The sequence below is a fragment of the Quercus robur genome, chromosome 12, assembly GCF_932294415.1.
Source record: "Quercus robur chromosome 12, dhQueRobu3.1, whole genome shotgun sequence".
Taxonomy (NCBI): Eukaryota; Viridiplantae; Streptophyta; class Magnoliopsida; order Fagales; family Fagaceae; genus Quercus; species Quercus robur.
In genome coordinates, this window is record NC_065545.1 from 31,872,408 (window position 1) to 32,016,586 (window position 144,179).

At 33.5% G+C, this 144,179-nt stretch overlaps 7 protein-coding genes across 16 annotated transcripts; 5 read left to right on the top strand and 2 right to left on the bottom strand.

The window, feature by feature from the left end:
- The first annotated feature begins 36,083 nt into the window (after positions 1-36,083).
- On the top strand, positions 36,084-43,935 carry LOC126709467 (adenine phosphoribosyltransferase 3-like). 2 transcript variants are annotated; one of them, XM_050409716.1, is made up of 6 exons: positions 36,090-36,441; positions 36,854-36,964; positions 40,259-40,351; positions 41,594-41,743; positions 42,554-42,612; positions 43,457-43,935. In XM_050409716.1, the coding sequence occupies exons 1-6, from the start codon at positions 36,360-36,362 to the stop codon at positions 43,508-43,510; spliced, it is 549 nt and encodes a 182-aa protein (XP_050265673.1). In that variant the 5' UTR covers positions 36,090-36,359; the 3' UTR covers positions 43,511-43,935. The 2 variants fall into 2 exon arrangements, with proteins under 2 accessions (XP_050265675.1, XP_050265673.1); XM_050409718.1 differs by lacking the exon at positions 36,854-36,964 and having other exon boundaries at positions 36,084-36,441.
- Positions 43,936-48,070: 4,135 nt separating this feature from the next.
- Positions 48,071-50,995, bottom strand: LOC126708383 (uncharacterized). The gene is made up of 3 exons (XM_050408172.1): positions 50,294-50,995; positions 48,961-50,047; positions 48,071-48,633 (listed from the first exon to the last, which is right to left on the bottom strand). The coding sequence occupies exons 1-3, from the start codon at positions 50,993-50,995 to the stop codon at positions 48,071-48,073; spliced, it is 2,352 nt and encodes a 783-aa protein (XP_050264129.1).
- A 3,610-nt stretch (positions 50,996-54,605) lies between these two features.
- LOC126709678 (uncharacterized) lies at positions 54,606-55,863 on the top strand. Its single transcript, XM_050410000.1, has one exon. It carries the CDS (start codon positions 54,772-54,774, stop codon positions 55,624-55,626), a length of 855 nt encoding a protein of 284 aa, XP_050265957.1. The 5' UTR covers positions 54,606-54,771; the 3' UTR covers positions 55,627-55,863.
- A 20,035-nt stretch (positions 55,864-75,898) lies between these two features.
- Positions 75,899-77,143, top strand: LOC126708384 (probable lipid phosphate phosphatase beta). The gene is made up of 3 exons (XM_050408173.1): positions 75,899-76,195; positions 76,757-76,842; positions 77,005-77,143. The coding sequence occupies exons 1-3, from the start codon at positions 75,899-75,901 to the stop codon at positions 77,141-77,143; spliced, it is 522 nt and encodes a 173-aa protein (XP_050264130.1).
- A 7,174-nt stretch (positions 77,144-84,317) lies between these two features.
- Positions 84,318-92,348, top strand: LOC126708766 (probable lipid phosphate phosphatase beta). The gene is made up of 2 exons (XM_050408701.1): positions 84,318-85,079; positions 91,762-92,348. The coding sequence occupies exon 1, from the start codon at positions 84,453-84,455 to the stop codon at positions 85,059-85,061; it is 609 nt and encodes a 202-aa protein (XP_050264658.1). The 5' UTR covers positions 84,318-84,452; the 3' UTR covers positions 85,062-85,079; positions 91,762-92,348.
- A 30,734-nt stretch (positions 92,349-123,082) lies between these two features.
- LOC126710617 (oxysterol-binding protein-related protein 2A-like) lies at positions 123,083-135,421 on the top strand. 9 transcript variants are annotated; one of them, XM_050411171.1, is made up of 11 exons: positions 123,083-123,696; positions 125,099-125,461; positions 127,379-127,475; positions 128,517-128,959; positions 129,925-130,080; positions 131,544-131,711; positions 131,839-131,979; positions 132,210-132,440; positions 132,552-132,665; positions 134,497-134,690; positions 134,823-135,421. In XM_050411171.1, the coding sequence occupies exons 1-10, from the start codon at positions 123,274-123,276 to the stop codon at positions 134,677-134,679; spliced, it is 2,319 nt and encodes a 772-aa protein (XP_050267128.1). In that variant the 5' UTR covers positions 123,083-123,273; the 3' UTR covers positions 134,680-134,690; positions 134,823-135,421. The 9 variants fall into 9 exon arrangements, 8 of the variants coding, with proteins under 8 accessions (XP_050267128.1, XP_050267127.1, XP_050267129.1 ...); XM_050411170.1 differs by having other exon boundaries at positions 135,071-135,421; XM_050411172.1 differs by having other exon boundaries at positions 135,076-135,421.
- Positions 135,422-140,266: 4,845 nt separating this feature from the next.
- LOC126708385 (uncharacterized mitochondrial protein AtMg00860-like) lies at positions 140,267-141,155 on the bottom strand. Its single transcript, XM_050408174.1, has 3 exons — positions 141,088-141,155; positions 140,884-140,974; positions 140,267-140,545 (listed from the first exon to the last, which is right to left on the bottom strand). Exons 1-3 carry the CDS (start codon positions 141,153-141,155, stop codon positions 140,267-140,269), a joined length of 438 nt encoding a protein of 145 aa, XP_050264131.1.
- Positions 141,156-144,179: the final 3,024 nt, after the last annotated feature.

The window sequence follows — 144,179 nt, forward strand, 5'->3', positions numbered from 1 at the left end:
CTATAGCAACATTTTGCATAATTCAATGGGAATGCTCTTATGTAAGAGCAATCACATCAGTGAATGCAAATTTTTTGTCTATTTTGCACACAAAAACTACTTTTTTTATTTTACACACACATTTTTATAAAACACCTACATCAGTCTATCTATTCTACACATTTATTCAAAAAAATATTCATTCTTTTACAATTTTTTATTATTTCCTCACTCACTACCCCTCTCTCTCACAGACCTAACACTACCAACGATCAATCCACACCCAACCACCATCATCACCCACCCAACCACCATCATCAAGGAAAGCCAACCCATTTGATCCGGCTAGATCAACCCCTCTACCAGAAAACCCACTAATCAAACAACGAGAAACAAAAGAAAGCCAAATCATCACTCACCCAACCCGAAACCCACTGATCAAACAACAAGAAACAAAGGAAGAGTGAGGTGAACGAAGAGGCTTCATGACAATCAGCAATCGGAGAGGCTTCGTGGTGATCAGCAAGAGATCAGTGGCGGTGGCGATTGGCGACGGTGGCGAGAAATCAAGGGCGGCAAGAGGTTTAATGGTTTTGCTGGTCTAAAGATTTGATCAGATGAGAAAAAGGGGGAGTGAAGTGAAAGTGAGAGCAACCAGAGACAAGGAGAGAAAAAATATACTAAAATATTAAATGCAAGTGCTATAGTAACCGTGCATAGCATTTATGTACAATTTTACACCCATTGATATGGGTGTTTTTTTGGTCAAAATGTGTAAAATGAAGTGTTTTTTGTATTTTGCAAGACTTTGCAATGGATGCTCTAAAGCATGGTAAAGTTTTATTAAAGCACTTTACCTAGGATTTGTTGTATTTTCTTTAGGTGTAGTTATATTTTTTCTTAACTTATTGTTTAGGTTTAATTAATATATGAGTAATTATTATGTGCTTCTAAAGCACAATGGCTTGGTACTGTTTCTTTGAATTTAGTTAGTGAGATCTATCATAAATGTGAGAGGAATGAGCACCATGTCACTGTGCTTCAAAAGCACGATGGCATGGTATTCCTTATTCTCATATTCATTATGAATCCCACTTTGAATTTAGTTAGTAGAATTTATCATAAATGTGAGAGGAAAGAACACCTCATCATCATACTTTGAAAACACTCAATAATTTTCCTGAATACACCAATAAAAATCAAATCTCCCAAACTATTAGTAAAGGAGTAAGTTGAAGTTGCATATAATTTTTTTTCATTAAAAAAATATTTTTTTATTATATATTTCTCAAAAAACTAATTAAAAAATCCATAAATATTTTTAAAAATGGTGAGGTTTGGGTCCAGTGTCTAGTTGCACTGGACTCGTTGAGATTATAACACATATCCATTTTTGAACACATGTCACCATCTTAACGGATCCAGTGCATTACATGCACTAGACCTAAGCCTCACCTTTTAAAAAAAAACATATATCACCACAACAAATTTGTGCAGCAAACCAATAAATTATAGACAATATTATCTTTCTTTTATAAAATTATACACTAAAGCTAATAATTAAATAGTTATTATTTTTTTAAATATTAGTAAGACCCTTTTATATTTTATTTAATAAAGAATATTATACATAAGGTCTTTGGAAAATATAAAATTGTTGTACGTCTAAGAGCATCCACAGCAGTGGAGCTAAATTTTTAGCAATTTAGCTCCACCAAAAGTTACTTTATCTATTTTACTTACACACATGCTGCAGCAGTGGATCTATTTTAGCTTTCAATACAATAAAATAATATATTCATCACAATAAAATAATATTTCTACTATAATAAAATAATATATCACCACCACCATAGCACAAACATCCTCCACCACCACCACACGGCACAAACATCCTCCACCACCAACACCACCAGTACACAATAGAAAAAAAAAAAAAAAAAAAAAAAAAAAAAAAAAAACCCAAATCCTCAATCGGAGACAAACCCAGCACACCACCATAGCACAAACATCCTCCACCACCACCACACAGCACAAACATCCTCCACCACCACCACCACCACCAACACCACTAGTACACAATAGAAAAAAAAAAAAAAAAAAAAAAAAAAAAAAACCCAAATCCTCAATCGAAGACAAACCCAGCACACCACCATTGCACAAACATCCTCCACCACCACCACCACTACCGGCAGTCCACAACAAAAAAAAAAAAAAAAAAATCCACAACGAGCATAAAAGGAATGGGCTTCGGTCGGCGCAAAAGAAATGAGCATGAGTACAAAAATCCACCGAAGCTCAGCCCAGCCCAGTGTGAGGAGTGGTCGGTGCTGGGCTGGGTTTCGGTCGGCGCTGGGCAGTCGAGCTAGAAAGATGAGGGATGAGGGAGATGAGGAAGGCCGGCAAGCTAGAGAGAAAAAAAATTGACCGGCGAGCTGAGGATGACGGAGATCGGCGAGATGGAGAGACCGGCGAGCTGGAGAGACTGGCGAGCTGAGGGATGAGGGAGATGAGAGACCGGTGAGCTAGAGAGAAAAAAAAAATTTGAGGAAGAAAGAGGAAAGAGGAGAAGCCGGAGAGAGAAAGACAGAGAGAAAATGAATTGAATATTTTAATGAGAGAGAGGAGAGAGGGTGTAATAAATTTTTTTTTTTTTTTTAGCTTTGAGCTACAGTGCACATCTAAAGATAGATGTGCACTGTAGCTGAGGAGCTAAATTTTTTAGATTTAGCTCCTCTGTTGCGTGAAGGATTTTTGATATTTGGAGCTAAAAAATAGCATTATACCTATATAGTACCACTGCTATGAGTGCTCTAAGGCGTGCGGATGGTCAATTAACAAATTAGTGTGGTGATGGTCGAAACTTTGTCCTACGTATAACAACTCATTATTCCTAAAAAAATAATGCATAATATATTATATATAATATAAGTACTTCCCCTTAATTAATATATGCAGTTATGCGGTTATCAAATATATATATATATATATATATATATATATATATATATATATGTGCGCGCGCGCGCAGTTAAGCAATACCCTACCAATGGGCTTAAACAAATGGTACCTCAATTCTTATATTAAATATAAAAAAGAAATATATTTGGTACTTCAATTTTTTTTTTTAAATGAGTGGTAGGTAAGAGATGGATGGTTGAACAGGATATCAATTATCAAACTTCAAACCCAGCCTACCCCGTTAGGTATGGACATGAATGCGTACATTGTATTAATAACCATTTAAGCATAACTTCTGTAATGTCGGAAAATTTAAAGTACTGTGTAATAATTACTAATGATTATCAAAGACCTATTGGTATCAATTAGCGTTAGACTACAATTTGGCCTCTTTTAAGTCTTTATGCAAGCCAATCATGCATATCAAAAAGAAGTTACAACAACTTAAACAAGAGCAATTCTTAGGTACTTTTGAAATATAGAAAATTGTGTTTTTCTCTCACATTTATAGTAGGGTTTATTTATTAAATTTATGGTAGAGTCCATCATGAATGCGAGAAGAGGAGGTATCATTTTTCCATGCTCCATAAATATTTAAGAATTTTCCCTAAAACAAACTGTGGTGAAGAAGTTGCAAGCAACCAAGTTTAATGCTTACCGTATGCATGTAGCTACAATAATTGCAATGGAATAGCTTCTTCTTCTTCTTCTTTTTCTTTTTTTCTTTTTTTTTAATAAGATAGTTGGAAGAAAGAGAATTTGAAAAATAGATGTTTCATTATTATTAAGGAGAAGAAACTATCAATTAAATTACAAGAGCTCAAGGCTTGGTTTCATGTAATAACTATTTTGGTTTTTAGACCCCTCTCATAATAGTTATTAACTTGTTTTAAGATCAACTTGTTAATTAGATTAATTATGAATTATTTTTCGTTAATGTAACAATCTTCAATATCAAACATAATGGAATATAAATAGTATACACAAATATAATGACATAAGGAAAATCAATGGAATAGAAATTTCAAAAAAAAAATCCACTATCAAATAGAAGTATACAAATTGAATAACCCTATTGTTCATAAACTTACAAAAGTTACCAAGCTCAACTCCAAGATCTACAGACTTCTTTGATATGGAGATGTTCCAACATGAACCTCCAATCCATGATTTCAAGACTCAACCTAAAAGTTTTAGATCTAGTACTTGTAATGACCGGTTTGCCACAACTTTAACACCACCGGTTCAGATTGTGTAAAATGATCTTCAGAGAGGCTTTTGAGAGCAAGAGACATAAAACCTTCAGATCTACATGAGAGCAGCTCCAAAAGTCTTTTGGATGTGTATTAAGATTTGTTTAAATACCTTTATCTTGTTAACATGAAACCCTAATCACTTAATGAGTTGACAGGTTGAACAAATGAATTTCTAATCCTAATCTGTCGAGATACAGCTCAATTTGTCGAAATTTTGGCTTCTCAATTGGTCGAGCAACACATTCTTGTACAATAACTTCCACTACCTAGGTAGCAATCTTAAGTAGTTCTTAACAATACTAGTACTTTTTAAAAGTACTAAAATAAGACACTTTTGTTCACATGTTTGCCAACCTAATTAAAATCTCAAAACCCATTAAGCTCATTATATATCATCATCATTGTCGTCGTCATCATCATCTTCATCATTATTATTATTATTATTAACTTCTAATTACTTCTAACTATAAAAATCTTTCATTCAAAAAGCTTCTTATTTATTTATTTATTTATTTTTATAAAAAGGGATCTCTAGCTTTCAAAAGCATGGGATAAAGCCACACTAGGGCCATGGGGGCTTGGTCCTCCACACGAGTTCCAAAAACAAATTGTAGATATATTTGGTCCTAATTCGAATTGGTCGTGGCCCTAAATGGATGTTGGTGTATCATCATGGAAAAGAGTTACCCTGGTAACAGCGAGAATCTCAGCTTCAGGCTGTTTCTCATCTGTTAGTGGATTGCAGATATGTGCTCATTCAAAGGGCTCGTATGACCAGTGTGTTTGTGCATTTGTTTGGAAGACTTAATTAGTTATATTATTTCACACCTCGTCAAATATATATATATTATTACTATCCATATACATTTCTTTTGAGTTCTCTCAAATACAAGGGCTACATATGCTTATATTAGGTTGAGTAACACTGCTACATACACAGGGACGGAACTATGTACAAGCCAGCCCTCAAATTTTTTTTAAATATTAAATAGTAGGTATATATTTAAATTTTAAAAAATAAGCCCAAAAAAATTTATATTTGTCCCCTCAAAAAAATTATATTTACCCCCCTCGACTTCAAATCCTAGTTCTGTCCGTGTACATACATATAGAAGATTGGCAAACAAAAGCTGTTGGTTTGGAGTTGGGAGGTGGGACTGGGGACAAGGGTAAACTTAAAAGTTAAAATAGTTCTACCAAACCATTCATCCACCTAATAAGAACACCAAATTATCAATTATTCCGTCACTGGAGACCAAAAACAAATACAAAATGAACAACATTGAGTGCACTCTTAGTGCCTACTATGGGTCAACTGTAATTTGCGAAATGTGAGAATTTTAATTTGTATGTATCACCAAGAAAATTTTATCTTGTTTTATTGTAAAATGTAAAAGATTAATTGTTGTAAGCATGCATGAAACTAAAAACTTTACGAAAATCAACTACTTGGCATCATCCACGACCTTTTTTTTAATACTAAGATGTTGGTATAAATAATACTAATGACTTTCCACTATTGTAACCTTTTTTTTCTTTTTTTGAGAAAGTTCCACTATTGTAACTTATAACTGGAATTATAGTATTCATTCTATAAAATATGTCCTCTTTTGTAACTTACTACTACTTTAAAGAAAAAGTAATAGGCCTTTTTTTTTATAAAAAAAATATTTAATAATTTGATAGTTATAAAATATGGGAAATTTGAACTATAGATGTCTTTGTTGGAAACACATTGAGAAGTGCCAATTGAGTTACAAGACTCATGGCAAAGTAATATAATTAAATCCATTATAAATATGAGATTTATTATTGATAGAAATTTCCTCTCAAATTCACAAAACCAATTATACACCATATTGCAAGAAGAATTTTATATCACAACAATCTATCTTATTGTATGAGAAAGTTAACTATGATGTCCTAGATTTATTGGATATTAATTAATTGTGTGTTTTGTAGGTGTGTGTTGAGTCCCAAATCAAGCATATAATTAATGGGTTAATCAAGAAGTTTCACTTTTCACTAAATTGATCCTTTTGGGGTATAAGTGTAATTGTAGCTTGTGTTTTCCTTGTTCCATTACGTACAAATGGTATTAGAGTCAACTCAATAACCTCATGTGGATTCAGAGATACTGCCCCCACAAAGTGGGCCTTAACGAAAATGTCAGGGATTTAAGTGGGAAATATTAATGTAATGTCATAATTGATTGTATATATTGATTAAGTGATTATTGTGTAGGTGTGGGCTAAATTCTACATTGGGTTTATGGTAAGTTGATTTGGACTTTATAAACAACTACAATGAACCTTACTTGTGAATACTAGTCATTTTGGGGTATAAGTACAAATTTGGTTTGTGCCTTCCTTGGGTCAAAACATCAACTCTCTTCTAAAGTCATAGTTATATTTAATTTTTTTTTTTTAAATATAATATTTTCACACTCATAGCTCAAAGTGATGTTTGGCCTTTTCTAAGTTTACTTGCTTACATGTGATATAAAAATGGCTTTAAGCAAATATAAAAATAAGTGATATTTAGCCTTTATTTAAAACCACTCTTTTTTTATAACTTTAAAACAAATATACTATTCAAACGCACACTAAACGTGCTTTTGGTTATTTTTAAAATATTAATAGCTTATTCAATTAAAAGTAAGGTTGAAAATGATTTTAAGTAAATATATCAACTCATTTATTTAAGAAAAATAATTCACAATACTTTCACAACAAAATATAATATGACAGATTTTTATTGATTATTAATGATAAGTAAATAAATAATTTCAATTATAAATTTAAATTGGAACTAATAACAAACTACCATTTAAAATTTATTATAAGATTATTATAAAAATATTATACACATACTAGCAGGGGCGGCCCAACATAATTTGGGGCCTAAGGTGAAAAATTTATACGGGGCCCTTTAATATGTAAATATTAATTAAACAAAATTATTTCAATACTAATCAAAATTATTTAATACTAATCAAATTAAGGTTAATTTGATACATTAAATACATAAATAATATCAACTAGACTAATGTTAATTTCATATAGAGAATTGAATATCATAGTTGAATTATAAATATTAATAAAAAGAAATAAAAATATATTATGATTGAAAAATATACTTTATTTTGAGTATAAGATGATGCATAGTTAAATAAAGTTGTAATCTAATTTTTAATTTTATATTTTGATTTTAAGAGAGAAAGAGATAGATATTATTTGGTGTATGGTTTTGTAGGATATTAATTTACAAAAATCAAAGTCTCAAACTCTTAGGGGAGATTAATCTATAATCGATGATTTAACACATTTGCAACATCTTTTTGAAATATTTTAGGGTTTCAATTGAGTTAAGGTTCTATTGGTCTCGTATTTTGAGAGTCTTAATAGAAATGAAAAAGAAAAATACGCTAATTAAAAACACTATAAAATGTTCAAAATATAATGTGATATTGTCTCTCATTGATAAATTTTATCAATTTAACTAATGAATGTTTATATCACTTTTTGTGATTAATAACATGGCAATTTGTAAGCCAATAGTAAAATTTGTATATTACTAATAAAAAAAATGTACAATCTTTAGAAAATATATATGATTGTATAAAAATTTGGGCTTTTAACTATGAAAAGTGGGGCCTTTTTTTTCTAAGGAATTTTTTTTTTTGGGTGGGGCCTTAGGCCTAGGCCTAACTTGCCTAGGCCTTGAGCCGGCCCTGCATACTAGTTCTCCTTGTTTAAACCTATATTTTGTACCCCACGCTTAAACAAATAAACCCTCAAAAACATTTGAGTATATATAAATTATAATTAGTAAAGTAAAACATAAGCTTGTAACTGTTGTTATGCCCGCTGCTCTGACATGATTGATGAATTAAGTAAAATCGAAACAGAAAATGATGAAATGGACAAAGAAACAGGTGATTAGGCAGTGGAACCCAACAAATAAACAACTTTCACGAGTGTCGAGGGTTGGAGAAGCGACTAGCGAGTAGAAATGGAAGGTACAAAAGGTTGGAAGCTACAAATTAAGCAACACCATGCAACTGTACGAGAGGACCAGAATTGTGCCACGTTATACTAGGACACGGACAGACATCATTCAGGTGGAACCGCCTGTTTTGAACTGCACCTTCCATCCTTGTCCCCAGTCCAAGCCCATACACTTATGTCACCCTAAAATCCCTTGCAGCATCTCCATTATCTTATTCTAAATTATTATATTAAAAAGTTATTTTTTTAAAATTATACTATATCATTTTACAATATATCTAATATTTTAATTTTTATTTTACAATACAATACATTATAATAATATATCTATACAATAAAATAATATATTTCAAAACATAAATAAAAACTAGAAATGAGACATGGAGAGAGAGACAGAGAGTGAAAGGAGAGATGAATGAATAAAAAATATTATTTCCTTTTACAATTGTGCTACAGTACCATCACAAATGTAGCACAATTCTAAAAAAAAATTTAGAATACAAGTCAAATACAAGATCGGATGTTGGCTTGTTTTTTTGCTTTGAATTGAAAATTCCTCAATGTTGAGTTCTAAGACTTTAGGTTTAAATGTATTAGAACTTCAATTTGTATTGTTAGCAAATCATGATCAAAACGTTTTAGTCTTTATTTTAGACTTGCTCAAAACTCGTGCAGATTGTTTTCCTGCAGAATTTTCCAACTCAACCCAAGTCCGTTTGACATATAGGGTTTTATGTTTTGCCTTAAGTATAAAAGAAAAAACTCTAGTCACGTTTTTAGAGTTGCTCCTTATGCTGTGTGTGTGAATCTTTTGTGAGATCAAGAGATGTTTGTCTTCACACATACTTAGGGTTTCCAAGATTCAAGATTATGTCAAGAACTTAGTAATTGATTCAGTTGCTGCAATAAGAGCTTAAAGATACACAAGCGGGGGTGCTTGTACTTGCTGTGAATTCAAGAAAGAAGTAGTTCGTGAACTCAGAGCTGTCACGTGGTTGTGGTAGTAAGTTTCCTACTCGAGGTAGCAATAGGATGTTAGTGGTCTAAATCGCTATTGTGTAAACTTCAATTATTTCATAGTGAATTCGGTTTATCTTGAGAATAGCTAGGTTAAATCCTCCCTAAGTTTTTACCAGTTTGGTCTTCCTGGGTCATCATATCTTTGTGTTCTTTATTTTCCGCACTTTACAATGATATGATATATTTGTGTTAACCTAGATCTGATTAATTTGACTAAGAAATCACTTGGCTAATTAACTAGGTTAATCTAGTTGTATTTTAAGAGGTCTAAAAACAAACACTCAACATATACCATTTACCTTGCCCAATACGAATGCTCTTATAACTAAGTCCAGACCTCTTTCAACGATCAAACTCTCTCTCACTTATATACTCTCACTTCTCTTCTGATAATTGTGGCTCTTATTGGGTCACACCCACACTCACACACCCTTAAGAAAACATCATTGCTACCCACATTCACAATATTTTCTATAACGGCTCAAAGTGGTTGAGAGTAAATGATAGACACAACTTTTTATATGAATCTTTCACTATTTTTTAATCAATCCTAAGTCCTGATCGACCACTTGAGCAATCATTAAAAAAATTGTGTTTGTTGCATTATTATTACGAAAAGCTAACAATTCACTTATAATTGCAAACTTTACAACTTTTCTATGAAGTATAAAATATGATACGTTATGATTCTAGGTAAAAATGATGTTATATTGATCACAAAATTTATCACTTTTATTATGGAAAAAAATAAAAAATGTGAAATGTTTTTGCCTTGCAACATTTTCGAAAATCAAATTACCAACTCAAGTTGTTAATTTGTTTCTAGAGATAGTTTTTTGTATACATCTTTTCCCTTTTATTTCTAGTTTGGAGAATCAACTCATGTGGGTACTGGGTACCTAAAAACAAAAGAATAGATTGATGTGTCGCAGGCAATTTACCCTCTAACGACCGTGCTTTGCTTGAGTTAGAGTAATTTTGGCTGAGTTTGGTCCAATTGCTGCTTTTGTTTATGGGGCTTATAGAATGAGCTAATCCGTGGTATCTTCTATTAATGGAAATCAATGGGTATGATGGTAAAGTCAATTGATGAAAATAGAATGCATTGTGTTAGGGTTAAAATGTACTAATGTTGGCAAACTTGTTTCCAAAACCTATCCAATTGTCAATGAGTAATAAGTTTTGAGTGTTTTGAAAAGTGTTTGAAGATCTATGTCAAAGACACAAGAAATTGTCAAGTATGTTACCTTGATTACCAAGACCGACTACAGCTCAATTGATTGAGCTTCATCAAAGCTCAACTTCATCCTCGACTCTAGTCAATCAGTCAAGCTTTAATGAAGTGTCTGAGTTCCTTCCACATGATGAGCCCTTCTTAGATTAAAGGATGTTTGTATGTTTAGACCCCCTTAAAACTAATTGTTTAACCTAATATATTAGCCAAGTGTTTATTTAGGTTAATTATGAAATCTAGGTTAAACAACAATAAATCATATCATGCACAGCGAAAAACAAAATAATACACATATATGATTACCTAGGAAAACCAATGAAACGAACCATCTCAAGATGAAAACTTAGAGAGGATTTGACTTAACTATCCTTAAGGTAAATAAATCCACTAGAAAGAATCGAAGTTTACAAAAGATTTAACCCTAAATCTATTGTTACTACTAGTAGAATTTACTGACACGACCACGTGCAAGCTCCGACTCCATAGACTCTTTTCTCTTGGATTTGCAGCACATAAACTCCCACACTTATGACTTTCAGATCCCATTCAAAGGTTTCAAATCACTAGTTGTTAATCTTGTAGCAGCAACAACTAGATTCCACTAGCACTTAATTATAGATCTTGTTCTAGTAGACACTTGTAAAGTTAGAAAGTTACAAAACCTCTCAGATCTCACAAGAGTAACTCACAAGTCTTCCAAGAGTCTTCAAAACGTAGTTAGAGTTTTCCTTTTATACTTAGGAGTGTTGGACTGAAATCCTAAACGTTTTCATGAGCTTGGACCTGATTTAAATTCTACATAATCTGATTTACTGCGATTTTCAATAGGTCAAATGTAATTTTCGATCGGTCGAGCTTCACTGAAATTGAACTCTCCTTTCTGCAACTTGAATATTCTTGAAACTTGATTTGTACAATCTTGAGCAATGTCAAACACCTAATCTAGACATGTTTTTGTTCTTGGTTTGCCAACATAAACAAAATAGGAATCTAAACATTTAATCCTAAATCTTTAGAACCTAACAAAGGAGTCAACCCAACTTAGAAGATGAGGTTCCTTATATGTTAGAGAATAAGCATGAAGATTCTCCAATAAAAAACCTATTCCTAATACTCCTACTAGTCTCTTAATAGTCCTCACTCACCCTTTCAAGAAAATGTTGATGACCTTGAGACTCCACCTCTCTACGTTCCTCCTATGGCTAAAGAGCCCTCCTCTAAAGTCAAGTTGAATCTCCCAGTAGAGAATATGGTGGGTAGCATTAATGAGTTAACCTAAGGAGAAAGAGCATAAATCGAAATATTGATAACCATGTGACATGCTCTTGCTATTGGTCTCAAATTGAGCCCAATAAGGTGGAGGAAGCTCTTCAAGATGAATTTGAGTTAATGAAATGCATGAGGAGTTCCACCAATTTACATGAAATTAAGTTTGAGAATTGGTATTGAGGCCTAATGATTCCAACATTATAAGCAATAATGGATATCCAAGAATAAATCTAATGAAGATGGTGTGATAATTATAAACAAGGCCAAATTAGTTGCGTAGGAGTAGGCTTTGATGAGACATTTTCCCTAGTAGCGAGATTGGAATTCATTATCAAAATAATATTGGCTATTACATGTCACATGGGATCAAGCTTTATCAAATGGATGTGAAGAGTGTATTCTGGAATAAATTTTTGTTAGGAACCTAGTGATTCCTAATGGGGATGGATAGGAATTGTAAGAGAATGAATGGTAATCAACCAATTCATTGCTTGATACATTTCCTCTCTCTTTCTCTTACTATTTCTCTATGGAGGATAACTACCTCAAATTAAGTCAATTCCCCCTACAATTCCAGTACATTTCCCTAAAATTCTTATCCATCCCCATTAGGAACCATTAGGTTTCTAACAATTGTTTTTTTAATAGAAGTGTTTATAGAGCAACCTAAAGGATTTGCCGACTCTTGTCACCCACACCATGTGTTTAGGTTGAAAAAAGCAATATTGTATGGATTGAAGCAAGCCCCTCAAGTTTGGCATGATAGGCTTACCACCTACCTCCTTGATCATGGCTTTCAAAGAGGTCAACCTATTGAGCATCATTGGTCTTCCACTCTCCCATTGAACATCTTTGACAGGTTGAGTATTACAAACACATGATCATCATACTTGTGTTGGATACTTGCTGTTTGAAACCATGTAGATAACGGCAAATCTTCAAGAAGCCTTAGAGTGACTGAGAGATTGATTTTTTTATCAATGGATCAACTCGCAACAATGAGTAACTTTGAAAGCACAAGGATAGAGTCTACAATTGCTAGCAAGGGCGAGGAGCTCAAGTACTTGATCTAATACCACATCATTTAATAAAGACATGTAAAACTATAGAGTATGAAAAGAATTTTTCCTCTTGAACAATAATAATTAAGGACAGTTCTTTGATATCCAATAATGTCAACCACTTTAGCTGGCAAATTATTAGACATCTTGGCCAATTTGACCAAACACGGCGTATCAGCACAATCTCACAAAATCTAACCCCTCTAAACATGGAAAAGATTTTGGTACGACAAAGAATAGGAACGCAGATAAGAACCATCATCACAAAATCTCAATAATGCAATTACCTAATTCTCAGAGTGATTATTGCTTCATTGATAAACCCTCATTGCACGTAGCCTAGCAGAACAGTGAAAAAGAATTTATCATAGGGTGTATAGGTCCCTTTATCCACAAAATCTTTGTTTATAGCTAGATTCTTTGTTAGCTTTTTTTGACTTTTAAATGTCATACCGGTTTTCGAAAGAGGTCTTTTTACTTTTGCGTAGGTTAGAATACAAAAGGCCTGCCTAATCAGAATAAGTGAATAAAGTTTTTTTTTTTTTGAGAAACTAAAAAGAGAATAAAGTTGACACCAAATTAATGTGTCATTATTTAATATGCACCACATAACGGTTCAGAATATCCCATAAGATTCGACTAATTATGGTACACATATCTAGAACCCCAATAAAAAATAAAAAACTCTGAAAACTGTTTTAATTAAGAAATGATATGGGCACCCTTAAAGGCGGTAGAGTTTGTAGAGAAGAGTTAAGGGCCTTTTGGAAAGGCCGATGAGCAAAGTTTATTTGTTTAATTTGTCCTGTTCGTAGTCCTTATTAGTTAGAGTCCTAACTAAGCATGTTTCTTACTATTAAACTAGATTACTAGAGTGGTCCTAAGAAGATTTGCGTTTTGGCTCAATTGTCGGGATACCAATTATAAATTTGATAATTGTATTGGTTAATGAGGCTGGAGGAGTTTAATTTTGCAGGCTTAGTACATAAATTAATTATAATTTATAAGCATATAGGCCAACTTTCCTCGTGATCTTAGTGTCAGATGGACTGACCTTTTCATTATAGAAACCAAAAGAGTAGATATAAAGTAACCTGCATATGTTTTAACTATTTACTATACAAACTTTGATAGTTAATAATTAATAGCTCATTCCATTATAAGAAAAGTAATTATAAACAATATGTGGCCTTTGAAGAACATTAGAGTACTTAAATGAATTGGAATCAAGCAAAGAAGATTCGCATGGTCCCTGTGTTCGTTAATGATCTCAAATCAAATGAAATGTATACTTGACCTACCCAACTGGCATAGCGAGCGACAGAAGTTTCAGAATCGAAGTAAAAAAAAACAACAAATAATGGGAGCAAGTGTGTCTTCTTCTAAGAAATGGTGCCCCGAATAATGAATATGATAGACTAAGGGAGTGCCCCAAACCTGAGTCACTGTTCAGAATTTAAGGTATGGATAAAGTTCCAAGATCTTTTGTAGATAATTTGTCATTAACCCGCTTTTAATGTAAGTTGTTAGAGTTAGGCAGGTGCTCTGTTGCTATTAATTTAATGCTGCATGTAAATGAGAAAGGGATATTTGGGTTAATGTGAAAGGGACGAGAGAGTTTTCACCCAAAAAACAAAAAAAAAAAAGGAAAGGGACGAGAGTTGCCCACAGAATATTACTATGCAGATTTGAAAGCAACCCCTGATACACATGGATAGAGATGGACAGATTGTCATGGAGTTGTAGTTAGCAAAGCTTCAATTTTGGGTCTCCAAAAACCTCAACAATAGTTACAACTGCTTTTGATGCCAGCTTCACTAGGGCATTGGGATATATCATATATGTCATTTTCTGCTTAATGAACATTGTTTTTTGCCCATGTCTTTGGTACAAAATGGACAACCGCAACTTTTTTATATTTTTCCATCTTATCATAAATTTCTTTTTTCCCCCAAACAGATGAATTGTGAATTTAAAAAAACAATTGTACACTCGGGGCATTAGTCACATTATACAAATGACATTTTTAGAGTGTGTTTGGTATCAGTTTATAAGCTCAGCTTTTAGTTTTTTTTACCTTTTATGTACAGTTTTTTAAAACCTCACTACATTTTCTCAAATTTTCAAATTTTTTCAAAATACAAATATAATTTAGTACACTTTCAGCAAAAAAATTTCAGCTAAAAGTTAAATAAGATGTTCCTAAACGGACACTTAGTGAGAATTTAGCTTTTCTTAACTCTACAGTAGCTCAACAAACAAACCCCCAATCTTTACTCCAACGACTCTTTCTATTTCTCTCTCTCACTCCCATGGTCATTCTCGGTTCGATTGAGGTTCAAGGGTTAGTGATGATGATGCAAATCTCTTTAATGCATGCTTGGAAGTGGGTTGCAAGCATGGAAGGGTGAGATTATTAGTGATGCAAGGATGAAGATGCAAATCTCTCTAATGCATGCTTGGAAGTGGCTTGCAAGGATGGAAGGGTGAGGTCATTAGTGAAGGGAGGGGGGTAGAGGGGGGCCATGGTCCCTCCTAGGTTTTGAAAAACCCTTTTACCTCCTTGCAATTTTTATGAAAAATAAAAAAATGTATACTAACTTTTACACATTGGTCCCCTCTTGTGAAAATAGTCTAGCTTCGCCACTAGGTCAGGTAAGGATTATTGAGTGTTAGGTTCACACATGTGAGTAAAAGTCTCACTTAGAGAAAATGTAAAATAAAAATTTTTTTTTTTTAAAAGGAATTAATATGACATAACTAGTCCTACACATGAAGTTTAAGCTTTTGAATTAGATAGTGCCCCTATATGTTATATTAAGATCCTTGGTGGAGTCTCCTAAGGTATTATTTTCCAAATAAGTGGTAGTAGCTCATGATGGTTTGTGTGGCAAAGGTGGCAAGATTATCAATCTCCCTTTTGTAAATAGAGCAAGGATGACAAGATCTGGAAGCCCACAAAGAGATTGAATCACATGTGAGAAGAGTTATTGTGTACACATGTGAGTGGCATGCTAAAGAATTTAAGGAATTGATATAACATAATTGGGTCCAAACTCATAGGCTTAATCTTTTCGGTTGAGTGGTGTCCATCTATATTATATTAAGGTCTCATGTGGAGTCTCTCCAATGTATTATCTCCTACCATTGAAGAAAAATCACTAGTGTGAGGACTCGAGATTGGTGATGCAGGTGCTGGTAGTTGTAGATGAGGAATTGAACCCATGTGGTGAAGCTAAGAAATGGTGTTTTCTTTGCCGACGGATTTTGTGAGATTTGAATTGAGTTTTTTTTTTTTTTTTTGAAGTTCTGACTTCTGAGAGAGGAGATAAAAGAAAAGAATTGGATAAAGAATAAAAAAATATATGGATAGAGAAAAAAAAAAAATAATGATAGAGAAGGTACAGAGAGATTGATGGTGGTATATGGAAAAAATGGGTCAGCTAAAATATAAATTAAAAAAAAAAAAAAAAAAACCTTTAACTGGAATTGGACTAAAATTTGTAAGGAATTCATTGTGAATGCTCCGAATGCATAGTCACCGGTGAAAAATTATAGTTCTTAAAAAAACTATCCATTACCACAAAGTTTGCTTCAGGAGAAAAATTATAATTCTTAAGAGACCATATGTTCTCTTAAATCCTGTTAGACAATTTATATATATATATATATATATATATATATATGCCTTTTATTCATTAGTTCATTAATTCTATCAGCAAATCCAGGAAGGGCCAACGTGAATCTTAGGCATATAAGCAACACAATATCTTGGTGGATTGTGATGTGTGACACTCTGAAACATGACACCGCAGATTTGTTTTTACTACTTATTACAGTTGTATTGCTACATTTTCTTTGATTTCAATGTAGTACAGGTGGTTCCTATCTTTTATCTCAAAAAAAAAAAAAAAAAAAAAAAAAAAAAATATGTAGTACAAGGCGGCAAGGAAAATAAAAAAGGAGGAATGCCACATTGCCACTATCTCCGTATTGTCCAGCTTAAAAGAACCTGTAACATAGAGAACGATATGCAACGACCAAAAGCGAAAGCTTGTTTAATTCGTAGTTACTTGCAGTTCATTGGATTTATTGTAGGCTCCAAAACCTTATGTTTTTTAGGTAAAAAACATATACTACTATTATATGTTTACAAAGCCTCGATTCTCAACAAAAAGAAATAGACAAAGCCTCCTTATATTTTCCTTTACTTTTTGATAGCTTAGACAAAACAAGAGCTCCAAAATTGATTTGGAATGTATTAAATTGTTTATAAGGGAAATAAAATAATGACATTGGTCCTTAAAAATATTAGATTGAAGTTCTCGAAAGCCCTAACATTTCTTAATTCTTTCATCGTAAGAAATTAGGTTCAAATCTCTCTCTCTCCTTTGATGAAAAATAAATAAATAGAAGAAAAAAAAATAGAAAGAGAGAATAGGAGTTGGATGTCGAAAATTCGTTTATCACACTCACATGGACTGAATTAGACTACCGAACCACCCAAGTTGTTGAAACTTAAAATATCAAACGTATAATTAATAGCCATATATAACGAATCAAACGTTATATATGCTTGCTATGAATTTCAGAAGAAGTAATTTATATTATTATTTGGCCGTTGGAATGTATCTTTTCTTTGCTGCCCCACCTTTCTCATAGAAAACTTTTTAATTAATTGCTCCTTTTATTTGTGTGTTTGTGTGTGTCTAGTAGTCTTGGAATTTACTATGGTGGGATATATATGAGTTTAGGGACATAGCTGTGATGTTTATGTATGAAAACTTTAAGCAAATTTAATTTATATATATTTTTCTAGAAATAATTATAACATGCTGCTAACCCTGCAGCTTGAACATTTTCCCTCTTAAACCCTCAAGCACTTTGTATATGGAGATGTGTCAATTCAATTACAAGGCCCTTGGCAAGCAAATTTAATCTATAAATGGTTTACAACTATTGCATGGTACCTCTGAATTTCATTAAATTACCTTCAATAATGTTAATTTCTTACTACAATTTTATTTACTCTCTAGTCTCTAGGTGGCACTGATATTTAATTTATGAGCTTATACATGATACGATTTAGAAGCTTGTAGATATGTGTGTCCTTGTGTCGAATTCTAACGAGTGGGGTTGGCATTGATTTGATAAGGAAGAATGCTAAATTATAACAAGTTGTAGAAGACGGAAAAAGCCACTTGGTTTTTGTCCCTCCATGCATGCGTTTGTTTATTATTATTTTTAATTCAAAAGTTAAAGTTTTATAATGATTGTTCTTTATTATTAGATAAGAACGCCGAAAATTTTCTTATCCAACATACTAGTTGAGTTCGGAAGGTGGGAGGGGGAGGGTCTTATCCAAAATGCCCCCTTTTTGTTTTATATAATATTATGATATTTCTTTTGTGCGTCAAACCTCATTGAAAAAATAGAAAGAAGAATTTATGTAATAATTTATATATATATATATATATATAATAAAATAAAAAGTTTTACCTTCCAAAAGTGTATAAAACTCAAATTTTTTGTGTAATAGTTTATTTTCATTGATACATTTAGCGTTCAAATTTACTATCCCATTAATTGAATTATATATATATATATATACATATAAACCCACCATCATCAAGAAAAAGAAAAAAAAAAATCAAATCACGTTAAATCAAAGATTGTTCAATCATGGACTTCTATAGACTATATGGCTTTCAATCGGGTCTATGAAATTGATTATTGCACATAATAAGAAGAGTCTACTGGAATTCTAACTAGCTTGTCTACCCAAAAATTAAATAAAATTAAAAAAAAAAAAAATTAAATCACGTTAAATCAGAGATTGTTCAATCATGGACTTCTATAGACTATATGGCTTTCAATCGGGTCTATGAAATTGATTATTGCACATAATAAGAAGAGTCTGTACTGGAATTCCAACTAGCTTGTCTACCCAAAAATTAAATAAAATTATTGCATGTAGATGCAGTAAGATTTACGCTTGAAAAATGTTGTTGGCTTTACTAGCCCTTTTAAGAAAAATCTCTACTGGAACTCCAACTAGCTTGTCTACCCAAAATTAAATAAAAACAAGTCAAGCCAACTCATTTCGATAGGCTCACTTTGTTTGAAACCCAATTTGGGTATCCACTTGTCTATCAATGTGAGGGTGTTGTTCAAATGAATGAGGCCTCTCCACTCTTCTTAATCTAAAGATTAGAAACTAAATTAAAATATTTGTTTATTGGACACCTTTTTCCTTTTCAAATAATAGAGTTTGAGTTTCTCCAAAAAAAAAAAATAATAATAATAATAGAGTTTGAGATAAACTTGTTTTAACTTATTTTAAAAGTTTTTGTTTTTTTGTTTTTTTTAATTATAGGACTAGATTTCGGGAAAAATTAGTTATATCATATTTGTGGTACGGCCTGTTGGGTTACACGTGTAAGTGAGAAGTCCCACATTGAATAAAGATGAGAACAATGAGTGGTTAATATAACATAATTGAGTACATACTCATTGAGCTTAGGTCTTTTGGGTTAAAGTATGTCTCTATATGTTATATTAATTATTCAAGGAAGTTCCCCAAGGTGTTTATCTCCCCAACAAGTGGTATCAGAGCCCATGGTGGTGTGCAGCGAAGGTGGTGAGGTGTTCATGGTCCCTACCCAACGGGGAAAGAAAAAGCCTAAACGGCCCACACACAAAGATCTTGGAGAAGAAAAAAAAGAGCCCAACAAATGAATATTGCTAATAGTGTTAAATAATGGTGTGATGCAAGGTTCCCATGGACATGGACATGCGGGGTTCCTATGGATGTGCGTGCGGGGTTGACACGTGGTTCCCATGGATGGCGTATGAGAGACTCATGGATGATGCATTGATGAAGTGAAAAGCCCATTAGGCAAGGGGGAGTGAGTAGGACTTGTTCATGACTCATAGAGAGGTCTTGAAACCCACAGAGAAGCAGAGACTTACACGTGAGGGGGAGATTATTGGGTTACACGTGTAAGTGAAGTCTCACATTAAATAAAGATGAGAAGAATGAGTGGTTAATATAACATAATTGAGCACATACCCATTGAGCTTAGGTCTTTTGGGTTAAAGTGTGTCTCTATATGTTATATTAATTATTTAAGGAAGCTCCCCAAGGTGTTTATCTCTCCAACAAGTAGTATCAGAACCCATGGTGGTGTGTGGCAAAGGTAGTGAGGTGTTCATGGTCCCTACCTAGCGGGGACAGAGAAAGCCTAAATGGCCCACACATAAAGATCCTGGAGAGAGGAAAAAAAAAAAAGGAATATTGCTAATGGTGCTAAATAATGGTGTGGTGCGAGGTTCCCATAGACATGGACGTGCAGGGTTCCCATGGATGTGTGTGCGGGGTTGACACGTGGTTCCCATAGATGGTGTACGAGAGACTCATGGATGACGCGTTGATGAAGTGAAAAATGACTAGTCACAATTGAGACTCCTTATAGTTATTAATAAAGCCCAGATCTACCCAATAAATACCCAATGTGGGACTCATCACACACCCACACACATCACACAATCAATCAAATTGGGGTATCACAATCTCCCCCACTTAAATCCCTAACGTCCTCGTTAGGGCCCACTTTGTGAGGTAGTGTTTCCGAGCCCACACGGGAATACCGGGCCGGCTCTGATACCATAAGTCTAATACTCCCCCTCATTTGTGGGCCTGAAATTCCCCTTAATAAGTGGGGGCCTAACAAGTGGGAATTTAACATTTTAAATGGGAGGTAGAGTAAAGTCAGGGATCGAACTCAGGATTTCCTGCTCTGATACCATGTTAAATTACCGATTGTCCCAAAAACTTAAACTGTTAAGAAATGGTAAATTTAATCACTTAACCATAATTCTAATACTCCCCCTCACTTGTGAGCCTAACATCTGCGTTATACCTCAAAAGGACTAGTCACAATTAAAACTTCTTGTAGTTGTTAATAAAACTCAATTCAACCCAGTAAATACCCGATGTAAGACTCATCACACATCCACACACATCACACAATCAATCAAATTGGGGCATCACAATCTCCCCCACTTAAATCCCTAACGTCCTCGTTAGGGCCCACTTTGTGGTGTAGTATCTTTGAACCCACATAGGATTACTGGGCTTTGATACCATATGTAACGATCTAAGGAAAAGCGGGTAACTCTAGATTTTAAATTTTGAACTTTCTCTCGTATTTTGCTTTAATATATTATAATAATAAATGATGGATGTGTCTTATGCGCATACACAATATATATATGTGTGTGTGTGTGTGTGTGTGTAGCTACATATCTTTTTTTATGTTATCAATATATTATGAGTCATGCTAACGAGTGCCCTTACGACATTGGTTAACAATTCATTTTAGGAAAGTTTTGACACAATTTTTATGGAAAATGAAAAAAACTATCAAAACATTAATTGTTTTTTTTTCTTTTCCCATAAAAAATTTCTTTAAATGGATTGTTAACTAATACCCTAAGGGCATTCGTTAGCATTTCCCATATATTATATATGTATGTCACTATTTAATTTTGTCCCTTTTCACTCAAATCCTGACTAACGATGGTATAGAATCAATGGTATCTAAAAAAATCAGCAACAACAAAAAATAAAAATAAGTTTAAGAATAATCTTACACTATTGAATCAATATGTGGGAGAGGAAGAACACTTTCTAGAGAAAAACAAAGAACAATATTATTGTTTTGACCGAGATAGAGTGCAATTACAACTAATGGGAATGTTTTATGGTCTGTTAAATAAGCTACTGAGTTGGTCAAACAATAATAAGATAATAACTTAGCTTACAAAGAAAGTTAGGGCCCGTTTGGTAATATTGTTTTAGTAATGTTGTTTGTATTTTTTGGAAATATGTGTAAGTAAAAAAGTGTGTGAAAATACATATAATGTTGTTTAAACACTAAAAACTGTTTTTTAAACAACGGTAACAAATGGGCCCTTAATTTCTAATGGGCTTGTTCAATGGCCACAAATAGCTCTTAAAAGCTCAAATAGACTGAAACATAGAGGAAAAAAATAAGTTCAAAGTAAAACTTATCTAAACCCACATGCACAAGACAAGACGAGGCAAGGTGTGTGTGATATAGATAAGGCTCAAATCCACACTAAATGTCCATTTGAGAACATCTTATTTAACTTTTTGTTGAAAGTATGCTTAAGTATACTTGTACTTTGAAAAAAATGAGAAAAGTTTTAAAAATTTGTACATAAAGTTAAAACAAATCTAGCATTAGGACTCTAGTGTTGTGTTGGTTGGAGAATTTAAAGATTGCAAGATAAGTCTCATCAAAATAATATATATATATATATATATATATATATATAGAGAGAGAGAGAGAGAGAGAGAGAGAGATTATACTTATAAGTTAGAGCATTCACATTTATATATGCCAAAAAAAAAAAAAAAAAAAAGCACTTTGCATCACCAAAGCTACTTTATGCATTGGAAAATCCATACATTTACATTGCACTATATACCTTATGAGTTAGAGCATTTACATTGCAAGTACAATGTAAACATATAAAAGTTCTTATCTATTGTACCCTACATCTTATTAAAATAATGTTACTTTATCGGGGAGAGAGAGAGAAGAAGAAGAATAAAAAATAGAAAAGAATGATATGCTTAAAATAATGTTACTTTAACTTTTCGTTGAAAGTATGCTTAAGTATATTTGTACTTTGAAAAAGTGAAAAAAGTTTTAAAAATTTGTAAATAAAAGCTAAAAAAAATCTAGCTTATAATCCTATCTCACACACATACCATATCTTAAGATATCATAGAAAGTTCACAATGATTTATAAACACAAAAACATTCCAAACCAATATGAGATTCACAATAAAAAGTCAAAGTCTTTGGAACACACCTAGACTAGCAATTAGGACTCTAGTGTTGCGTTGGTTGGAGAATTTAAAGATTGCAAGATGAATCTTATCAATATATATATATATATATATAGAGAGAGAGAGAGAGAGAGAGAGAGAGAGAGCATTCACATTTAGAAATGCCAAAAAAAAAAAAAAAAAGCATTTTGCATCACCAAATCTACTTTATGCATTGGAAAATCCATACATTTACATTGCACGATTATACCTTATAAGTTAGAGCATTTACATTGCAAGTACAATGTAAACATATAAAAGTTCTTATCTATTGTACCCTACATCTTACTAAAATAATGTTACTTTATCAGAGAGAGAGAGAGAGAGAGAGAGAGAGAGAGAAGAAGAAGAAGAAGAATAAAAAATAGAAAAGAATGATATGCTTAAAATAATGTAACTTTAAATTTTGTTGAAAGTATGCTTAAGTATACTTGTACTTTGAAAAAAGTAAGAAAAGTTTTAAAATTTTGTATATAAAAGCTAAAAAAAATCTAGCTTATAATCTTATCCCACACACATACCATATCTTAAGATATCATAGGAAGTTCACAATGATTTATAAACACAAAAACATTCCAAATCAATATGAGATTCACAATAAAAAGTCAAAGTCTTTGGAACACACCTAGACTAGCAATTAGGACTCTAGTGTTGCGTTGGTTGGAGAATTTAAAGATTGCAAGATGAGTCTTATCAATATGTGAGAGAGAGAGAGAGAGAGAGATTATACTTATAAGTTAGAGCATTCACATTTAGAAATGCAAAAAAAAAAAAAAAAAAAAAGGCATTTTACATCACCAAAGCTACTTTATGCATTGGGAAATCTGTACATTTACATTGCACAATTATACCTTATGAGTTAGAGCATTTACACTGCAAGTACAATGTAAACATATAAAAGTTCTCATCTATTGTACCCTACATCTTATTAAAATAATGTTACTTTATTAGAAAAAGTGAGAGAAGAAAAAGAAGAAGAATAAAAAATAGAAAAGAATGATATGCTTAAAATAATGTTACTTTAACTTTTTTTGAAAGTATGTTTAAGTATACTTGTACTTTGAAAAAGTAATAAAATTTTTAAAAATTTGTATATAAAAGCTAAAAAAAAAATCTAGCTTATAATTTTATCCCACACACATACCATATCTTAAGATATCATAGGAAGTTCACAATGATTTATAAACACAAAAACATTCCAAATCAATATGAGATTCACAATAAAAAGTCAAAGTCTTTGGAACACACCTAGACTAGCAATTAGGACTCTAGTGTTGCGTTGGTTGGAGAATTTAAAGATTGCAAGATGAGTCTTATCAATATGAGAGAGAGAGAGAGAGAGAGAGAGATTATACTTATAAGTTAGAGCATTCACATTTGGAAGTGCCAAAAAAAAAAAAAAAAAAAAAAAGCATTTTACATCACCAAAGCTACTTTATGCATTGGGAAATCCGTACATTTACATTGCACGATTATACCTTATGAGTTAGAGCATTTACACTGCAAGTACAATGTAAACATATAAAAGTTCTCATCTATTGTACCCTACATCTTATTAAAATAATGTTACTTTATTAGAAAAAGTGAGAGAAGAAGAAGAAGAAGAAGAAGAATAAAAAATAGAAAAGAATGATATGCTTAAAATAATGTTACTTCAACTTTTTTTGAAAGTATGTTTAAGTATACTTGTACTTTGAAAAAGTAAGAAAATTTTTAAAAATTTGTATATAAAAGCTAAAAAAAAAATCTAGCTTATAATCTTATCCCACACACATACCATATCTTAAGATATCATAGGAAGTTCACAATGATTTATAAATACAAAAACATTCCAAATCAATATGAGATTCACAATAAAAAGTCAAAGTCTTTGGAACACACCTAGACTAGCAATTAGGACTCTAGTGTTGCGTTGGTTGGAGAATTTAAAGATTGCAAGATGAGTCTTATCAAAATAATATATATACTAGTCAAGGCAGCACGTGCCAGGCACGTGCTAGCCATGGGGAAAAAAAAAAGTAATGATTAAGATCAATTTTAGATTTTATTTGTATCACAAAATAAAAATATAAATCATTTGATTTTTAAAATACATAGGAAAAAAAAGTAGCGATTAAGATCAATTTTAGATTTTATTTGTATCACAAAATAAAAATATAAATCATTTGATTTTTAAAATACATAGAGATTTACATTAATAAAAAGAGACGTTAATTTTAAAAATTTTGATAATTATGTTATAAAAAGTTAATTTAAATCGTATAAGACCGTGACAGATCCCAATCCAATATTTTATTATTTTATTTTGACCTATCACTTACACCTCAATAGTTGTGAATATATTGTAATAACAACAAAATGTCACGACATTTTTAGTTGTTTTAGATCTCGGTATAATATTTTATTATTTTATTTTGACCCATAAGGAATTGACACATGCATCACAAAATTTTCATAATATCTCTATGTATACATTGTACTTAATTACAATGTAAATTTATATTGTAGACACAAAAAAAATTGGCAAATTTTGTACACATTTACAAAATTTGTACAATATTTACCATTTTGGTGCAAATGTGTATAATATTAACCACTTTTGTGTATTTACAATGTAAACTTGCATTGTAAGTACAAAGTAAACATATAAAGATCTTCAAAAAACAAAAAACAAAAGCAAAAACAAAAACAAAAACAAATCTCAAACCAACTGGCATACTTGAAGGGGGAAAAAAAAAGAAAAGAAAAGAGAAAGTGCACCTCACTAATTGAATAAACCAAAAAAATACTATTCATGAGCCTTGGACTCTTTTTATATAGTTAATAGATATGGCAGTTTACATAAATATTTAAAAAAAAAAAAAAAAAAAAAAAAAAAACCACAAACACAAACACAAACCGATAACTGGAAAAAAAAAAATAGGCACTGTATAAATTAATGTTAAAATGTTGTGGACATAGCATTTTTTTATTTGATCTATAAAAAACTGAGACCTCAACAATTGTGAAAATATTGTGATAACAATAAGTGTTGTAACATTTTCTCAAAACACGTCAATAATTGTGAAAATATTATGAAATTTGTTGTGTCAATATAACAATATATATACCAGCTTACATAAATATTTAAAAGAAAAAAAAAAACACAAAACGATTACTAAAAAAAAAGAAAAACTTTAGGCACTGTAGCTACCATGCCAATTGAATAAACCAAAAACACTACATAATAAGTGTTGTAACATTTTCTCAAAACCTTTATTTTTAGTTGGGGTTGGTCACAGTCTCATATTTTATTATTTTATTTCGGCTTGTAAGAAATTGACACGTCAATAATTGTGAAAATATTGTGAAATTTGTTGTGTTAGTATAATAATATATATACCAGCTAACATAAATATTTAAAAGAAAAAAAAAACACAAACCGATTACTATAAAAAAAAATAAAAAAAATAAAAAACTTTAGGCACTGTAGCTACTGTGCCAATTGAATAAACCAAAAGCATTGCACAATAAGTGTTGTAACATTTTCTTAAAACATTTATTTTTAGTTGTGGCTGGTCACAGTCTTATATTTTATTATTTTATTTTGACTTGTAAAAAATTGACACATCAATAATTGTAAAAATATTGTGAAATTTGTTGTGTCGGTATAACAATATATATACCAGCTTACATAAATATTTAAAAAATAAATAAATAAATAAATAAAACACAAACCGACTACTGGAAAAAATAAATAAAAATTAGGCACTGTAGCTACCGTGTCAGTTGAATAAACCAAAAATACTGTACAATAAGTGTTATAACATTTTCTTAAAACATTTATTTTTAGTTGTAATTGGTCACAGTCTCATATTTTATTTCGACTTGTAAGAAATTGACACGTCAATAATTGTGAAAATATTGTGAAATTTGTTGTATCAGTATAACAATATATATAGCAGCTTACATAAATATTTAAAAGGAAAAAAAAAAAAAACAAACAAACAAACCTATTATTGAAAAAAAAAAACAAAAAAAACAAAATCTGTAGCTACTATAGCTACAGTGCCACTTGGAACTGTAGTTACTGTTCAAAACTTGGGAAAAAAAAGCGGCTCACGAAACCGAAGCACTGTAGCTACAGTGCTTTAGTGCATTCACGCACGTCAATAATTGTGAAAATATTGTGAAATTTATCGTGTCAATATTACAATATATATACCAGCTTACTTAAATATTTTTAAAAAAAAAAAAAAAAAAAAAAAAACACAAACCGATTACAGGAAAAAAAAAAGAAAAAAAAAACTATAACTATTGTAGCTACAGTGCCACTTGGCATTGTAGTTACTGTTCAAAACTTGGGAAAAAAAAAAAAGTGGCTCACAAAACCAAAACACTGTAGCTACAATGATTTAGCGCATTCACGCTTTTTTATATATAGATTTACTTTCAGTTGTGATTGGTCACAGTTTTATATTTTATTATTTTATTTTGACTTATAAAAAATTGATACCTCAATAATTGTGAAAATATTATGAAATTTGTTGTATCAGTATAACAATATATATAAAAGGAAAAAAAAATACAAACGGAAGAGTGAAAAATGAAAAGAAAAAAATTGTAGCTATTGTAGCTACAGTGCCGCTTGGTATTGTAGCTACTGTTCAAAACTTAAAATAAAAATTATAAAAAAAAAAAAAAAAAAAGCAGCTAACCAAAATGGCAATGTAGATGAACAGTGCAAAAACACTGATTGAACAGTGCTAAAACACTAAAGCGGTAATGAAATTGATATCTCAATAATTGTGAAATTTATTGTGTCAGTATAACAATATATATAAAAGGAAGAAAAAGTACAAATGGAAGACTGGAAAAAAAAAAAAAATGTAGCTATTGTAGCTAGAGCGCCTCTTGGAACTGTAGCTACTGTTCAAAACTAAAAAAAAAAAAAAAAAAAAAAGACAAAGTGGCTCACCAAAATGACACTGTAGATGAACAATGCAAAAATACTGAATGAACACTGTTAAAATACTGTAGCGGCATTGCGGCTTTTCACAAAACATTTATTTTCAGTTGTGGTTAGTCACAGTTTCATATTTTATTATTTTATTTTGACTTATAAGAAATTGACACTTCAATAATTGCGAAAATATTGTGAAATTTGTTGTGTCAATATAACAGTATATATAAAAGAAAAAAAAAAAAACAAACGGAAGATTGAAAAAAAAAAAAAAAAGTACAAGTGCCTCACGAAAATTTCACTGTAGATGAACAGTGAATGAACAGTAATTTAACATTGAATGCACAGTGTTAAATCACTGTAGCGGCATTGCCGCTTTTTATATATAAGATATATATATAAAAAGAGAGAGAGATTATACGTATAAGTTAGAGCATTCACATTTAGAAATGCCAAAAAAAAAAAGCATTTTGCATCACCAAAGCTACTTTATGCATTGGAAAATCCTTACATTTTCATTGCACGATTATATCTTATGGGTTAGAACATTTACATTTATATTCATTTTCCATAACTGGATGTGAATTCTCTTAGGTGGGGATTCTTTTAAGAAATTTGAGAGGAAGCTATAAATATTGGGTCCAATTAACTATTAAAGATTGTCTTTTTTTTTTTTTTTTTTTTTTTTGAGAGAGAGTTTCAACTTATGGCGTCCGCTCTTGATGATAACTCTTTATCATCAGACCAAGACACCAATCAATTTTTGGTATAGGAGGAGATTGAACCCCAGATCTCTTATTCAACCATCAGAGATTTTACCAGTTGAGCTAACTGGAACCTACTATTAAAGAGTGTGTTTAAGACAATTGTTAATAAATAAATTTTAAAAAAATTTGACAATATTTTTATGAAAAATATAAAATACCATCAAAAAATTTAATTACTATTTTCTTTTCCCATAAAAAGTTCTAAAAACTATATCTTAAACCAGTACTCTCAAAACATCTGTTATTTTTTTCAATAGTCTGGAGGGGTTAATGGCTCTGCTACGTTCTAAACATTCAATAATCAATCATTCACAGTGAGCAACAGTGTAGGTCTGCAGCAACATCGCATGCCTTTTCAATTTATTGGAATAGCACTGTCAATACACCATATTTCGAAGCAAGATTGAGTCAATATTTGATGTCATAGACCATGTAATAGACCGTCTTCTGTTTCTATAATTAAGAATGTTTGAAAAAAAAATTATGAAGGTTGAAAAAACAGTTGCCAAATATTTTTTTTTAAAGAGATTGAGAAATTTTGAAAAATATTCATCGATCTTCTAGATAGATTCCATTATATAATATATGTTATATGACTATAAGACTATAAGACTATATATTCTATATCCTGGTCCATTCCACGATAAATCCATGTGTATTACGAATAAATCTAGAAAATTCAATTCTTTTGAAGATGTGACTACATTTTCATTGGCATGGTCCATAAAGAAAAGCACGATTAATTTATTGACTTACCGTAACTAGCCCTTGTGCCCCAAATTTGTAATTTGGGCTGTGAATCGTGGGACAAAATTGGCCTTTGCTCCTTTCTATCAAACAATCCAGCATTTTGCCATATTTTATAAACTAATTAGAGAAATGCTTCTCTTTTGAAACTCGATTTTCTCAAAACCGAGTTTAAAAAAAAAAAAAAAAAATCTAGAGCCCTATAGTGGCGTTTTAAGTATCCTATAATGACATTTTAAAGACCTATAGTGGCATTTCAAAACTCGAGCTCCATGAACTCAAGTTTCATACAAGTTTTTGTTTTTTGTTTTACCAATAACTCTAGTTCATGGAGCTCGAGTTCCAAAACGCTACTATAGGATTCTTAAAACCTCACTATAGGCTCCTTAAAACACCACTATAGAACTTAACTAGATTTTGAGAAAATCGAGTTTTAAAAAATGGGTATTTCCCTAATTAGTTTGGGAAATAGGGAAAAATGCTGGGTTATTTGATAGAAAGGGGCAAAGGCCAATTTTGTCTGTGAATCGTGTGACGTGTGACTTTGTGGGTGTTAGCAATTAACTATTTGTAGTGTGCCTTTATATTAGAATCTCATAATCTTTCTCATTGTGTATGTTTGTTTCTAACAACGACAACAACAATAAAATCAATCAAAAAATAAATAAAAAACCTGAAAAAGGGACACCTTCACAAATAAAAGCAAGATGGTAGGCTATATGTAAGAGTTTTAATTCATTAAAAATGTGGTGTAAAACACTCCTATTTTACACCCTCCATTCGTAACATGCCACATCAATATTTCACTCACATATTAACTAATAGCGAGTGCCACACTCAATCAATCAACATCAATACCCATATCTTCTCTCTCTAGGATCCGACAAGTCACCATGGCAATCTTCTCAAGTTTGGCCTATCACCAATTTCCATCGCCCTCCCTAGTGGTGGCTCGCCTCTCTCTCTCTCTCTCTCTCTCTCTCTCTCTCTCTCTCTCTCTCTCTCTCTCTCTCTCTCTCTCTCTCTCTCTATATATATATATATATATATGACTTTCCTATTTAATATTTCATATAAAAAAACAATCATAATAAATGTAAATTAATACTTATCATAATGATCAAATGATTCGTATTAACGGATGTTCTTAGGACAAGTGTTAATAAACAATTTAAAAAAAGAAATTTGGCACCACTTTCATAGGAAATATAAAAGATCCTCAAAAATAATTTTTTTCCAATAAAAATTTTCTAAAGGTATTTCATAAACTAATGCCCTTAGAACATTTGTTAACTTTTCCCTTATCAAATTTTATATTTTATATACAAAATGAAAGAGAGAGAAAATCAATAAAAATAATATTTTATTAAAAAATTGAGTGCATTGTACGGATTACTAACTAGTGTATCATATATATATATATATAATATCGAAGTTGTTTAAATTTTGGTTGACTTCATAATATGTTATCATCTAAGTTTGAGGTCTCATAACTTTATATGTCATTCTTTTAATATCAAATTTTAAATTAAATTCCCCCTCAATTTTTTTTAATTAAATTTATATTTTATACTATATTTAAACCATATTCTTATGTTTATTGTCTTTAAATGATATAGTAATAGAAAGTTAATCATAATAAGTGCATATTAATAGCAATCATAATTATTAATAAATGCATATTAATAACTACCATAATTATTAATTTTTTATTTAAGAAAAAAATAAAAAATAAAGAAAAAATAAATTATATACTAATATATTCAGAGCATCCATTAACTTTTCCCCTATCAAATTTCATATTTTATATACAAAATAAAAGAGAGAGAAAATCGATAAAATCATATTTTATTTAAATTTTTAATAAATTGCATGGGTTACTGACTAGTCAATAATACATACATACATACATACATATATATATATATATATATATATATATAATATCGAAGATATTTAACTTTTGGTTGACTTCATAATATCTTATCACCTAAGTTTTGAGGTTTCATAACTTTACATGTCATTTTTTTAATATCAATTTTGGAATTGAATTTAGATTTTATACTATATTTAAACCATATTGTCATGTTTATTGCTTTTGAATGATATAGTAATAGACAGTTAATCATAATAAATGTATATTAATAACTACCATAATTATGTATTTTTTATTTAAGAAAAAAAGAAAAAAAATATTTTATATACTAATACCCATAGGGAATCCATTAACTTTTCCCTTATCAAATTTCATATTTTATATACAAAATAAAAGAGAGAGAAAATCGATAAAATCATATTTTGATTAAAAATTTTAGTGCATTGCATGGGTTACTAAGAAATGTTACACCACTCAATATTTTTTAATTATATATGAATTTTGATAAATCCACCGCTGGATTACATTATTTTCATATATTCTCCATGCTTACACAATTTGAAGATCATCAAAGATCAATAGTCATATCATCAATCAATTGTTTGAATTCAAGTTTTTGTATTTTAAAATAATTCATAAAAGATCAGTTTATGGATTAAATGGTAAATTAAATTCGATTGGAGTGAAAATTGGCATGCATGTTAAGAACATATAGAACATGTAATTCAACGGTTGGATTTTCAAAATATGAATTCAATAACAAATTTTTAGGTGATGTAACATTGCTTAATTAGAATTACACAAAGTATAACTTGAACACAACCCATGTATATATATAATAATAAAAAATCGAATACGTTTAACTTGTGGTTGAGTTCTTAATATTTTATTACTTAAGTTTTGAGGTCTCACAACTTTCCATGCCATATTTTTAATATCAATTTTTAAATTGAATTTACATTTTATACTATTTTTAAACCATATTGCCATGTTTATTGCCTTTAAAGGATATAATCTTTTTTTTTTTTTTTTTTTTTAATAGCAGAATGATATAATCATTTAAATGCATATTAATAGTTGTGGGGGTAATAGACCAGGGAGCTCATACTAATATATACGTTGGGCCAAGGGCCCAGTCCAAGGAAGAACCCCTCCTCGGCCAGGTATGGCCGAGGACAAAGGGAACGGCCTACCGCTGAGAGTGACACTCCGAGTCATTCCATGGAATAGGATAAGTACTAAGACAGAAAAGGACAACGGAAGGAATGGAAATATCTAAGGGAAAACTGCCATTATTGCATTAAGTGCTCTGTACCTAATAGAGCTATGCTTTTCAGCCTTTACAACCACTCCCAACGACTTTGGGGAGGGGCTGATGGGACAAGTATCAGCACTATGAATCTAAATCTACACATGGACGTTGGGGGGAGGAGGGAAGCCAATATAAAATGGGGGGCGGGAGGCAATCTGCGAGGCCCCGGTGACCACTACCACTTAAGACATACTAGAAAAAAGCTCCTCGGATTGTGCCGAGGACTAACCTTCTTTGATAAATGCAGTTCATCTCTGCTTGATTGTCATGAACACCATATTAACTGTTATCTATGCACTAAAGCCTAGCTCTTTGACCCACACTCTCTACAAATTTATTGTACCGGGCTCACTGGTCCAAGATCCCATACATCTTGGGCTTGGGCTGCAAAACGTGTTCCTACAATAGTTATTATAATTATTAATAAATGCATATTAATAGCTATCATAATTATTAATTTTATATTCAAGGAAAAAATGATAAATGAAAGAAAAAAAATATTTTGCTAAACTTGTACATTTCATTGGTTGCTAATTTGTAATAATCTATAATCTATAATATATATATATATATATATATATAAAACTGAAGGCATTTAAATTTTGGTTGACATTATAATATTATTTTACATAAATTTTTGAAAGCTCACAATTTCACATGTTATTTTAATATATATTTAATTAAATTTAAATTTTATTCTATATTTGAACTCTCCATTAGAATCTTGGGACAATATATTTTTTCTAAATATATAGTAAATAGTAGAATATATAATTCTATGAAGAAACACAATCATAAAAAATAGCTAATGTTAAAATATACAAATACAATCATAATAAATATTTATTAATAATTATCAAATTATATTTTTGACAAAAAAATCATAATTATATTAAAATTTTCTCGCAAATTATTGACTAGTAATATACATAAATACATTTTTAAAAGGTAATATATATTGAAGTGGTTTGAATTTTTTGTTAAATACAATCACAATAATTACCTAATAATTATTATTATAATTATCAAAATTCATATTTAGACTATATATATATATATATATATATGAGATGAGTTCAAGTTACACATTTTTTAAACAATTGGATTTAAGTAGATCTAACGGTTAAAAAAAGACTCTCATTATTACAAATATTTTTATTAGAATTTCATTAATTACCCCAATTTATTACATTCTAAACCTATATCTGAACCCAAAAACGTTTGACGTCTAACTCTCTCTCTCTCTCTCCTCCACCATTGCTCCACCTCCACAGGTTGCCGGCAGAAAAAGAGAAAGAAAAAAAAAAAAAAAAAAAGCCGAACACTAACAATAGAGGTTTGTGAGTGAGATTCACTCTTTAAAGGAGCTGCATCAACAAAAGTAGTTCATACCATAAACACATCAGGCAAGAGGAGCTACTCGATGATGGCTCTACCTAGTGTCAAGGCAAAGTATAGAAGGAAAAGATGAAAGAATTATTTGCAACTTAATTTGCAGGCAAATGATGTTGAGGAATGGTGTAGGGGATTGCTATATATAATATACGTTGGATTCAGTCTTGTGTTTGAAGACATCAAAATAGTGAGTCAGATATGAAATTAAAGAGGGAAGGTGCTTGTGTGGTTCTGCAAGTCTTTTTAGGTGAGGTCATTATAGACCTATGGAGAATGACTTGATTGTATGAAATTGTCACAGTAATTTCCTCAATGAATGCTTGGAAAAGTAGTAATGATACATATAGCCTGGAATTTGGAATTACTAGAGCAATTTCTTTTTCGTTCCGTGCATGTCACGTGTGAGAAGGGAAACAAGGGAAATTCGGACTTCATAGACTCATAGTCATGCCCACATGATAAGCGTATTCATACCGTTGGATCAGAGAGAGAGAGAGAGAGAGAGAGTCTGATGTCAAACGTTTTTGGGTTTAGAAATAAGTTTAGAATGTAATAAATGAGAGTAATTAATGAAATCCTAATAAGAATATTTGTAATAATAGGGGTATTTTATTAACTATTGGATCTACTTAAATCTAACTGTTTAAAAAATGTGTAACTCTAAAAAGGATTGCTATATATAATATACGTTGGATTCAGTCTTGTGTTTGATGACATTACAATAGTGAGTCAGATATGAAATTAAAGAGGGAAGGTGCTTGTGTGGTTCTGCAAGTCTTTTTATGTGAGGTCATTATAGACCTATGGAGAGTGACTTGATTGTATGAAATTGTCACAGTAATTTCCTCAGTGAATGCTTGGAAAAGTAGTAATGATACGTATAGCCTGAAATTTGGAATTACTAGAACAATTTCTTTTTCATTCCATGCATGTCACGTGTGAGAAGGGAAACAAGGGAAATTTGGACTTCATAAACTCATAGTCATGCCCACATAATAAGCGTATTCATACCGTTGGATGAGAGAGAGAGAGAGAGAGATCAAATGTTTTTGGGTTTAGAAATAAATTTAGAATGTAATAAATGAGAGTAATTAATGAAATCCTAATAAGAATATTTGTAATAATGAAGGTATTTGATTAATTATTGGATTTACTTAAATCTAACTGTTTAAAAAATGTGTAATTTAAAAAAATTACACCAGGTATAACTTGAACCCACCTCTATATATATATATATATATATATATTTAGTGCATTATATAGGTAAAGATGATTTAAACCTTAGATGGTTGGACGTTTCCATTAAAAACATAAATACATATAAGTTGAATTGCTTCTTGTAGGGTTACAATTTGAAGCCCAAGCTCAAAATGTATGAAATCTTGATTCAATGAGCCCAATACAATGAATTTGTAGAGAAATGGGTCAAAGAGCTAGGTCCTAATGAATTAGACAATGGCTAGTATTGAATTGCATGGCGTTCAAATACGAACCATGGATGTTGATATCAATAAACTTTCAGTTCGAGGAGGATAAACCTGGACCTAATGATCACTCCAGAATATCAGAATGGTTTAGATTGCTTTTCTATCTTTTCTCTCTCTTCTCCGCTCCCTCTTCCATGAAAGGGTCCTTCACCTTATATATCCTTCTTTGAATAATCTTCACCCTTCACTTGTTGATCATCCGAAACTCTACTTGAGTGCTTGTCCCATCAGATACCCTCTCTAGCTTTTTGTGAGTTGTGGTAGCCAAGGTAATACTATTCAGAGGTTTTCTCCACATAAATGCAGCCAAAGAAGTAGCTGTAGTGCATTTAATGTGGTGGTGTCAGCCTTCTCTTAGATATTTTCAAGTTTTCTTCCTTCTCATGTGTCCGCGAAATACATCTACGTTATTGAAGCTTCCTGGATGGTCACTTTGATTGTTGGATTATATATTTTGAACCCTATCCATTAAGTCCGAGGAAAATGTACTCCTCGGATGATCCTTCATTTACTATGTGCTAATGGGACCTGGTCTAGGAATATCTCATAATTATTTACTTTTCTTCGGACCAATTTATGCCCTCGGATAAAATCCAAGGCCTAATATACGATCCTAGACTCTTGCCCTACACTTCTCAAAAAAAAAAAAATATAAGTTGAATTATAAGAATTTACACTAATTAATAATAATATTACGTAAAAAATATTACTTTAATTTTTTTTAAAAAACATTTGAAAAAACATGGGTGAAAAATATAAAGAGTGAGGGAGTGAGTTAAGATTTAAGAGTAATAGGGACCTCGTGATACCTCTTTTTGTATTTTATTAACTTTTACGATCCCTCTCTTTCTTGTATATCGAAAAGATTTTCCCTCTCTCACACATATATTCTTGTGCAGAGAGCCCCTCCCACCAAATCACTTTCTCTATCGTTATAAATACCTCTCTATCTGTCTCTTTCGTTTATTACTTCGTCTCTGCTGGAAGTGCTTTTAGCTTCTCAGCTGTTTCGACTGTGAGGAAGACAAAGAAAGGAAAAAGAAGAGAGAGAGACAGAGAGACAGAGAGAGGTTTTTCTAAGTGTTACTTGTGAGCTTTGTGTCTGTGACTTAGATACGATAATGTCGGCTTACAGAGACGAAGATCCTCGTATCCAAGGCATCAAAACTAAGATTCGGGTCGTCCCCAATTTTCCAAAACCAGGTTCGTTTTCTTTTCTCTGTTTTCTTGCTGAGAAAATGTGGGAAATGAAAGTATGCTGAAGATTTTTTTTTTTTCTTCATATTTTACAACCCCACCAGACGAAAAAAAACTCAACTAAGCTACAGGTTGTATAACTTTTTGGCTTGATTGAAGTGGGTTTCCAGTTCTTTTTTTATTTTTATTTTTATTTTTATCTTTGAAGAACCAATGGCCCATGAATCAGCAAGGTTCAAAGTTTACTTATTTTTTTCTTTTTTGGTTTATCCCTTAAGTTTACATTTCTTTCAATTTCGTTTCTTTAACTCAAATTTGCTAGCTACCATATAAAGGGTTTGTTTGTATTCACGTTCTGCTTCTTTTCTAGTTTTTGTCTTTGGTTTCACATTTGTTATTAAATTGGCCAAAATGGCAGGTATCATGTTCCAAGACATCACTACTCTATTACTGGATCCCAAAGCCTTCAAGGACACAATTGATTTGTTCGTTGAGAGATACAAAGGCAAAAACATTTCAGTTGTTGCAGGTAAACCAGTGAAAAATGTAGGGTTTTTTTTTTTTTTTTTTTTTGGGGGGAGGGGGGGGGGCTTAAAAGATTTATTAATTTTTGTGGGGTTAGGATTTTGATCAAAAGCTATTTTTTTGGGGGAGAACTTTTCTATAACTGTGATTAGCTTGAAGGTGGTGGGGTCCATGCTAATGAGAAAGTAGTTCTAGTGATGCAGAAAATGCTCTCTCTCTCTCTCTCTCTCTCTCTCTCTATGTTGCATAAGTTTCTGGTTGTCTTTTTGAATGTTTTTGAAGGACATTATGGAATGGAAGTGACTGTGTATTTTTGAGGGAGTCATTTTTTGTTTGACTATGAGCTTTGGTAGTGGGGTGTGCCATTGATTACTCCCTCTGAAGTTTTTTCTTTAGCGGCTCACATTTGCTCTCTCTCTCTCTCTCTCTGAGCATGTGCTCTGATCCAATTTGCATGGATGGTGGTTGATGATGGATGCCCACCTTGTTAAAATGTGGACCCGGCTGATGAGAGTTTCAATTGGGCTGGTCTTTTGGCTCCATTCTAATGTGGATTTCACATTTCACTGTTAATTGACTTGGTTCTATTCAATGCCACATTTATTCTCTCTCTCTCTCTCTCTCAATCTTTATTATTATCTTTTTTTTGAATTTTTTTTTTTTAAAGATTTGAGTCATTGAGTGGCATTGTTGGTTTCAGAGGATGAATTATTGAGTTTACTGTAATGGGTTTTGGTTTCTTCACTGTCTTTTTTGTAATATTATTATTATTATTTGTAATTTTCTGAGTTTTGTTGTTGGTTTTTATTTTCTTCAGCTAGTAAATCGTCGATTGTTTGTCTATTTGTGACCCCTGTATGTTCTATAACCTTTTCTGTGATAATAACCGTGAGTTTACTGATATTCTGTGCTACACATTAGGAAAGTATTGACTATTGATGGAAGTTGAAAAGAATCTAATGGCAACATCTTGTTGAAATTCATACACAATGTACTGTAATGCATTTATTCCTCACAGAGAATTCTTTACAATCTACTTTCACAGACTTGTGGGGAGTGGTAAAAAGTTATTCGATCTCAATATTTATAAGGCCTTGTTTTCTCAATTTATTATAACTCATTTATTATTTGTGATTTAAAAGTGGTTTGGTTCATATTTATTACATGTGTTTTGTCCACATCTGTGGGCATTAGAATCTGTTTTCTAGTGTGCTTATGTGGACTTTTGCTGTCTTCTTTGTCCTGTATTTATGAGAACCTTTATGGAATCTTCCATTACAAAATTCAGTCTCACATGAATAAGATACAGTTTTTTCCTGTAAAAGATAAAAGATTATTACCTTCTTTTCTATTGTCATTGTAGTTGATAATTGATGGTATTTGTTTTGTGGATAGATTTTGATTAAATGATTATTATAAGACTTAGTTTGTTGAGTGCGTCACAACGGTATCTTGCACTCAGTTGTGATATAAGTCCAAGATCCTGTCCTTAGCTTGAAATCTTTACATTTGACATCATGTTGTGATCTTATGTGTAATCATTGCCGAGATGTGTGCCTGTTTCAATAACTTTTTCCAATGCAACTTTTGACATTTTAACACTGCTCATGAGTCTCTGTCAGTATCCTTTTTCAATTTCCTTAACTAGTGTTAAAGTCTTCTAAATTTTCAACAATTTTTTTGATAATTGTTACTTCTAAGCTGACTCTCCTGTGATTGGAGAGTATTGTTTCCTAGGTAGAATACTTGTGAAAAAATCGTATCCTAGGAGAAACTTCACAATTTGAAAACAATGTCACTACTACATGTACTAGTAGTCTAGGGTTTAGTTGCCTATATATACTTATGTTATGATTTATTGTAACATAGGTTTTGTACCACACTCTTACATAATTAAGATGTTGCCCTTAAGAGCTTCCTTCGTGGACGTAGGTCGGCAAGGCTAATAACCCTCGTGTTCTCAGTGTTTTTATTTTATGCTTCCTCTTCCGCATCCACTCTAGCATATACAACATGATATAACACATCACATCTACCATTAGAATTGAGTTTCCCATGGGACTTGTAATGGTTCAACTTCCATGACCTAGTCAACTGTGCGAGTTAATTACCATAACCTGTTGTCAACCTCATAAAAGATTGTCAGTGGTGCACCATTAGTAATTGAAGGTTTTTTCCTGGGTTCTGGTGTTACACTATTCATGAAAATTTCTCCTGCATAATTAATATTACAGGAGGTTGTTTAATTGACAGACAGTTGGACTGAAATTTTTTTGATTGGTCTTGGTTCATAAAATAATGCGAAATTCATTTCATGATTTTCATTCCTGTTTGATTGCAAGGAAGACATGTAAACCTTGATCACTATGTCAACAATCCAACCCTGTTGGAATCATCAGCACTTTTCAGGCGGGCGGTAGATTTTTGAATAATTATGCCTGAGGAGTTTTATTGTGGTCAGCTGACGGAGCAGTAGTGTAGGTTTCACCCCATTTTAAGTTGGTTTGTGTCAAGTTATTTCTGTTTAACCTACACTGGAAGATTAATTTTAATGACCATATATGGTTGAGCTAAAGTGTTTACAGCTCAATATTTATTTGCTATTATTTTACCTAGTGTGGCATTGTACTTTCTGAAATGTGTTTATGGATCTGTAAGGATGTGGGATTCAAGTCTTGGCCATAGCCATGTCTAGCACCAATTTTGAAAAAGGGGGTTCTCCACTTCTCCTTAAGTTATTTCTGTTTAGCCTACTCTGGAAGATTATTTTTAATGATCATATATGGTTGCTAAGTGTTACCATTCAGGCATGGTACTAATTTAATGGTAGATTACTTCTGATTTTGTAAATTAATGTTGTTTCAACATTTAATCTCATTGCTTTTCTTGGCAGGTTGGAAAGATTTTTTTTTGTATTATATATACCTTAGTGCAGTACAAAAGAGTTGATTTATTTGTTTTATATACATTATCTGGACTCACAATGTATAACTCATCTTTCTTTTGTTAGCTCCACTTTCTTAGTGCTGTGTAAAGCTTCCATTTTTATATTGTTACAGATAATGGATAAAGTTTTTTCTTTTGTTCAGTTTTCTGAAGTATTTCTTAATCACCAATTCATTTTTATGCATTTTTTGTAACAATAGTTACAAAGAGTGTTGATATTGCTGTTCTGTAAATTATTGTAACTATCTGTTTTTATATTTAAAATTAAACTAGTCTGGACCAGCTTATCCCTTGAAACATGTTTTGAGATCTGAGGGTGCCTTTTCTTTTTTTTGCCCTTTTCTTTGTGCAGGAATAGAGGCCAGGGGTTTTATATTTGGTCCTCCTATTGCTTTGGCCATAGGCGCAAAGTTTGTTCCCTTGAGAAAACCAAGGAAGCTGCCTGGTAATTTTCATCTTGCTATTGTAATTTCCTGCATCTCTTCTTTTGAGTGCTTTAATTCTCCATTTTAATATTTCCCAAAAATTCTCCGCATTTTTACATATGTTTGACACAATTATTCTCTTTTCACACATTCTTGGTTCTTAGTCTACTATTTGATTCAATGCATGGCTCTTTTCCAGAAACGTTTATGATGTTGCTTTCACATAATCTTCTTGTTTTTGTGATTCTTGAACCTATAGTTTGGTCTTTTGTGATTTTGAAGCTTCCATAATATATTTCCCTGATTTTAGACAATAAGTCTAAGAAGACAATTTTTCACAACTATTACTGGACCTGTTGTGATTGGTGCATAATAAAAGTGGTATTAGTAGTGGACCCATGTGAAAGTGATGTTGCTCCAATCTAAACTTGACAACTTAACAAGATGTGGAAAAATTTGTGTTTTTACCATTACTCAATTTCAAATTGTTGAGGGTCCAAACTTTCTGTAGATCTAGCACAGTAGACTGAAACTGCACAGTGGAGTTTTCTATAAATTGTGACACATGAAATCTATGTGCTTGCTGATTCCATAGCATCTGGTAATCAAGTGCAATCAACTTGTGAGGGAAGCTGTAATGTAATTTGCTCTGGGTTTTTTAAATTGCCATTTAAAAATATTCTGGGTTTCTCTAATTGCATATTCTCCTATTGATGATTATGATGATGAATAGTGCTGAAGATCTTGGACCCTGGTTGCTGGAGGGAAGACTTGACTGCATTGCTCATAGCTACCTTGTTATGGAGCTATATTATTAGCTTTGATATTTAATACCATTCTTTGTTCATATGGTTGTTTTGTTGTCTAGTTCTTTTATACACAATATAATTATTCCTGTTCCCATTGTCCAGTCCTGGTCCATCAACTCTATTGGTGTTCCCTCCCCCCCCCCCCCCCCCCCTTCTTTCTTTGGGGCCTGGCCATGATGGTATTTCTAGTGCTTCAATAATTTACAATTTCTCTTAGTATAGTTGTGCATTCCTTGGATTAATCAGATGTTCTGCGGCTGCTCAGAACATTGGATGTGAAGATGTATAATAATCTGACATAGCTCTTCCTAAACATATTTAAGGCTTATCCAGGACTTGTCTTTGAATCTTTCTGGATTTTGAGTATCTAATATCAAATTGAAGATGTTGTGGCTACTACATAGATTCATATGTTGTTAGTATCATTCTAATTTTGTCTTGCTTTAATTGCAGGAGAAGTTATTTCAGAAGAGTACATTTTAGAATACGGAAGAGATTGTCTTGAGATGCATGTTGGGGCAGTCGAACCTGGTGAACGTGCTTTGGTAGTTGATGATCTAATTGCCACAGGTGGCACACTCTGTGCGGCAATGAACTTACTAGGTGATTGCATTGTGAAATCTTAATACAGTTTGTTTTTGAGTAAAATTTTTGTGACAACCCCCCACAATGACAATGTTAAGCTAGCATGACATACATTATACATTAAAGTGTCCATTTGGTTTGAGCTTATAAGCTCAAACCAACTTTTTAAAACCTAATTTTTTCGAAGTACAAGTATACTTTAGCACACTTTCAGTAAAACGTTTCAAAAAAAAAGCTAGATAAGCTATTCCCAAACAGACACAAAGTGTTAATTCAGCCTCAAATTGGTTTAAGACATTGAGAACTTAATCAGAACAGAAAACTAGCAAGCACAGCCAATGGTCTTTTTGGACCAACTGGTACTTTTTACCCCTTTGAAATAAATGGAGGGTTAGTTAGGTTCGATATGGGTTCTGAATTGTGTTCCCCTTTGAAATAAATGGAGCGTTAGTTAGGTTCAATATGGATTCTGAATTGTGTTCTTAAAAGAACAAAAGGAGAACTAGCAAAGCAGGCTTAGTCATGGGGCAACATTTAATCTAAATATGAAAAATCTTTGGTATAAATTGTTAATCCTGTTGTATTGATAGATTTTGATGTCTTCTAAACCATTTACATTTTCAAAGTTACTAAGATTATGTGGTATGTGGTTGGCTTACTTTGTTTGGTTGAACTTAGTGCACTAATTATCTAATTATAGTCATGCTCAAAATCATATTTGAATTGCTTAATTTTTTCTTTTTATTTGATTTACTTATTGAGGCCATTCATGTCTCTGTGCTCTTATTGCCTTAGTCAATTTTTTGATGTAATTGTGTTGCTTCTCAGAACGTGTTGGGGCAGAAGTCGTAGAATGTGCGTGCCTCATTGAGTTACCAGGGTTACAGGTGTGCTTGTTGTCTTGACTCTTTGTTTTATCAGTTATTGAATCATAAAACAATTGGAGTATTTGCCAGTGTTACCAAGTGCTTTTATTACCTAGTTGCCTCTTAAAACATATTTCTATGCACAAAGTTAACTTCTGATTGAAGTTTATTGGCAATTGAGTTTCTACGCCCACCAGCCCCACCCACCCACACACTGCTAGGTTGATGTTAAGAAATGCATTTTGGTGTTGGATTACACTAGTCAATCACACGTTACTGGTCTATAATAGTATTTGAGGAATGAAAATCTGCATGAGCTAATTGGGACAGAGAGTTATATAAGTTTCAAAACCTCATAATCTGGAAAAATGGGGCACAGCTACTTTTAAGTGTGTGGTGTGGTGTATGCATGTAAGGTTTGGATTTTTAGTTGATGCCTCCAATGAGTCCAATGAGGAAACTAATGCTCTCAAGTGATTGAAAGAAAGATGAGTGCAAATTATTTGAATTTTATCTGTTCTGGTACATAGACCAAATGCAAGCAACATTCCTGATTCTCTTGTTGATAATACCATTGATGTCTGAATGGTGGATTAGTGCAGCCACCATGATGTTTAAATATATCAAAATGATTCCTTGGCATCATTTACTTTAGAACAGATTTTTCATAGGGTAGTTTCTTATGCTTAATTTGAACTATATCCAAGGAAAAATGTAATTAAGCATAAAGCTATAATCTTTCTGTAATTCTTGTTTATCTTTCTGTGGACTGTCATTTGTTTGTTTTGGGTCTCCATCAAACCAAAGACATATCACTGATTTAACTATAAGCATGTCTGTAATATAAATTTTCTGTATGTTGCAGGGTCGTGGACGTTTAAATGGCAAGCCATTGTATGTACTTGTCGAGTACCAATAATTGTGGCAGATCTGCAGATGATACAATTGGCCTGCAATGGTTGAACCACGACAGAATTTACAATAGAGGGATATTATTGGGTACTTATCATATGGAGTCTGATTCTAAATCAACAACCACACCCCCCCCCACCCCCCCCCTTCCCTGCTTTTTTTTCCCCCGCTCAAGTATCAATGAATTTTGATGAACCTTGGTTATTGCAACCCTTCACTTTACTTAGTAGCATAGAACATTTAATTATGGAAAAGGGCTTTATTTGAGAATGCTTGTGGTAGAGCATATTTTCTTTTTTATAATCCATCGTGGGTTTCTTTTGGGTTGGGGCCGTTCAATAGCTGTCTTCCAAATGATTGTAGTTTCACATTGTGACAATTTGACATCGATCGGGAGCAGAGTTTAAGCAGTAGTCACCATTCCTTGGTCAATCCAGTAGTTTCACATTTCTGTCAGGCAAGTTTGGTACTAGAGCATCCAGTAGTTTCACATTGCAATTGTTATAACTGCCTGATATCCTTCGCACTTATGACCTTCCATTTATTTTCATTCATGCAATTTAATTTGATTTATATGTTATTAGGGTTTCTTAGTGAGTGATCACCCTCTTCTTAGAACTTAACCAGCTCATGTACATGTTATCCAAGCCTTTATGATGAATGAAAACCTTATCTTTCCACTTAAAACTTGCTACTGAATCCTCAAATCACATTTTTCTTATAGCTTAAACTTTTAGGACAATTGGTAAATTATCATGGCATTAAAGCAAGAGGTCTAAAGTTTGATTCTTGTTTTTACCGTCATTTAAAATATTAAAAACTCTATGTGTTAGACCTTATTTATTAAGGGGAGTTTGGGCTTACATGTTAATGTTAGAATTATAGTTAATGATCACTCCTTTTTAGATAATCAGTAATTTATTAAAATCCTTGCATTATGATGTATGAAAATTTAACCCTTAATAATTTACCACCTTAAAGGGGTCGTTATAGCTAATCAAACGTTACATTACAAACAATATAAAACATGATACAGACCCATGAATGATAATAATAAAAAATAAAAATAATAGAGTGAAAGATCAAAGATTTTATGCTAAAATGCAAAACTCACATTCTAAGTTTTTTCAAAATTCATTTCAGTCCTCTTAAGTGTGTGTTTGGGTACTGTGGCCAGCGTTTTCATTTACCAGCCAAGTTGCACAAAACGCATGAATAGTGTTTTAGCTGTTTAAAAAATATTTTTTTATAGTGTTTTCAGTAATAAGTTTTAAGTTTTTAACAAATAAGCGGTATCCAAACAGACTATAAATTTCATATTTATTCAATTAAGACATTTCGGTCAATTTTTGTTAAAATTTTTAGAAAAAAAAAAAATCTAGAAAAATACTTTTCAATCTTTAATGGACTTTCTTTAATTAGAAATTTTTTTAAAATTACAAAATTAACCACAACATTTAACAAAACTTGATGGAAAAGTTTTAATTAAATAAACTTGAAAGTCATAAGGCTGAAATGAATGAAAAGAAAGTTAAGAGACTTAAATTTTAGTGAAATATAGAGAGTGTGTTTTGTATTTTAACTATAGATTTAATGTACCAAAACTTAGGGACCTGAAAACTTAGAAGGAAATCTTAATGGCCTTGTACTCTGTGGCTTCTTTTCCTCGTTAGGAACAGCTATGGTCGGCACCCAATTATCCATGCCACCCTTCATCCGATCACATTCTTTGGCTATCTAATCTCCCCTCTGTTCCTCTCAATGTGGTGCCACTGCCACTCATCATTAATATTTTTCTCCTGATCTTTGTTCCTTTCTCCACTTATCTATGGGACCTTGACCTCCTCAACCCAACCTCAATCTTCACCCCTTGAAAATATGTGAGCTTGTTGGGTCTCCTTCGAGTCTATACGCATGTTGACAAAGGTGGATGATTTACAATGCTAGCCAAAGAGCTCATAGTGGCAAGTGGTGGTGGTGGTGAATGGTGAAAGAAAACAAGGTTCATCAATGGAGGACTCTCACACACACACACACACACACGAGACCAGTAGAGAGAGAAGTATAAAAATCTGTATTTGAGAAAGTACATATATCTTTACAAGGAAATATCTGGATGTTCATAAGGAGGAAGAAGAACAGCGGAGAGGAAGAATTCTGGGCTGCTGGTGTCAAAACGGTGTCGTAGCTTTTCGTCAAAACACACTGTCGTTTGAGTCACAATTATAATGGCCACTCTACTAAACCAAACGACGCCGTAAAGAGACAATTAAATACAATTCTAAAAACGGCATCGTTTGGTAGTCACCGTTAGCTTCTTCCTCTTTCAAATGGGAGGCCATCAAAAGGGTACCCAATGACGAGTGGAGTGAACCCTAAAGAGGTAAAAAAATTTGCTACATTTGGCCGCCAAAATTGCTTGGAAACTTGGACATTTTGTGGGTTCTTGAATGATATGAAGTGACGTATTGATTGAAAATTTTTGTGGTTAAACTAGAATGGAGGCGTATAATGAACCATGATGATGTTAGTTGTGGAGGAAATGGTGGTTTATGAACACATCATAGCAATTGGACTTTAGGCATTGTCCAAATTGGAAGTGATGCGCATATTCATCCTTTGTTTTGGGTTTGTCTTTCTTGGTTTATTCATCCTTATATCATGCTAGGTCGATGGTAGAATTAGTTTGCTATATGCCAATATATACGTTTCTTTGTTTGGATTATTTTGAGAAGAAGATTATTTGAGGAAAAACAAAAAAAGTTTTCTCTAGTCATTATAAGTTTAAGGAACGGCCATTTTGAGGATATTAGTAATGAAAACCTTTCCTATTATTTAAACAATAAGGAGGGAAAAAAATAGAGAAATTGTTACAGAGTATAAGGTATTAGCTTAGATTTCTATCTTAAACAGCATTTCATTGCAAAAATTGATTATATCTCATTATATATATACACACACAAATACATATTTAGTACTCTCATATTTACTTATCAATTATCAATAATGAAATAATAAGAATCAAATCAAATTAAAATAGATTAAATTTTTTTATTTTAAAAAAAGTAAATCTAAATTTGATCGGAATGACCAATCAAAATTGACTGAAATGATTTGAAATGGACCAGAATTCAGCATGATGTAGATTGAGATGGATTCTCATTACCATTTGTTTACCGGCACAGTATTTTTTAGCTGTTCTAGCCAATTTGGAACAGAATCCGTAACTATACAAGTGATCGTAAACCAAATATTGTTAAGAGGCATTTTTTTGGACAATAGACCAACAAGCCCAAACGTCAGTCAGCACAAAGCCCACTTATATAGCTCATGCACCCATGAAAATAAATATCAAAACCTGTTAGATTGGGCCCACCAAATTTATTCTCTAAAGCCCATTAATTATTGCTAATCTTGAGACCCTTAACCCAAAGATTGGCCCATTACCCAGATGAATTAAGACTTGAAATTAACTTCAGAGAGGGCTCACAAATACTTAAGACAAATTACCCATGGGCTGCTTAATGTGGCTGACCCAAAAAGGAATAAAGCATATGAAGAAGCCATCTTGTCCCAGCCTGTGAAGCCCAAAGATTAGTACAGCCCATGTGTCTGAATTGCACCAACACAAGAAGAGCAGAAAAAGAAACCCACGAAGGCTCAGCATCAAGGCCCACCTATGGGTGCAAGGAAGGCCCGAAAACCATTTAATTGAATTTGCATGCTATGCCCCAAGGTTGTAGCAATATCAGAATCAGATGATTCAGTCCATTCAAAGCCTAACGAGTGAGCTTGAAACACTTGTGAGACCAACCTAGTGGGGTTGGCCGAGTGGTTAGGCACTCGGTCTCAAAGTAGCTGTTTTGGGTTTGACTAGGAGCTTCCTAGTTCAAGTTCGGGCATCAACACTTTGAAAAAACTCCTTGGACCAGCAATTTACTCCGTTATGGGCTCATTTGTTGTGAACAGTGAATAGTCTCTAGTTAAAAGTTTTGAGGAAACACTATAGGAACCCAAAAAAAAAACACTTGTGAGACCGTTAGATCCACGTTGATGTCATGTGTCAATGAAAGACCTCACATAAAACAAAGTTATACCTATTATGTAACAAAGTTACACCAAACACCATTTTTGCCTCCATCAATTTTTATAAATCGAAACTAGTGTAAGACTGCCACAACTCTTAACTTCAACACATTCAGATGATGATTATCTTTTTAAAGGTCATTATGAACATAGAACATAATAGAATTTAAATTTAATTAATATATATTAAAATAATTATGTATAAAAGTGTGATGTCTCAAAAGTTTACGTGGATATATTAATAGGTCAACTAAAAGTCAAACAATTTTGGTTTTATATATTAAAAATGTCTAGCTCACAACAATTTCATAATAAATTCTATGTGATAAGTTGTTACCGCTTGTTACTGTTGGGTTAAAAAATAATTTCAATAGTGGGTTTATAGAAAAACTAATAATAACTTCTTCTTCTTTTTTTTTTTTTTTTTTTTTTTTTTTTTTTTTTTTTTTTTTTTTTTGAGAATGAATGCTACGAACTTTTATTAAGAAAACCCGGCCAAATCAGCCTGATATGAATCAACAACGTCCGATGGAACATCTTCCATCCATATTACACAATTTGGGATGGTAATAGCTAACTTCGCCAAATCATGCGCTACTAGGTTGCCCTCTCTCTTTGTATGAGAGTAAGACAATAAAGAAAAAGCTGGAATGAAACTGTAGGCATCCTGAATCAAAAGACCAAATGGAGCAAGTCCAACGTCCTTGGTTTCTAACGCCTTAATCACCTGCAACGAATCTCCCTCAAGAACAGCTTCTGAGATGCCCACCTCCCTAGCAAACTCAAGAGCCCTTGTGGCTGCCATGGCCTCAATTTCAATTGGCTGGAGGAGTTGGGGAATTTTTTCTGACATGGCTGCAATCACTAAGCCTTCTCTGTTACGGACAATAACTCCCACACTTGAACAATTTTCTTCGGCAAAAACGGCTCCATCAAAATTAATTTTGAAGATATCCAATGGGGGTGGCTTCCAACGTGTTCTTATGCGTGGTTGGCTAGGTGGAGGTGGCGGTAAGATGGCTTGAAACTCTGAATATCTCTCAGCTGCTAATTGAGAAAGAATGTTCAGGGAGCAACATGGCTGTTGAGAGCGCACCTAGTTCCTTTGAGTCCAAATGGTCCACACCGTGAAAGCAAAGAGAGCTGGCTTCCGTTGATGTTCAAATACCCAAGCCATCAATTCACTGAAGCTGGAAAAAGAAGTCTGGTTCCGAAAATTCCATATGATGTCCTTATCCCACACACAATCCAGGTTTTTACAACTCCATACTGCATGAATCATATCTTCCGCTTCACACCGACACCGGTCACAAGTCTGATCCGTGATAATAGTTCTTCACAGAAGATTGCTCTTTGATGGAAGGGAGTTACGGCAAGCTCTCCAAACTAGATTCTTCACTTTATTCGGACATGCCAAAGCCCAGATTTTCTTCCATAGGCCTTTTTCATGGTCAGGCCGAGCCTCCATTTGAGAACCATCCTCTGCTTCCTTCAAGAACCGGTACCCCAGCTTGCAATTAAACTTTCCATCCTGTGCTAGTGGCCAAAACAGCGAGTCTTCAGTAGCTTCTCGGGCCAATGGAATGTTCTTAATTTCTTCTGCTTCTTGCGGTGCAAAAATTCCATCTACCATGTCAGCATTCCATGTGCGTGTCCCTTCATCTATCAAACAATCCACAGTAGCTTCCTCCATAGATTCCACCATCGGGGATGCTACCTTAGTTGGGTGTTTTCGTGGCAGCCAATAATGTTGCCATATTTTGATAGATTTCCCATTGCCTACCCTCCAACAAGCTCCCTCTAGGACCACATCACGACCTCTCAAGATGCTTTTCCAAGCATACGATCCTGAAGAGGATTCTTTTGCATCAATTAGAGAACCATGAGGAAAAAACTTCACCTTAAACACTTTGTAAAAGAGAGAGTCCTTATCGTGGATAAGACGCCACACTTGCTTTGCTAAAAGTGCATCATTAAAGTGAGCCAAATCACGGAAACCCATTCCTCCTACCATCTTAGATTTTGTTAATTCACTCGAACGGAGCCAATGAATTTTCCTTCGATCACCCCTTTGGCCCCACCAATATCTTCTTATCATAGCCTCAATATCCTCACAAAGCCCAATGGGAAGTTTGAAGCAACCCATGGCATAGGAAGGAATAGCTTGGATTACAGATTTAATGAGTACCTCTCTACTGGCTTGTGATAACAACTTGCTCTCCCATCCTTGAAGCTTCCTCCATACCCTTTCTTTTATATAATCAAAACTTGCCTTTTTTCCCCTACCCACAAAAGATGGCAGCCCTAAATACTTCTCATAGGATTTAACTTCTTGAAGTTGGAGAAGATTTTTGATATTTACTTTTGCTTCTTCCGATGTAGACTTGCTAAAAAAGATTGCAATCTTGTCTTTGTTGATCTTTTGCCCCGATAACGACTCATAATCAGCAAGCAACTTCTAAATATTATTACAATCCTCATAGGTTGCCCTGCAAAAAAGCAAGCTATCATCTGCAAAAAACAAGTGGGTTTATTTCGGGCCTCTCTTGCATAAGGAAAAGCCTTTAAGATCACCAATTCTCGCCGAGTGTTTAATGAGAGCATGTAGACCTTCAGTACAGAGGAGGAAAAGGAAAGGAGAGAGGGGATCCCCTTGCCTTATACCTCGTTTGGGATGAATCATTCCCATGGGTTCACCATTCACCATAATGGAGTATGTCACCATTCTAACACAACTCATAACAAGAGCAATCCACCTAGAGCAAAATCCCATTCTCTCCATAAGTTTCTCCAAATAAACCCATTCAACCCTATCATAGGCCTTACTCATATCTAGTTTTAAGGTCATAAATCCATGTCTACCCGAGCTATGATGCTTCATATGATGGAGGGTTTCAAAGGCAACCATAATATTATCTGAAATAAGGCGATCTTTAGCAAAAGCATATTGGTGTTCAGTGATTAGGGATGGAAGGAATTTCTTTAGTCTATTAGCTAGGACCTTGGAATATATTTTGTAGGGAACATTACATAGACTAATAGGTCGAAACTCAGTCACTAGTTCAGGGTTATCAACTTTTGGCACAAGAGTAATAAGAGTATGGTTTATAGGGTCGGGTAAAGTACCTGTGTTTAACCAAGAGAGGACGGCATTGGTTACATCATACTTCATAAGCTCCCAAAAATGCTGATAGAAGAGTGGAGGCATTCTATCCGAACTCGGAGCCTTTAAAGGTGCCATTTGATTTAAAGCTTCCCACACTTCCAATTCTGAAAAATCACGCACCAAATCTGCATTCATCTCTTCTGTCACCAAGCATGGGATTTTCTCAAGAGCCTCCACAGTAACGCTCGGGTTTGAAGAGGAGAAAAGCTCTTCATAGTAATTTGTCAGCTCCCAACCCATTTCCTCATTCTCGGTTAACCACTCACCTCTAGCATTTTTAATCCCCCTGATTAAATTCTTCCTGAACCTCTTTGTTGCCTTACTATATAATTTATTGTGAAAATATTGTGTACATAGCATTACTCATTTTATATATTTATAGATAATATCAGTCACAACACTATTATTTGGGTGCCACCTATTGCCTTTGGTGCATGCGAAATTACATTATAGTATGCAATCTAGTATGATAGAGCATAAGGTGTCTATCAAAGATTGTGACCATACACCATCTAGGCAGCCTTCCATTTTTCTCCTATTACAAGTAAAGACAAAGATCCGATTGCGTAACTTGCGCTATACTTTGCCAATTAATCGAAGTTTGAGTCTAACAGTTGAGCCATGGGACCCTTTTACTAGTCTTAACCATCGCTGTTCTCTTAGTATTCAATTTATTCTGTTATGTTCTTTTGTTGCTTTTCAATAATAGAAAGAGAAAATACTAGAAAAAAACAGTAAAAGAAAACCAGAAAAATGAGAAAGAGAAACAAGCAAACAAAAGTTAATATGTAAAGTCTATGAAGGAGAATTGGAAGAGCAAGAACAATTTGGTTACGGATTTTACTTTTCTTTGACATTTTGTATACGAATCCTTTGGATTATCAATAACTCCATTCTCAAAAAAATTTGTCAATATTTTATCACAAGAAGACATACAATATATGAATAATGTGCGAAAGCTATATTGTATTAGTCTCAACTTAAAAACTCAGCAAATTATGTTTTTTTTTTCTTCTTCTTAATATCACTTTTTAGTTATTTTATAGTAGATTTCAGTTATTTCAATTGGTAAAGAGGGATGGCAATGGGGTGGGGCCGAAGGATGGGGTCTTCGTCCCTGCCCTACATGGTTTTGTCTTACTCCATTCCCGTCTCGCCCCCGCATGATGGAGAAAACTTTCTCACCCTATCCTGGCCCCTTAGGGCCTTGCGAAGCCCCGTTCTACCCCGTAAAACTCTACTTTTTGTTAAATTGCTCTACAATGTACAATTTTTTTAATGAAACCTATTTCATTGATAAAAATATACTTAAAATTACAACTAAATTTATCCCATCAAATCAAATCAATTTTTAGAAAAAATTGAATAATATATCCAAGCGTTTAATAAGACAATCACAAAAAAAAAAAAAAAAAAAAAAAAAAAAATCTCATAATATAACACATAACAAAATAAAGGTAAAGAATCACATTGGGTAGAATAAAATAAGCTGATATTATTATGTTATTTAAATAGCAGGGTTTTAGAGTATGAAAATTTTACAATTATAACCCTTAGCAATGCGGGCAAGAAGGGACGGGGCTAAAATCTTGCCCCATCCCCGCCCCATCACCTATGCGGGGCGGGAAAAACCCGCGCAAGACAAAGTGGGGAGGGGATGGGCAAAATTGTCATCCCCAGGAAAAGTCTCTTATGGTTAAAGAAAATATCAGAATTGAAATTCTATTAAAAAAAATAGTTATCATGTTATAAACTTTTTTTTTTTTGCTAAAATCATGTTATAAACTTATAATTACTAAGCAAATGAATTTTCAGCCACATGAGCTGGCAGGCCAACAAGGTTAGGCCCCTCAATGTATATAAACAAGATACAAAATTTTAAAATGTAATATTAAGAATTATATTTGACAACAAGATTTATTTTCGGGTTGCATAATTTTATTTCAAAATTAATTAAATAAAAACAGCAGAGGAACAAGACAAACACATTAAATCAAGGAAAACAAGCTTTATGAGAGGCCTGCACAGAAGGGTAGTGAGTTACTCTTTTCCATGCCAGCTACCCAATGTGGTGAGAGGCTGAGTTTGCTTTGCGTTGAATTTCTTTGAAATTCAAAAGAAGTTGCGTTGCCATCAACCTGAGAGACTGGCAATGTATGACATGACTTGCGAACATTACACTTTTTTTTTTTTTTTTTGGATAGATTAGTGTTTTTTTTTTTTTTTTTTTTTGAGTTTAACGTAAATAAATTTGTGTATGTGAATTCTAATTAGTTCAACTTGTAAAATCTTTTATTTTTTAATAAGAGATTTAAGTTCTACCTTTGCCTACATAAAAAATCAATTAATGTCTTAATATAATGATTTAAAAAAAAAGTCGACATACTTTAACAAAATTAATAAAGTATTGATCTAAATAAATGTCATTTTTATTTTGCATAAATTTCAATTCTAAATATAATGAAATAATTAAAAGAATTTTTTTGGTTATGTTGATAAATTTTTCATTAAAACACGAAATCCCTAATCCTCTTACCCAAAACAATGAAAAAAAAAAAAAAATCTTTTCACATCAATTTTCTTAAAGGGAAATGATACGTCAACAATATTTTCACAACATTTTTATAATAAATCTTAAGTGACAGGTTGTTATTGGTTGTTATTGTTGGGGCAAAAAAGTAATCTTAGTGGTAGGTTCAAATTTAAACTAATAACAACTAACCACCTATAATTTGTTGTGAAAATATTATAAAAATGCTGTGCAGATAGCATCTCTCTAAGTAAATAATCCTTAAAGAAAATGCCAAATTGAATGAACTACCTTGTTTCTTAAAAAAAGAAAAAAGAAAAAGAAAAGAATAAATACCTTTCATTTTTTTTTAAAATTGATATCACTTAAATTTGTTTAAAAAATATTAGAGGGTGAGTGTGAGCTGATTTAATTGCTGAATTTTGTTGTCCTAAAAAAAATTAAGTGGGATCTCGTCTATGTAACCTATAAAATCAATATAGTAGAAAAATAAAAACTTAGATAGAGATAAATGGAGGGTGGAAAAAAAGAGATAGGTAAAAAGCCAATAACACAACCAAATATTTTTGGTTCCACTTGTTGTTAGGATGGGTGGCCAGCATTACACTTCACTTTAGTAAATGGCACTTCTCTCCTTTCTTTTTTTTTTGGATACAATGAATTCTCATTTCTAACAATGAGCAACAGCTGTTGCTGGTAAATGAATGTTTTAAAACCGCAAAATTAGGACTCTTAATTTGGTCTAGTAGCTACTAAGTTCCTATGCCACCATTTTTTTTTTTTTTCCATTTTTATAGATACATTATTAAGTTCCTATTATAATTACTCCTTTTTTTAGAAGAATAATAATTACTCTTTATCATTAAGATTAAATATCAATCAATTTATTTATTTTTGTGTAAAACAAGATTGAAATGCAATTCCCTTGTTCAACATTAACATTTTTTTACATCAATTAAACTAATTAAAACCTAATCCATCCCATAATGAGAAGAAATTAGAGCATAGGAACAAAATGATGATAACCTAACCAATTCTTGTGGATCCATATCTGAAATCTGAACCCTCTCATATAAAATGTCCATAAGGCAATGCCCCATGCATCAGAAGCCAATAAAGGCCATCATTAATCCTCTCTATCTCACAAAAACCTATTAATGAAAAATTGTTTGTTTTTCTTAATAAATGAATTTTGTTCCTATTCTCTCTACCTTGAAGAAAGAGACAGAGAGTACACGTGGGTAATTCCAAAACCTTCAGAAGGGTAATCTCGTCATTTCACCTTAACCATGTCAAACCCACCATTTAATATCATCATCGCGCCCATATCATCTCATTCCTCTCTTCCCAGTTTTTTACACCAAACAAAAACAACACACATAAACATGAAAACATCAACAACATATAGCAAAAACAACCTCAAAGCCTGTCTCTTTTAGACAAAACAGAGAGAGAAAATCTCTTGAGGGATCCATACCCGGTTTGAATGGCGAGCGGGTGGGTCAAGTCGTTGCACTGCAAATCGAAAGCTTTCGAGGACGTGTATCACCGGAACCCGAAAAATCTCTTACCCAGTTCGAGTTGCAGAAAGAGCTCTCAGAGCATCAAGGACGTGGTTGACGCCACAAAGCATAGGCCGAGGAAGTCCAAGTCCACGTCACCCAAGCCAGAACCCGGTACTAAATGTCCACGTCCGGTCAAATCCGAACCGGTTTCAGTCCCTACAAACCGTTCTACCCGTGCTCCTGACCCGTTCTTTCCTGCACTGTCGGAGCTACCCGAGGGTCACCCTTCACGCAATGTGGTGGATATTATCTTCCACACGAGCTGGAGTCCGAAAGCGTTCACGGGTCGGATCGAGATGATATTCAAGGTCCAAAACGGGTCGAGAACGGTGACCCGGTTCGAAGAGTATCGCGAGATGGTCAAGTGTCGTGCCGGGTCGGGTGGTCCGACTGATGGGTCCACATGGGAGGAGAACGCGCGGTGCGTCGCGGATGGGAACGAGGTTATGAGGTTTCATTGCATGGGGCCCACGTCTGGAAACGGCACGTACGACGCGCGTGGAGGTGGCGCGTGGGCTTTTCCGGGGGCCAAAGGCTCGGCCATTTGCACGTTTTCCGGGAGCGGTGTGGCCCACGAGAGTGCCGGAGGTGGACGTGGCAGAAGGGCCATGTTGGTCTGCCGGGTCATAGCGGGTAGGGTCTCAAAGCAACTCCGGGTCGACTCGTTGTTGGATGGTCGGGTCGGATTCGAGTCGGTAGGTGGGGACAATGGGGAGCTGCTTGTCTTTGACTCTCGTGCGGTGTTGCCTTGCTTTCTTATCATCTATAAGCTGTAAAAATACTAGGAATATTATTATCCTTTCATATATTTTTTTTCTCTAATTTTTTTTTTATTATTAAGTTTTGTTTTTTTGGGTGCGGGTTGATGATTTGATGACCCTTTTTACCTTCTTTTTATTCGGTTATTTGCATTTATCAACACAATTTTTTGTTGTTCTTTTTTTGATTGGCTGATGCTTTTGTGTAATTATGGAAAATTGGGTTGATAAATGCTAATTAACCATTTTACCGTTTTTTTTTTTTTTTTTTTTCATACGCTTATATCTAATATAGCTGTTTTTTTTTTTTTTTTTTGATACTCTAATATAGCTGTTAGAGCTATGAAATATGGGCTGTTAAATGCTAATTAATCAATTTAATGTTTGATTTCATAATATTAAGGGATTTGATTTATGTGATTAATAGTTAAAACAAAGGAAAGAGAGAAAGAGGAGCTCTAAATGTTGAAGAGAGGGGTAGGAAAAAAAATAAGCAATTAATCAATATGTTGAGGTTGATAATAAGATAATAGAATGGCTGTGCTCTTTTTATTGGTTTATCATTTTTTTAGTTTCAAATTAATCAATATTATTTATACGATTTACTAAAAAATATGATGATTACAAAGTACTGTTGTTAGATATTAGTAATTGAAACTATCAATATGTAGAGTTATGGTTTTACATTCTCTGGCGCCTACTCACGCTGGGTTAGGTGAGTGTGAATCTGGATTTTATCCAGGAAAAAATATAAAGAAGAAGAAGAAGGTGAATTTAGATTAAATATCAAATAAAGTTAGGACTGCAATATTTGAATGCAGTTAGTTATCCAAAATATTTTGGAACCATATATTAATTTGGGAACTAATAGATTACCAAAAAAATTAAAAAAAATTGGGAACTAATATATACCTGGAGAAACTACTGCACTAAATGGTGACAGAGTAGTTCCTCAAAAAAAGATAAAAAAAAATGGTGACAAAGTATATAATACAAAAATGCAATGAAATCTTTATAGGAACATCTGTCTATAGCGGTTTAAGTTTTTGCTGTGGTATCATGGTGTGTGTAGTACGAACTGTCAGCAAGATCAGTGACTCAATTGTGATGATGGAAGCTCTAGCTGTATAATAGTGAAATGCGTTACGAGTAGGGCCATTTATAAATCTAATGCAGCAGCTTTGGTGGCATCTTTTAAATGGATATGCACGCATTTGGAGGTCTCAAAAATCATAGGACATGGCCTTGGCTTGGAGTGACAATTCGTATTATTTTTTGGTAATGACAATTCGTATTATCATGTCATAGTCGTGTTGCATCGAGATAAAGGTATCATAATTTCGTTTCTCAAAAAAAGTATCATAATTTAAACCTAATTTTAATATATTTAATAATCATATTAAAATTTCTTATTTATTAAGTGGATTGGCATGGCAAAATTCATTTCATCTAATTTAGTAGATAATTTAAGAAAGAGAGATGTTATTTCCACATTATTTTTATAATATTTTCACAACAAATTAAAGGTGGTTAGTTCTTATTGTTTCAAATTTGAACCTAATACTAAGATTACTTTTTTACCTCAACAATAACAACCTGCCACTTAAGATTTATTGTAAAAATGTTGTTTTATAAAACTTTATTATTTTAAAAGGAAAATGCTAACTAGTGTCCTTAGGGCATTGGTTAAGAATTCAGTTAAAGAAAGTTTTTATGGGGAAAAAAAAAAACAATTAATGTTTTGATAGTTTTTTTCATTTCCCATAAAAGTGATGTCAAAACTTTCCTAAAAATGTTGTTTTATAAAACTTTATTATTTTAAAAGGGAAATACTAACGAGTGCTCTTAGGGCACTGGTTAAGAATCCACTTAAAAAAAGTTTTTATGGGAAAAAAAAAATTTTAATATTTTGACAGTTTTTTTCATTTTCCATAAAAGTGATGTCAAAACTTTCCTAAAATGGATTGTTAATGAGTGCCCTTAGGGCACTCGTTAGCAGGGGCGGAGTCAGGGGGGGTCGAGGGGGGGCACTTGCCCCCTCTGACTCCACCCAAAAAAAGTTCATAGTAACATACTGCAGAAGTTAGCAAAAACTCCATTAAATGTTTAACCTGTTTGCCCCCTCTGATATAAAGAAAAAAAACAAAATGCAGTCCCCAAAATAGCTCTGTTACTGAAAAAGAAAAGCTAAAAAGGTTACATAGCAATTGAAGGATTGACGCCACTGTTAAAACATGCTACATCATTTTGGTTTTAAAAAGAAACTTTTATCAAGTCCCAAATTTAAGCATGTCACTACCATTCTTGGAACGTTTATCCCAACTTTCTTTTCTTTTTTATTTCATAAATTTTCAATTGATGGTAGGTCTTATATTTTAATATTTTATACAAATAATTATTAAAAAATAAAATAAATAACTAATGTCCTTAATTGTACTATAGTTTCAAACCCTAAACCTCCACTATCTTCTCTCTTGTCCATCTCTTAGACATTTCAATTTTAAACTCTAGGTCTAGGTTTCTACTACAAACCCAAATTTAAATACTTTGAAGAATAGAGAACAAAAAATTTGAATGGTAGATATTATTTAAAAGCAATCAAAGCAATAGACATGTATACAACATTAGATATCTAAATTTTAAGGAATCAAATTAGATATCTAAATTTTATGTAATTAGATTAATCTCTTACTTTAATTGTTTGTAACTATAAATTGGTTATTTTTGTTTCGATGTGAAATATATATTTGTACTTAATTGAAAATATGGAAAACCCTGAGTATAATAATGAGTCCAAATCAAGTTCTAAACGAATTCTTATACAATTGTTTTTGTTTTTTCCTTTTTAAAAATAGTCTTTAAATCTTGCCCCCTCTGAATTGAAATCCTGACTCCGCCACTGCTCGTTAGTATGACCCATTTTAAAAAACTATATTTTAACCAACTGCGACAAATACACAAAAAAGATTTAATAACAAAATTAATTCCAAACCTACTATAAAAATATAAACACTAACCTAAAATGATAGTCTAAAATGACAAGTGAATAAAAGTCACAAAAACGTAGCAGGAAATGTTGTTGTCTTTTGCTCTGATTGGAATCTAACAGCATCTCTGATTTGTGAGGTTAACAGTTTATAATTTCTTTTTTTGCTCAAGTTTAACAATTTTGAATTTTGATTTATTTCTTAGGGTATCATAGACCTTCTTGTTAGAATTTTAACTTAATTCCTAGAACTTGTGAAAAATAAAAATATAGAAAAATGTGCAAAGAATAGTAACACGACACAAAGATTTATGTGTTTTAATAATATGCCTATATTGATGGAGTTGTAGAAATTTTTACTATTTCAGGGAGAAAAATGAAGATGCATCTATAATACAATAATACAACAACCCTAATTCTAAAGCGACAAATACATACCCCAAATAACGGGTCTAATATGAGCCAAAAAAAAAAAAAAAAATTATCAAAACACTTTGGCTTGGCTCAATAAGTCTAAGCCTTCGCTCTATGGACTTATTCTCACAAAAATCTTATTAAAATCATAATGTTACAAAGTTGGGTAGAATCACAAATTGGATCAAACACAAACCATGCTCCACAATCCACATAGCTCAACATTTCTGTCTTTTAACACTTTTTTCTTTACTGTGGGTGTGTTTGGATAGAACTTATTTTGCTGAAACTGAAAACTGAAAACACTGTAGCAAAATAATTTTTAAATGTGTGAATAGTATCGTGAGACCCATTTTTAATGAAAAAGTTGCTGAAAAATGTAATTTGTAGGTCCATGAACAGTGCACAAATGCACTATTCACGGACAAAAAGTCAACAAGTGTGGCTAAAAAAAAAAAAAAAACAGCTGAAACACAGAAAACGCTAAACGTGGACGCAGAAGCTGAATACAAACACACTCTGTATCTATATTCTTTGTTAGTTTTGCCAGAAGATATATATCTAAAAATAATTTTTTTTTTTTTTTTCACAACTGCTCAAGTGACATTTTATAATTGAGACTAAATAAATTTGTGTTTCATAACCTTTTTCACCTGATTCAGCTTTCGCACAAATGCCAAAATAACCTGTACACTTTTATTGGAGCGCAAAAATGTGAAAAAGAATAAAATTATATGAACTACATATTCATTAACTTGATTAGATCATTCAGTTGGTAAAGTACCTAACGTGTAGTCATTTTCATAAATAAAAATTAAAAAGAACGTGGGTAGTCATTTTCTAATAAAAAGTTTGCTCTGCCATCTAACCCTTGAACGGTTCATTACTTTGTTGCTCCTTCAAATCAAAGCAACAATAACTATTTCACTGTGTTGGTGAGTTTGAAGCTTTCAATGAAACAGGAAAACCCCTCAACACTCGTTTGTCTTTCACACTTTTAATTCATATTAGTCATCTATTAAAAGTTCCTTCTCATAAGAAAACATTATTAGCCTGGCCAGAGGGGTCTTCTAGGGAAGACATTATTTTATACCAAATCCAGTTTTGCAAGTTGTAATAATCCAACATCTTGGATAGTTTTGTCATTACAGTATAACATTTTTTAAATTATATAAACTATTCTAAAATTCCATAATCTAAAATAATAGTAGTAAGAGATAAAAGGAATCATGGGGTGGAATCTTTTTTAGGAGTTTGAACTGGAACATATGGGAATAGAAGAATAGAAAGAATGGAGAATGGAAACTGGCAGAGAATGCATCTAAAAAAGCACTGAAATTTAAACTAGAAAAACGACAGATTTTCTTCCACTTTCTCTTTTATATTAGGAATATCTCTAACCCCATTATACCTACAAAGTAGCCATTTAATTAGTGTAAACTTTAGTTTGGTGCCCATTGGGATAATGGCATTTAGTCACATTAGAAGGAGACAATTACATTGATATAATCAAAGCCTCTTAATAATTTTATTATAATTAATTATATATTATTGCATACCAATCAGCAAAGGGTCCAAGACTTGACCATTAATGACTGATATGGACACCCCATTTTGGAAAAGTAGCAAAAATTTAAAATCAATAATGTATGTTCATCTTTCTCAAAAACAAAAAAAAAAAAAAAAATGCATGTTCATTTAACTTTATTAGATGGTGATTATGAGATTTGAATCATTTTGATATGGTATTTAATTAAAAGAAGTGCATGTTTCAGGAGTCCACAAAGCAATGTATGGTGGGTGAGAGTGTGGGACTTAGGAGGTTGGGGCTGCGGGTGGAGTTTTGCCAGCCTTTGCTCTCACGCCTGTGGAATCTATTTCGTATTTTAGCCCCGGGAACTGCGTTATATTATGGCGTGCTTCAATTCTAACTACCCATAATTTCCACTTTTTTCAGGGTCAAATTATACAAATTTTCGAGGTTAAGTTTGTTTGATGATGATTATTATGCCCTACATTATACAAGTTTTTTTTTTCCTTAATCCATTCATATTATGCCCTACATTATACAAGTTTTTGCCAAGTTTACATTTGTCTCTTTCTTATTCTTTTATTTGATTTGATTTTCTTTTTGTGTGTTTATTCATATACTTGTTTCATGTTTGATCATCAATGCAATCTGTAGGAATGATGGGGCCAGTAGTATATAAATATATATATATATATACATATATATATATATATACATATATATATATATATATACATATATATATATATATATACATATATATATATATACATATATATATATATGAATTGGGTTGGGGGCCTAATCCGAGGACATCTAGTAGTCCAAGGACAGGTAAATGCTGTCGTGGAAGTCCACATTAGTAAATGAAGAAATGAGGTCTGGTCATGAGGGTCCAGAAAAGTGGTCCGAGGAGCAATGCCTCCTCGGCTGAGCAAAGCAAATGTCAAAAGGTGTGGTCTGCCATTTAGAGCAACGTTCCAGGAGATTCTATTGATAATGATACACATCATGAAAGCACATGACAAAGGAAAGTTATGAAATTTCTAAGAGAAAGCTGCTACCACCTCATTGAATGTTCTATAGCTAATTCTCTAGCCGCATTAATGTAGAAATGATACCTGAACATTAATTTTCAGTTTTACGACTACTTCCAAATATTTCAGGAAGGTGCTGATGGGATAGGGATCAACGCCAGAAACCTGGTCTACACGTGGAAAGTAGGGATGAAAGAAGGAAGATAATATAAAAGAGAAAGGATACCCTGAGGCAAGGGGAACAGAAAATTAGGAGAAAAACACTGTAGTAACAAGAACTGGACTTGTAATCAAATTCAAAAGAATTATATACAAGAACTAATCTCCTCGGATTGAGCCGATGACGATTTTATTTGAATAAAACCAATTTATCTTTGTTTTCTTGTTGTCTAGATCCACTATAATTGTTATCCAACTCATTAGAGCCTAGTTTTCTAATCTACTCTCTACAAATTCATTGTATTAGGCTCTTTGAGCCTAAATCCTATTACCTTTTGGGCATAAAAACCAAACTGCACCCTTACACAAACTATGTGTATTATATTATCATTATTTTTTATGGTACGAATTGGCAAAACTTTTAATTTCATTTATTGGGCTCACCTAGAAGACCAAATGGACGCAGTTTATAAGCTAAAAAAGCACTATTCAGAAATTAATGTGATTATTAACTTATAAGAGCATTCCTATCTTTTTGAGGTTTATAAGAGCATTCTTATTGGGTGCCCTATTTTTTGTTCATCTATTTTGCATATATATAACATAAATACAGTGCTCTATTACTGTAGAGAATTTTGCATTTTGCTGCAATAACATCTAAAAGTAAATATCTACCGTAGCATATTATATATATATATATATATATATTAAACACTGATAATGCAAAATGCTTTTTTTTTTTTCTTTTCTTTTTAATACATTTTTGGATTTGAATGCCCTAACATCATAATATCCAATGAAGCCAGATGTAGCGGGATCCGGAAGGTTTTTAATTCAGCTTCTTCAATGAACAAGCTTATTAGTAGTTTTTGGAAAAGAACCCTTGTGGGTAGAGCTAACATCAATGGTCTTCAAAAAAAAAAAAACTGTTTTTTATGTTATTTATATGGTCTTATCAAAAGGGATTATCAAATCAATTAGCTACTTTTAAGTGGGTTTATAAACTTTTCTTGGTCAAAAGTCCTAGAACTTGAGGAGATTGATGATATGTAAGTTTGACTAACACAGAGCCTTGAAGCCATAAATGCGTCGTCGTACGAGTTACGACTCAACTCGCTCAAAATTAAATGCACCCATTCCCAACTCTATTCAATAAATGCGACATTTCATTTTCTTTTTTGGTCGGAAATGCGCGATTTCTCATACATCTTGTTCTGTAGCATCATAAACAACGCCCATTAATGCAGCTTGGAAATTTCCCATTGGAAGTCTCCTCGTCTAGCATTTTGCAAATTGTAATAAGATGTAGATTCAACCCATCAATTCCAAAAATCCACAACCACACAGTAATTTTTGGTCCATTGATGGGTGGGATTAAGTTGGATTGTAAATTTTCTTTGAAGTTTGCTTTTGTCTAGTTTAAGTTGAATTATTATTATTTTTTAAAATTAAGTAGTCCGACTCAATTAAATCAATAGTTTATTAAAAAAATATGTATTTCAAACTTGTTAGTGTAACCACCTGCACATCCTTAGTGTAATGGTCACTCCACAAGTATAAATGTTTGTGGGGTGTGGGGGGATAAGGGCCGAGGTTCAAGTCTCCAAGAGGGAATTTCACACACATATATATTTAGATTAGGTTAGAGTAGAAATTCTATCTTGTTAAAAAAAAAAAAAAAAAAAAAAAAAAAAAAAAAAACCTTGTTAGTGTAAGTGCTCTGAAAATAAAGGCCCGAGCCCACTTAGAATGATGATGTCTTGTTCTTCAAATCAAGCCCAACAATAAAATTTCTTTAGAGAGTGGGCAAATAATTCAAGTGCAATTCTAATTTGAGTTTATGTTAGAGATCGAATAGCTTAAGACAATAGAAAGGAAGAATATAAGTTGATAATGAGAAAAATAGTTCTCCTCAGAATGGTCCGAGGATTAGTTTTTATATATAAAGTTTGAACTCTACACTTGACAAAGCACTGTTCACTTTCTCTTTTCTCTATTTCCTAATTAAGAATATCCATCCCTTTTTTTTGGGAGACTCTCCTCCTTTTATATCCCTCTTCTTTGTATCCTACCTTGCCATCTATATGCCTCCAGGCATTCCTAAGGATACTTGTCTCATCAACACTTTGCTGAAGGTAGTGGAAATGGCTAGTAGTTGTAAAGTTACTGTTCAAGGGTCATTTCCACATTAATACAGTTGATAAGGTTGGTGCAAGGCATTTAATGTGGAGGAGGAAATTGTTCCTTCCAGGAAACTTCCTCCCTTCTTCCTTAATCCTAGAACATTACAAGAGGCCCCTTGCTTTGATTATGCTTCCATCCTTGGGTGGGTGAAATCTTTGAAGTGTGTTTATCTCCTCGAATGTGGGTTAAGCAATTTGGTCCCTAATCCAATTCTCCTCAAGCCTTGGACCCCTCATAGTTGTATCATTTATTTTTTAAATTTGAGACTTTGTTTAAATTTGTTAGCTTGATTTATTATAGTATTCAGAGATTTAATTTTGATAAAAATTGAATACTCAATAGTTTGTTCAATTGTATAAATTGCAATAATTTCTCGAACTAATGGACTTAAATGATTGAATGAAAACATACTGTTAAGCATGACAAAATGACCTCAACCTAACAATCCAATTCAGCTTGATCCAACCCTAAGGGTTGAGTTAGTTTTAGAGCTATCATAGATTGAATTGAGTTGAAAATTTCTCAAACTTAAAAATGTTAGATTGCGTTAAAAATATCTCCCAAAAAAAAAAAAAAAAAGATAAAGGGAGAAAAAAAAAAGATGATTAAAATGATTTGACCTTAACATCCTATATCTACCGACAAAAAACTCCCCCAACTCATAAAAATAACCCTAAAACTAAAGTAGTATTAAAAACCATTGTAATCTATGGCAACATACAAAATGGTTAGGGTCACATATTGTAATTGATGGCAAATTTGAGTAAAAATGTATATTGATGTATTTAAGTTGTCCAATTTTATGGTGTCTAAGATGAAGTAAAGATCTAATTTGAAGAAACAAGTGAATAAGTTTGTTAGGAACCCATGAGTAGAACTTACTCTTGAAAACCGGCTTATAAGGAGAGAGTGCCTAAGAGTTTATAAACACATAGTTAAACTTATATGGGACATTATAATCATAATATAACTCACCCTTGAAAACTAATTTGCAATGGAAGAATGCCCAAGAGCTTATAAACAAATAATTAAACTTACATTTAAGCAATGTGGAACACTAGGATTATAATAAGGTCAATAATTAGCTCAGAAAAGAGGAAGATATGTTGCCTTGATTGCAGGCTCAAGTGCAACCCAATTGATCAAGAAGTTTAAATGAACCTCGACACTAGTATCAACACCACTAGATTGATTGAGACACTTTTTTTTTTTTTTTTTGGAACCTAAATTGACCTGTAAGCCTTAAAATTTGTACACTATGATTATGGAGTGATAAAAAAAATATTTTAGTCATCATTAGGAGTATAGTGACATAGAGATGGTAAGAGATCAAAATACTAAGTGGAGAAGTTGTTACAACATTTGTGTACCTTAGATTCTGTATTAAGCTACATCTCCGAAGCATATTGAGGATCAAAATTTCCTATAAAGACAACTGCACCAAGACCAATTACAATCAAAACTTGCTTGGTGAGTTAGAAATGGATTTCATATTTGTGCACTAATGAGATTCATGAGGTAGAAGAGTCTAGTTGGGTTGGAGCTACACTCAGATAGTGTTGGTAGATTCTAATGTAGGTCGCCATTTTGGGATAAAATATATTGCTTATTGTTGTAACTTCCATTCTACTATATATATATATATATATATAGTGAACTCTTCAAGTTGGTGATGGCCTTCAAATTACCCATTGGGGTTTTTTATGTCAAGGTTTTCTTCATCATGACTATATCGGCATGCTAAATTTATTTTCCGCTACACTTAAAATTTATAGTATGATTGTGCACATTACACGTTAAATTGGACCATTACATAATTTGATAATTTAATAATTTAATCAACTTGGGTAATCAATTAATTCAATTAGGGTTTACATTTTCTCCTAACAAGTAGTATTAGAATAGGCACAGTATCAGAATAGGCACTCTTGTTATTCCACTACCTTTTAATGGCACCAACTATGCTTATTGAAACGTGTTTATGAGAGCATTCTTAAACTGTCTCAATGAAAAAATATGGCTCTCTGTGGAATCTGGATTGAAAAAAATCTGAAGAAGCTCTATCTTTATGGAATTCTAATCAATTTATAAGAATAGAGTTAAATGCAAAATTTAATGCAGTGTTAGAAGAAGTGTTTAGGATAATTTCTACTATTCTGGTGTCCAAAAGGAAGCTTGGATCATACGTGAGACAACCATGATGGTACCAAGGCTCTGAAAAACCCAACAATTGCTAGTGCTTGTTTGAGCCAATTCCATACCTAATAATTGCTTATTATTTTCTAGTCTAATATAAAGTTGTTGTATAATCAAAGACTGAAGAAAAGCCCTCAACACACTTTAATCCCAAGGAAAGTGCTATTTACAATGCTGGTTATTTTGTTCCCCACTCATTTTGCTTAAAATGAGTTCTATGATATCATGCTTGATCAATGGACTCAATGGCCATCAGGTAAAAAGTAATTTTGCACCAGGAAATTTCTTATTGCTGTTTAAAATTATAATTTTACTTTTTTTTTTGCCTCTTTGCAATAAAGGTAAGGCCTTGAATTTTCCTTTACCTCTGTGTGAAATCACCTGCTGACAACATGTGATACCCCGAATTTTGTGGGTCTGCATGTTGTGAGATGACAGTTTTATGGAACACTTTCATCAGATACCTCCTTTGGAATGTTTTACTTTTACAGGGACCATTGTTGTATAATAGCTTGGCCATTAATTTTGTTTTGTTTTTGGGTCAGACCTTGGGTGTGGCTAACAAACTCCTATCCCAGAAACACACAACTTAAAGTGGGCTTCGGGCTTCAGAGTAGTCTAGGCCTCAAAAGTTTGCTCTTTACAGGCCTATTAGGAGATATGAGATATCCTATACTAGCTTATGAGCCTCCCAGGGATGGGTTCGAATAGCAAACCTTCGGCTTGGGCACAATACGGGAGCAAGTATGATCGATAAAATAGTTTTCTTATTACCTTTCCAGTCTTTTTGTTTTTGTTTTTGTTTTGTTTTGTTTTGTTTTTTTTGTTTTTGTTTTTTTTTTTTTTGTCTGAGAAGGAAGTTTTCTTATTACCTCTACATGCCGGTTCTATGAATTCATTAATCTTATACTCCTACCTAGAATTATAAAAATCTATAACTTGTTTTAACTAGAATTAGCTAGGAAAATTTAACAAAATAGAGGGAATTACGTGATGTTGTACATAGGCCATAAACTTTGGGAGAATATTGAGTGCCACAGTATAGATAATATAAATATTATTAATGGTAATAAATATGATGGATAGATTTCAAAATCATAATAAATAAATATTAGGATTTTTTGAATGATTAGTGATACATTGGATTATAAAGATTGTGTAGCAAAATTTATAAGATTCCTAGGATCACGCTTAAAAAAAATGGTTCTAGATTGCTTGTAATAAGTTAAATAAGTGAGTGGTAGACCACTAATTTTATAGGCAAAACTCTCTTTGACCTTAAATTTGAGGGAAAAATAAGATAAAATAAAATAGGAATATCTTCTTCCCAAAATTCCAATATCGATATCTTTTGTAATACATCATACTCTGAATTCGCAGGATTAAGATTCTTTAAAGTTCTTTTAATCCTAATTATACTATGTCAATAATCTTCTAACAAAAACCTTAAAATAATGACACCACATCAACTAACAAAGGAAAATAAATTGAAATGTTTATTTTGAGTTTTTCAATTTATTTTACTTTTAAAAAACTTAGAAAACCACCCTGAGGGGATGAAGGCCCAAAATCGTGTATTGGGCTTTGGGTTTCATCTGGGGCAATTGACAAGTCCGAGGAGAGGAAAAAGCTTACTAAAGGGACTCCCGATTAAGGTCTCATAAATAGGGAACATGTGAGAGATGGTCCAAGGAGGAACACCTCCTCGGACGTGACGGAAGTAGCTCAAACGCATAACTCTAACAATTAGAGGGCCCCTCCAAAAGGCCCTAGAGATAGGAATGTGCCACATGAACATACGGGGAAGAAGGAAATACAAAATATCTAAAGAAAAGCTGCTACCACCACATTAAATGCATTGCAGCTACTTTTCTGGTCGCATTTATGTGGAGAGGACCTCTGAACAGTGTTGCCTTGGCTACCTCAACTCACAGAAGACTAAAGGGGAGTGTCTGATGGAACAGGCACTCAAGTGGAAACTCAGATGATCAACAAGTGTAGGATCAAGATAGCCCAAATAGGGCTATATAATGGGAGAGATCCCCATGAGATGGGGATCGGGGAAGGGGGATATAAAACACTGTAGCAATCACAATTATCTAAAAGAGTTTAACGATGATGAATATACAAGAACTATGGTCTCCTCGGATTGAAAGTCCATTGATGTCAATATCACTTATTCGTGCTTAATTGTCTTTTATTCCCATACTAGCCGTTGTCCAACTTATTAAAACCCCGTTCTTCGACCCACTCTTTACAAATTCATTGCACTAGGCTTATTGGACCAAGACCCATACATTTTGGGCTTGGACTCCAAATCGAGACCCTACACACCCAATCCAAAGTAATGTAATATACTATCATTCTTATTAACTGTTTTTCTTTTTAATGACATCATTCTTCAAAGTAATCCATAACATAATCAACCTTTCATTTGACTCTATTCTACCATAGAATATGATAAGCATGCTCTTTAACTTTAGAATGATGTGAATTGTAAATAGCATTATTCCTTAATTTTAAATAGGTTCATTTGATGTGTGACCATATATTATTAAGTTATATATATATATATATATATATATACACGTGTCTACCCAAACTTTTGATACTCTGTTGTTGTGTTCCCTTCTTACCATCGTTGGCGCCACCTTAGTCGTAAAGTGAATTCCTAGAACCGAATTGTAAGGCCCGTTTGAGCCAAGAGAAGGCGTGTAGGGCATGAGAGGTATAAGGTTGGTTAGGGTATGTGTTACGAAATGCAACGGTTGTGAGAAAAACATAATAATTGAGTGTTGAACCTAGGATATTATGGATAAGTTGTGGAGATCCAACTCCTTTGTCAGCTCTAGGACTGGTTGTCCTCCAGCTATCGTAAAATGAAGAAGATCACATTGTTGAAGAACATGAGATCCTTGATTTCCGGAAATGGAATATTCCTAATGTTGATACTAAATCTATTTATAAGACTAGTTTTGTTGAAACTACTTTCTATCCCATTTACAAAGTGAGAACTGTTGAACAAACATTTTCTATTTCTAGAGTTCATGAAAAATGTTGCTTGTTTTCTAAAAGAAATATTAATGAGTTCATTGCTAAAAAACTCAGTTATTTACATATTGGTATGGTTCAAGTTCTATTAAACCACTCACTCGCAAGGGTATTAATGCTTCTGTTCTCATGTGTTTATGTGATGCTAGATTTAAAAATTTTAAAGATAGCATTCTTGGTATGATTACTACTTCTTTGTATGATGGTCCTATTTATTTTAATTGTTATCCTGATCTTACTCTAGCCTTGGATGATCCTAATATTGTTAAAGCCTTAACTTTAAATATTGCTTCATCTGGTTATATCATGGAAGAAGATAGTAAGCCTTTTGCTTTGATTTACCACATTTATTATAGATTGTTGGGTACTCAATTAAATCCTGGTGCTATAAATCACAGAGAACCTTCTGGTAAAACTATGTTAATTCAATGTTCAACTCCTGATGCTAATATTCAAGTTCCAAAAATGATTCAATGGCAAGACGTTAAGCTTCCCACTGAATGGTTGTTGGAACAAGAATCTCCTCTTGTTAAACCTATTTTTGATGAACTTGATCTTACTCGTATTCAACAATATCTTAATGGTACTATTAAAATAAGTTTTCAAAATAACCAACCATTAAGGATCAACGAAGGAAGGCATTCCTTTGCTGGATCTAAAAATATTTCAAAAAGAAATCAAGATCTCAATGATTTTTTGTAAAAAAGTCTTGAAAAACCCACTGGTTTAAAGCTAAAAGGAGTTTCCAGCAGTAACTCACAAGTTAGCACTCCTTTCTATTCTACTAAAGCTGAATCTTCCTCTCCTCATGGCAATGTTTCTGTTGATGATGAAGAAGACTCTGTTTCTGTTATTCCATCAGACTTTGATTCTACCCCTATTGAAAATCCTTCTGTTTACCAAAATCAATTAAGAGTTTTAACTATATTAAATGATGATTTTGAAATTGATTGGGATTCTTTGTACAATGAGTTTATGCTTTCAAAAAAAAGACCTAAAAGAAAATATTTCCAAAATAATTTTGCTCAGACTGAAAAAGACCGTGTTAAGAGAAAATGGTTGGAAAAGATGAATCAATTGAAAAAACATATTTTGTTTTTTGATTTTCTTGAAAACCATTATGTTTCAAAAGATGAGGTTTCAAAACAACATTTAAATGTGAAAAAAAAAATCAAATTTTGTTAAAATAGATAAAACCATTATTAGGTCTAGTCATCCTCCTCTTGAGCCAATTTTGATAACTACTAAGAAGGATGAAGTGACTAAAGAGGAAGTAAAGGCCTCTCCTTTCAAAATTGCTGATGATAAAACACATATTGTTAGTCTTATTGAACAAAACAATTTTACTAATGAATCTTTGCATATTATTGGTCAATAGCTTGACCGTATTGAAGAAAAAATTATTGACAAAACTGCTTCTGTTGAAAAATTTATTTATGAAAAACATGTTTCTGTCAAGACTGAAGAACCTTTGATTAGTTTACCCAATCATGATAAAAATTTCAAGTTCAAAACCTCCCAATCTAAAACTCTTGAAATTGTTGAAAAAATGCTTTCTGATTTAAAAGTTAAAACTGAGGGTACTTCTCGAAGTATAGCCTGCACTATTTCAAGAAATGGAAAAGAAATTGTTTCTGATGAAAGTACAGATTCTGATACTGTATCTTCTGTTTTTGCAAAAAAGATTTTTGATGATGATTTACTAGAAATTAAAAGATTTATTGGAAATTCCAAACCTATGTTTCTTACAAAAAATTGGTATTCAAAACCTACTCCTCCTGATATACAGTTTGAAGAAAGACCTTTTCAAACTCAATTTCTGTTTCTATTGATAAGATTTATGAATGGAATATTGATGGTTTGTCTATACAAGAAATCATTAATAAAATGGGTCATATGTCTATGGTTGGAATTGCTTATGTTAATAACCATAATCTTGATCACCCTGAAATTGTTGACCTTCTTGCTACTGGTTTTTCTGGTACTCTTCGCGGATGGTGGGATTCATATCTCACAGAAGATTCCAGAGAATTTATTAAACATGCTGTTAAAAAGAATGATGAAGGTTTGCCTATTTTTTATGAAAGTATTGGTCGAGGTATTCCTAATGGTGTTAATACCTTGATTTATACTATTATTAAACATTTTGTTGGTACTCCATCTAATATTTCATCTCGAATTTTTGATTTGCTAAATAATTTGAGATGTCCTACTATGTCTGATTACAAATGGTACCAAGATGTTTTCCTTTCCAGAGTAATGCATCGGAAAGACTGTTTCAAGCCTTATTGGAAAGAAAAGTTTATTGACGGTCTGTCTCCTATCTTTGCTCATAAGGTAAAACAAGAGTTAATTGGTAAAAATGATTCTATTGATTATGATAATTTGACTTATGGTGATATTTTAAGCACTATTAAAAAACTTGGCATTAATATATGCAATGATGAAAAACTGTTAAAACACCAATTAAAAAAAATAAAAGAAAAGCTAAATATGAAATGGGTAATTTCTGTGAACAATATAGTTTGCCCCCTATTGCTCCTTCCAGACAAAAAGGGAAAAAACATGATAAAATTCACAAAAATTACAGCCATAAAAAACATAATAGATACAGAACCAACTTTGTTAAACCTAATGATTTTTATGCTAAAAAGAAACATGTTAAACAAAGATCAAATAAAGGTAAATGTTTTAACTGTGGTAAACCTAGACACTTTAGTAAAGACTGTAAAGAAAAACCTGGTAAGTTGAAAAACATGTTCAACATGTTAAATATTGATGATAATGTGCAAGAAGAATTATTCAGAATCCTTGAATCAAACAACTCGTTTGATTCTTTGGAAGATGATTTTTCTTCTTCTGATTCTTGCTATCAGTCTGTTGATGATTCTTCTGATTCTCCTAATATTAAACTTGGTTGTAGAGATTTTTGTTGCAATGTTATTAAATCTGTTAAAACCCTCACTAAAAGTGAAGAGAATAAAAAATTAATAATTCAACTGATAAATCAAATTCAAAATCCTGAATTACAAAAAGAATATTTAGATAAGTTCAAGAAAAATTTGGTAAAAGATGAAACTGATAAAAAACTAAAATCAACTATAAGCTTTGAAGAAACTTTAGAAAGATTTAATAAAAAGAAATCCAAAGATTTAACTGTTAATGATTTACAACATGAAATTAATATTGTTAAACAAGAAATAAGCGAATTAAAACATGATTTTAAAAATATTAAAAATGATAACAATAATCTTAAACAAGACCTGATAATGTTAAAAGTTGATAAAAACCTTGATAAACAACAATCTGATAAAAACCTTGATAGTGAACATGATGAGCACAAAGATGGAGATGAATCCAGTCAACAGGCTCTTCTTTCTGATAAAGGTATTCCTGATACTTTCACTGATCCTCAACTTGCTCTTGTTAATAAAATACTTCCTCCAAAACGGTTTACAAAAGTTAAAATTGTTGTTTCTCCTAATTATCATTTCACTGTTATTGCTATGATTGATTTTGGTGCGGATACGAACTGTATCCAAGAAGGACTGATTCCTTCAAAATATTTTGAAAAATCTACTGAAAGATTGATTTCTGCTAATGGTTCTCAGATGAAAATTAAGTATGAATTGAATAATGTTCATGTGTGCCATGATAATGTATGTTTCAAGATTCCTTCTGTTCTTGTTAAAAACATGACTGATAAAGTGATTCTTGGTTTGCCATTTATAAATGCTTTATATCTTTTTCTTGTTGAACATGATGGAATTACTACTGATCCTTTTAGACAGAAAGTAAAATTCAAATTTGCTTCAAAATTTGAAATTGACATTGATAATCTGTCTTATAAGAAAGACTCTCCCATGAATGAACTTATTCAAGAACTAGTGATGAGTTCTTGCCAATATTTCATTGATGATTTTAAAAATAATTTTCATAGTACCAAAATGTTAAATACTATCAATTATCCTAACATTATCAATGATTCTTTGCAGGAATCGGACAATGATGCGTGGATAAATACCACTAATAAGTGGGATAATAATAATAATAATATTCATATTTATACCACTAGTAAGTGGATTATTATGGAGAAGAAAAACAAGGGAAAAGCTTCTACACAAGACTATTCTCAAAACAAAAGACTCCCAGTGGGACCTTTTGAAATGCATGAAGGCTCATCTTCTAAGGTAAAACCCAGTGGATCAACATCCCTTCAGGGATATGTCCCAGCTAAAATGACATATTCCAGTGGTGATATGATAATTGCTTTACAGGAAGTCTTATCCAGATCCTTACAATTTCATAATGGAGTCTATAGTGAATTACTAGATTCCATAAAATATATTCTTGATAATCTTTACACTGCTTTTACTAGAAACCATCGTTCCCTGTTTGAAAAAACCCTCCTAGCTCTCGAAATCCACCTTGTTAATCTTACTGCTCAGAATGAAGCTTACATAAGCCACTATACTAACCTTGTTTCAGAAAAAATCCTTGCTTCGGAAAATGACCTTGTTTCAAACTTTATTCCAGGAAATATTCTTGTTTCAGAAGATGAGGCTTTCAGAAGCCATGTTAACTATCCAAATATTACAAATGATCCCTACATTAGTCAACTCTTTGGCAAAGAGGACATCCATTCAAAGGATAAAATGACTATAATGGGCACTGATTATGCTAGATTAAGTCTTAAGACCCAATCTATGATAAGAAGTGTTTTTGCCAACTTGCCATCAGATATACAATCTCATATTCTGAGGAGCAAGGCTATGTTTAGGTCTTTTGACCTATGGTTCAAATGTTTTAAGAAACTTGTTACAGCCATTATTCTTGATCCTGATGAATTAGACGAAGGTGATAATGTCTTTATTTAGCTTGATTGGAAAGAGCACTTTGGGAGTACTCTCAGAGTATATGAAAAGAAACACCCATTTCCTGGCCTCTTGATAAATTATGATGATGGTTCATATGTTGCTGATAATTTAGATGATGATGATGACAGGGACCCTAATTGGCTTTCCCAAATGTTTGAATATGGCTTTATCAGGTCCATAAAATTAACAAGTCATTATTAAGCTAGCCAACTCCCACAAATTATTCAGGACGCTATTAAAGGATTTAATAGTCCTTTTGTTTCCATTAGATGCTGGAGTACGTTACCAAAATGGGAAAGAGATAACTGGATGAATGACCAGCCCTCAAAGCATCTCATTCTCATTAATGGTCACACTCACCAAGGGCCATGGTTTGAAGGAAATTCTCAATTGTCCTTTGATGATCCTTTTGCTCTTGCAAAATGTTGGAGAAATTGTTTTAATAACCAAATTATTAATGTTGCTCAGAATTTGTGGAAAAATTATCATTTCATGGGAAGCACAGATAGGATTTCTGTCTTTGGTCCCAGACCATATTCTGATGTCATTGCTCATTTGCGAATTGTTGATCATTGTAATCCAAGAAGTCTTCTCATCTCGGAGAAAACTCCAACGTTTGAGCCAATTTTATACTGTGAATTCTGTAATCAATACGCTATTTACCATGAGCATGAATGTGATTCTCCACAAGGTCCTTTCGATCCTTTTGATGGTTATCCATCCGATGCTCCTTCTACTAATTGATGAGTTTATTCCTGAGGTTACTACTGTTTCAAGATTACTACTACTTTATTTGTCTGGCTTGCACAAAGGCCAAAATACTTCAATATCTTTAAAGAATATGTTGCTGAAAATTTGAAACTGCTTCATGATACCCCGGATTTGGCAGAAGATTTTGATTATCATATTTGTTTGGCCTGCACAATGGCCAAAACATTTCATTATTTACCACTGCTAAAAGCCTGTTTCCCACCAATATGATGCTTCTGAAGATTCCCAAGACTAGTGCTCATTTGAAGATAACTGAAGAATATGCTTATTGGTTTCTTTTGTCACCAAAGGACACCAATAATGTGACCTTGTCCCTAAATTTGTAGGCCTCTTTACAGAGGATTCCCCACAATCTTGAGTTAAAAAGAAGAAAATTTCTCTTTTACTATTCATCTGTCACTATTCACCTATCACTGTTCACCCCGACACTGTTCATCCGTCACTATTCATGACATTGTTCACTCCGATTTTGCCTATTTAAGGGGGGTTGTCCCTTAAGGTAGAACAAGTTTTTACTTCAGAATTTTCTTCCCTTAGAACTCCTTCCCTTAGGAAGCCTTCTTAGAGAGAGAATTCACCATGCTTCTACTACTACTACATTGTTCACTACAAACCTTGTAACTCTACAAACCTTGTAACTAGGACTAGTTCAAGCTTTGTAATTGTTAACTTGTACTGTTGAGATTTTGTATTCACTACTACTGCAAGTATTTATTCTACTTTCAATAACAAGTATTTTCAGTTTTATGTTCATTATTCTACTTGTTGCTACCGCCACCTTGGATGGATTACCGCCATACCGAACGGTTCTAAATTGCTTTCATTTACTTTGAACTATTTTCAGATATATTGCTTGGCTGGTTCTACCGCCTTACTATTGTTCTTACTTTCAAGTTATTTATTTTCAAGTTACTTTACATTCACTATATTATTATTGTGCTTCTGTCTCTCTCTCCCTATATATATATTTATATTCTTTTGGATGAGAAGTTTAGGACTTTTTCAGAGTCTAGCTAAGTGCAAAACATCAAGTCATCACAACACGGCAAACCCCCCACCAATCCTAACCCCTCTCTCATTACATATGAATCATTCAACACCATCACCCCACAAAACCACCAAAACAACCTCATCCACCACCGTGTCATCCTTCCTCAACCAACTAATAACCCTAGACACCACCCTCTCCTACCACCTCCACACCATTTCTCAACCCCTCCTTCCCCACTTCTTCCTTATCCTCCTTGAACTCTCAGCTGATTTCAGCTCCTTGTTCATCATCTCCCTCGCTCTCCTCCTCTTTCTCCGTCACCTTTTCTTCACACGTCTTCCACTAGGCCTCCTCCTCGACCTCGCTCTCATTCGATTCATCAAGCCTCTTGTCCGCTGATCACGCCCTTACTACAACATAAACACCAACCCAGCTTTCTCCTACAGAAAGCAGGACTCCTTCCCCAGTGGCCATGCCTCTAGGGTTTTCATTGTCGCTTCCCTTTTGCACCTCTCTGCAGAAGCCATTATCGCAACACTGGTGGAGCTGAGGTCTAATAATAATGGCTTTGTTTCTAAGATGATCAGCTGGGATGAGAGTAAGGCAGTGAATTTTATTGTTGGGGTTGCTTGGTTTTGGGTGTTAAAGGAAGCACTGAAACTTAGAAATTGAAAATAGAAGAAGAAGACTCATAACGGCTAGTGTTATGTCTAACGGCTCTTAGACTAAAACGTTGTCGTTTTGTGTCTTAGTTAAAGAAAGTAACTGAGTTAAGAAGCAACGGTGTCGTTCAACTTATTGGAATGGTGCCGTTTTATATCTACCTGTTATAAGTGTTCAACGGTGCCGTTTTGGAGTCATCTCTCCCAAAGGCTATCTGATGCGAGGAGTTCTCTCTCTGTGTTGAAATTATACAGTTATGGTTCCGACTCTAACTGTCACTCAAGCCAGGTTGCCATTCCGGAATTTACGGAGTATAATTTGGAATTAGTTCTGAGTTTGTTAAGAGCAGTTGTGCTCTTTGGAATGCTCAATCTGTAATGTACTTAATCTATAAATAGAGTAGGTGCTATGTATTTTTGTTAAAGCTTGATGAAATAGAAACCAACTTCTCTTATTTCTCTTTTCTGTTTTACTCTCTCTCTCTTCTTTCATCTCTGTTTGTTTTGCTCATTCGCCATTGTTGTTCATCCTTCAAGCTTCAAAATCTCTCATTGGGCACTTGCCACTTCGGTCTCTAGGGTTGTGCTTGGGAGGCATTTTTTCTTCGATGTTTTTGCCAGGGCGTGCATTGGTGTTCTCGAAGCTCTGTTTGCGTTTCACTTTCTGTGGTTCTAAAATAATATTGAGGTATAGAAATGCTAGCAGTGTCCTCTGCAATGGTCATACATACGGTTGTGTTAGTGACCAATAAACGTGTGCTACTTTGCGTTAGAATCTGTGTGCTTGCATTCTTATTTCATTGCCTTCCAGTACTTAGTGAGGTTTTAGAATAATTGTAATATTTCCTTTTTTGATATCGTTATATAATTTATGCAAATCATAACACTTTCTTTGTTTTAGTTCAGACTTCAAATCGAGGACAGTGACAACTGACAACTGACAAGTTTATAAGTTAAAAACTATCTTCAACAAGTAATTAGATGTGAAATATATTACACGGTTCTAATTCTAAATTTATACTAGCACAGAGTAGAAACCAATTAACTCTCAAAAAAGTTGAAACCAATTAATTCACACATAATGATGGGGAATAATCGCCATTGACTTAGGGGTGTCAATGTTTAACCCAACTGGCGAACACGACACGAACCCGACACGGGTTTTTTTTGGGTTTGGGTTGGATCTTAATGGGTTTGGGTCATAAATGGGTCGACCCGAAAGCAATACGATAAGAAATATGTCATAAACAGATCAACCCGCATAACCCATAATAGACACGTTTGACACGCCAATTTATTTGTGTCAATCTGAAATGATCCACTTAACACAACCCATTTAACTCATATAACAAATAAATATTTATTTTATTTTAGATTTGTCAAATACCTTTTATATCCAGCATATATTTTAAATTTAAAAAGGAAAGTGAGTAATTACAAAAATTTACAAGGGATATAATTGGAAATTGAAACTTTACAGACCCTAAAACTACCAATACTTTTTTTTTTTTTTTTTTGGCATAGAACTTGCACAAATGAAATTGGATGAGCTTATAGAAGATGTTATGAATTTTGATATCAACAAAGAATCTATGGATGATAATCGTGGTCATAGTCAGGATTAGTCTACTGTTTACTCAAATTCTTTCAATATTGATACTTAGCATTTGACGAGTTCCAAGGATATTATATTTTTTTTGAACTATGTTATTTTGTTTTTGTTAAACTTAGTTATTTTGAATTTGGGTTGAAGTGTATGCACTTCTTTTGGAATGTAAAGAACTTATTTTCTAGATGAATGCTATATTTTTGTTGAACTATATTATTTTGAATGTAGGTTGAAGACTTGAAGTGTATGCACTGCTTTTTGGGATGTAAAAAAAATTATTTATAGATAGATGTTATATTTAATATTATGCAGGTTGAAATAGGTTGTGTTACATTTGTGTCAACCCAACACGACTCGTTTATTAAGCGTGTTAAATGGGTTAGGTCAGGTCAACCCGCCTTATTAACAGGTCGGGTTAGAATTGAAAAATCATAACACGATTATTAAATGGGTCGGGTTAGGGTTAAGTCATTTAGTTGAATACTCCTACCTTGACACGACACGAACCCAACACGCTAACCTGAATTGACACCCCTACATTGACTCCTATTATAGAAAATATAAAGATTCAAGTTTATCACCTACCTAAGAAAAAAATAAATAGAGTACTTACTACTAGGGTTTTACCAGCTGTGCGAATTTGTGTCAACAAATTGCATATCTGTGCAATATCATGAAGAGTAGGAACTTTTTTTTTGAGAATGATGAAGAGTAGGAACTTATTAGAGATAGCTTGTAGATTGTCTGCGTGTCAGGTAGGTGAGTTGGTAGGTAATATAAATAGATCTGAATGTCAATTTATTTATTTATTTGATGGGAATTATTTATTTATTTTTAAGAAGAATCTGAACGTCAAAATTGATCAGCAATAAGCCCGACGGAAGACAAGCTAATGGCAATGGGGCACTTCCGCTTTTTAAGAATACTAGCAATGGCTGCACGTGCAAGGCACGTGCTGCCCCCACCCCCAGTAGTGAGAAAATTAATATATATTTTATGTGTGAAATCGTGAATTTTGTTCACTCAATTTTAATATATTAAAAAAGAAGTTTAAGAATACAACAAAATATCACAATATTTTTACAATATCTTCATTTTTAGGATACAAATAGATATTTTTTTTATTTTATTTGAAAGAAATGCTACATTCATAACATTTTTAGATCAAATTCTAAATGACAAATGTAAGGACACGATTCTGTAGCGGCCCGACGATGATGTTGGGCTCGCACATGAAAGATCCCTCACAATAATATTTGTAGAGCGTGGGCTTGAAAGGCTAACGTTGGGTCACGGGGCGTTAGTGCAGGCCGGGCTTTAGATAAACCTAGACAAGAAAAGGCTTTAGTCCGGATATCCAAGCCCCATAACTTTATAAATTGAGGGATTGGACTCCTCGGATCATGTCCGAGCAGCACTGATGCCTTTCTCCGTTTACTCGGAGGTGGGTTTTTTGTGGAGGAGTACTTATATTGTCCGGTCATTCTCATCCCTGAAGTTTTTCCCCCAGGGAGTGAGAGATGGATCCTCTCTAAATTAGTTTATCTTTCCTTTTATACTAGCCTACGTTTGTTGTCCCTTGTCCACGTGTAGGGTCAGTTTTTCCAGGACTGATACTTGTCCCGTCAATCCCATCCCAGCATTGTTGGGCATGGTTAATAAAGCCTAAGAATCCGGTTCTGTTAGGTGCAATGTCATATCAATGAGGGGTATTAAGGACAATTTTCCCGAGATATTTTCTGATCTTTTAAGTTTGCTTGTACGCCACTTTCATCAATGAGACTTTGGGGTTGCCGAGGACTAAGCTGTCCTCGGCCGTATCTTCGGGCCCCTTTGGGCTTAATATTTTTGGGCTTGGGCCCTGGCCTCCTTCAGTTTGGAGTCTGGGGACTCCCCATAAGCGAGCGGGCCGAACCCACAAACTATTGGGCCCCACAACAAATTATTATTGGTTTTAAACTGATAATATTGTTATTGTTATTGTTATTCTCAAAACATTTATTTTCAGTTGTGGTTGGTCACAGTCTCATATTTTATTATTTTATTTCGACTTGTAAGAAATTGATACTTCAATATTTGTATAAATATTGTGAAATTTGTTGTGTTAGTATAACAATATATATGCCAACTTACATAAATATTTAAAAGAAAAAAAAACACAAATTGATTACTGGGGAAAAAAAAAAAAAACTTTAGGCATGGTAGGAATTAATGTTAAAATCTTGTAGACTTGGCATTTTTTTTATTTGATCTATAAGAAACTGAGATCTCAACAATTGTGAAAATATTGTGATAATAATAAGTGTTGTAACACTTTCTCAAAACATTTATTTTCAGTTGTGGTTAGTCACAGTCTCATATTTTATTATTTTATTTTGACTTGTAAGAAATTGGCACGTCAATAATTATGAAAATATTGTGAAATTTTTTATGTCAGTATAACAATATATATACTAACTTACATAATTATTTCAAAGAAAAAAAAGACACAAACCGATTATTGGAAAAAAAAAAAAAATTTAGGCACGGTAGCTACAGTGCCAGTTAAATAAACCAAAAGCACTATAACTCCAGTGTTATCCATCAATAATGGCTTACCTATGATTTGTTGTGAAATTAATGTTAAAATATTGTGGATTTAACATTTTTTTATTTGATATATAAGAAACTGAGATTTCAACAATTGTGAAGGGAAAACAATTGTGAAAATATTGTGAGAACAATAAGTGTTGTGACTTTTTTTTTAAACATTTATTTTCAGTTGTAGTTGGTTACAATCTCATATTTTATTATTTTATTTCGACTTGTAAGAAATTGACACGTCAATAATTGTGAAAATATTGTGAAACTTGTTGTGTCAGTATAATAATATAAATGTCAGCTTACATCAATATTTAAAAGGGAAAAAAAAACACAAGCTGATTATTGAAAAAAAAATTAAAAAAAAAAAATTTAAGCACTGTAGCTATTGTGCTAGTTGAATAAACAAAAAGGTTGAACAAATGGAAAAAAAATTGTGAAAATATTTTATTTTATTTCGACTTGTGAAAATATTATTTGATTTCGACTTGTAAGAAATTGACACGTCAATAATTGTGAAAATATTGTGAAATTTGTTGTGTTAGTATAACAATATAAATGTCAACTTACATCAATATTTAAAAGAAAAAAAAGAAAAAAAAAACACAAACCGATTACTGGGAAAAAAAAAAAAAAACTGTTGCAACTATAGTGCTACACAGTATCAACACTCTGGATGCACAGTACCAAAGCACTGTAGCAGCATAGCCGCTTTTATTATAAAAAAAATATTGTGAAATTTGTTGTGTCAGTATAACAATATATATGCGGATTCTTATAAATATTTAAAAGGAAAAAAAGTAGAAATGAAAAAAAAAAAAATGTAACTACAATGCCACTTAAACACACTAAAAGTACTGTAACTTTTACACATTCATCTAACAAGTATCACAACATTTTCACAAAACATTTATTTTCAGTTGTGGTTGGTCATAGTTTCATATTTTATTATTTTATTTTGACTTATAAGAAATTGACACCTCAATAATTGTGAAAATATTGTGAAATTTATTGTGTCAATATAACAGTATAATGAAAAAAAAGTACAAACAGATGACCAAAAAAACTGTAACTATTGTAGCTACAGTGCCTCTGGTACTGTAGCTACTGTTTAAAAAAAAAGAAAAAAAAAGAGCAAAGTGCCTCACGAAATTTTCACTATAGATGAACAATGATTTAACATTGAATGTATAGTGTTAAATCACTGTAGCGGCATAGCCGCTTTTATATATATAAGATTTTTATAATACCCACCGACAATATAATTTAAATACTAGACTTTTATTAATGAAAATCATTAAAAATGTCACTAAACTATAAAATTTGTGATTACAATTGAAATATTTTTCCAATTAGCATGAGATTTAAGATTCTTTGCCAAATTGAATCCACACTTCCGCTTGGAAGCAAGTATCAGTTTCATTTGGTTCTACCATCGCATATTTTTTGTGCGATAGTCACTCTATAAGTATAAGTGTTTGTGGGGTGTGGGGGTAAGGACTGAAATTCAAGTCTTCAAAAACGAATTTCACACATATATACACTTAAATTAGACTAGAGTAAAATTTCTATTTTGTATAAAAAAAAAAAAAAAAATTCATTTGGTTCCAGTTAAAATGGTAAAAAATTATTCCACAATAGTTGGTTAATTAACCGCTAAGCACCACCTTCCTCTACTTGGTCTAAAATCTAAATATTAGTCTATTTTTGTTTGTTTTGCTAAATTTTAGCGATATGGCGAGTTTTGCAGGTACATGAACAAAATATTAATAATAAAAAAAATCTGTGATTCCTTTTTTTTTTTTTTTTTTTTAGTTCCTTCTTAAAAGTTAAAAGATGGAATTTGAAATTGATTTTTCAACTTAGATATTATTTCAATGAGAAATTTGAGCAATATTTTAAGCTATTAATTTCATCCATCGCATATTTTTTCTTCTTAATTTGATATTTGAAATTTGGTCTCTTTAAGCTAAGCTATTGATTCCTTCTAAATTAATGGGCTCCTTGTTATGTAATGGTAATTTTGTTTCATAGCTATGTAATGGTGACGTTTAAGCATACGCATTACTTGATTTTGAAATGACAATTTGATGATTCTCAAAAACATAAAACCAAAAAAAAAAAAAAAGAAGAAGAAGAAAAAGAAATGATAATTTGATACGATATAAAACTATGTGGTGATTAAAACTTATTTATATATATATATATATATATATATATATGAGTGTGTGTGTTAAAAATGGATAAACAAGTAAACAACCCAATGCAAAGACATAACTAATTTGTATTATGGGCTAATGATAATCTACAGTAGGAGATTTGAATAAGAACAAACATCTACGTAAAAACCACGTGAAAATGTGATGTTATTCAAGTATATAAAAAATACTACAATTTCCCTCTCAAATTAAAACAAGTTCTTGAAGGTGTTCTAAAACTCTGTTTTTCTCTCTATATAATTCTTACTCTAAGTCTCTCAGTTGTTTTTTCTAATTTTTTTTTTTCTATATCCCGCTCCTTCTGTCTTTCTCTCTCCTTATATTTGCCCTACTTTCTTCTCAAGGATGTGCTTTCCCTATACAACTAGAAGGCTTACTGTCCCATCTAGCTCCTTCTTCCTTACTTTCATGATGAAAGGAGACTTTTGAGACTTCTTGCACTTTTCAGGCCAATAATTCATTAATAAATGTAACAACGTCAGGCAATTGTGCCTCATTAATGTAGAGGTGACTATTGTTTTATTAGGAAGCTTCAGTAGGCTTCCTCGGACAATTCTGCAAATTTTAGAATTATTTTTCGATGGCTCTGTCCTTGGATTTCGATCTAGAGTACCTCTAACGAGGATAACATCCTGATTTGGTCTGTAGTTCGAGATCTAACTCATTTGGTGAGGCATGTCTTCATAGCAGGCCAGTTAGCACTGGGCCTATTTTCACCCATAACCCAATGTTACTTGGGCTTAAAAACTATTTCCCTACAAAGGTGAGGCTAGATAGCACTGTGGTTCGAGATCTGACTCATTTGGTAAGGCAGGCCAGTTAGCACTGAGCCTATTTTCACCAATGACCCAATGTTACTAGGGCTTAAAAACCATTTCCCTACAAAGGGCGTATATGCCAAAAGATTGAATTTACCTCTAATATAATCTATTTAATGATGACCATTCAAATATATATATATTTTTTTGAATGATGAATTTTATTGAATCAAAGAAAGATTTCAGAGCCTAGACTATCTACTATCTCTGCCTCCAAAATGTGGGCCAAAAGATTGGAGACGGGAAAGGCCCCAAAATCATTACATAAAGGAGCCCATGCAGGAGGAAGGCCGTGAGTAGAGCAATTGGTTAGATTTACAATAGCGAAAAAAGAACAAAAATGAAAAGAGCGAGTCGATTGGTTTATATCAGTGATGATACCAACGAGGTGTAACTTGTAAGTTCTGAGTGGGCTCTACAACATTTAGAGCATCGCTTTCAAAAATAATCTTATAGGTTTAATATGACTTAATACACTAATTTGAAGTTAAACTTCATCAATTTTGTAATATTTTATTCAAATGGGCAATGCTCAACTGCATCTGCAATTCTGCATGGCACATCATGTTTCTAGCCCAACTTTAACTTTTAGTTCTCAGCTCTAAAACTCGAAGCAACACTTACTGGGCTGGGCTTGGCTTGGCCTGATCTATTCATAGTAAACGACGCCGTTCACATTTTTACCAGCCCTTCCTCTTCTACATCAGTGACATCACACTGCCAGTGCCAAATCCAAACCACCACTCATACCCAACTGCCATGGACCCACCACAACCACCCAAAGCCGCCGCCGCCACAACCACTGGTAGCACAACACTCCTCAGCCAATTAATAAGCGTAGACACAGCCCTCTCTGAATACCTCCACTCCACAGTCAAACCCTTCCTCCCACACTTCCTCCTCTTCCTCCTCGAACTCTCCGCCGACTTCCGCCTCTTCTTCCCAATCTCCCTCTCCCTCCTCCTCGCCCCCAATTCTTCCACCTCCCTTTTCCTCCTCCGCCGCCCCTTCCTCTCCTCCCTCCTCCTCGGCCTCCTCCTCGACCTCGTTCTCATCGCACTCATCAAGCTCCTCTTCCGCCGATCCCGTCCCGTCTACAACAAGAAAATGATCGCCGCCGTTTCCGTCGACCACTACTCCTTCCCTAGCGGCCACGCCTCTCGCGTCTTCTTCGTCGCCTCTATCGCTCACTTCTTCGCCAACGACGTGGCTAACCTTCTCAATTTGGCGGTTTGGTCGTGGGCGCTGCTGACCTCGCTTTCTAGGGTTTTTCTCGGCCGCCATTTCGTTTTCGATGTCTTCGCCGGTGCGTCTTTGGGTGTTCTTGAAGCTCTCTTTGCTTTCCGCTTCCTCAGGTTTTACCTTTAGCATTTGCATTTCCTTCTGGTAAGAACAACAACAATTCAGTACTTTTTAATTTTGTTCTTGTATTATGAAAATTCTTCGAAATTATATTTCCAAACAAACTGTATATTTCAAAGCAATACCCACTAATGGTGACACTCATTAGCAATTAGTTTTATTTATATGTGATGTGCTTATCAAACAATACCCACTACTATACATAGTTTACAGATACACATAACATAAATTTACAATCTTTTTACTAGTTGCTGAGCAGCTGAGGTGTCTTATCACTAACACCATTTTCACTTTCACATGGGTAGGCCTATGGTGGCAAGAAACCTCAGCAAGTTTTGAAAATGTGGATTTGTGTATTGACCTGTAAACTTGTTGTATATATCTTGCAATTTCATTATCACTTCACCTGTTCCTAACTTAGGGCTATCTTGATGCAATGCCTTATAGTAGAGAAGTGGATAGATGAGAAAAGAAATAAAAACTTGAACCCAATTGTATCAATTTGTATCTTTGTGGGAAGAGTGTTCAGCCGATGCCGAACCATGAGAAAGCCGTTTAGGGGTTGATTAGAAAACTCAACAGTTATTCTGAACATCATACAGTAATGTGTGGGCTTTCAGTTGACCTATTTCCAGCTTTTAAGAAATTTGAATATATCAAAAACTTGAGCAAGTGCGAAGCTATTATTAAGTTCAAGCCACCATCTATTCCAAAAAGAAACTCTTGTACATACCTTGTGCACACAAACCTTTATGTATCAATAAAATTTGTGATTTCTTATCATAAAAATCTATCGAAAAAAGTAATCGAATTTGCTTTAGATGAGAAGAATGCATCGTGCTCCTTATATTTTTTGACTTAAATCTCTCTTTGTTTGTTATGTGTTCTATGCTTGCGCTGGAAAATGTCAACATGAATGTGTGGTTTTCTCACCTACCTCTAGATTTGATGGTATTCCATCTTCTTATGAGACAATGCACTGCAGTGATGCCAGACCTCTTTTTCTTTGGTAGATTTGTCCATAAAAAGAGTATTAAGCGGTGTAGCCTTGTGGGATTCACCTACTTGTCTTTTGAAGAGAATTCAACTTTCTTATAAGCTTCTTCATAATTTTTATTTATTTATTTATTTTTTTACTTTTGCTGGGTTCTTTCCCCCAACATGTGATGCCATAGCTGCTAGAGGATCTGTGGTTTATGGGACATAGTTTATTTGTTCTCTTAGTTCTTCTATGCCTTCTATCTTGCACTTAAAATCATGCTTATGGATAGGGATTGTTCTCTTAAGGAGGCATTTCCAGAATTTGACCACATTAGTAGGGCAAGGGAGTCCTCTGTTTTGGAGGTTATGCGTTTCTATGATGGGAGGCTATAATGGGATATTCAATTTTGTTGTCCAGTGCATGATTAGGAATTAGAATATTTGGCCTTGTTTATGGACATGATTTATTCCACAAATGTGCAGGGTGTTGGTTCTAACAAAGTTTGTTGGAAGCCAACTAAGAGTAGAGGCTTTGAGGTGCGAGGTTATTATCATTCTTTATGCCCTACTACTATTGTATCATTTCCATGGAAATTGGTGTGGCAATTGAATCAAAGGTTCCTCTTAGACTAGCATTCTTTTCCTAGTCTACCATTTAGGTAAGATCCTAACTACAGACAATCTTTGGAAGAGGCATATTTTAGTACTTGATTGGTGTTATATGTGCAAAAGGTGTGGGGAATCGGTGGATCATCTCCTCCTTCATTGCCCTATAGCACATGAGTTGTGGAATATGGTATTTTTCTTGTTTGGTATTCATGCCGCATAGGGTTATCGAGTTGTTAGATTCTTGGCCGAGCAAGTTTAGTCAACATTGCAATATAGCTATCTGGAGGTTTGTGCCGCATTGTTTGATGTGGTGTATTTAGTGGGAATGGAATGCTAGAAGCTTTGAGAGCTGTGAATGGTCCATTCTTGAGATTAAGTCTTCTTTCTTTTGTACTCTCCTTGAATGGAGTCTAGTTTTGCCGACTTATTCTTGTTTTTCCTTTCCTGTTTTTAATTGATCATTGTAATTTGGGCTCTTGAGTTTTTCCCCTATAGTACATTTCCATTGTACTTTGGTTGGCTTTTTTATTAATAAAATTTTTTACGTTACCTATAAAAAAAAAAGAAGAAAAGATAGGGGTTATCATGATTTTAGCATTAGCAAAAGTAGAGGATTTAGGATTGGAGATTGATTAGGCTTTAAAAAGCATGAGGTTTAGGGGCAAACGGTGGTTGAACTGGATTTTTGGGCAGCAACAAAAGTGAGATATTTAGGGTCTGTTTGGGATTTGCTTATTTTGCTAAACTGAAAACTTTTGCTGAAAGTACTGTAGATAAAAGTAAAAGTTAGCTGAAATATTATACTGAGACTCATGGATAATATCAAAAAGTACAGTGGGACTCATGAATAGTAGCAAAAATAAGCTGAATAGTAAAATAAATTGGCAAAATTAATCATGCCAAACAGACACTTAAGGTAAGGATTGAGGGGTTAATTGGTGGCCAAAGGTTATTAAATATATCTGGTTTTACTGTTTCTAAAGGTGTAAGGAAGAGGCGTATATTTTGGGGTTTATGGAAGTCTTGAAGAAACTGAAACTTGGATTTGTTTTGTGGTGGTCAAGTCCAGTAAGGAAACTGACTTGAGAGACGTTATGTGCGACTTACTATAGGGATGGATTTTGGTGTTAATTTGAGGATTAAAGGTAGAAATGAGTGGAGAATCTGGTTGTTTGTTACAATTGGTTGCTGAGGTTTATTATTTGGAAGTAGTATAAAATGAAGCAGTGAAGAGAAAAAAAGAGAAGCTAGGCAACGGGCAACCATGTCTAGAATTTTGCATCAGCTAGAACACTTAGAAAGTTCGCTGATCAAACTCTAATAGTCTTTGAAGAGTGCATGCATTTTTACTGAAACGTTTTGACTGGGATCTTAATGCAGAAATGTGTGAAAATAAATGGTCATACCCGGTACACAAAATTCTTACTTTTGAGAGGTTTGGGGAGAGGTGATTGATAGGCAGCCTTAACCTCATTCTTTTTTTGGGGAAGCTGATTTCCAAACTCAAACTTGTGACCTATTGCTTTTTGGTGGAAGACACTTGCAATCACACCAAAGCCCAACCTCAAGCAATGTGTGAAGTTACTAGCCCAAAATAACCTTGTGCCTTTTCTCAAGGTGAAAAGGAAAAAATCCTTCCATTTTGAGCCCACAACTCATCATGGAGTACCTTCAAACTGATTTGGTGAGATTAGTGTTAAATCATCCTTTACAAGACTCTTGATCTTCTAATTTTATTGGTACAAAGTTAATTGGATGAGATAAGGGTTGGAGTTTAAACCACTCACAGTTGTTTTCATGTGCCACTGCATATGGTTTTTACACATAAAACACCAATCCATAATAATTGTCTTCCTTAGATTATCAGTGGTCAAAATCTTCCACAAAGTAGTACACCAAGAGAAAAAAGCCACTCTAAAGAATGTCATATACTTCAGGAGCTAGATCATTTGCAAATAAACAAGTAGAAATTACCCAGAAATGGATGGAATTGGAACTAGAAAAGCTATCCAATTTCATTATCAATTAGGTATGAGTGGGAACATATTGAAAAAAGACTTTAATATTCGATCCTTTCTTAGCATTCATTGATTGGTGGCATGGGAAAGATCACAAGCAAAGATGTGGATGCCACTCATTAAGTTATGGTTTAGTTTAAACTGTTTGCCTAATTCACCAATCTGTCCTCCAAACTCATCAGTTGCAGCGTTTGGTGTCCTAAAATTGATTTAGCTTCACCAAAAGGCCTCATCTTTAGAAGCCCAGCTCACAAGGCATCTCTCTTGTTCTACAGCTCTAAACCTCACCTTGCTCTTATGACCTAAGAAGCATGAACATGGACACAATATGACATGAGACATAACAATATGACAATTCTTGAAAAATTAGGACACGAAATGAAGGGGATACAACAATTAATATATATCTTTATGTGTGTTTTATAACTTATCAACAAAAAAAATCTTTAGGTATGTTTTATTTATTTTGAAAAAAAGTGCAATCCCAATACACAGGATCTGTATTTAAAAAACACAAAAGTGTACAAGAGAAGAAACAAAATAGGGGAAAAAATTTTCCAAAAAGCAAAAGAGCTAGCTAATGTACAAAAAAATCCAAGAAATCTAGCAGCCCCTCATCTGAAAAGGATGCAAATGGAGGAGTCCAGTCATAAAGAGTCTTCAAGACTAAATACTTCAGCTTTGCGATGCTAGTTTCTCGGTCATCAAAACAGTGAGCATTATGTTCTCACCAAATACCCCACATGAGATACAAAAGAATGGCTTTCCAAATTGTCCCCATACTTCTTCCACCACTCCACCTCCTCCAACTCTCCAACAGTCCCAACACTGAAATTGGCATAACCCAAGGGACACCCATCAGGCTTAAACATCAACATCCATAACTCCCTAGCTACAGCATAATGAAGAGACAGATGATTGACATTCTTCCCTTTATATGTTTATTTTAGTTTTTAAATAGATAACGACTATCAAAATCTTAAAAAACATATCTAAAACCAAAGGATTTTAGTTTTTTTCTTCTCCCAACATACTATGCACACACTTGCAAAAGAGTTCTAGGCATGTCCAACATATAAACACTCTGGGATTTAAGAGTGTTCGTAGTGCCTTACGTAAACCAATCATCATAAATCCCTAGGTCCCATTGTTGGAAAAGCCCGACTTCAAATCACATGTGGAGCTTCCACTTCATATGGATCCTCTAGGGATTGAGGTAGGCCTAGCCCAAGCTGGTGCAATTAAGGTTGTTGTGCACGATGGGTTCTAGTTAATTCAACTGGTAAAATTTTTTATGGTTGTATAAGAGATCTGGGGTTTACTCCTCACCTACACCAAAAACTTATTGATGTCTTGGTCTAATGATAAAGAACTATCATTAGGAGCGGATGCCATAGGTTGAAACTCTCGAAAAAAAAAAAAAAAAAAAAAAGGTTGTTGTGCACGAGAAAAGAATGAGAAAAATGATGTTTCTAGCTTCACATCTTTGTTATTAAAATAATAATAATAATAATAATAATAATAATAATAATAATAATGAAAGGGACATCTAAGAATTTATAGGCCTTACGACACTTTTTGTTTTTTGTTGCTGTTGAGATTAGTAATAAGTTACTCACCTGGTGGGTTTTGATTTATTGAACTCATGACATTACCCTCTATCTTGCACTTATTACAAGGGGAAGATGTGTCATTTAAGCTATATCTAATTGACTTATAGGTCCTACACTTGAATCTGATTTGGTTATTTGTTTCAAACATAGATTCTTATTAGATTTTGTGGATTGATTATATTTTGTCTTTTGTCATAGGATCTCTTTTCTTGTATTGTCATAATCTAGTTATATGGTGCTCCCTTCACTTTTCCATAATGAGATACTTAATTAGACCCCAAGCTAAAGGCTATACATTATTACAGTCAAATTAACCTACTACTAGACTATGATTTGTGGCAGGGCAAGGCTCAATTTAAAGTTAGGACCATGAACTTCGACTGTAGCCCATTTTAGCAGTTGATTTACCAAATTACTCTTTTTTCAAAAAAGAAGAAGAAGAAGAAGAAGCCAAACCTTTGGATAACGCCCTTTATAATTTAACATGGAGACTTCCTCTTTGAACCAGAAAAAATTGGTGTGGGATCACTAGCCTTGGGGATTCCAGAGAGGGTAGTTCTCCATTAATTTCATTGATGTAGCATGAGATAAAATGAGAATTTGAAGATGTTAAACCACTTGATTTTTTACTAGTGGCATTTTGTTTACTGATTATTATTATTTTATTATTTTATTTTGTCAGTGGGGTGGAGGGTTAAGTCATGAGTCCAATCTTGCCAGGTGTGTGAGCAGTGTCTTTAGCTATCAAAAATAGAAATTAAAAAAGAAAAAAAGGATAGAAAATGGTTTTATTGTTCAAAAGATATTGCTTAGATTGCAAAACTAGCGGGTGGAAATTACAAAGCATATTTTCTGTATGTAAATGCAGTGAGTTTTTTAGAACAGCCAAGGTGAAAGCCATATGCTTTGGAGTGTGACAGTGAGGATGAGATGAAAACCTTTTGTTAGGAACCTAGAGGTTTCTAATGGAGATGGGTATGAATTGTAGGGGAATTGTAGGAGAATTGACTTAATTCGAAGTAGTCACCCTCCATAGAGAAAGAGAGAGATTAAGAGAGGTAGAGATACACTAACGCACTAAGAAATTGGTTTATTTTTCAATGATAGAAATGTGATTACAAGTAGGTATTTATAGAACCATAAAGCTATTCTATATAGGCTCACATGGCTTTATCCTAATCTATTATTCCCCATGTGCATTAATAATTCTAACATATGTTAAATGTGATTAACATGCTTGGAATTGTAATTAACTAACTAAATGCATTCTATACCCAAATGTGGGTTCCTAACACTTTCAGATCATCTAGAAAGCGTATATATGTTGAAGATGTCAAAGTTTGGCAAAAGTGATGCTTTAAAATTTGTTATTTCGAATTTTGGGTTCATTCAATTATCCCCAAATGAATACTGAACTTTACATCTAGCTATTTGCCATTTCTTCTGCCATGTTCTCAAGTCTAAATGACCACCCAATTCATACAGAAATGGTTCCTAGGAGCTTTGCAAATGTGCCAGAAAAAAGCTGGATTTCTCTGACAGGGGCAGCAAGGAATTCTTCTATCCCACGTGAATATCTGCTGCTGTCAGTCTTCTTTCCTAGATCACATTGTCGAAAGGCTGAAAAGAATGCAGTATGGTGCTTTCAATTCCTAACAGTCCCTGATTGGATTGGAGTTGATTTAATGCTCCGTTATCTGTTATTAACTCTGCTCTGGCAGTCTAGGTTGATCATCCATCTCACTCAGCTTCCCATGCAGAAAATAATTGAAAGGAAAGGAATTACAGGGAGTATTAGGGGATTAAATCTTCTCCTTCTAAACCATAAGAAGTATACATGAACTCATTATAGTACTGTTTTAAAGTCTGGTTAAAAAAAAAACTGATTAGCAAAACCTACTTGAGTGTAATCATGGTACTTTTTCTATGTTCTTTTGACTTACTATTTATTTGCTTGATGTGTTAATAAGGTTGGTTATCCCCAAGTTGATGTAATGAATTAAAGGAAAAACAAAGGTAGTAATCATGTTAAAACATCTGTATTACTCAATGTGATATGCTTTATCCGATAAGGTTGTTGGTTGACTGATTGATTGATCCTGTGCCTTTCTTTTATTTTAGAAAAGATATGAGATGATTTTTAGACTGATGGTACTCGTACAATTTGCTGGTTGAATCATGGCTGTTCTATAATAATGGTAATGTGAATCACGCCAAGGAGCTAATACCCTCTTTGAGTTTATTGACTTGACATGCACGTGGGCCGAATACTTTGTTAGTACTGAAAGTTTAAATCCCACCCCCATATATAGCCTTTTAAAAAAGGGATTTCCCAATTAGACTATTGCAAACTTTTGATTGTTGTTTTTTACATCCTTTTCTTATTGATGTTACTAAGAAAGATACAAATGCAAGCTTAATCAAGAATAGGTGGTCTTGGTCCTTGGTACTTGTTGATTGTAATAATAATTTAGGTTATAGTCTACAACCACTTACGCTGGGGTCCTACCATGAATACTAAAGGTTGAATCTGTGTTCTGTTCTGAAAAGACCATGAAGTAATTTTGTATGAACTAAGGACTAATGGACCGCAGTTGGAACATGTCAATTCTGTGGGACACATGACACTTGCATGCTTGCCTTTTGATTTTCTCATTTCATGATTGTTAATTGAATCCAGAAATGCCAGCTTTCTAGAAAAATTAGCACAAACCTTTATGGAATACAGAATTGCTTTAATAGTTCAACAGGAGTAACCAATCATTGAACCCTAGTGAGATTAAGCATGTGTAGAGGTAAGATTAGCTTTAAAATGGCTGACCAAGCTTTTTTGGAATACAGAATAGATTTTATCTAATTTAAACTCACTCCAGTACCAGTAGTCACGGGCTAGAGCCTGCCCCGTCATTCTCATTCTCTGAATAATTTCACATCATAAATAAAGAGGCAATATGTTAAGTGTAAACCACCCATAACATACGTGGATTCTTTGAGTCTGTCCTTTCACTCTTTTGTCTATAATTATGGATGAGATAAGCAATAAGCATGCATGGTGTCATATTTCCAATTTGTAAGGCTCTCTCCTCTCGTTTACGTAGGAAGAAATTCCTTGTTACTCCATATTTAATTTCAGAGACAATGTTCTTGTCCTTAATGCAGAAGAACAGATCTTGGTGTATCGGTGATGGATCAAAGAAAATGCCATGTACGATACAGTTTACTGTCATGGCTTATTGAACAATGCTTAAATCATAATGTATTCTTAGCCTAGTTGTTTATACTTTTCCCATCATAATTTGGCCGAATTTTAATGAACCACTATAACTTATTGTAAGATTCCTACCCTTTTCAATTCTTTAATTGAATTCATTTGCTTATAATTGAAACGAGTAATGCTAGGGTCACACCAATTCTTACACCCAAATTCATATCATGCTTACGTGCCAACTTTTGATTGGATTTTAGCTTGAGAGTGCTGAAATTGATAAAGAGTTAACACGCATGCAGAGTGTTGATTTAGGCGTGCCTCGTAACATTACTCAAAGTTTTAACTGTATGTTCACGGTCTCTAAGTTAGACTAATGCGATGAGTTGTACCGCACCAATATGTGCAGCCAGGTTCGAGTGTGGACTGTGGACTGTGGACCAACCAAGCCTAGAATATGACCTGAGCGAGTATCAGACTAAGTTTAGTCTCATCGATTACGACCACCTAACAGTTTGGCTCATTTCTGAGGTGGGAAGCCTGCTATGAACTCTTTGTGATAGGCTGATAGCTACTTACTGCATTGAGAGTGTGAGTACTACAATTATTTTTGATTGCATTGAGAAGTCGTAGGGGGGCACTGGCCAATGGCCGTGGTAAAATTAAAAGCTAATTTAAGACAGGTGCTCAACAGCTCAGAGTTTTGGTACCTTCTTAATACGAACACTGAGCCAAATTGGATTTGCGAACGTGGAGTGGAATTGTTTGTTTTTATATGCTTCTCTATTTCACCAGTGTTTCCAGTGAATCACTGCCACATACACAGAATACCTAGGCAGAAGGATTAATATAGAGAGGAGAAACACTGACACTACATTGAAGATTTATAGGAGACAGATGAAGACATTGCGCACGAATCATTTGAATCTAGCTCTGTCATCATATCTCCCATCAATTATTATTTTTTTCCTGAGCTGACTTGTCAAAAAGGTTTTCCTGGAGAGAGAGAGAGAGAGAGAGAGAGAGCTTAGTAAAGAGTCTAATGTCACAACAATAATAAAACATATGGAAAATCTTTTCGTCTAGAATCCCTTGTGCATTAGCTTTGGAACACCAGGGGAGTTTATGAGTGCAGTGCAACACAAGAAAATGGATCACTTTTTACGTGGAATAATAGAAAGATAGATGCATGGATGGCATTAGTTATTCCATTATTCCAACATATATCAGTCTAAAGATATGCAAGATAAGGTTCTTGACAACAACAACAAAAGAGTGGCTTCAGATTTTGAGAGGGGAAAAGGAAAACGAAAGATGAAAACCCATTTCAGAGGCATTGACTATTTAATTAGACTTGTTTTTCCGTGTCACTTCACTCCCTTCTTCAAACAATTTACAAGCCATTTGTTGCTTGCCAAAAAACATTAACATTATATTATCCAATTTCCAGTTTTCCATTGATGCAATGAACTTAAGATGTGCACTGCAGTATGCGTTCCACTTTTGGAATTTTCCAGTATAAAACCCTCGTTTAGTTTTGTTCTAGTGTGATTATGTGTTATATATATATATATATATATATATAAAAAAAAAAATTTGCGAGAAGTATTTATTCTAGGTAGTTACCGACACACCTATCCCACCTACCAAGTGAAAGATTTTATTTATTTATTCATTTATTTTTTCGGAAAAAGATAGATTGAAAGTTGATGAGTAATTTGCAAGTAGTATCTCTTTTCAAAAGATTTTGTGCGAGGAAATAGTACTGTTGCCATAAAATTTGTTGTTCATTCATAGTTACATTTTTTAAGGAAAAAAATAGTAATAGCATGACTCCTGCGACAAGCCATTGCCCATTAGCTGTCAGATTCAAAGGTCAAGCTTCTCTGTGTCAGGTTCAGAGAAAACTGCAAGATGCATGTGACAGAAATATTTCAGCAATCTATTTCCGTCTTATTTTCTTGATGAATATTTATAAAATTCAATCAGCTGAGTTCGATCGTTTCCTTCTTGCCCAAAAGAAAACAAACAGATGACTTCTTTTAACTATCAAAGCCTTCTATATAGTAATTTTTTTTTTTTTTTTTTATAACAAAAGAGCTTTATTATTCAAGAAACTTTATCAGTTAAACTATCTAAAACTTACAATCAAACGTATATTTTTATTAGAGTGTTCTTTTAATAATAAAAAAATTGTATTTGAGTTCAAATTACTCTTACCCCCTCCTTTATTTATTTGTTTGAAATTATGTTAAGTACAAATTAGGGATGTTTTAGATAATTTAGAACATAAATAACTAATTTTTCATTTATATATATATATATATATATATTCCTAAATTTGATTTTATTTCCTAAATGTTCTTACTTTGTATTGAACACAGTCAGATTTATAATTTGTCCTAGTTTTGTACTTAAATTCATCCTGTTTAAAGGAGAAAGTATGATTATTTTCCATCAACTATATATTGAAAGATTGCTGATGACTAGCTAGACAATGTAAATTAAGCAATGTACTTACAGACATGACCAACTACCTTTCTGATCCCACAATTCTTAGTTACCACACATTTATAGATGCGCAGGAACTATATAGTACACTTCTAACTATCATAATAAAACTCAGATGGAATAAGATAAAGAGACCTGCATGCCTCCCCTATATGGTACAAATTGATTGGACTCATGAATTATTGCTTTCAAGTTGCAACAATAAAAGACCCAAGCAACAATATATTGCTCCAAACAAGATTTAAGGACATAATGATTTTTTTTTTTTTTACTTTGTGTGGCTTCTTAACCTGGCAAAATGTGATTAGCAACAGTCACAAACAAGAATGGAAGAAGAAATACCATGATTTTCCATTCACACAAGAACATTCCAGTCAAATATTGTAGGCTATGTCGCCATAGGTATAGGAGTGTCATGCACAACTATATTTAGAAAATTTTGTAATATATAATGGTCTAAAATCAAAGCTGGCCACACTAAAGGAAATTGAATCTACTGTGTACAAAGATTGTACCCACTTCAAATATTTTTGCCTCGAAAGAAAGATAGCTAGTATGGGTAGGCACATGCTTTGCTGGTGAGAAACATTTTGATATGATAAAAAAAAAAAAAATGATATGATTGCGGAGCATTGGAGTATTGCTCCATCCATAGAGGACATAAGCAGCAGTGGGGACCTGTTGCTAGTGCTTCAATGAGTTGTTTCCCAACTGGAAGTTTGGTTATCTCCATGGTGAGAAATTGTTCGTTGCCTGGTACTTGAGAAACATGGATTTGATTGCCCCTGTTGTTGCTTTCTTTCCAATTCCAACCCTTAACCTACCGTCACGGTTATTTCATGCCATAATTCATTATTTTTCATCAACTTTATAAACCACATTGGATGCCCCACCTCATAAATTCCAAACTTGGTGCCTTATGTTTTGAACTTCAAATATCTTCACAAAGTTAAGAGCTTAACTCCATTAATGCATGTGCACCTCAGAATGTAGTACCTTGATTTGCTTCTATCACAATTTTTTTTTATGTTTCTGCAAGTTTTCACCGCCACTGATCTCGTGTTCGCTGTTTCAGTAGGACGAGGGAGTGGGACAGACTATGCCTTTCCATTAAAAGAGAAGCAACAAATTAACACTAGAAATTATCAAAATAAACAAGTTTGTACTTCAATAATCAAGCAGGAATTTTACTTGAAATTGAAAGACTCAATTTTATGATTAGGATTTTATTCAGTTGACCTAGTAGTGTAAAGAGTATCATGTCATTTAAAATTTTAAATGAAGTCACATGAATACACTAATAAATTTAAAATATTTGATTTTTTAACACATCAAGCAGTTGGAAGTTGGAAACCAAACTCTATTAGATCAACTAAAGAGAGGCTAAGCATCATTATAAATGAACTACGGTCCAGCAACTGTTGGATATTGACATCTCGAGTAGATAAGATCATGGTTTTTGGTGAACTAGAGGTCCTGTGTGGTCCATGATACCCATAGCTGTACTAAGAAATCTATATCGTGGTATAGCTAGGTTGCAGGATCAGACTGTCTCAATATGAAAGCCAGCATTTTGTTATGTCCTCTAGTCCAACAAAATGCTGCTATGAATTATGATGATGTTTGTTATGTCTGTATAAAGTATGAAGCATCAGGTTAAACTAAATATGTTGGGCTTTGTGGAGCCTAGTTATGTTTGATTTGGTTAACGACTTGACCTGACCCAAATAATGTTGCATGGTTTTTAATGGGAGAATTTTTGAAGCTTAGTTTATGGAGCGGAGGCTTGGGCTGACAGGTTTTTGGCTTGTTTTGTAGCCTATTATGAATCCTGTGCGCAGGATATAGAAAACGCAACTTTGGTGATTAGGGAGTTTAGGTTGTTATCGTTTTTGTGAGACTGAAATACTGTATTACTGCACTTTGTATTTTTCCCGGATAACAGTGAAATCCTTGCAACTCCGTGGACGTAGGCAAATTGCCGAACCACGTAAATACTGTCTTGTGCGTGTGATTATTTTTCTTTGGAGTGTGTTTCTTCTATTTTTGTTTCTCACAGGTTTGGAAATTTCGGGTTAATTCCCTACAACTGGTATCAGAGCCTAGGATTAGGTTTGAGTGGGAGCAATGGCAGAGGAAGCAGGAAAGGTGTCTAGAATAGAAAAGTTCGATGGCACAGATTTTGCATTTTGGAAGATGCAAATCGAGGATTATCTTTATGGGAAGAGGTTGCATTTGCCGCTTCTAGGAGAAAAACCTGAGATTATGAAGGCTGAGGAATGGGCTCTTTTTGACAAACAGGTACTGAGAGTTATCAGGTTAACTCTGTCTAAGTCTGTTGCACACAATGTTGTAAAGGAAAAGACCACAACAAATCTGACGAAGGCTTTGTCTAGTACGTATAAAAAGTCGTCAGCAAACAACAAGATGCATTTGATGAAGAAACTCTTCAATATGAAGATGGCAGAGAACGCATCAGTAGCACAACATCTGAATGAATTTAATACTATCACAAATCAATTATCATCTGTAGAAATTGATTTTGATGATGAGATTCGTGCACTGATTGTTTTGGCTTCTCTACCAAACAGTTGGGAGTCAATGAGGATGGTAGTAGGCAATTCTACAGGAAAGGAAAAGCTGAAGTACAATGATATATGAGATTTAATTCTAGCTGAGGAGATTCGTAGAAGAGATGTAGGTGAAACCTCAGGATCTGGTTCTGCCCTAAACCTTGAGACAAGAGGCAAAGGTAATGACATAAATTCTAATCGGAACAAAAGTAAATCTAGATCAGGCCAACAAGTACAATGTTGGAACTGTAGGAAAATGGGTCACTTTAGGAGGCAATGCAAAAGTTCTAAAAAGAAGAACGAAGATGATTCTGCTAATACTATAACAGAAGATGTACATGATGTATTACTTTTTGCAGTAGACAGTTCACTTGATGATTGGGTTTTGGACTCAGGAGTTTCATTTCATACCATTTCACACTGAGAAATCATACAGAACTATACTGCAGGTGATTTTGATAAGGTGTATTTGGCTGATGGTACAGCTTTGGATGTTGTGGGTATGGGAGACGTCCGTATATTGTTGCCCAATAGGTCTATTTGGTTACAAGAGAAGGTTCGACATATTCCTGACCTAAGGAGAAATTTGATTTCTGTTGGACAACTTGATGATAAAAGGCATGCAATACTATTTGTTGGTGGTACTTGGAAGGTTACAAAGGGAGTCAGAGTATTGGCTCGTGAAAAGAAGACTGGTACTCTATATATGACCTTAAGTTCAAGAGACACAGTTGCAGTTGCTGAAGCAAATATTGATACAAGCCTATGACACCGCAGACTTGGTCATATGAGTGAGAAAGGGATGAAGATGCTGCTGTTAAGAGGAAAACTACCAGAATTGAAGTCCATTGATTTTGACATGTGTGAAAGCTGCATCTTAGAAAAGCAGAAAAATATGAACTTCTTGAAAACTGGCAGGACACCAAAGGTTGAAAAATTGGAGTTAGTACACACTGATTTGTGGGGGCCTTCTTCGATTGCATCCTTTGGAGGTTTAAGGTATTACATCACTTTCATTGATGACTCAAGCAGAAAGGTATGAGTTTATTTTCTGAAAAATAAATCTAATATATTTGAAACTTTTAAGAAGTGAAAGGGCAAGGTTGAGATAGAAACAGGTTTGAAAGTAAAATGTTTGAGGTCATATAATGGAGGAGAGTACATAGATGGAGAGTTCAGTGAGTATTATGCTGCACAAGGAATTAGGATGGAGAAGACTATTCTTGGGACATCACAGCAGAATCGTGTGGCTGAACGCATGAACAGAACTCTTAATGAGCGTGCTAAAAGTATAAGGTTGCATGCTGGACTACCAAAAACTTTCTGGGCTGATGCTGTTAGCACTGTAGCTTACCTAATAAACCGAGGACCATCAGTTCCTATGGAGTTCAGACTTCTTGAGGAGGTTTGGAGCGGTAAAGAGGTAAAGTTCTCACATTTAAAAGTTTTTGGTTGTGTTTCTTATGTTCATATTGATTCTGATGTTCGTAGTAAACTTGATGCAAAGTCTAAAATATGATTTTTCATTTGTTATGGTGATGAAAAATTTGGCTATAGGTTTTGGGATGAACAAAACAGGAAAATCATCAGAAGTAGAAATGTGATATTTAATGAACAGGTTATGTATAAGGACATGTCAACTGTAGTGTCAGATGTTACAGAGATAGATCAGAAGAAATTTGTGTTTGTCAACTTAGATGAATTGACTGAAAGTACTATCCAGAAAATGGGTGAAGAAGATAAGGAGAATGTAGATTCACAAGTAGATTAGAGTACATCTATAGTTGAAGTCCGTAGATCTTCTAGGACCATTAGACCTCCATAGTGTTATTCACCCACTCTAAATTATCTCCTGTTGACTGATGGTGGTGAGCCAGAGTATTATGAAGAAGCCTTACAGGATGGAAATTCAAGCAAGTGGGAGTTAGCCATGAAGGATGAGATGGATTCCTTGTTAGGGAATCAAATATGGGAATTGACTGAATTACTAGTAAGAAAGAAGGCTTTGCACAACAAGTGGGTATACTAAATAAAGAATGAGTATGATGGCAGCAAGCGTTACAAGGCCAGATTAGTTGTCAAAGGGTTCTAGCAGAAGAAGGGCATTGACTACTCAGAAATATTTTCTCCAGTTGTGAAGATGTCAACAATCAGACTGGTACTGTGGATGTAGAAAATTTACATCTTGAGCAGTTAGATGTGAAGACGACATTCCTTCATGGTGACTTGGAGGAAGACATTTACATGATTCAGCCATATGAATTCATTGTTCAGGGACAAGAGAATCTAGTTTACAAACTGAGAAAGAACTTGTATGGCCTAAAACAATCTCCAAGACAGTGGTACAAGAAATTTGACAGTTTTATGCATAGAATTGTGTTCAAGAAATATGAAGCTGATCACTGTTGCTATGTCAAGTTTTTTGACAATTCTTATATCATTTTACTGTTGTATGTGGATGATATGCTCATTGTAGGGTCTAGCATTGAGGAGATTAAGGATCTAAAGAAGCAATTGTCAAAACAATTTGCAATGAAGGATTTTGGGAGTTGCAAAGCAAATTCTTGGTATGAGAATCATTAGAGACAAGGCTAATGATACATTAAAGCTTTCACAGTTAGAATATGTTAAGAAAGTTCTTAGAAGGTTCAACATGAATAAAGCTAAACTAGTGAGCACACCTTTGGATAGTCATTTCACACTAAGCAAGGAACAGTTACTGAAGACAGAAGAAGAACGGGACCATATGAGCAAGGTGCCCTATGCCTCAGCTATTAGCAGCTTGATGTATGCTATGGTGTATACAAGGCCAGACATTGCACATGTAGTGGGAATTGTGAGCAGATTTATGAGTAGGCCTGGAAAGCAGCATTGGGAGGCAGTCAAGTGGATTTTGAGATATCTAAGGGGTTCATCAGATACGTGTCTTTACTTCACAAGTGCAAGTTTGAAACTGTTAGGTTATGTAAATGCTGATTTTGCTGGTGATATTGATAGTAGAAAGAGTATTACTGGGTTTGTATTTACTCTGGGTGGTACAGCTATATCATGTGCTTCAAATCTACAAAAGATTGTTACTTTGTCTACTACAGAAGTTGAGTATGTTGTAGCAATTGAAGCTAGAAATGAGATGATTTGGCTACATGACTTCTTAGATGAATTGGGTAAGAAGCAAGAGATGAGCATTCTACACAGTGACAGTCAGAGTGTAATTTTTCTTGCTAAAAATTCGACTTTTCATTCAAAGTCGAAGCATATATAGACAAAATACCACTTTATTTGTTACCTTGTTGAAGATAAGCTGGTAATACTTGAGAAGATTTGTGGATCTAAGAACCCAGCAGACATGTTGACTAAGGGTGTCACTATTGAGAAGCTGAAGCTGTGTGCAGTTTCAGTTGGTCTTCTAGCTTGAGGATAGGAGGATGAGTTGTAGGGATGAGGGATTACTTTTTGGAGGATTGCGGCTGATATTGGTGATTAAATTAGTCTCCAAGTGGGAGATTTGTTAGGCTTTGTGGAGCCTAGTTATGTTTGATCCAGTAGACGACTCGACCCGACCTAAATAATGTTGTATGGTTTTTAATGGAAGATTTTTTTAGGCTTAGTCCATGGAGCGGAGGTTTGGGCCGACAGATTTTTGGCTCGTTTTGTAGCCCATTGTGAATCTTGTGCGTAGGATATAGAAAACGCAGTTTTGATGATTAGGGTTTTTAGGTTGTTGTCGTCATTTTTGTGAGACTGAAATACTGTACTGCTGTACTTTGTATTTTTCCCTGATTATAGTGAAATCCCTGTAACTCCGTGAATATAGAGAAATTGCCGAACTACGTAAATATTGTCTTGTGCGTATGATTATTTTTCTTTGGCATGTGTTTCTTCTATTTTTGTTTCTCACAGGTTTGGGAATTTTGGGTTAATTCCCTACAAAATATTATGCTATATATCTACTTAACCACTCTTTGATATCCAACATACAGGAACAAATTATTTGTTTAATTAATTTAGTTTATCTGTTATATATTAAGTGTGTCTCTAATTCATGGGAACTTATTAAGCTGCTTTTATGTCAATATAATCTATTTCTTACTTTCTCGCTTAGTTTATATATTGGTAATCATATATTTAATTAGCTTGATTCCATCAGATTCTGACCTCAGTTCTAGCTGTTGATTTGCGAGAATACAAAATGGAAAAGAAAAGAACAAGAACTATCCCCCGAGTACAAACTACAAAGTGTACAACCCACATGAGTAATATTACCTTTCTGTTTTTTCTTTTTTTTTTTTGGAAGAATTCAAATTACTAACTCTCCCCATTTTTTTATGCTTTCATGTCTCCTGCTTGAGTCATCACTTGCCAGCATGATTATATACAATACCCAACATATCATGCATAAAGCTTCCTTTAATTATGCGTATCATTTTAATAATGAAGTGTTCACTCTCCCATATAACTTGGAAATGATGCTCCCATACTTGGTGCTTCCAAATGTACCAACAAAAGCTATTCTCATTTAGTAAAAAACCAAGAATCCGAATAAAGAAGACGTCCATTCAGTCCACTTTTAGAAAGGTCACGTACTCACATAGAACTCGAAGAAAAAGAAAGATAAAGGTAATTTACAAGTTACAACTAAGCTTAAACGCTTGAATGCTACATTAATATATATATTTTTTTTCTTGAATGAATACAAATGGTACATATTTAATTACATGAAGGGAATAGTTTCTTTTCAGTTTTCTGATGAAGACGCAATCCTTTTTCTTATCGTTATAGTGGATACCGAAACTAATTTATATAGTTAATACCAAAATATGAAACAAAAAATAATATATAGTTAATACCAAAATATGAAACAAAAAATAATTATCACTGTGTTGGATTTCCTACAAAGTTTTCAAATTCCAAACAGTATCCGGATCAAATAACTTTTTAGCACAGTTTGCTACGTTGCAATCACTCTTCGATTCGTTAACTATTTGCTTCAATAAGGCTGTGGCTTTAATAGTTCACCGCAATGACCTTGCCACCACAAAACTTCTACATTTTGGGCTGTCTAGCATCTTTGAAATTGAATTTTGGGGTGGAGACTGTTCTAAAGGGAGAAATCTTGATAACGATAAATAGTGTTGTACGTACCATGTGCTATATGCATGCAATAAATGTGTTATATTGTCTGTGTTTCTTTAATATATGCAATGCAACTAATTACGCCTTTGCGTCATGAAACTTTCTGTGGGCCTCTTTCTTTCTTTTTATATTTTTTCTCCCCCTGGTAATCCTAATTTTTAGATTCCATTTGATCTTATTAGAAGAGTACAAATATAAGGTAAGGAAAAAGCGATTGAAAATAAAGCGTTCTTTCTTTTCTCATATTCTTTGTAAATTTGAAATGGTGGAGATATTTTTAATATTTATAAGCTTGCTACTGAATTAGCTTATATTGATGAGTTAAATTGTTTATTTGTTGAAAATTAACAAAGTATATAGTTCTAAAAAAAAATTTATGCATAGACAAATAACTTAATAATTAGGGCATTGATTCTCACATGTATGTTCCTTATTATACATCTTAAGTTTCATGCACGTTAATAATTTTTTGTTTTAAATGTGAAAATTAATATTAATTAAATATAGATGACATTATTACGTGTATGGAGTGTATATCAACAAGTGTGTGCAAAAAATTTCCCTAATAAATAACAGAAAAATAAAAAGGCATATTAATTAACAAGTTGCAGTTTTTTCAAAAAAATAAAAAAATAAATAACAAGTTGCAGCTAGCTTCCATTACCAGTAATGAGTGCATTAATACATGACACTCTGGTTGAGAGAGAGAGAGAGAGAGAGAGAGAGAGATATGGTGATTTCACATCATTATTCAACCCTTGTGTTAAGGCGTCCCCCTCTCCTTTAAACACATGGCCATGTGGATCCCCACCTCTATCAGCCTCAAAACCCCACAAGCTTCACTATTTAGACCAATATTTTACGCTCTAGATAGTATAAAACAAACATATACCCATCTCAATCAGTGCAAGTTGCCTTCCAAAAGAATGAAGAAAAAGACTAAATTATAAAAGTTGCAAAGATAAGTAAGAAAAAAAAAATCGATAAAAAAAATTGATTTAGTTTTATATGGTTGTGAAGTGAGATTTAGTGTTCCCCCACGCTTAAAGAAACCAACTTTGCCTTTTGAAGATGATAGTTCAGAAGCGACTTGTGATTGGTACTATCTTAAGCTTCGGTAGGGCCACTTAATATAGGGTATTAACACACTCTTAATACAGACACATGGCTAGAAGATAACAAAGATAGTTTTGGTCTCACAAAGAAATGACACCATCATTGTTAAGGGGTATACGTAATTTAAGTGTTGCGATTTTATTTGCTGTTTTGATTGATATGTATTAAATTGAACTGCATGATTGATTCTGTGATTCGTGGGAATATTCATATAAGACATGCAATCAATTTTTGTATTTTTGTATTTTTTTTTTTGTGGTGTAACTTGTAATATATAAATTACATCTAATATATACAACTTTATGAAATGTTGTACAACAATAAGATGTCCTCTTAATATATTTTATCCGATCGAAACTGTTCTGTTTAATGGTTTTTAAGATTAAAAAGACATAAATTTAAATTTTTTAAGAAAAGATAGTTTTTAATCTCATATCATTTTGTTAAATGACGAGTATGATACACATATAGAGAGGTCATATAATTTAATGGTAGATTTGGCAAAATATTGATCTAAAGAAAAGTTATAAAGATATGCAATATTAAATTTTCAATATATTTAACTTGAAACTTACCTTTTTTGTTAATTAATTAGATGTAAACCGTGCTACCTACTTACCTCCTTAAACCCACTTCAATCTTTTTAGTTTTGTACTTGGGGCTTACTGAATGAATTATGCGACCAATAGCCCCTGATTCCCTGAATAGTAATGCACCCAATTATTATTATTATTATTATTTTTTAATTTTTGGTTCTTTGTTTAGATATAAAACTAGTACTAATTTCATTCCCATTCCATTCCTGTGCACTTACAATTTTTAATCAATTGTTTTTTTTATTTTAATAATTAATTAATAGTAAGAATTAAATCATCAAATCATGTACTCTTTACCAATCAATGCCTATATCAAAATGTTTATACGTGGAAATTTGTCATTATAATTAAGTAACTTGTAACCGCATGAATACACTTAAAGATATACAATAAGATGTATAATATAATTCCTATATATATATATATATATATATAATTTAAATACTATTGATTGTCATTTTTATATTTTGTTAACTTTTAAAAAAAATTTTGTAAGGATATTATTAGGTATAAAATATAAATTGTCTATTTTTTTAATTATTATAAAATACTTTTTTTTATGATACATTTATTCTAAATTCTTTAGTTTTTGTACTTAATAACTTATTTGGATGAATATTTATGATGTGGATCCACATTTGATTTTAAAATTAAGAAATAAAACTCTTTAAGAATAAATAATTTAAGACATATAATGTAAAATTAGAACTCTAATTTAGAATTTTAATTTAAATTTCTCTTAATTTTATATATTATTATTATTATTATTATTATTATTATTATTATTACTATTATATATATATATTAATAGTAAGAATTAAATCATCAAATCATGTACTCGATCAATGCCTATATCAAAATGTTTATACGTGGAAATTTGTCATTCAATGGAAACTGTACTTCGCTTTCCATAAAGCATCGTCATGTACTTTTTAATATATATATATATATATATTAATAGTAATAATTAAATCATCAAACCATGTACTCAGTACTCTTTACCAATCAATGCCTATATCAAAATGTTTATACGTGGAAATTTGTCATTCAATGGAAACTGTACTTCGTTTTCCATAAAGCATCATCATTTACTTTTAATCACCCAGAGAGAGAGAGAGAGAGAGACCCTTTTTCCACTTTTTTTTTTTGCTAAATGAGACTCTTTTTCCACTTAAGCATATGACAGGTATATTCCTCATTGTCTGGTGAGGAGAAATGACTTACCTGAGGTGGTGCGCATAGCCACATAGGATTATTATTATTATTGTTGTTGTTGTTGTTATTGTTGGCATAAAGATGGATAAGATTTATTTTTAAAGATATAAGAAAGTCTATTGACATAATTTTTGTGCTACAATGTTTATCATAATTTTGATGTGATTGATAGAGAATAAACGGTACATCTAAATGTGAAAGTAATTTTCTATCACTTACACTCGATCACTTCAACAAATTGTAACAAATGATATGATTTTGGAAGAACTTGATAGACAGAAGAAGTACACAACAAAGTTCAAATGTGCAAATTTAATAACTTAGGATGTCCTTTGAAAGTGTTTCAAGAAAATAATTTGTTTTTTAGTGTTTAATTGTGTTCCTAAAAATTCTCTAAAAAATATGTTAAAGTGTTTGGCATGTATAGAAAATTTTTAAAAATTGAACACAAAATTCATCATACCAACAAGGGAGCTCGATTAGAGAGTCATGGCGGTTGAGATGGTAGCTGAGAGTTTTAATTTGGCCATAGATTTGTTGCAGGAGCAGGGGTGTTCAATCTGTGCTAGCTTCTAGAGATGAGTTTGTCGCGCATTGTAGAGGGTCCTCGTTGGTCATGGATAGGTCATAGAGGGTTGTCTCCAATCATGGTGGGTTGTGGTGGTGGGTGGTTGACTCAAAGTGAATTGGGTTTGGGGAGGGGAGAAGGTCAGTGTGTCTTAAGGGGAATAAACCATTTTACGTTGCATAAGGCAAAATCTAATGGTTAGCTTGACAAAATTTTCAATTTGACCAACATTTTCATCCACATAAAACACCTAAAATTGAGGAAAATAGTTTCAAAAAAATTACGTCAAAACAAACGTAACCTTAATTACAAACACAAGAATTAGTAAAACTCATTGAGTCTCAAACAAATAGTATGATAGAAATGAAGGGCATGTATTATAAAAAAAACTTGTGTACCTTCTGGTAAGGTCTCTTATATGCCAAGAAAAGTGATTCTTGTTAAAATAGAGATAATGTATTTCACAGTCAAAATTTTATTTATTAAATATAATATGATATGAGAATGATACAATTTTAAATGACGTAGTATTGGTCTCTCTCTTAAAAGTTACTATGATTTTTGAATGGAATTAGAGCGTGTCTTTATGTTAGAACTTTTTTCCTACTACTTTGTGTGTTTGTTTCTCAAGGAAAAAAAGAGAGTATTGGTCTCTCTCTCTTTTCTTTATAGGTTCTGCTATTTTGCATTGATTATTAAAAAATTTTTAACCACGACATTTTTGTGTGGTTCCCCAAAAAAAAAAAAAAAAATACGCAGCCCAGTCCAGTGTTAGTTTTTATGCTTTTTCCTTTCAAATCTTACAAAGACTAGATTTAGTTTCACAAGTGATTCCATCCAAACAAAACACACTTCTACAAAAACCTAATAAATCCCTAACCTCCTGGTGCCTCATCTTTTTTTTTTTTTTTTTCCTAAGAATACAAAAGGGCGCTATTCCTTGTGCATTGACCGTATTCCATTGTGAAAGTTCATATTCAGTCTTTCTTTTAATTTTTAATTTTTATTTTTTTGTGAAAGTTCATTGTGCATTGCTCAAACTGTTTTTTTTTTTTTTTTTTTTTTTTTTTTTTTTTTTTTTTTTTTCATTCTTAGTCTTTAAACTTCATATTTTTATCTCTCTCTCCTCCTCATCATCATCTCCCCCACCCCCCAAAATTAATCTTTTTCTCATTATCATCAAAATTTTTCCTCATATTCATAGCTATATATTTTGCTCTCATTGTCATCATATCTCAAAATTTTCTTCTAGTTTACTTTTTCTCTTACTTTTGGAGTTAGGCGCGCGCCTGATAAGTTGTAACAACATCAATCAATTTCTATAATGTCATACTCATACCTACAATTATTGTAATGGCATGGGTTACAATTGAATCAACACGAATAAGCTGGAAATATATAGGAGAAGATAACAATACTAACAAAAATAAGCTGGAAAAAAAAATTAAATACAAACATGAATTCAATCAACCAGATAGTTTGTTAGCATCTCTAGCGGTTTAGGCATTTTTCCACCCAAATGGAAGAGCAAAAGTTACTTTTTTTCAGTTTGCTTATCTATTTTTTTAAATACATTTTCCAACTGATATTCTATTATATTCTTTATTTGATTTAAATATTATTTATTCATTCTTTCTTAAAGATTTTTTACTCATTCCTTAAATTACATTTTTTCATTTTTTTTTTACTTTTTCATTATTTTTTTTTAAGATAACATTTTCTTTTTCTAATAATAAGTGAATCTTCAAATAAAGAGTCATTATTCATGAGTAATTTTCCCCATATTTTGAAGAGACTGTTGAAACTATATGGTATGAGTTTACTCACTGAAAATATGGAGGATTTTACTTGATTTTTCTTTTAGCTAAGCTGTTGGAAATGCTCAAGTCAAGCCTGATGCAGGGTCAGCCAAGTAATAGCTCAAATTGTTCTTGTGCAAATGGCTTAATATCCGGCTCTCAGAATAGAAATAGAAATATACCCACAAATTCTATTTGTCCTAACACTCTATCTCAAACCTGAGTTGTTGATTTCGACCTTAACGTCTTGAACTGAGGATCTTTGGGCCACATCACACATGGGATTTCTTCATCTTGGGTACTAAGAGTACTCGTATAAGTGCTTGTATGATAGAAAAAGTAGCACATTTTAGTTAATTAAGCCCAAAATTCACCCACATCCGATTATGCAAGTTTATTTTATATAATAATTGTATAAATTTATATTGAAACTATTTATTTTGTATTTAGTTTATTATTATTTTTTTACATATTTCGAGGATAAAAGAAGAAAGTGGATGATGGTTATTGTATGAGAAGAAAGAGAAACAATTAATAAAATCAAGAAAAATTAATATTTTAATGAAATGTAGTATAAAATAGATAATTTGAAGTGTGATGTTTTGAAAAGTGAATATGTAAAATATAATAAAGTAAATTCTTATTCTAAAATAGACAAAAAAATTTGCAACATACTTACAAAATTTTGTTATTTTTAAGTCTTCCATGTACGATTAACACTTTTATAATTAATATTATGTTATTTAGTGACTTTTAAAATGGTTAAATTTTAAATCGTTAGCACATAATTATTAATTTTAATACTTCCTATTGAATGACATTTCCAGAAAGCTCCTTAAGACCCCTAATTAAAAGAACAAAAAATATATACTTGTTATTAAATCTTTTATGGAATAATAAATTAATTTCCTTTAATATTAGAACTTTGAATCTTAAAAAAAAAATTAGAACTTAGATTAATTGGATTTTTTTAAAGGGCTTATCATTTTTCAACATAGACCCCTTTTCTTTACCCGTCGCTTATAAACTCTTCTCTTATTCATTTCCTATATGGCTGTATGCTACACTGATCACTTCAAAGCTAGATGGAGTTCTTTTTATTAAAATCATAACAAAATCGACTATTAATTGTATGAAATTTTAAATTGAAAAATATACGCATAGCCTTCTTAATTTATGCATATAAAGTCTTGAAAACTTGAAAAGTGTGAAGGATTTAGGTCCCACTTATGCTAAATAACCAATTTTTTGGCCAAGTTGATTATTAATTCAATAATGCATGGATCTTAATTGATAAACACATTCACCATACCACATAAGTAAATGGCACAAAGACACACGATATGGTAATGCAGGGAAAACCAATAGAAAAATTGCTCCATAATAAAACCCACTGTGAGAGCTTAACTTATAGACGTGACCACACACAACTCTAAATATACAAACTCTTCTACTAGTGACCTTTGTTGCACATGAACACTCCATTCAGGATTTCAAATACCACTTTAAGATTCACAATAGCAACTATGATATAATTGAACTACAAAAACTTTGTCTTGATCACTGGATCTTCAAAAACTTGGAACTTGGAACACTAGTTAATGTTACAAGAGATCTCGGAACAACTCCTACACTTGTTTACAATACACAGCTCTCCAAAATTCTTGAATAACATAATCTAGCCTATCTAGGATTGCTTTTATACCTTGGTTTGAAAGACATGGAACCACAGTTCATGATGGCAGCTGGTGGAAACATATTAGAAAAATGATTCTGCACGAATCTTGATGGGTCGAGATAAGCAGAGCTCAATCGGTCGAGTAGGGATCAAAATAGAGTCGAAATTGCCGAAACTCTGATCTTTTTAATGCTTGAACCTATGACTTATTTTGAACTTGAAATAGACTTTAAATAAACTCAAGACACACAAAGATTCTTAATACTTGTATGGTCACGATTTGCTAACCTATGGACTTAACAATCTTTCCCTTTGGAAATCCATGACAAAATCCAATACAAAAGATAACCCAATTACGTAGTCAGCCTAAACGCATAATACAATCCTAACCAACTACACTTCAACCCGAGAACGCTCAAAGAGCACATTACATAAGTTACATGTCTTACCAAGAACGCTCAAAGAGCACATTACATGCATGTGTGAAAACAAGACAAAATACAAACGAAGGCATAACAAAAAGAAACTCGCCCTAACAACAAGAATGGGAAGAAAAAAAAAATCCCCCCAAAAAACTAATGAGCACAAAGCTCCACCTCAACACACTCACTCTCCATTTTTGCCACTATGGTCAAATAGATCACTCATCATCATCTTTATCCTCTCCAGCAACAACAGAATAAGTAAATGCACTATCCCCTAGGTGGTAGAATGACTAGAATCTCTTCTTCAACCAGCTTACAGTGACGTGGAAGTCATCAATATCATCAGCCATGTCGGTATAGAAGCTAACCATGAGTGGCCTGAGTGTCCATAATAGACCACAAAAAAGTCATGATCGAGTGAGGAGATGGCTTAGCGTCATTTAAAATAGCTTCTACATTAGTAGCCTCAAAAGCTTTATTTTCAACTTGCTATTGTTAAATTACCAATTCTCCCAAAAATTTGAACTATTGAAAATGGTAAATTCAATAAATTTAGGCTGTGTTTGTTTCATGTAAGTGATTTTCCGGAAAATACTTATTTTTCGGAAATACTATTTTCCGGAAAGGAAAATATTTTTAAGTGTTTAGTTGCATTTCAGAAAATGTTGTGAAAAATATTTTCTGGTGTTTGGTTGTATGGTTAAAAATGCTATTTTCCTACAAATTTTTCACACGGCAATTCAAGCCACGGAAGCAACTCCGGCAATCAAAAGCCACAACCACCAAAACACCACCACCACACCACCACAACAACAACAAAAATCAAAATCACACAGAAATCAAAATCACAGAGAGAGAGAGATCGGTGGGTCAAAGATCGGTGGGTTGAAGGGGAGATCGGCGCGGTGAGATCATCGCGGTGCGATCGTCGGACTAGAGCTTGAGAGATCGATCGACGTGGTGCGATCGTCAGAATGGAGCTCGCGAGATCGAGCGGCGCGATGCGATCGTCGAACTGGAGCTCGCGAGATCGATTGGTGCATGTGATCGGCGCGGACTGGAGCTCGGGGTTTGCCGACGATCGTCGAACTGGATTGGAGCTCGAGGGCCTCTTCTTCCTCTCTCTCTCTCTCTCTTTCTCTCTCTTTCTCTCTCTCGGTCCAGAATTCATTTGAAGTGAAAATAGGAACGGAAATTCATTTCCGTGGTCAAAGCCTATTTTTTTCGGTCAACTAAAATTGATTTCTAGAAAATTCTATTTTCCGGACCAACCAAACACCTGCATTTCCGGAAATGATTTTCACCCAAAACAAACACACCCTTAATCACATAATTCTAATACTCCCCCTTATATATGGGTTCAAACTCCTTTTTAATAGATGAAACTTAACACGCAAGATTTTTAAATAGAGTTTAAATTCGGTTAGGCTGTGGCGTAAAACATTGGTTTTACGCTAGCCAATAGAACACAGCCACGTCATATCCTTTTAAGTGATAAGTTAAATTCCTTTCTAAACACAGAACGAAATAAGAAAACCCACAGAAACCCACAGCCCTACTTCCTCCCTCTTCATGAGGGTAATATTCAATCTTATTAGAGAGTAATTCTTTCATTCTTGTAATATTTAATTCACATCAATGGGCTCAAATTCATGTTCTTCTTCTTCTTCTTCTCCAAATCCTAAGAAATTGAAATTCACACTCAGTCTCCTCCTTTGCTTCTTATTCTTATTCCTCAACTTCCCCACTGCCATAGCTTTTTTCCAAAACCCATTTTGGAAACCCGAAATCTCGTACTCCCAACACTGTAATGACGTCGTTCCCGAGCAACCTTTATCCTCCGGCAATGTCCCTGTCTCCCACCCTAACGATTTCCTCAGCTTCCAATTCGCATTTTTCTCCAGTGGCGTCGGAATCTTCAACCGAACCACTGAGTCCAGGATATCTCTCTCCTTCAACCCCTCATATATCAAAAACACCACCTCCCATGGCGTTCACAAGGTCAAAGCCACCCTGAACATTCGAGACCCATGGAAGTACTCTGTTTTCGATGATTGAATTGTGTGGTGTGGTGGAGGTTTGGGCAAGCAAAGATGGAAGAGGGAGGAAGCAGGGCTATGGGTTTCTATGGGTTTTCTTATTTTGTTCTGTGTTTGGAGAGGAATTTAACTTATCACTTAAAAGAAGATGACGTGGCTGTGTTCTATTAGTTGGCGTAAAACTAGTGTTTTACACCACAGCCTGACTGAATTTAAACTCTTTTAAATACGATGAGACAAGAAACTTTTGGGACAATTGAAAATTTAATATGGTATCAAAGCAAAAAATCTTGAATTCGATCTATGTCTTGATTTGGTGTGTTTCTTCTCGGAATTTTAAAACAAGAAATAAATACCTACACTTAATGATCTTCAATTTCCTTAAAAACCTTTGACTACTAGTCCATATGTTGTCGACAATTGCCTCCAATAGTGTGGTAAGCTTGGCACCACTCCGATCTCTCAATTCTAGTCAAAACTTGTATGGGCATATCACATAAACCAAATACTCCATAAATGATTTTTTTTTCATCATTTATCTTCCCATTTGTCTCCTCCCTTTCCTCCCTTGTGTGTTTGGGCAAGACAATGTTGATTAACAGAGAACCAATAATGGAGTTTTTGAGTTTTACCAGCAACATTATTATTTAAAGAAAAAAGTTGATGAATGTCCTTAGAATACTTGTTAGTGGACCATTTAAAAAAAATATTTATGAAAAAAACAATTAATATTTTAATAACTTTTTAAATTTTTCATAAAAAGTGTATAAAAACTTTTATAAAATAGTTTATTAACATACCCTCATTTAAATTAACATATTATTTGTAGCACTCAATTAGATATATCACGCGCTTCACCGAATGGTAGTATGAAATCGCAGACCTCGAGAGGAGAAAAGAATGCCAAAGGGGAGTGAGAACCGTGTGGAGTGGAAGGCCGAGCCACAACCACATGTGGGCAGAGAGAGAAGCCAACTTTATTCTTGATGTTACTTCAGCTTTTGCTGACAGGTTTCAGAGGATTGTTTTTGTTTCACCACCTACTTCGGCCCTCTCTCGCCGGACCACTATCGCATTTTGTGCTCATGCAAATGCAATCCAAGGTTGCACAAAATTCCTTCCACGTTTCTTATGTATATTGTTGCAGTACTTGCACTAGCTTACAACTTCTTTGTTGTATCCATATCTTTGTCTTCTCTTTCATCTACATATGCAATATTGCAGTGATACTTTCTTCAAAAAGCCATTTTCCTATGTCGTATGTATGTGTATGTTTGTGCCTATTAGAGTAGATAGTTTAATTTTTTTATTTTTTTTCACCTTCAAAGTTGTTTTCTTGTGAGGGCACTACTATGGGGGCAGCAGAACTGTACGGACGGTGGTTGAATCAAATAAATATTTCTAAAGGGATCAAAACCTAATGGACACGGGTGATTGAGTAGTGATTGGCCAATGCTCTTGATATGTTAGTTTTATGTTAAGAAGTTGTTGAGTCACATTAATTATATATCATATTACTTTTGAAGGAGAATTGCACCAAATGATAAAACATAATTAACTTAAAAGTTAAGGTTAAAATATGAGAGGAATTATATTTAAATTACAAGTAGTCAACATCCAAAAAAAAATTGTTTTTTTTTAATTGACTTTCCACGAAGCTTATTTTGTTTATTGTATAAATGTAAAGCTGTACTTTTTTTTTTTTTTAAGAAAAAAGAGTGAAAATCTAAAAAACAATACATAAGAAATTAGTAAATAAGCTCAACAAAATAAATTCTAAGAGCATTCCTATTAGGAGATCTAAAAAAAATACCAATTATACATTCAAAAACCTATTTGATCTATTTTACCATATCATTTTACAACTCACAAATATCTCAGTTTTTATTTTGACATACAATTTATTAAAATAATATAAACTATCCTATCAAATAATATAAATAATTCACTTCTCTCTTCTCTCCCATCTCTCTCTTCCATCTCTTTCTCTTTTCCTCTATCAAACCCACACAACCAGCAATCACCACCAAATCCAATCCCACCATCGCCAGCAACCACTTGCCACCAAAACTCGGCTTAACCACCAAAACCCAGCCATCACAACCACCACTAAAATACTACCGAATTGAAAAAAATAACAAACCAACATCGAACCACCCAATTGAACCAGCTACTGAACCACAACTAACCACTACCATTAAATCACAACAACCCACAAACCACCAGCTACCACAACCACAACATTGCCTCACCATAAACCCAGAAAATTAACAAAATTTCCAACCACCACTACCAAACCCACCACCAAGATCCATCATCACTATTCGAAATCCACTCCATTTAAAACATGCTCCACCGACACCACCCAATCCCACCACTGCATCACCACCCACTACTACCAAACCCACCATCGAGATCCATATGCAAATGTAGAGATCCACTTCATTTAATACATGCTCAACCAACGCAAATGTAGAGACGAATGACTTGAGAGAGGTGGAGAAAGAAGTAGAGAGAAAACGAAAAGAAAAGAAAAAAAGGTGATTGGAGAGAAAGGAGCATGGATGGAGCCATGGTATTGCCCCCAATTTTTTTTAAAAATATTATTATATATATGGGTACTAATTTTAGCAATTTTGTTTTAGAAAATTACTTGATCCCTTAAAAATATTATTGATTCTTTTAAGAGTATTGTTATAGTCACAAATTTTTCTATAACATTTTTACAAACGGTTAAGGTAGCAAATTCTTATTGGTTCGTATTTGGGCTCACCATTTACATTATCAGCAATTTATAAAAAAGTTTGTAGTTCAAACATTTTCCACATTTTAAAGACCATTAAAAAATGTTTATAAGTCTAAAATCTAAAAAAGAAATATACAAGCCTAAAAAAATTAGTACAACAACAAAAATTATAAACAGTAAACTAAAAAAAAAAATAAGCCTAATCAACCAATTTTACTTAAAACAAACAATTTGATCCTTTAAAAAATTTTAAACAACTAGCAGCTAAGCGACTAAGTAGCAACAAAGTTGAAGGCCAAAGTCATTGCACACAACCAACAGCAAAACTGCCCCCAACTCTAAGTTCTGACTCCGTCCATAGAAAGGAGTAACTGGTTTGAGAGAGAGAGAGAGAGAGATAGATGAGAGACTGAAGAGACAGAGAATATATTTTTTATTAAAATGATATATTTGGTTTTCAATAGTTGGTATATTTTCGAATTCACTAGTCACAATTGCTAAACAAATTTAATAATACACACATGGATAAAGTTAATTTCTTTTTTTTTTGGGGAAAGGACAAAGTTAATTTTGGATGTGTATATTTGTAAAATAGCAATTTGATGAATTTTACACTTTTAATGCTAATGCTATAATAGAAATATTGTGCAAATAATAGGATTAACAATAGATTAAATATCCATATGAAAAGATTCAAAAATCTAGAAAGAATCACCTCTAAATAATGGGAGTACGTACGTATACCATAAATTATGAATCACTACTAAAGGTAGGTCTGAGAAGTCATAGAGGAATGGCCCCCTCCCCCTGCCAGCGTTGTTGGTTGTTGGGCCACAGAACTCGCACATGCAAATATAAAACTATAATTTGTCTATCTCGGGTTAATTATCAGGATTACACTAATTTTTATTTCTTTCCGTGATATTTTTTAGTAGGGTAGCTGGGTGGGGGTAATAATAATTTATAATTGGTATAGGTATCCAAATTCATCTCTTAAATATATTTATTTTAAAAACTATTTTCCTTGACACACTCACATATCTATAATAACCAAATTAAGGTAATTTCTATCATGATATAGAAAATGTGAAGTCTCATTCAAGAAAGGCATTTTTAAGGTGACAAGACTTCAAAAAAACAAGTGGACAAATTTTCAAACAAAATTTTGAATGATTAAAAAGGTGGACAAATGATGTGTAATAAGTTGTAAAACTTCATGGCCCACTGATTGAATGCACTTTATGCCAGGAGCAAACTCGATTTTAAATCAACGAAACTTGAAAATGCTTCAAGTTTTTTAAGCTTTATTTCTTTCCTATTTATAAGAATACAACTGTATGAAATAAATGCCGCAGTTGAAACTTGAAAATTCTTCGAGTTTTGGAATACATCTATATTCAAAACAGATCAATGGGCTCGTGGCAATGTGTCCCGGAGTTTTAAGGAGGTGGGGAACTACCGAACTAGCTAGGAGCTTATTTAAGTTTGGTACTGTGAGCGACTCACCAAACACGTTCCTCTTTTGCCATAGGCTATGAAGCATGTAACGAGAGCTTGACTAATAGCCATACGGCGCTTTATTAATCAAACAGCTATCTAATACGGCAAACAAATGATAAGGACATCCTTAACTGAAAGTTATCATGTAACGCTTACGTACGTACATTGGAGCAATATATATATAGGCTATGTGACGCATTAAAAGCCTACAGTGTCATAGGTGTCTAGCTGAAGCAACTGGAGTTGGAAATGTTCAAATGTGAACAGTGAACCAACCCCCAAAAACTGTACCCTATTCCAATTGTCATTATTGCCTTTTCCCCCTTCGCCTATAGCCGGCAATTGCATTGAATTGGCCTAATGATACTTTTTTTTTTTTTTTTTAATATTTTTTTTTGAAACAACCACAACATAAAAAAGAGGAAAAAAGGTTCTAACACAAAGACATACCACAACTCCACTTAAAAGTCATTGTAACTTTTAAGAGAGGGTCAATTTTAGCGCACTTTGACACAATTTATATGGAAAAAATTGGCAAATGCCCTTTTTAAGCAAAAAAAATATACCGTTTTGCTCCATTTTCCAAGCTAATTAGGGAAATGTCCCTCTTTTGTAACTCGATTTGAAATAAATCAAGTTAAAAAAAAAAAAAAATTCTAGAGCACTATAGTGGCATTTTAAGGAGTCTATAATGACGTTTTAAGGACCTATAGTGGCGTTTTGTAACTCGACCTCCATGAACTTGAGTTATAGGCAATTTTTTTTTTTTTTTTTTAACCTATAACTCGATCTCCATGAACTCGAGTTATAAAACGCCACTATAGGTCCTTAAAACGTCACTATAGGCTCCTTAAAAACGCCACTATAGGGCCTAACTCGATTTATCTCAAATCGAGTTTTAAAAGATGGACATTTCCTTAATTAGTTTAGGAAAGATAGCAAAACGCTACATAATTTCGCGAAAAGAGCATTTGCCCATTTTCTCCCAATTTATACATTTATTAATGTGTGATTAGATTATATCATTTATGCGTAGAACCATCACTAGTACTTGTAAAAATTAATCTAATCATAACTTGATATGTATACTAAAAGCACCCACAGTAGCTGTGGGATATATGCCAAATGCTAAATATTTGGCACATATCTCACACCAAACAGGAAAATCAGCTCCACATCAGATATTTCAAATGTTGTAAAATTATACCATTTGTGTTTGTACCATTGCAAATTTGCAATGGTACGGACAGATGTGGTAAACCAAAAATTATTATTTTATTGGACTTTGATGTTGTGGCTGTTGTGGATGATAACGAGAATGTGATAATATATTATTTTAATGTGTAGTAAATATTATTTTAATGTATAGAATTGAATGATAAAACATTTGATAAATGAGATGTTGTAAAATGATGTGGTAAAATAATAAAGTAGGTTTTTGATGTGATAAAATGACATAATTTTTACAATATCTGTTACGGATGCTCTTGTGGCAAACTGTGTGCAAGAGTGTGTGTTTCTAAACTTTTTATTTTAAATTATAGCCTTACTTATTCATACTATCATTTCTAACCACCTCTATCATTTCTAACCACCACTACTAAGGTTGTAAACTTTTCATTAATTTACAGCAGTGTATTCATTTAGTTTAATCATTCATCATACCAACCGGAGTACGTTGCCATTTGCCTAGACGCTTAACTATTTGCCAGTTTCTCCAAAAAAAAAAAAAGAAACTATTTGCCTTGGCTCTGCATTAATTTACCAAGTTACAATGTTCTCTTACCCAATTTGCTACAAGCTAACAGCTTGGATTTTGTTGTGTACCAACTAATTTGTCAAGTGTTGGAGGGTACATTGCCATGTCGATAATATATTTTAGTCCAGATTCTAATTAATCTGATTTATGAATTATGAATTGTTTTAATTCAATCAAGATTTTAAAAATCGATTTGTTATCCTTACTTTATATTGTGAAATAAAAATCCTTATGACATACATACATACATATATATATATATATTCCGATGACAAAGTATAGAAATTTACTTATATATCATTGTTAAAAAATGATAGCCAATTAAAACAAAAAAGTGACCAAAAAAAAAAATCACCCAATTTATTAAAAAATAAAAATCATGTCCCCCAAAAAAAAAAAATCATGTCTAGTTAAACAAAGAAGAAGAAGAAGGAATTTGACGAACTTGCACATGGGCATTTTTGTTCATTAAGTAGTCTCATTTTCTCCTTTCAATTTTCTCTCCAACTTAGGAAGAAAAGTTTTTGGTAGGTCCAGGGAGAAAATACCTGGACCTTATCATTTATTTTCCTTCCTCCTCACCCAACCAAACATACTCCAAAATGTTTTCCTTCCCATTTTCTCTCCAAAATTTTCCATCCATCCTATTTCACCTCTAAACAAACACACTCTTAAGCAAGAAGAGTAGGCTGACTTAAAGAAACGGTAAGGCAAAAAAGTTTGTGAAGTCTCAAGAAAATTAACTCCAAATATATTTATTCAGGCCTAGATCATTTGTACATAACAATTTTTAGGGTGAAACTCATCAAATTTGGTCAATAAGGGAACCCCTAGCCTTTTTAAGTGTTTAACATAACTCTTTTCTTTTTTTTAGAAGGTTTTTAACATAACTCATTAGACCATACACAAATTTTACAAGTTTAAAACAATGGCGAATATACTAACTAACTTCTTTTTTTTTTTTTTTTTTTTTTTTTTTTGGGGGGGGGGGGGGGGGTTGGGGGGTTAAAATATACTAACTTTGCAACCTATAATAAGTCACATGACGTGTGTCCTAACGTGTCATGTTAGCACTTCAGGAAAGTGTGTAATAAGAAGTCTACCATATTAATAAGAAGTCTACCATATTATTACTATCTTTATTTTTATACAATATAAAAATTCTACTATATCCTAATTTAAATGTATACGTGTGTAAAGTTTCTTCCTTATCCTTTACACCCCACAAACACTTATACTTGTAGAGTGACCATCGCGCCAAGGATATATAGTAGTACCATATTATTATTAAGTGCTTTCATATATATTTTATTTTATTTTAAAAAAAATTATAAATTAAAGACTAAAGAGAATCCATTGATAGTTTAGGATAAAATTAGACTATAATATATAGTTCAAACATAATTGAAAGCACATTTTGGAATTTTTATTTAAGGGTATTGTAAGGGCTTTAATTTGAACTTCAGCCCACCAAGAACAGTGGAAGATAGCCCAATAAACCCAAAACAATATATTTATTAGAGAATGGGTCTTACAAAAAATCTTCCTAGCAAATTAAGTACAGACCATAGCTAATCGAATCCATGCCAATAAGATTGAAAATACGAATTGATAGAAATAACGCTCCTCGATCAAGTTTGAGGATGAGATGTTCTTATAATGAATCAAGCTTATCTGTGTACAATGTGTTCTTCTTCTTTTCTTCCTTCTTAGATTACCTACCCCATTTTTTATAGTGGCCATTTCCTTATATAGTTCCTTACTTCTACATTTCAGCCCTCCAACTGTTGATTTTTTAGGAAATCCTTTGGATGTTTGTCCCATTAGGACCTCTTGGAAGCTTTGTGAGGAGATTTGAGTTGGGATGACATTATTCAAGTGTCATTTCTCCATAAATGCAGTCAGTTCATTTCGTGCAGTGCATTTAATATGGTGGTGACAGCCTTCTTCTCAGATATTTCTTCTTTTATTGTTGGCTACCTTCCTTGAAACTTATCTTTCCAAAATGGTTAACTCCCTAAAACTCTCCCGAGGTGGCTCGGCTCCTCGAGAATCTTAGCTGCTTCGTCATTCTCCTCTACTCTCCTCGGCCCATTGATTTAGGATTATACAATCCCTTTAACCATCCTCGAGTGTTTGTTTGCCCTCGGGCAAGGCCCACAACCCAATAAACGTGCTCGGTTTTCCTGTCCTCACAGGTCTAGTTAGCGATGTCCTTATGATATTTATTAATGGACAATTTTAGGAAGGTTATAATATCATTTTTATGAAAAATGTAAATAGCTATAAAAAAATTTGTTAATTTTTAAAAAAAATATATTTTAATCAATGCCTTTAGGGCATCCATTAACTAGCTATCTCTTCAAATATGGCAAATTAGAGCATCTCCAACATATGAGACATATTTCCGAATAAAATTCATTTTTTTTTTGTTTTACTTATTTACCATTTTTTTTACGTACTTTCCAACTGGTTGTATATATTGTCTCTTTTTCATTTATTCTTTATTATTTTTTGTGTAAAAATAGAGATAAAGATGAAAGATAAACTATTTTTGAACTCTTTTGAAGGAGTATTTTATTTTTATGGTTTTACTTTCTAAATTGGAGAGGATTTTGTGAGATGTTGGAGATGCTCAACCAAGTCATGCTCAAGCCAATCTTTATTTATTTATTTTTTTTAAGTGTGGCTTTTTCATTATTTATGAATAATTAATAATGAGTTGAATAATAACTTTCACTCCAAACCTACTTATTGAGTTCAAACATGCGAAAGAATTTACCGGTCAAGCCAACCTAACTCCCATTTGATTGCTATTATTATTTTTCTATTAAAAGAATAAAAGGCAAGATTTAATTGAAATGTAGCTAATAATTGGATTTTCCCCTTTTTTAAGTGCAAAAAATTAGAAAATTTTGTGCACGCGAATCTAACGTTATAAACATTTCCTTTTCTATTCTTTAAAATATTAATACATATACTGGTCATTTTGTTCTTTCTTAAAAGTCTTTTATATAAAATTTAAATCCAATCCTATCTATTTTTAATAAAGATGATTTTAAAACTTTAGCACCATGACTCAACGTTCAACCCTTGCAAGTTGCAATTGATTTATTTATTTTTCGTACTATTGTTCTACCACGGATTGGGTTTGGCAGAGGTGTATTTCATCTTTGAATTATGAGAAAAAATAATGCTTAATGTGCCAACTGAAAAAAAAAAGTTCCCACCTTATTCGTCAAAAAAAAAAAAAAAAAAAATCCCAGCTAAAAGAACAGTAGCACTACTCCACAATCAGAAAAACTCTAAACACTACAAAAATTTGAGTAATTCTGACACCTTCCACTAACCACAACTTATCATATGGGTGAGTTATGGACAAAATTGTAGTTTTGAATATAATACCAGAATTTTTTTTAAATCTTCATAACTTCTTGTCATGAATGAAGCAACAAAGTAGGATTAGTAAAGAAAAAAATAATGATTACGTAGGTTAACCCCTCATAATTTATCATTGTGGTAAAATAATAATAATAATAAAATGACAGATAAAAAAAATCATGATTACGCAGTAAATTAATGCCATTGATTACAACGCCTCTGTTCCTACTCATTAAAATGACTTACTACCACACTCAGCATCGTCTTTGCTTATTTAGCTCAAAACTCATCCACATAAAAATAGGGTTAATTTTTTACTACCAATTTAAACTCTCATCACAAGAGAGAATTTCTCATTCTTGTTAACCAAAAACGAAGAACGAGTCGTTCTCAACCTTTTGGAAAAAAATGTTAGTAGTATTATTCAACAACAACACTATTTAATTACGTTTCTGCCACCGCCTTTATTTCCAACTGTTCCTCAACACACACAGAGATACAGATATAAATATTTGGTGTGAACTACTTTGCCATCAATTTAAGTAACAAAACCCCATTTTTTTAAGTAAACAAATCCCTCTCTCTCTCTCTCTCTCTCTCTCTCTCTCTCTCTCTCAGTTTCAGAGCTCAATATCTTTCTTTCACCTTCTAATTCTCTCTCTCTCTCTCTCTCTCTCTCTCTCACATTTTGATGCTTCTTGGTTTTCGCTTATGGAATAAGTGGAAAAACTGAATGAGATTTGGTGCAAAAAAATGCGAGTGAAGGAAATGCACCCGCTGTGTTGTATTTCGCTGGAGAGTCCTGGAGGTAGTATTAGGGATCAATCGCCGGAGCCGCCATTGTCGGCGTCGCTATTGAGAGCGAGGAGTTTGCCGGCTACGGCGACGGCCGGCGGATCTGACCGCATTGCGGGACGATCGGAGGCCACGGTGGCCGGAGTCCTCTACAAGTGGACCAATTACGGCAAAGGATGGAGATCCAGGTGGTTCCTTTTGCGCAACGGCGTTCTTTCCTATACGAAAATCCGGCGGACGGAGAATCTCAACCTCCTTATGTCTCCGACCTCCGACGACATCACGCTGATCGGAGAAATCTCCGCCAATCGGCTCTCGAGATTGGACAGTAGTGGCAGACGAAAGCACCACCAGAAAACCGTTGGCATTGTCCATCTCAAGGTACAATTTTATCACCGATCGAATCGCTGCGTTTGGCACAGAGATATTTCCATTGTATTCGTCTCTATCTGAAAATCTTTCTTTTCCTTCACAAGAATCTGATTCAATCAGAAAAAAACAAATAAAAACAAAAAGAGTACTAATGAAAGCAAGGTTTGGATAACCGAGCGAGCTATAAGTTTAAGAACCAATGGTTTCTTGCTTTGTTCGCCGTGTTTCTGTGACTCTCTCTGTTCGTTGGAGTTTGTTAATTAAATTTCAATTATCCACTCTGTTTTTTTTTTTTTTTTACAGTTTTAAGTTTTAACTGGTTGTCAATGATTTAACTATAAAAAATAAACTGTTTGTCAATGTTCAGTGGGTCACATCAACAGGTGTTGAAATGGGGGGATTGTGATGGGCTACTTTGTAGGCGTAGGTTTTATTATCCTGTGGTCACATCAGGGATCGATTTGTAATGTATTGGTTTCATTTTTGAGCTCTCATTCATATGTGAAGCTTCTTTCTTCAGATTCATATATATATTTTTTTTCCCACAAATCCCATCTCGTAAATAATCTCTCTCTTTTTTTCGTTAAGTTCGGTAGTCTTTTTCTTTTCTTCTACGTGTTGGTAAAGCTTTCTGGGTGCTGTTTCTTTTACTCAAAGGTGAGGAAGTTTTTCAAGTTTTTGTTTTTATTTCTTTTTTTGGGGTGCGTCTATAAATTTTTTTTTTTAAATAATACTAGCTTTTGTGAACAGTGTAGTGATCAGAATCGGACGGTAGGGAATTAGGGAATAAAGTGGGTTTGTATTTCTTGCTTTCTTTGAGTTTGACTCATTTTAATTGGGTTAAATGGATTTGAGTGGTTAGTGGTTGCCATTAAGTTTAATTAAACATCTTGATATTTTTGAGGTATGATTTGGTCTGGTTTCTTGCGATATAAACGAAGGGAAATGTGGGGACTTGATACCACGAAGTGGGGTTTGAATCTTTTCAATTTTGAATTCAAAGCTATACCACTGTTTAGAAACGGGAAAAAGAATAAAGAATATGTATTTTAAATTTGGGTCTACTCAACTAGTTGTCTTTATGGTCAAAATTCCATTAGTGCTTTGCTTTGCGTTTTTGAGCAAAGATTTGGTTGTAAAAACAGTGAGATCCCCACACTTGATTGTTTTGTGGTAGGTGGATAGACCGAGTCTCAGCTTGCTTTGTCTATAATTGCTGCATATCGTGGCGTGTCTATTAATATACATTATCTGATACAGACAGTATATATATATTTTATTTCATTCTCAAGGCAATTTGTCTTCGATTAGTTTTTCTCTTAATTGCTTTTGTTTTCTGAATTTATGTTAATTTTTTGAGAGACATTAATGTTGATCAAATGTGCTGGTGGTGCCACTCTTTCCTGTGTAGCAGATCTCATCTTTTCGGGAGAGCAAATCTGATGATCGAAAGTTCTACATATTTACAGCCACAAAGACCCTTCATCTGAGAACTGATTCGAAGAGCGATCGGGTGGCTTGGATTCAAGCTTTGGTCTCAACTCGGAGCCTATTTTTACTTAGACCAATCAATGACAATCTCTCCCTTGTGCCAAATGATATATCTATATCAACCGAAAGGCTTAAAAAACGCTTACTTGAAGAGGGAATAAACGAGAACCTTGTAAATGATTGTGAGCAGATTATGCGTTCAGAATTCTCAGAAATAAAAGGACAAGTTCAAGTTCTTTGTGAACAGCGATCCAATTTGCTTGACACGTTAAGGCAGTTAGAGGTAAATTAGTAAATTGGTATGCTTTGTCAATTTATGCAAACTTTAACTATTTTTTTCTGCTGATGGCTCTCTTTACATCAAAGTGGACTAATTCTATGTTCAACCTAGGATCCTATTAAGTGACTGGTTTTTTTTAGGGTTGTTAATTTACTGAACACCATGCTTTCCTTAAATCCTTGACCTTGAGCTTCTTATGGTGCCAATACTGATCAAGAAAACTGTTTAACCATTATTTTGTTTTTTTTTTCCCCTAATTCTTTCTTCTTTGGATTCATCTATTCTTTCCATTTACACATCTCAACATTTTTGTTTCTCATTTTGTAAGCATATTACTTGATTGCCATGGGGGACAATTAATGAGGGCCTGGGAAGGCTAGGGAAGAACGGAATGGAAGTATGGAACCCACCATTCCTTGTTTGAGATTTTTTTTAATAAAAAACACAAATAAAAAAAGGAAGGGTATGATAGTCAATTCTCAGACTTCTCCTTCCCATTATTTTATTTCATTCCCTAATAATTCATCTTTTCTTTTTTATTCCAATTCTTTATAAACTCATAAGAGCATTGATTTTTTTGACAAAATTGTTTAAATATTCTTTTTGCAACAAGAATCTGCATTTTTAATTAAATGATGGCCCCCTTGTCATATTATATCATCTGCATGCTAATTCCAAGATCTATATTTTCTTGAGGCACAATTTGAAATGAATCGAAATTATTTTTCAAAGTAAAAAAAAAAACCTTTTTAAGCAACTGTTCTTTCCCTTATTATGTTATTAGACATCAGAGACTATTATATCGTATTATTTGCATTCTTAAGTGCAAGATCAATATTTTCTTGAGGCACAACCCCATATAATGGTCATTTATTTATTTATTTTTTGCAAAGTGAAAAAAAAAAAAAATGATAATATGCCTTTAAAGTAACAGTGAAATGAATTCTTTCATATGTTATTAAACCTGTATAGAATAATGTGTGTGTGTGTGTGTGTGTGTGTGTGTATATGTTGTGCATTGAGCTAAATTTTCTTTTGATCATCTTACTGGACCAGTGGGTTACTCATGATCAATTACAAGTTCTGTCTTCTTGACTGCCAGATGTTTCGTATAATACATATGTTGAAGTGAGAATCAGAAATTGGCAATTTGACATTCATTGTCATTGTGAGAGTAGAGTATTATCTTATCTCACTGCATCAAAGAAAACATTTATAAGGTCATTTAGATGATTAATATTATTGGAATATTGGGATTTTCAGCAATTAAATAATTTGGCTGTGGTTCTACTATTATTACTGCTTCTCATGGTAACGAATTGGACCAGAAATTTGTTATAATACCACCGCACACCCTTGGCGTGATGGTCACTCCATAAGAATTTTGTTGGGGGGGGGGTGGCAGGGGGGCAAAGGTTGGGGTTCAATTCTCCAAGAAAGAGCTTCATACATATATGCACTTAGATTAGGTTAAAGTAGAATTTCTATGTTATATAAAAAAAAAAATAAATAAAAAAAAATTCTTCATGGCACTAAAATTTGACCTTTATATATATATATATATATATATATATTTTTTTTTTTTCTGGGGATAATTGTGATAACGAATTCTTGTCATCACCCTGGCAGAATGTTTTTGAAAGGAACAATTTACTAATGATCTTACCAAGAATAGACCATCCAAATTTCGTAATTTAGAGGTTGGCAACAGTATGCATGATCTCAGTAGTAGCCGTGATTTTGGTCTAGTATTGCATCAAGTTGGTACCATGATGGTCTTAATTAGAACAATTGGTTCAATGCCATTTATTTTTCAATTTCTGAATGTGATGAATTTTCATTCTACCATTTCTTTATGCAGTGAACATATGATTCCTAGAATTAGCTTGTTTATCTAAGACATTTACTTTGCATATGCAGGCAGCTAATATTGAAGCTGAGGCCTCTGGGATTCATGATGGTCAATACCAACTGACCAAACATGAATTTTCTGGTCTAGGGCGTGGAAAATACAGTGGTATGTATCATATTTATACTTCTAATGCTTTCATTTCTTTATACTCAGTTACTTATATGCATTAAATTTTCACTTTGGTTGGTTATGGAAAAAAAGAAACTAGTCATTGTTGGGTAAACAGAGTTAAGTTGAACATATACTCAGGTCGTGATGATCAAGAACACTAGAAATGGAACATTTTGGCATGCCTCAGATCAAATAGCTTGCTTGAAGACTTTTCTTATCTGATTTTTAGCTAAAAATTCCATTAAAATTTGAAAATAAATTCACTTAAATCATATAGCTTTTATATTTAAAGTCTGTTTTATGAAAATTTTGCTGGCACATATAATTGTTCTGTTGAGACTTTTTATTTATGTATTTATTTTTTCCTTTGTTCCTGTCTATTAGCTTTCTGAGTTCTACCTGTAAATGTTAAATAATCTATACATTATGTATCCTTTTGATAAAATAACCTTTAGTTGTTTGTTGTTATTCTTTAATCTACAATTTTAGAAAAGAAAAAAAATCTGATGAGAATAATAACCTTTGTATTTTCTAACTATCTCTCATAGATAGAAGTTTATATTCTTAAGAACTATGCGGATCTATTGTATAGAATACCACTTGTATTTTGATTCATTAGTGGTTTGTTTGACATCTGATGATTGATCACTTTCATGGAGTACTAGGTAGACTGTAGACTCTCTTTCTGCTTCAATAAGAAAAGATTACTTATTCGCTTGTGGTTTATAACTTTGGCCTTGATTGAATTAGTTAAAATTGAAAGCCAAATGGTATATTTGTCTGATGTTTCAATTGTCAAGACCAAAACTGGTCAATTCATTGATTTCTGCTCTCTTCAAATTTTGTTTTCTCTGTTTTGTTTTGTTGAAGTTAGAAATAGTTTAGGGTCATCATAATGAACTTCATCAATAAATTCATCTGTGCATATTGCATGGATAATGTGGCAAGTTGCTGCTTTCTACAACTGCCAACATCCATTTATATATTTTAGCTTCTTAGCATATATACATATTTCTTGACATTTATGGTTCGTAGAATGCAGCACGACTGAATCGTCTGATGATATTGAGAAGCAAGAGCTTGAGGAAGTGTCAGATGAAGATGAAATGTCCTTTCATGACTCAAAAGAGTATTTTACTGAACCCGACGTTAGCTGTGGGTCTATAAAAGAAGTTTCCAATCACCTTGATAATTATGGAGAAGCTGAAAGCCAATGTGATGTGGCGAAAGTTCAGAACAATAGGGAAGTTCAAAATTCTAGATATCCACACATTGAAAGGCGGAAAAAGCTTCCGGATCCTGTTGAGAAGGAGAAGGGGGTCAGTCTTTGGTCTATGATCAAGGACAATGTGGGAAAAGACCTCACACGTGTTTGCCTCCCTGTTTACTTTAATGAGCCAATATCATCTCTTCAAAAATGTTGTGAGGACTTAGAATACTCTTTTCTTTTGGATCAAGCATATGAGTACGGGAAAGCGGTAAGTAAGATTGATATACATTACTTATCTCTGGATCAGTGATATGAATTTAACAGTTTCTTGGCATACATTTACTTGTAATATGACTTAATGTGTTTATGGTTGTCCAAGCTGTTGTGCTCCTTTCCTTTTACTCTCTCCTGAAATTTTGTCTTTTAAAGGGATTTTTGTGTTATTTGTAATATATATAAATGCCTATTACTAACTATCATAATTATTTAATTTCATATTTAGACAAAAAATATAAGTGAGAAAAAAAAATTATTTTAAACTTTCTCGTGCATTGCATAGGTTACCGACTTGAATTTGCATAAAAGAATTGCTGCAAGATATTGGGTGAATGACTAGTGGGGTATGTTTGCTGTGGAAGTTGATTGGGTCCATTATGTTTCACATAGTGATAGAGATTAGTTGTTTGGGCTTTTGGTAAAGGCTATAATTTTTAAAATTTTTTTAACAAAACAATTTGAGTGAAAGATTGTGTTATTTCTTTGCCTGTCATCAAACTAAATGCTAATTTTGCAGAGCCTCTGAAAGAACATAAATTTATTATAGCTGTTCCGTTAATTGCATACCTGCTCTAAGTAACTACTAGTATACCATATTCAATTCATCTTCATATTGGAGTGTTTTGGATTGTGCACGGATGCAGTCCAAGCTTGGCCTATGATGATTATGAATCTATGATCTTCTAAGTTCCAATGCTTTTCATAAGAAGACCACTGTAATATTTAAAACCTCTCTGTGCATTCTTTATAGTGTAATTTTCGTACACATTTAGACTTGTATTCCTATTGTTGTAGATGTATTTATGTGTAATTGATTGTTCTTAAAATGTGCATTTTTCTATGACTTCTTTGGCATGTTAGTGGAGTAAAATGCTCTGAGAGCATAAAAAAGACAACTGTTCAGAAATTTGTGAATCTGACAATTTGCTCCCATGGGTTCGTGCATTGTGTAATCAGGGGAACAGTCTTCAGAGGATTCTGAATGTTGCTGCTTTTGCGGTTTCTGGATATGCTTCCTCTGAAGGTCGAAATTGTAAACCATTCAATCCTTTGTTGGGGGAAACTTATGAAGCTGACTATCCTGAGAAAGGAATTCGCTTCTTCTCTGAGAAGGTACAATATTTAACTAGTTACTTTACTGAGAAAGGAATAAGTAGCAGTTACATTGATCTTAAAATGAAAATTGTTTGATAATTGAGTTGAGGTCAAGATATGATTTTTAGTTTTATCAAGAATTCAGCTTTTGGCTTCATAAGAAATTCTGTAACTTTGATGAAGAAACTTTGGTTGGAAGATTCTCAATCATGAAGAGCAAATTGGCAGGATGTATCATTTTCCAGAAACTGAGAAAAATGATATATATTAGCTGTGAGAAGAACATGATTTACAATTGAAGAGACAGGTGGCACCAACTTTAAGTAGAGTGGTGATCAAATGACAAATTCCACAAATTAAAATTCTGATCCATTATGAAAAAAGAAAGCTCTAGTTGAAACCCTTAATAGTTGTTTGATTTGGGATAATCTTTTGCGATTTCCAAGAATACTTTTAGGATTCCCAAGTATTTCTATGTTTGGTTGCAAATAACTCAAGAGTAATTATATGCATTTGGAATCCCATTTTGGGGGTTTATGAATTCTCTTTTAAAAATGTGGGCACCCACGTTCCCATGGCTTGGGAAGTTATATTTTTTTTATTTGACGATTATACCTCAAATTTAATATTTTTTTAAATATAACTTTTTCTAATAAAGTGTTTATGCTATGTATTCATTTTTAAAAAAATATTATTGTTATATTCACCTTTAATAATTTTTTGTTTAACTTTGATTTTTTATGCTGTTTGTAATTTTTTAAGAAAATATATGATTTTGATGAACAAGGCACGGCGCTTTGATAAACCATAAAAAATTGGAAAAATTATTTTGGTCTTGTATGTGTTAATATTAGACTCTTTTTATTATTTATGTAAGATTTGACTTAATTCACGGTTCATAATATTTTTCTTATTATTTATTTGATGAGTAATACTTTTACATTGTATTTATAAGGCTAAAGATATTATAAGAAGAATGAATGATTCCTATAAGATTTATAGGAATAAACCAAACATGGAGATCTTACATTCGTGGAAACCTATTTAGATTTTTAATCAAACCAAACATGAACATACTTACATTTTCAGGCATCCAGGTTTATTGGAATCTCATTTATAAGAATTTGGATGCCAGAGGGGATATTAGATTCCCTGAGTTTCAGTCCAATGGCTATGACCTTATGAGAAGAAAAATTCCATGAATTTTTTCTCTAGGAATTTTGAAGATTATGTTTGTGTTTCATGAGAATAGTGAAAGAAATAAATAAATTGAAATGTGATGTGTTTTTGAGAACTTAATCCATATGAGGAGGCTTAATTACACATGAAGAATATGTAATGCTGCTGTATGGCCATGTATGTTCTTCAGTCTTTTAATCACTTTTGCAAGTGTTCACTTTGAATAAATACAGTAATCATAATCAAACAATTAAATGTAATATTCAATCCAAAGTAATTTGATATCATGTTGATTGCAACAGGTCAGTCACCACCCAACACTCATTGCCTGCCACTGTGAAGGAAGAGGGTGGAAATTCTGGTGTGACAGCAACCTCCGCACAAAATTTTGGGGGCGGTCAATTCAGCTTGACCCTGTTGGAGTTCTGACCTTAGAGTTTGATGATGGTGAAATTTTCCAGTGGAGCAAGGTGTGCATTGTTGTGTGATTATGTTTGTGCAAAATATTGACTGCTCAGTTGTCTTGATCTTGTGCTTTTCTTTTCTTTTCTATCAGTGCTTCATTGATATTCTAAAACTTGATCATGCTATTCTTAGGTCACTACAACTATTTATAATCTTATCCTCGGTAAAGTTTATTGTGGTCACCATGGGACAATGCACATACATGGTAATCGCGAATATTCATGCAAACTCAAGTTTAAAGAACAGTCTATTCTTGACCGAAATCCTCGCCAGGTTAGTTTTGCATTCTACTTGTAGAGAATTCCATTCATATGCTTGCATCTTGACCGAAATATCTGGAAAAGTTGTAGAAACTTTTAAATTCCATTTACCTTTGGATCACCATATATCTAAATGGGCTACATGCTGTATCACTACTCCTGATAGAACCTATTTGTCTAATTTAATTGTTATTTACTGACATGATTAACAGATTCATTTAATTGTATCCTACATCTACGCAGGTAAATGGATTTGTTGAAGATGTTATGGGAAAAAAGGTTGCCACATTATTTGGGAAGTGGGATGATAGCATGTATTATGTTAATAATGATGGGAGTGGCAAGCCCAAGGATTGTACTTCCTCTTCTGATGCATCCTTGCTATGGAAAAGGAGTAAGCCGCCTCCTAATCTCACTCGGTACAACTTAACTTCGTTTGCAATCACACTAAATGAGCTGACACCAGGACTGCAGGTAGACATGATGTATCAAATCAATTTTCTCAGAATTTTCATTTCCCTCTTATGCATCTCTAATTGTTTTTTTTAGTTGTGTCTGATCCCGGGTATTTGATCACGGATTAAGGAGAAGCTCCCACCCACGGACTCGAGGCTTCGACCAGATCAACGACATTTGGAAAATGGCGAATATGAGAAGGCGAATGAGGAGAAACAGCGCTTGGAAAAGAGGCAAAGAATGGTATGCTTAGTACCTCTTTCTCATGAACACTCATGCAAACACATCTTAGCTTCATTTGCTAAATTGTGTGATCCTTTTTCTTGTTTGATTTTTACACTCGGAAGGCAAAAAATGTTCAGATTGCTGAGGTGGCATGTTTTGATTGGTGAATAATAAAAGTAATGTTAGCAGTGGGCCTATGTGAGAGTGATATTACACCAATCACACCTTGTCACTTTAGCAAGTTGTGAAAAAAGCTGTCCATAGCATTGCTCTTCTCAAAGTGGCTTTGACAAATGTCAGCCACAAGTAGGGTAGGCTTTTGCTCTTAATGGCACTTGCCTGCCTACCTAATGATATGATTTGCTGATCTTGCTTATTAAACTTGGTTTTCTACCAGGGTTTTCTTAATTTCAGTTTAAGTCTCCCATAATAGGTTCATGTAAGCTACACTGTCATCAGCTTACATAAATATTATGTTTGCTATACATACTAGTATGTACATCTGAAGTCCATGCTATGGTCAGATATATTTATGATGTATCTTTCTAGAAACCAAGTCTTCATTCTAGAATGTAATCATTTTTTTTTAATGAATTGATAAAGAAAGCCTCAGTTACACTGACATGAATGTCTCTGGCTGTATATCTGGACTCATCATTGAATGTCTCTGGCTTTACATCAGTTGCCAGCTGCTGGTTACAATATATGTTCTATGAAACTTTAGCAGTTGCGGACAAAAATCTTTGTATGCACAATCATTTTGATGTGGATTTATGCTGTAGCTTTTAATTTTATTTAAAGCTGGAAGCTTAAGGAATTTGGAAAATATTGTATCATGGTTTCCGTAGAAAATTAGGTAACAATTTGTTTGTTGTTGGCTTCTACTAAGATTAGATCTTGAGAAGGGGATGCTGAATGGTGTGAAATTATGCAAATTAGCATGTTTTGATCTTGGATTTTGTGCATTATGGATAAGGAGGGGATGACTGATATATGTCTGTATAGTTGTATTCCTTGGAATAAAAGGCCATTATCAGTTTACCCCGACTTTTTGAATACAACACTGTACCTCCCCGCATCTTTGGACTAAAAGGCAATATCATGTTTTCATCCAAATTGATGGAAAATGACATCAAAATGACAAATACATGCATTTCCCTTCCAAAAAACTATAACACCAAGAAATGGTATTTTGTCATTTTCTTGCCATTTTCTGTCAATTTGGATGGAAAATATGGCTTTGCAATTTAGTCCAAGGTACTGGGAGGTAAAGTATAACATTCAAAAGGTCAGGAGGGTAAACTAATAATGACCCTAATCACATAGAGTTATTTGTCATTTATCCTCAGTATATACAGTCATATGTTGTCTTGCAAGTGCCACAATAGACTGGATTAATAGTGAATAGTGTGGCCGATAGTTACCAGTGTAAATTGAAATGAGTCTTGTAACAAGTGACTTGAAATTCTTGGGTTTTCTGGGCTCCCATATGTCTCTCAAGAAGTTCTACATGCTGAGTCCCCCAACTCTATTGATTCCGGTTGTCTTGTTGTACTTCTCTGATCTGTTTTACTGTTTTGTTTTTTTTTTTTTTTGTTTTTTTTTTTTTGTTTTTGTTTTTTTTGTTTTTTTTTTTGTTTTTGTTTTTTTTTTTTTTTTTTTTCAGTTCTCTTTGTGGTGTTTTTTTGCGGGAAAAAGAAAAATATAGGGATTATTAAATTTGAAGAATTGTAAAGCCTATATCTAACTTTACTTAGGCAGGCAGGACCTGGTTTAGGTTTTGTCCATATTCATCAAAGCATTGTTATTTATCTTTTATTGGTGATTCACTTTCCTCCTCATTTTACAGGCAAGGAAAATGCAAGAAAATGGGTGGAAGCCCAGATGGTTCCAGAAAGAAGAAGGTGATAATGGACCCTTCCGCTATGTTGGTGGATATTGGGAAGCTCGGCAGCAGGGCAAATGGGATGAATGTCCAAATATATTTGGTGAATTCAATGAAGACCTTGTTGATCCCTTAGAAGTGTCATGATCTTAGTTCAGGTGTGTACGTCATCTGGCTAACCATTTGTTCTTGAAGTTTCAATATGCTGCTATTTTTTGCTGCTTTCATTAAAAATCACTTTTGTGACAAAACCTAGCATAATAATTGTATTGTTTATGCTACTTCCACAGCTCAACCACAACTCAAAAGGCCTTTATCAAAAGAAAAAGATCTGTCATCCAGTGATCATATTCATTCATCACTTAATCAAAATTGCATTTTATCACATGGCAAAGTTCAATTGTAAAGCAAGCTACGGGCATAATTACCTATGCCCCTCTACTGCTTAGGCCTAGTACAACATGTCACTGAATGTGTTCATTACTCATTAGAATTGCCATGAAAAGTTGTTAGATTGATTGTTTTGCTGATAATGCAGGATAGGTAGAAAACCTTTACAACTGTTAGAGAGTAAGCTGGGCAGGAAATGACCTGGTTGTCCATGTTTTTTGGCCGTATGTACCAGAATTTTAGTCTAAAGTTGGCAAAATTGATCCCCACATGCATTCGAGTGAAGAAATCATCTTTCAAGCACGTGGCAATGGTTAGGTCAGAAGTCTAGTGTATCTTTTTAACATTGTCCATGTCTGCAGTGGGGGTTAGCTTGTGTAATGTAATCTCTCTCTCTCTCTCGTTTTAAACTGTGCTAGCCCTTGGCTGAGCATTTATTTCATATTTATTTGTACTTTCTTTATTTGAAATAATAAAAAGAAACAAAGATTTTTTTTTTTCGAAACTGCAAGTTCCTTGTTCAGGCGATTAAGAATGTCATTTCTTCTTGACTATCCAATGTGCTAGCAATCAACCAATAAAATCCGGAAATGACTGATGTCATAAAATTATGCCTTGTCCAGGAGCACTTAATCGTCAATATCTTGTGACCAGACCTTTTGGTCCTCATGCTTTGGTATTTGACGGGCAGCTAGATTTTCATTCTTATTTATGTGAAGCAGACTACTAGTTTCAACTCTTAACAAATCTGAGTTGCTAAATGGGAATGAAAGTTAAAGACTCAAGAGCCGTTGGTGCCTATATTTGTTTCTTTTGTTTCGCCGTGAACATACTAGGGTCACATTGCCACATACATTCCAGGGAGGTACCGTGTCTTTGGATTTCAATTAAAAGTTCTACTCAGTTAAAAAAGAAAAAGAAAAAAAGTTCTACTGTTCTTGGGAGTTGGGACAGTTGCTATCCAGCACATGTCCACTGGCCCATATCGTATTACTGCCACAATTATGTAATCCATTCAAATATAAACATATCATGTATGAACAAAGGACAAAATTTAAGTATAATAGTTGTTCTTTAGGTTTCTCACTTAAGATTGAGCCATATGACTACTTAACTAAAAAGTATACTTTCATCCCATGAGAAAAAATCTATATGGTAAAATCTAAGTACTGTACTTAAGTCTTGCTTGTGAACAAAATAATCATTTCCGTTTCACCAAAAAAAAAACAAAAAAACAGAGAACAAAATCGTTTTTTATTTTATTTTTTAGCCAAGAGAACAAAATAGTCTTGGATGGCAAATATTCCACCAAGCTTAGCTACTTGGGTGTCATGTGATACAAGTGTCCCGTAATAGCAAGTCTCATAATAGGAACTCAACTATTGTTATACTCCATCTTAGATTAAAGGATTTACATTAAGTCACAACTTAATTTAGTTTTAGAGAAAAAAAAATATTGTAATTTTATTGAATTGCAAATCAATTCATTAATTTCTATATTAAAAAAAAAGTTACAAGGCTTTGATCTTAGGTTACAACCTAAAGAAAACAAAAAAATTACATGGCTTTTGACTTTGTTACAATGTAAAGAGAACAATATTTCAAGGATAAAGCTTTATTTTATGTCCTTAACCCGAAGGCTAAATTACAAGGTAAAAAGGTATTAGAAACTTTCTCTATTAAATCCAAAAATAGGTCCCCGATATGTAATTGCCGTTGACAATCTACCCGGACAAAATGGGCTTCTGCCCTTTTCAGGAAAATTAATTAGCTTTTTGCCCTTCTTTCCAAACTAAATAGGGAAATGCCCATCTTTTGAAACTCGACTTTCTCAAAATCGAGTTAAATTTTTTTTTATTTTTATTTTTATTTTTATTTTTTTTAATTTTTTTTTCTGGAGTCCTATAGTGACGTTTTAAGAAACTATAGTGACGTTTTATAACTTGATATCCATGAAATCGAGTTATAGGCAATAAAATTACCTATAACTCGATTTCATGGATATCAAGTTACAAAACGCCACTATAAGTCCTTAAAAACGTCACTATAGGTCTTTGAAAACGTCATTATAAGGCTTAACTCGATTTTGAAAAAGTCGAGTTTCAAAAGAGGGGCATTTCCCTATTTAGTTTGGGAAAAAGGGCAAAAGACTAATTAATTTGCCTGAAAAGGGCAGAAGCCCATTTTGTCCCAATCTACCCATATACAATTACAGCACAAAAAGAATTACAAGAGAAAAGTGTTAATACCGTCACATGTCATGGGAACAACACAAGTGGCATAAATGATAGAAAAGAAAAGATTCATTTATCATGAGCAAACTCAAGGTTAGATCAAAATATGAAATTAAGTAACCTTTAATTTATTCCATATACAATGATGCATTTATTTATTTTAACTATGCATGAACATGATTTTAACGTAAGAAAATCTCACATGATGTTTTGACTTAAGACTCCCATCATGAAAACCTAATCTCCTATGTGGATGTCATAATTTCATGTATCACTTTTCAAAACTAATAATGTCAATTCTACTAGGTGATGCGTGCGCATGTTATAATGATAATGGAGATCACTTCATGAAATTTTCCTTTAGAATTGACCTTTGTATTTTAGTGCATTTTTGTCTTAAAGTTTAAGAACTAGTCATAATTAATCATCACAATCATTTAGTCCTAGATTTCAAGAATTCATCTTGTCTTTTGAAATTTTTCGTGACTAACTAATAATGTCAATTCTACTAGGTGATGCGTGCGCATGTTATAATGATAATGGAGATCACTTCATGAAATTTTCCTTTAGAATTGACCTTTGTATTTTAGTGCATTTTTGTCTTAAAGTTTAAGAACTAGTCATAATTAATCATCACAATCATTTAGTCCTAGATTTCAAGAATTCATCGTCTTTTGAAATTTTTCGTGACTTAATCTTCAATCGATGGTTTGATTTTAGCACTCAATAATCAAAATGTTGTTTGAAATTAAGTTTTGGTTCATCTAACAACTCAAATAACATTTTTACCACATATTATTTTATTTTTGATTCATGAGTCGACTTCCGGTCATAAAATGGGGTGTTCACATTGGATCAAACACGACTTGTTAGTTGTTAGCTAAAGAACCCTACTCGAGTTCAACCTGATTTATTAACCAACCCATGTCTAACTTGATTAAACCATCCCAAATCCACTAGGCTCATTAACCTTCACAAGCCCAACATTCAGATCACCCATACCTAACTTGGTTTAGAAACTTTTCCAAAACCAAACCCAGTTTAGGGCCAACTTAACTCATGCTTTAGCCTTGTATTAAAAAATAAACTTACACTTCTTTAGTATAAAACCTTGGAAAGATAACACTTTAGGGAGACATAAAGTTTGTCTTTAATATATTATATTGAGACACCATTTAACCAAAAAATTTAAGCTTATAAATTTGGAAAAAGTTGTATTATATTGAATATTGATTGTACCCTACCACCACTCTATTGTAAAAGGGATCACCATCATCCATCTTAATGATCTTGCCACCTTGTACTATCACTTATTAGGAAGATAATGTCTTGGAAAAATTTCACGTGAAGCCTTAATATATTAGAACATTACTTATCTCAAGAACTTAATTTTATGGGTTTGAGTTTGATGATACTCAAAATCGTTAGTAGGTCTATCACCTAAACTTGCAATCTTTAGTAAAAGGTGAAGAGTAGTGAACCTGCAAAAATGGAAACACCCTCAGAAAGCATCGGTATGGTGCCGGTCTAAGACCCTCTAAAGGTTTAGTTAGAAACTCACCATGATCTCTATGAATTTCAAAGAAGGAGTTTCTGAATAGTATTTTTTGTGTACCTTGAGATTAGAATGTCTCGGTGTTTATATAGGAGTCTGTAGATGATCACCTTAGCTGAATTGTAGGGATATGGGGTTATCCCTCAGCTAACTTGTAGGAGATGGGAGTTATCCCTTTGCCAGGTGTTGTGTAAATATAGGAGAGTCTTAGGTGATACGAACATTGTAATGTAGGTTCAATGTGCACATCTTTTCTCGTCCGTCCCTATGGGTGATGGTTGCATAAAGGTTAGGCTTGCGAATGCTTACTTGTCAGCTTTTGTGCTTGACGTGCATCTTACTAGAGTAGTTGTGATAACTTGCATTAGTTATATCTAGTCTTCCATTTTTTATAGGTAGGTAATTTCGAGAAGAGTAATCCATTTGGGAAGAGTAACCCGTTTGGGAAGAGTAGCTCATTTGGGAAGACAAGCTATGGAGTTAGTTAAAAAGTTCCTCATTAGAGTTCAATTATGATGTAGAACAGACAACACATGCCTTCCTAGAGCAGTAGAGGCTTAGGAAGTCATTATGCAAAATCAAATGGGGGTGCCAATAGAGGCTATCGGGGTGACAGTGTTGGAATTGCATGAAATTTGGGAGGTTGAAGGGAAACAACACTCTGATACCAACTGATGTCACGGAAGCTTAAAGAAAGCAAACACGATACTCACCTAAACTGTTAATTTCTAGTAGTAAACCTTGAATCCACGAGGGGTTTCCCTGAATCCGCAAGGAGAAGAAACCTGGAATTCACCAGAAAAATAATTTGACAAAAGTCTATGTTTATTGATAATAGTTTGATTTACCTCTGTCGACTACAAAATATATAAATACTGAGAAAAACGTCTAAAACCCCTAATTTGCACTAATTACGTGATTAGGTGACAAAATACCGAAATTTACCGAAAATTGCAAAATTGAGTTAAATGCAGAATCATATACTACTAACCTTAAGGGTCGTCTCAAAATAGACGAGACCTTATTTTGACTTTTAAACTAAAAGTTATAAAGGAAAAAAAAAATTACTATAAATAGCAAAAACACTATTTTCGGAGCCTTAATGAAGGAATTCGCCTAAATTTTGGCAACAAAGATGCTCACCTACTAAGTGCATCAGTCACCTTATTAGTGACGCCAGACTTGCGCTTCAATGTGAAATAGAAGTACCGTATATAAGCTACCCACCGAGCATGCATTCTGTTAATGCTAACTTGACTATTGATGTGCTTAATGCCTGATGATCTATATATAATACAAACTCCCTCTGAATCAGGTAGTGTTCCCAATGCTTAAGAGTTCGTACTACAGCAAAGAACTCCAACTCATAGGCCAACTATTTACTTCGAGCTTCACAAACTTTCTCACTGAAGAATGCTATTGTTTTGTTGTCTTGTAAAAGAGCAACGCCTATCCCAACCACAGATGCATCACACTCCATCTGAAACACCTTATCAAAGTTGGGCAATGCCAAAACTGGGGCTTTGCTTAACTTCTCCTTGATCAAGGCAAAGCTCTATTTTGCCTCCTTTCCCCATGAGAACCTCCCCTTCTTCAGACACTCAATGATAGGGGCTATTGTACTATTGAAATCTTGAATAAACCTTCGATAGAAGGTTGCCAGCCCATGGAAGCTTCGCACATCATTCATTGTCTTTGGGGTTGGCCATTCTCCAATTGCACAGACCTTGTCCTCATCAACACGAATCTCATCCACACTGACCACATACCCTAAGAACAGTAACTTATCAGTCAAGAAGCTGCACTTCTTCAAGTTGATATACAACTCATTGGCCTGCAACACAACCAATACTTCTCACACATGATTATAGTGGGCTGCTTCTGTCTTACTGTAAATCAGAATATCGTCAAAATAAACTACCACAAACTTTCCAATAAATGGTTTCAATACCTAATTCATAAGCACCATGGAAGGATCTGTCTATGGAATTTATATTGGGTCTTCCTCGAACCTAGTGAGGTATGGATTTTGTTTTTGTTATGGTTGATAGGTACTCGAAGATGTCCTATTTCATAGCATGCAAGAAGACTTCAGATGCTACTTGAGTGGCCAATCAGTCCTTTAAAGAAGTTGTGCATTTGCATGGAGTGCGAAAGTCCATCACCTCTGACCAGGATACCAAGTTCATTAGTCATTTCCGGCGGATTTTGTGGAAGTGTTTTTAGACTTCCTTGAATTACAATAGCACCAGTTGTCCTCAAACTGATACCCAAACAGAAGCAGTTAATTGTACTTTCAAGAATCTGATCCGGTGTATCTTAGGCGAGAAGCCCAAGCAGTGGGATCTTGCATTGTCCCAAGCAAAGTTTGCTTACAACAGCTCAGTCAGCAAAAGCATGGTAAGTCTCCATTTGCCATTGTCTACTGCGTGCCCCCAAAACATGCTTTGGACTTGGTACCTTTACCTGAGCTTCTAGGAGTGAGTCAAGCAGCAAAGAATATGACTGACCGTATTCAGGCCATGCAAGAAGACGTGAGGTAGAAACTTGAAGCTACAAATGCCAAGTACAAGAAGTTGCTGATAAGAAGAGGAGTGAGAAGATTTTCAATGTTGAGGATTTAGTGCTGGTCTATCTTAGAAATGAGAGATTTCCTATTGGTACCTACAACAAATTGAAGGACAAGAAGTATGGGCCATTTCAGATTACTAAGAAGATCAACAACAATGCTTATGTGGTTACTCTTCCTCCAGATATGAGCATTTCTTCTACCTTCAATGTTACTGACTTGTATGATTATTATCCTCCTGATGAACCAGATAGTGGGAACTCAGGGTCGAGTTCTTTTCAAGTGGGGGAGACTGATGTAGAACAGACAACACATGCCTTTCTAGAGTAGCAGGGGCGCAGGACGTCACAACGCAAAATCAAAGGGGGTGCCAGTAGAGGCCATCAAGGTGACAGTGTCTGAATTGTATGAAATTTGGTAGGTTGAAGGGAAACAGCGTTCTGATCCAGATTTATATCATGGACGTCACCAAAATTTAGGTGAATTCCTTTATTAAGGCCCCAAAAATAGTGTTTTTGCTATTTATAGTAATATTTACTTTTCCTTAATAACTTTTAGTTTAAAAGTTAGAATAAGGTCTTGTTTGTTTTGGGATGGCCCTTAAGGTCAATAATTTATAATTCTGCATTTAACTTAATTTTGCCAGTTTTGGTAAATTTCGGTATTTTGTCACCTAATCGCGTAATTAGTGCAAATTAAGGTTTTTAGACGTTTTTCTTAGTATTTATATGTTTTATAGCCGTCAGAGGCTGACAGTTTTTAGACCCCTTAAACAATTGATTAAACCTAGGTAATTAGCTAAGTTGTTACTTAGTCCAATTAAACAAGTCTAGGTTATCACAATAATAAAGATCAAATCATGCAAAGCAGCGGAAAATAAATAACACACGATATGATCACCCAGGAAACCAAACCGGAAAAAACCTGGGGAGGATTTGACCTAGCTATCCTCAAGGTAAACTTGAATCCACTATCTTGAAAGAATCGAAGTTCATACAAAAGGACTTACAAGCACCCCCGCTTGACTTCCTAATGCTACCAACCAGTAGAACTTACTGACACGACCACATGCAAGCTCCGAATCCACGGACTCCTTCTTTCTTGGATTCCCACCAGCTACAAGCACCCCCGTTTGTGTATTCTTTAAGCTTTTATGGCAGCAACTGTTTTGATCATCAAGGTGTAGAAAATATCTCCTCCTTGAAAACCCTAAGTTTGTGTAAAGGAAAGCTCTTCTAGATCTCACAAGAGATTTACACAAACCGCAATATGAGCAACACTAAAACGTGGCTAGGGTTTGCCTTTATACTTAGGACAAATAAGAAACCCTAAAAACGTTTTAAAACAACTAGGGCTGAGTTGGAAAATTCTCTAGAAAAGCGATCTGCTTGAGCTTCGATCGGTCAAGCCTAAGCTTCGATCGATCGAGCCAGGCCGAAAGCCACAGTGCTTCCTGCATTAAACTCGATTCCAACTTTACATTGACATACAACTTTGAGCTAGATTTAAACACTTCTAAACACATTGTTTTGATCATGGTTTGCCAACAATACAAATTAGAGTTCTAAATACATAAAGTCCTAAACTTTAGAACCTAACAAACTCTCCCTTTGGCAATCCGTGACAAAACACAACTTAGAAGCTCAAAGTTTACAAAATGAAAAGCCCTTTACAAAATAATGCTCATAAACTAAATTCAATTCTAACTACTATCCATCAGTTGCAAGTGTAGACAGCAGCTCAATTGAATCAACCTGTATATTTCCTGAAACACTAAACAAAATGCATAACCGCATGTGTGGAAAAAATACAAGTAAACAAAATAACTTCTTGATTTCAAACAACACACAAATAAAGACATATATCAATGAATAACTCATAAATATAAATCAATAAGCAGTTCGAAATAAGAAACAAATAAAGTACCAACAAAAACATAAAACTCCCCCTAACATGAATATCCCATCAAAAACAAGGTAAGAGCTAAAAATGTTAAGTACACAGTGAAGCACCTAGATACAATCTAAAACTCCACAAGCTCCAACCAAAAACAAAAAATCTCCCCCTGAAAGCAAAAACTCTACAAGTACTCCCCCTTTTTGTGACGGAATGCCAAAGGGCGAACAAGATATCCATCATCAAAAGGGAGGTGGTCTAAACTGCGCCAACTCCACACGCAAGACACGGATCTCATCAAGTACGTCCACCAAAATTTGTCCTTGAGCCGCCTGAACGGTCAAGACATGATCCAACGTGCGACGAATGTCAGAATCATCCGAAGCAGTCGGTGGAGGAACAGCAGCATCAGCATCAACAGCAGCACCTGAAGTCTCAGCAGCAGCTGTACCTGTAGAAGAGGGAGGAGGGGGAACACTACTAGATGACGCACCTCTAGGACGAGAAGGAGGAACTCTCAACTAAGCAGCCCTCTGACGAAGAAAGGTGGCACCTATGGGAGCTATCACATGAACAGGCTCACCCGACGGAAAACCATCTAGACCTAAATAGAGCAGAATCCTATGAATGAAAATAGGATGAATCAGCGCATGCCCTACGGCAGAACTCCTATGAACCTCGTTCAAAGAACGAAGGAACAAGTGAGGAAAACTGATGGACGCTCCAGAAGCAAAGGCGTACAAAAACACACATCGCTCTAAAGGGATGGTGTGGAAGTGAGAGATAGGCCACAAGGAATGACACGCAATCCTAAAGAAGAGATAGGCAGTCTCGGTAAGTTCAGCGGACGTGATCCGAGGATCAGAACCCCACTGGATAGATGACCCAGTGATGTAAGACATGACAACATCTAAAGAGGGTGACTCATCATAGGGATAGTCAGCATCCCGAACAACCGGCACCCCAAGAGCCTCAGCCACTACCCGAGGGGTAATAGTGAACT

What these genes read in the sequence shown, in the direction of transcription:
- LOC126709467 (XM_050409716.1), top strand. Translation starts at nt 36,360, where the DNA reads ATGTCGGCTTACAGAGACGAAGATCCTCGTATCCAAGGCATCAAAACT. An exon ending in CCCCAATTTTCCAAAACCAG is followed by an intron (nt 36,442 to 36,853) that starts GTTCGTTTTCTT and finishes CCAAAATGGCAG; the next exon opens with GTATCATGTTCCAAGACATC. An exon ending in TTGAGTTACCAGGGTTACAG is followed by an intron (nt 42,613 to 43,456) that starts GTGTGCTTGTTG and finishes TGTATGTTGCAG; the next exon opens with GGTCGTGGACGTTTAAATGG.
- LOC126708383 (XM_050408172.1), bottom strand. Translation starts at nt 50,995, where the DNA reads ATGGGTTGGGAGCTGACAAATTACTATGAAGAGCTTTTCTCCTCTTCA. An exon ending in TGGTGACATACTCCATTATG is followed by an intron (nt 50,048 to 50,293) that starts GTGAATGGTGAA and finishes AATAATATTTAG; the next exon opens with AAGTTGCTTGCTGATTATGA. An exon ending in TCTAGTTTGGAGAGCTTGCC is followed by an intron (nt 48,634 to 48,960) that starts GTAACTCCCTTC and finishes CTCAATTAGCAG; the next exon opens with CTGAGAGATATTCAGAGTTT.
- LOC126709678 (XM_050410000.1), top strand. Translation starts at nt 54,772, where the DNA reads ATGGCGAGCGGGTGGGTCAAGTCGTTGCACTGCAAATCGAAAGCTTTC.
- LOC126708384 (XM_050408173.1), top strand. Translation starts at nt 75,899, where the DNA reads ATGAATCATTCAACACCATCACCCCACAAAACCACCAAAACAACCTCA. An exon ending in TTCGATTCATCAAGCCTCTT is followed by an intron (nt 76,196 to 76,756) that starts GTCCGCTGATCA and finishes CACTCAAGCCAG; the next exon opens with GTTGCCATTCCGGAATTTAC. An exon ending in CTCTTTGGAATGCTCAATCT is followed by an intron (nt 76,843 to 77,004) that starts GTAATGTACTTA and finishes TCATCCTTCAAG; the next exon opens with CTTCAAAATCTCTCATTGGG.
- LOC126708766 (XM_050408701.1), top strand. Translation starts at nt 84,453, where the DNA reads ATGGACCCACCACAACCACCCAAAGCCGCCGCCGCCACAACCACTGGT.
- LOC126710617 (XM_050411171.1), top strand. Translation starts at nt 123,274, where the DNA reads ATGCGAGTGAAGGAAATGCACCCGCTGTGTTGTATTTCGCTGGAGAGT. An exon ending in AAATTTTCCAGTGGAGCAAG is followed by an intron (nt 131,712 to 131,838) that starts GTGTGCATTGTT and finishes TGCTATTCTTAG; the next exon opens with GTCACTACAACTATTTATAA. An exon ending in AGCTGACACCAGGACTGCAG is followed by an intron (nt 132,441 to 132,551) that starts GTAGACATGATG and finishes TCACGGATTAAG; the next exon opens with GAGAAGCTCCCACCCACGGA.
- LOC126708385 (XM_050408174.1), bottom strand. Translation starts at nt 141,155, where the DNA reads ATGTTTTGGGGGCACGCAGTAGACAATGGCAAATGGAGACTTACCATG. An exon ending in CTTTTGCTGACTGAGCTGTT is followed by an intron (nt 140,975 to 141,087) that starts GTAAGCAAACTT and finishes TTTGGGTATCAG; the next exon opens with TTTGAGGACAACTGGTGCTA. An exon ending in CTAATGAACTTGGTATCCTG is followed by an intron (nt 140,546 to 140,883) that starts GTCAGAGGTGAT and finishes GTTGTGTTGCAG; the next exon opens with GCCAATGAGTTGTATATCAA.